The 116,161-nt window shown below is 37.3% G+C and overlaps 3 protein-coding genes across 18 annotated transcripts; 2 read left to right on the forward strand and 1 right to left on the reverse strand.

The window, feature by feature from the left end:
• Positions 1-266: 266 nt before the first annotated feature.
• On the reverse strand, positions 267-41,417 carry LOC139114297 (whirlin-like). 10 transcript variants are annotated; one of them, XM_070675914.1, is made up of 15 exons: positions 40,482-41,416; positions 20,849-21,061; positions 19,812-19,937; positions 18,930-19,208; positions 17,380-17,532; positions 16,892-16,987; positions 16,300-16,452; positions 14,593-14,679; positions 13,731-13,945; positions 12,242-12,256; positions 10,429-10,657; positions 9,373-9,441; positions 6,128-7,009; positions 5,534-5,677; positions 267-5,153 (listed from the first exon to the last, which is right to left on the reverse strand). In XM_070675914.1, exons 1-15 carry the CDS (start codon positions 41,160-41,162, stop codon positions 4,959-4,961), a joined length of 3,537 nt encoding a protein of 1,178 aa, XP_070532015.1. In that variant the 5' UTR covers positions 41,163-41,416; the 3' UTR covers positions 267-4,958. The 10 variants fall into 10 exon arrangements, with proteins under 10 accessions (XP_070532015.1, XP_070532012.1, XP_070532011.1 ...); XM_070675911.1 differs by having other exon boundaries at positions 17,380-17,595; XM_070675910.1 differs by having other exon boundaries at positions 17,380-17,598.
• A 7,643-nt stretch (positions 41,418-49,060) lies between these two features.
• On the forward strand, positions 49,061-95,879 carry LOC139114300 (microtubule-associated protein futsch-like). 7 transcript variants are annotated; one of them, XM_070675927.1, is made up of 17 exons: positions 49,061-49,232; positions 72,422-72,670; positions 73,311-75,298; positions 75,884-76,037; positions 76,604-76,773; positions 77,783-78,040; positions 78,735-78,862; positions 79,887-79,953; positions 80,443-80,533; positions 80,994-81,124; positions 81,641-81,701; positions 82,508-82,820; positions 83,222-83,487; positions 85,870-87,634; positions 89,632-89,730; positions 90,328-90,471; positions 92,496-95,879. In XM_070675927.1, exons 2-16 carry the CDS (start codon positions 72,571-72,573, stop codon positions 90,446-90,448), a joined length of 5,712 nt encoding a protein of 1,903 aa, XP_070532028.1. In that variant the 5' UTR covers positions 49,061-49,232; positions 72,422-72,570; the 3' UTR covers positions 90,449-90,471; positions 92,496-95,879. The 7 variants fall into 7 exon arrangements, with proteins under 7 accessions (XP_070532028.1, XP_070532024.1, XP_070532029.1 ...); XM_070675923.1 differs by having other exon boundaries at positions 90,328-90,391; XM_070675928.1 differs by having other exon boundaries at positions 82,511-82,820.
• A 9,787-nt stretch (positions 95,880-105,666) lies between these two features.
• Positions 105,667-113,226, forward strand: LOC139114302 (tripartite motif-containing protein 2-like). Its single transcript, XM_070675930.1, has 2 exons — positions 105,667-105,852; positions 109,072-113,226. The coding sequence occupies exon 2, from the start codon at positions 109,114-109,116 to the stop codon at positions 111,445-111,447; it is 2,334 nt and encodes a 777-aa protein (XP_070532031.1). The 5' UTR covers positions 105,667-105,852; positions 109,072-109,113; the 3' UTR covers positions 111,448-113,226.
• The last annotated feature ends 2,935 nt before the right edge of the window (positions 113,227-116,161 follow it).

The raw sequence follows: 116,161 nt of genomic DNA on the forward strand, positions 1-116,161 counted from the left end.
CCCATAGAGTCAACACAGGTACGATGCTCATTTTGAATTTCAAATATTGGTTAATGTTAGGCAATTTGTTTCTCTAGTGTAAAGCTTTGCATGGTGACCCCTGATTTTATTTTGAATTGGTACGAGAATGGTTGAAAGCTTCATTGAGCAAAATAAGTCCTTCACTTTTGAGGTGCCAAGTACATTAATGCTGACACTGCAAACAATATATGAGTCTGCATTTTGCTAAGTATGTAGGTACTTCCGAATAAAATCACTCATACACATTTGTAGTCATCACAGCAAGTATTTATTCATTAGGTAGAAACTTTCAAGAAATATACAGACACTGCCCAGTTTTCAATAACTTACACAGTAAAAGCTATCAGTAAACCCATCCTACACGTATTTATAACAAACAATGGAGAAAAAAGACAAATATCTTTATAAATTTCCTTCCAGCAATATATACAAAATATTATACAAATACTTTTATCTGAAATGCATATCTTCCTTTTATCATATTTTCTAGTTTCAATTATTCTCTGGTAACTATTCCCCCACCAGCTATCTGACGATGATTATTACTTAATCTTCAAGGTGTTTTATTGTTTGGATGGTGAGGTCACTGGAAAATAAAACACTATACACTGATTATCCTTTCGTAACTGTTGTACGTTTGATCACCGAGGGCATGCATAGAATTTAGAGAGAAGACAGTTGGGCAAATTAACATGGAACTGAATCCCCTATATGAGAACTTTTGTCATTGGTATGTCTGTGTTGGGTATTCTAATCGGTGTATTTTCATGCAGAAGGTTGATAGTTGTATATTCATTTGTGAATACTGACTTAAAATTCCTATCTTTACAAAGTGGAATTCACCGGTGGTAAAAATACTTCCAAGGGAAAAATATATGGTTTAACTTATTTTGGTAATTTAAAAGTATTACATGACATGTTGTGTGCAGAAATAATAAAATGCGATTGAGAAAACAATTCTGATCTACAACAATTTTGCAAATACTACCGGTAGTAGTGTTTTTAGTTTTGTGTCTGTTTGATCTGACATATGCAAAGTGCTGTTTTAGAGCAGTAGTAGGCTGACAGGTAGTGCCATATATGTCAGCTTAATATACCCATAGGTCTGTGAGTGTAGCAAGCAACTGGCAAACACTAAAAAAGACAGGAAAATTTTGCACCTAAAATTGTACGCATGATCGTCAGCAAATATCTGTTATTGTTTGTTTTGGATTTTTTGCTGTGATGTGGGCCATCTATTATTGAACGGCAATTAAAACTGAAAATGTATAGCATAGTCAAAAGCTACTATATAAACTACCAAGAAATGTACTCACAATTTGCGTTATCTGTTGTCAAGGCAATTTTAGAGGGTTGATGAAAACTTTTTCTATTTCCGCTTTGTGTGCATTCACTCACATGACAAACAAAAAATAATGATAAAACAATATGATGATTGATAAATATGGTAGTAACACATTTGAAAGACAAAATTACACAGGTTTTAGCTCTTGCTTAGGATTTTGCAGTATTTCCGATAAATTTAATTTAAATTTGGAAGGGGTTGGTTTTATATTAACATACTCCCTACACAGATTCTGCACTGAACAAATATGTTAATCTGAATGTGAGTACTAAAAAATCTACACAAATTATTATTTTCAATTTAATTTTGGCACTTGTTTCAGTTGCAATTTCTCGCAGTATAGCCACACTATAATTTGAATACTTTTTCTCTACTTCATTGGGTTTTTTCAACATGTTGGATTTCCTGGTGAAAATTTTGTCTAACATTCACTGAACAAGAATAATGTGGCTAATTACCACTCCCGTGCTCTGAGTTGGATAAAGTTTTCGGGGAAAATGACTGTCGTTGGAACAATTCTGTGAAACTAATTTTCTTGTTATTTTTTTAACCTAGTGCTTTGTTAAAACAAGCACTCAGAATGATACTGTGAAATTTATTAGAAATCAAAATGTCATCCGGGAAATTTACACTTCAGTAGGTTTTTCAATCTAAACCTTCACTCTATATGGACAAACAGTTAAACCCACTCATTGAAGGATGGTAGGATTTAAACTATTGTGCAGGTGTTGATGAAACTAGAGGTGTGTATGACAAATTGGGTGGACTAATTCATTTCTAGGACGCTTTCTGAGACACAAACGTGGTGACTCATGGCCATGAAAAAAGAATAGACAGGCACTTTGAGCTCAAATCAAATATGGGATTGAACGACACATGCATAAAATCTCAAGGCGTTGTCCGAAATTTCATTTTCTTTTGGAAATTCTTTCAATGACTCATAGAGATGGCTCGGATTATATACAGAAGAAATCAGTTACACTACATATGTGTGTGTGTGTGTGTGTCTGTGTCTGTGTATGCCTATGCATTCATGTCTTTAAGTATGTATGTATGATGGTGAATGTGTGTGAGAAATTAAGAATCATTAAGAATCAAGGCTCTCTGCTACACAAGATAATACACTATAGTTACATAATCAATAAATAATAACAACTATAATTGTGACATGTACACAGTGCCTGCTGGCCGGAAATAAAAAGAATCCAAAATATACATACATCAGTGAATTACCCTGCACATCATAATCCCTTGGAAACGTTCTTTATCATGTGTGCAATGATGAAAATATAAACACTAAGCACAGCAGTGGGGAAGTATGCCAGTCACAAAGGCAATGGAAGCGTAATGAAAATATAGGATAAACTTTAAATATAAATATATCATATCTTCTCTGTGTTAGAAATATTCTTTGCTGTTTGAAGGGGGAAAACTCACCGGCATTAATAGCTAGGTTGATACTTTTCGCCGACCAAAAATTTACATATTAGAATCCAGCAGATGAACAAAATCGTTACGGGGCTAAATACCATTAGCATAATGCAAACAAAATATAAATATGTATTTTCACAATCTGAATGTGTTCTCGTCGTTTTTGTTGAAGTCATCATTCACTATGGTCAAATGGTTGGAGTTTTTGAAATTGTTATGTCATCACTGGTGTAATACATTTACACTGTATGAAATCTTTATTGTTGTGTATGCTTTGGTGTTGACAGTGATCGTAAATTGTGTGCAAACAGCACATGATGATGTTGCTGTGAATATACTATTGGTGCTGTGGTTTATCGATCACGCTTGGGACAGGGGTCATCACACAGAACCGCTGTGAGCCAACCCACAGGTTTTTTTGTGGTTTATTATAACACTGATCGGATTAGAAAGATTAATATATTCCATTATTTTGTGAACTAAATCAGTGACACAGATCAGTGTTGTACTAAACTACCAAAACAGCATATGGTTTGGCTTGCAGCAGTTCTGAGGTGATGACCCCTGACCCGAGTGTGACCTACACGCCACAGCACTGCTTACCCTATTCACAGCTTATGATAATGAAGACATCTCTGTCATTTCTGAAGCATCATTATTCTGAAAGGCATCTTTTTTTCAATACTCATGATTGGTTGACCCATCGTCCAATTGAAATCAATCAATCAGTCAGGCATGTCAAATCCATGCGATGGACTGAACATGATCTCTTGATCTCTACAGACATGATTCTAAATTGTCCTTTTTGGTGCCGCATCCCTGTAAACTATGAATGGCAAATCCTTTGGTGTCAAAATGTTGGACATATTTTGAGGTGTGGGAAAACGAAAGAAAAATGATACTTAAAATTGTTTGGTTTGAAAGTTGTAAAAGAGCGACTGGGATTGGACAAAAAAAAGTTGGTAATAAGTGGATGTACATTGCACGTAGGTGGAATAAGATCCCGATGGAAAATATCGTAATCTCTGTTTGAGGCAAGTTAACATAAAGTTTATCAAATCATTACTGACTGAAAACAACTTCAGAAGTTTAAAGTTGAAGGCATCTACAGTGATACTTGAATGCAAACCAGCCTCTGCAAAATTATAATGTTGACTGGACATGAAGAAAGTACAGAATATTATATGTTTGTTTCCCAAAGGGCGTGTAAATAGCCCTAAACAGTCCGGTCCCTCGACCTAATGCATCATGTCAAAAAGGCTGTTTTTGCATTACTCACACACCCTTGGTGAAGCAAACAAATACTGTTACTTGAAAATGGCCAGTCAACATGTGTTTTGTAACACACCTAATCTGTTTTCCTCGCTATAAAATGGAAAAATTTCTCCTCCGTCACTTGTCTTGGTTGCAGATGACACTGCCGTCTTCACATATGCTTTCTACAATGCATGCATGCCTAGCTGGCCCTTTAAAACTTATCAAGGTAATAGTTGTTCTAACTTTTAACTGGTCAGCTAAGTTCCTAAACTGTAAACCTGTGACCGACTCTTTGCACGTATCAAGATGTCTGTGACTGGAAATTCTGACAGCTATTTTTGATGAGATGCGTTTACCATGATTTCATAAAACCACTTCTGTTCATGGCAGCAACCTAATTGCTCTCAAGAAGGCGTCAGGGTTTGCTAAGGAGGTCAAACCAAATAGTAAAATTGATGGATTCTTACGACACTACAATTATGCAAATATTCGTGTACCAGTATTCCCTTCCACTGAAAACCTGAATTCAGCAAAAATTCTCTTGAGAAGTTTCAAATGCAAAACGTGAATGACTGTTGTTATCACCCTTAAAACCATCAAGTTTCTGAAGTGTCAAAATATTGATAGCAGTTGACATTTGTGGATGTGAATCTTTTGACTGTTTCAAAACTTAGAGTAGCACACTAAAATTATAACTTTCCAGGTACAAAATATCTGCACCTAAATAATAGTCCAATGAAATATTACTTAAAAATATTTGGTTTGAAATTTGATGCTCATATCAAGTACCGTTCCCTCAAGGTGGGTCCTTACTCCCCTAAATTTGTTAATGGAACCACCCAATACAATATGACTACGGCAAGTCCATACCAATGTGTAAGGTTGAGAAGGGGTGGGGGAAGGATTAATTGTATTGGACAGGGTACTTGTTGGAATCAACCACTGTAAATTCCATGGTTTCGGTACGCTTGTCTTTGAAAGCTTCGGCTATGAGTTTTGCAGCATCTCTGTGGGCCAGCCCTTTCAGTGGTTTACCATTGACGCTCATGATGACGTGGCCTCTCTTTAAATTGCTGTTATGATATGCGGAACCACCATACTGCAGCAAAAAACAAACAAAATAAAATATGAACATACATAGGACAGATTTTTTTAGATTTTTTTTTTGTTTTGATTTGGTGGAGTTGCACTTACAGTAATATGTAAATGCATCTGTTCAGTATCTGCAGCCATAAAAATAAACAAACAAATGAAATTTGTTATTAATACCAGACACTCTCTTTGGCTATACAACTGCCACTACAACTGCCATCATCTTATCCATTTTGCTACATTTCCCTTTGCTGATGTGTGGATTTTTTGTAATAAGGATGAATAACATCTTAAAATATCTTTCCTTGAAATGAAGGCTTACAGATAACTCATTCATGTCTACAGCATGGCTGTTTCGGAACAGGCAAAATAAAGAACCATGAATACCTGTATGTTGATTACTTTTGGTAGAGGCTGTTTGGTGCCAGCACCGCCCTCAACGGCGATACCGAGAGTTGGTCGTGTTTTCTTGATCACCACAGTCTCTGTGTATTGCACCGGAGAGTCGGACACCAGTGCTGGTTCTGATGGCTGTATGTGAGTGGAAAAGATGTGTAACTCATTGAGTTTGCAGGTTTGCAGTTTGCAGGAAAAAACCCCAAAATATTGAAGAGCTGTGAAGTTATCGGAGTGAGGGAATCATATGGTTCCTGGAAAGAGAATTTCAACTCAAGATACTTGTACTGTCTCACTGATGATGGAGACTATCCAATGCAACAAATCTGTCAATGCCTCGGGAATGTCTCTGTTCATATACAATATTATTATTATATAGTGTTTTATGACTGGACATGATGAAAGACATTTGTCCGGAATATTTTTCTAGAGATAAAATAATATCATATTGTCCAAATATGAGCAGACAACTGTTCTTCCAAGCTAATCAATCACATTTTGTCAGGTCCTGTTGTAAGGGACGCAACACACTGACTGTGCTGGTATTTCCCCAACAATGCATGCTGACGTAAGATGGCCACTTACCTCGGGAGTACTGTTGACAGTGGCGGACGCCAGTGTAGTTTCTCTTGATTCATTTGCCTCGTAATTGATGACCGCTTTCCTGACAGTATCCTCTTTGATCTCACTTTGTGGAGACTGTTTTACTGAGTTCTGATGCTTCACTCTTGGTTTTGGAACGGGATTGAGTTCACTGCTAGGCTTTCTAGCGATTGCTGGCTTTGGCGCAATGGCTGGCTTCGGTGCGATGGCCGGCTTCACCTTAGAGTTCTGTTGGTTACTGCCATTCCTTGTCAGTGTACTTTCCCTGCTTTCTGACTGTCTTTCCGTTTCCGTTGTTTCAATCACAATCGTTTTCCGCGAGACACCCGAATTTGCATCCGGCGTGATCTCCAGACTTTGATTCCTCTTGAGCGTGCCCTTCAGTGTTCCGTCAAGGCTCTCTGTCGAGGAGGTGCTGGATGAGCGACTTCTTGGGGGACTTGGAGATTGTTGAGGTGACCACGCCCCGCTAGTGACTATCCGTGATGGACTGGAAGATTTTGGTGGACTAGAATTTCTCTGCAATGTTCTGCTCTGTTTGCCTTCATACAATGTACTCTCCTTTGAAACAAACGTCTCCATAGTAGGTCTGTTGCCCTCGGGACTCGTCGGCCTTCCTGGGCTTGGAGAGCGTCTTCTGATGACAATCACTTCTCCCGGGGGTGTGGGAGATGGACTTGCCGACCTGTGATTGCCAATTTCGGCATGCTGGCTTGTCAGTGATGTTTTGCTGATGACCTCCTCTATGGGGCTCTTTGGTCGCGGTGACGCATTGGGACTGGGAGGTTGTTTCTTCAGCTCATAGAGCGTCTCGCTGGCTTTCTTGGTTCTGGCAACCCTCTTCTGTTGATCTCGAGGCACATGCTGCAAAGAAAGATAAGGATTTGTTCCAAGTGAGCAATAAAACTCAGCATGGAAATCTAATGCTGACAAGCATTTGAATTTATTTATGTGACCAAAATGTTGCAATTAGACATCTGCACACCTGCATTATAGGGACAAATAAAGTCACTCTTTTTTACATTTTTGTGATATCAAGAAAACATGGAATACTAGCATATAAATTCACTCAACGTACAAATGATGATGGCACATAACTGTCAAAAATTACCTGTTTGCTGAATGCAAATAGATGATTTCATTTGTGATATCTAGACAAAATGAATTTGTCCTTTAATTTTTATATTAATTAAAGAAAGTTTAAAAAAAAAAATTGTCCTATTTCACATTACTAAATTTCCGTATTTATAAGGTTGTTATTAGGGAAGATTAATTGATTGACATGATGTATGTTTGCAGTCCACACCACTATTGTGAATTTGAAGAAATCAATGTACAATATCTCAACCAACTATTCTTACTTTGATATGTACAGGATTGTTTTGCAAATTTGTATATTTGTTAAAAACAACATTTTAGTCAAATGACAGTACTTATTAAGAATAGGAGCAGAGTATGCTAGCAGTGGATATTAGAGTGTGTACAGCGATACATTCAATTTTTGTGGTGAGTGCCACTTTGGCGAGATGGTTATTTGATCTCAGCTACAGGGTCTGCTGCCTTTTTTGTTTTTGTTGTGTGATTGCTGTATAAATACACACTGTTATATCTGAACAAAAATAGCAGAAGCACAGGCCGAGTATTGATCAAATTTTGAATAGGGAATTTCACTGTTTTAACATAGAATGCACCATTCATATGCAGGACAGTTGTTATGACCGTGGCTGTGTAAGAACCAATGTGTATGAAATGCTAATGAGATACAATGAACGGTTGATCAATGATGGAAATCAAACAATACTGCCACCCTGGTTTTACACAAAAGATGTGAAATATGATGAGTACGACTGTTTGTAGTTTACACACATTAAGGTAGAATGCGCCTCGGGGACAGATATTTGCCCGCTGGAACTTTTACAATCCTTTTCTGGACTAACATTCGTGCAGGCTCATTTTGAAGCTCAGGGAATACATAAAGTTTTGATCGAATCATCTTTTGTGAAATCGAAAATCCAATTTTTTCCCATGCACTTTACAAAGGTATGGTCAAAGGGGAAAGATAAAAGTCCCCTGGGGTGGGGAGGAGGTTTTTTGTGCAACGGTTTACCTTATTTGATTTTATTAATTTTGACTGTGATATTTCAAATAAAGAGTTCAACTCCACACTGTCTGACTGCTTTATATATTACCCACAAGTCCTTATCTCCTCTCCAACTTGTGTATACACCACTGTAATTGCTCCGAAAACATTGCCAACTTGCTAATCCGTATCAGCGGATTAAGTGATTGAGTCAACACCACAGGCATTAAAATAAGGTGTTGATAAAGTGTTTAATTTTTCCCGACATTTTCTCAACAATCGGCTTTCAAGCTTTGAGGCTGACTTTTTTCCCGGTAATTTTTCTCAACGACCGGTCGTGAGGTTGTGGCTGTAAAGTGTTGAATTTAGCCTGACATTTTCTCAATGATCAGTCATGAGGTTATGGCTTTCAGGCTTTGACTTTTTTCAGTAATTTCTCTCGATGGCAGGTCACTAGGGAGCTCCTTTACTGTTTATTTATGAATAATAAGTTGTTTGCCTTCCTGTTTATTTACAAATTCATGAATATTTTAAGCGTCCACTAGTTTTACGGACGACATCGTGACACTGTGTCTGTGATCTTCAACCCTTTCCTTATTTTAATGCGTGTGGGACGGCTGTGGTGTTGACTCAATCACTTAATCCGCTGATACGGACAGCGGATTAGCAAGTTGGCAATGTTTTCGGAGCAATTACAGTGGTGTATACACAAGTTGGAGAGGAGATAAGGACTTGTCGGTAATATATAAAGCAGTCAGACGGTGTGGAGTTGAAATCTTTATTTGAAATACCACAGTCAAAATTAATAAAATCAAATAAGGTAAACCATTGCACAAAAAACCTCCTTCCCACCCCAGGGGACTTTTATCTTTCCCCTGTGTATGGTGGCCATTTTGAATTTCGAGAGTGCAAATGTTGTGTACTTTGTTTCTCTAGTACCAAATTTTGCACGGTGACCCCTAGATTTTTATTCTTGATTTGGTAAAAGAATGGTTGAAAGTTTCATTGAGGAAAGTTTAGGCAAAAATATACATCTTTTAATTTTGAGGTGCATACTACCTTAAATTGAACTGATCCTCAATGCCCCACCCCTAAAGCTGAACGCTGATAATGTGAATAATGATAAATGATGTATGAACGTGCTTACATGTGTGGGATCACTGATTCGTTGATTTCGATTTAAATTAATTGGTGAGGGAGTGCTGAAGGTGACACTCTGAAAGAGGAAATGGGAAAAAAAATGTGCGATGAGATAAAATGATCAATACAAGACTCCAGGGCTGACTATACACCAAGCAGTTTGATTGGCTAATATACCTGTAAACATGAGCCAATAGCGAAACAAATCATGGAAAACATTTTGCCATGACACTTTGCCAGTGAAATTCAAGCGATGGGAAATTGAATATGAGTATTTCACCATGTACTGAAGTTTCTCAAATGTTTTGCTGAGGTCTGTTAAAATAGGTACGTAGTGTGGGAGCCCAATCTGATTAAAATCAGATGTAGAGTACCAGGGACGTCTATACTTACGTGGTACTCTATATCTGATTTTAATCAGATTATGTGGGAGCCCTGGTACCATAATCCTAATGTGATGATTGTATTGATAAAGCAAGGGGAACCCTACTACAGTAATATGACTGGGGGAACCATTGAAAAATTTCTGAAGTGCAGCATGCTTGTAAGGTTATATCTGATTGGTCGGTTGTCACTATTCACAGCAACTTAGGGAGTCTTTTTGTATTATTTTATTATAACGGTAAGATTCAGCCACCCAATTGGATATCAGCTTCCGAGACACTGCACATCAGCCAAAAATTTGGGTATACAATCATGCTGCTCACAAGACTGTAATGGTTTGACGTATGCTTCTGTATTTTGTTTGAACTCCATGACCTGACAAACGAAACACTGGCTGGCTTTAGGATTTAATCTCAGACTGGTGGTACACATACAATTACAAATATCAAATCTGATTTTGACCTACGACTGCAAGAGTGTTTAAAGACGCTGTTGTTCATCCTTTGACATCAATAGTTTTTTCCAAATATGCTCTATCCGTAAAGTACATTTGACCTTTCACCTCTATGCTATTTCAAAATAAGGCAATTCAATCGACGCATCTAGCACTTTACCAAATATGGTTGTTTTTCTTTGATATCGGAGTCTTTGCAAAATTGCTGCCCCTAATGACACTTACTCCACCTACTCCACTGTGAGTAGAACTCTCCGTGGTCACGCTGTCAAAGCTGTGCCGTCTCTCCAGATCTGTCGACTGTCGTCTCCTCTGAGTGCTGGTGGAAGAGCTGGAACTTTGCCAAGATTCATGGTCGGGGCCCTCACTTGCGGTGCTGCTGCAGGAGCTGTCTGTGATTGGCTCTGGCAGAGTGTCGTTGATGGTGATTGGTGGAGTTGGCGATATCGTAACACTGAAATGGGAGTTTGCAACAAGGTTAGTTGAGCGTAATGAGTGGAATGGGGAATACGGCAGCAATGTCAAATCAGAAACACTACCTTTTTGCGACAAATACACGCCACAGTTTCATATTTAGTGCTGAAAAATCTTGACTATGTTCGAGTTGCATTTTTGCCAAATCTGATAATTTGCCATAAGTACAGACAACATTCAAAAGCAAATTAACTTGCACAATAAATCAAACTGATTCACATTCATTTCTATTCCCTATGTAACACAATGTTCGATTCAAAACTAAATAATGAACTTTTATGAAACATTGATTTTTTAATCTTGTTTTTGAATTTACTTCTACATATCATATTTGCAAGAAAAGAATATTTTTATCGGCTACAAGCATCAGACAAGTACAACACAGACACAAAATATTTATTAGCAAGATTATCCCTGCTAATATTGCTTTCCTTATTAGTTTTATTATGGACACTTTTATTATTTGAATGTACAATGGTGATGTTACATTGACAATCAGCTGTAAGTTTACATTTGAGCTCCTCTATGAATCCTTATTGGTCCAGTATTTGACAAAAAACACACAATACGAACAGGAGGTACACTGGCACGACACTGGTACATAAAGTATTATTTTACGATTTTTATTTAACGGCAACAGATACAGAGAACATGAAAGCATGCAAAGAAAAAAAAAATGTCAATAGTACACATTCACTTATTTGCAAACTATAGTGGGCCTACTATGGTAATGCTCTAAACATGGAAATACCACTCTTGTGACATGCCAAAGGTCAAGGTCAAGGGTGAGTGATTAGTCCGTCTTACACATGTACACACACACACACACACACACACACACACACACACACACATATACACACTCACTGACACATGCATACACAAGTGATTTCAAACTTCAAGTACCATGGCATTTCAGGATAAGGTGATAGCGAGTGTTTGTACATTTTTGTCCATGATGACATGTGTTCCGAAATTAAACTCACATAATTTATCAAAACTAAGAAGATTGTGTCATTATCTCAATTCAAAATGTTTCATTGCAACTACCATAATATTTGATACAAATTTTTTAAAGTAGGCAATGAGAACTGAGATACTATTTTAGAAATTTAATGCACGGTTAATGCAGTTTATACAGTTTAATATACAGTTATTAATATCATTTTCTTGTGAAAAAAAAAAATTTAAGAAGGTCAGCATTGAAGGCATTAGGGGTGCTCACAGAATTACGTTGGTTGATAATGAGTAAAATAACAAATTGGCAAATATTTCTGTCAACAAATTCAAGCTCAAAAACATTCACCTGATCTCTATGGAAAAATCAGAGCAAGAAGTAGAAGCCCGCCCTCAAGTGGCCAAATTCTGAAATACCATGATGACTCAAACGTCACATCAGCCGTGCATCTATATAGGTAGATTTGCCACTCAAGGGAGCTGCTATTCCCCAATTCTCGTGCAGCTCCCTTGAAAGACAGATTCACCAATCTACCATTCGTTCTATATACAGATGTACAACTTTCGCACACGTCACACGATTCATAGTGCTCGTAAATTACGCTACCTCTTTTTGGGCTTGCTGCAGTGTTGGTACGGTATGTGTAGATAATGGTGTGTTGGTGTTTTTTATCCATTGAGTATATGGATAATTTATGAATGGATATATGTAGATGAATGGATGGATGGATGGATGGATGGGTGGGTGGGGAATGCAGAGCCACCACCATTTGGAAAAGAGAAAAAATAAAAAAAAAGATGAAATAATGTAACAGGCAGGTACAAATATGTAACTAATAACCACCAATCTATAACATGCAAAAACTGAAATTGACAACGTCTATGTGTAGCAAGCCAAAGAAATGCCAGTTAGCAACAGGGATTGTGCATCTACAAAACAAACTTCAAATCAAAAACAAAATACATTCACCCAATAACAAACACCAACCAAAAAGATATATAACCTGATTGCACAAATAAAAGAAAAATTTTTGTAACAGCACGAGTAAAAACTATAAACATCTAGATTGTTTTGAAAATTTCTATCAGTGAATGTATAATTTATGAGGCAATGTTTGTCCTGATCTAAGATTTTTGGAAGGATGTCTCTCCGGGAATTTGGACTGATATTCTGTCCATGCCAATTTTGATAATACTCAGATGTAAATTTATTTTTTCAGGCAAAGTGGCTGTGAATGATGTCATGATAATTTAACATGTTCACCCCTAACTCCCTGTAAACAGGTCCACACATATCATTGATAACAACGGGTTTGGGCCAAACCATGGTGGGTGGTGAACGGGTTAAAGGGCCAGTAGCTGTAACTAATTTGATTATATTTCTTCCACTGTTTGTGTCGTTAAATGGTTTCTTGTTCTGCTCCCCAAAGAATGTTGAGATACACAGTGTTGACAGACAGCCTTTTCAGCTCAGCCTGTACATGTGTAATGCTATTGCCGACCAGAGAATTCTGGTCTGGACTAGAATTTACACGTAAAGAATGAGGGTGCATTATACCTGTTTAGACACTGCATTGACAGCATAAATAGTTGCGAGTTTCATCACGCTTTGTGCAGTAGAACAAGAAAGTGTAGTTGACCTTTTTAACAAAATCATCATAATGTCACAGTTACTGACCCTAAAATAGATACAAATAACCCTTTCACCAACATGGTTTGGCCCAAACCCATTGTTATCAATTGTGAGTTATATGTATGTCCACCGGGAATTGGGGGTGAACAGGTTAATCAAGCCACTACACACTCTTTCCTTTCAAGAATGGGTGATTGCACATCACTGGCAAAAACAGGTAGAAGGTGGTCCGGATAAAAACTGAAAGTCACACATAGGTGGTAAATGAACTTTGTAGAAGTTACACACTGACAGAGTGAATCCTATAAAATCAAGTATGCTGATTTCTCAATTTAGCAGCACACGAGATGTATCAGATAACAACCAGACATGCCATTTCGCTATGAACTACATGTATTGATAAATCTAGTTTTCTTTTGTATATTATCATTGCCACATAACAAACTATAAAGCAACCACTAACCCTTCCTTGCTTCTTGAGGAGCTGACTATTCCAGGGTGGAGATCCACGCCGCTATCTTCACTGGGGCTTTTCATGTCCTCGTCAATTTGGTCCTGGAACTTGTTGCTATGGTTACTCAGCGTATCAATGTGATGATGCACATCAACTTGTATGGTTTGTTTGTTCGTTGCTGTTGGTCTCGGCTTGAATGAGCTCTGAGATGTCTCAGAAAATTCCTACAGATAAGAAAAAACATGGCTCCTAATGTCAACTTGTCTCTGTATAAAACTGTAACTCATTTGAGTCCTACATTTTGTTCCCATCGTCCAGATTTATTATTTGGAACACATTCCGAAAGAATCTCTCACCACATTTGTTCTGTTTTTTGTGTATACACTTTACAGATATTTATAGACACAGCTCTACGTAACTCTATCATTTTTACCTTCTTATAATCTTCACTGCAAGGCTCTGAACCAATTTCTCTCTCTCTCTCTCTTTTTCACACACACACACACACACACACACACACACACACACACACAACTGCCAACTAACTGTTCCAACCACTTCACAGCAAACAAATATGGAGACGACAAATCATCATGCATGATCCAAACTATACCATGATTAGGAAGGATGTGCTATGACATGGAAAGGAGATATTGTTTGAGTTAAATGGGTTAATATGTCTGATGAAATGTAACAAAATTATGTTTGTGGAAAACTGAATGTTAAAGTGAAGTTTGAATAGGCAAATACCAAGGGGAGATTATCAATTAGAAAGAAATCAGAATCATAGGATACAGTAAAAAGTTCAGGAAGTGATTAATGTTCCAACACCAAATGACACGTTTCAAGTTTCTTTGGAACCAATACTTACAGGCATTTGAAAATCTGGGAGACCTTCGGTGTCGTCATTGATTTGGTGGGCATTTATGCCATTATGCAAATCATAACTGTAGTTCATCTATGAAGGTGAAAAGGTGGGGGTGAAAAGACAAGGCAGACGTATTCAAGCTTTTATGATGACCAAAAAATGAAGCTTGTGTGTAATTCATTCTTAACCTTAGTTATTTCACTTTAACTTGGCCTAGAACCACCTTGGCTTGACCACTTGAAACTTGGCCAAAAACTAGCTCGATCAGCCTATAATGTGGTGAAGTTTTATCAACTCATATTTTAAGGGAGCTGGCAGGAAGATTGTATGAGCTCTTAGTTTGGTCAATATTTGTGTAATTTCCGATATTTTCTTTCAGTTTATTAGTGGGAATGTTATAACTCTCAAGTTGTACCTAAATTTCTGGAAGCATTTTTCATGTGGTAGCTAGGACTTAGTTACTCACTCTATGGATAAGGGTATTCAAACACTTTGTTAATTTACTAAACATTCTGACCTGTTCTTGAGAGGGAAGTCTGATATGGCAGTAAGACAAGCACACACATGAATGAATGATTTCAGGGGAGGGTAGGTTTGACTGATGCTGCAGTGCATGGAACTGTTGAGGGGCATATAATCATGGCATATGCAAAACACAACAATGACATGTAAATAGTGATATGAAAACGTAATTTTAACAATGACAAAACATTTGACAAAATTTATACTTGGATTTTTCTGGATGGATACTTGTTGTCAATACAAATGATTATGAACATGCAAAGTACACACACACATCCTAGCTGTCTCTCTCTTGCACAGACACATTTAATGATCAAAGTTCGTAGTATGCAAATGTGACAATTAACTACCATATCATAACTTGAATCATATGTATTACTGTCATCATGGAAGTTTTCAGATCAATCTATACCATTGATGTCGTAAAAACTGATATAGCTCTTAGACACGGTCCTGTTACAGTAATGGATGCAACGGATGTCAAAAAAATAGAAACATCAAGGGAAACTTATGTTGTTTTCGTTATTTTAATTTTGTTGGTAAACGTAAGTACTACAGTAAACACAGATCTTGATATTGATGGAGAATATGTCACCAATTTTGTCATCAAAAGAGCAGTGGTCACAGTACATGCACAGACCTGCAATCACGAGGTTTTTCGATTTGTATTTTGAAGTTACAGGGAATGTGAATTCACAGTGCAAGTTTTGATCACATTTTTCAAATATTTTCAATTAAAGCCCCAGTGCTGCTAACTTTTGATGATAATTTCACCATTTTTATTTTGAATTTGAATCATAATTCCTTGTTCTTCTCCCCAAAGAATGTTGATATACACAGTATCCAGCTTGTCAACTCAGCCCCTATGGTTGTAAAGTGCATTGTTATTGTTGAAAACTGACTTCTGGTCTGGACTAGAATTCAAATGTAAACAATCGCATTTTACACATAAAGACGCTAAGTTGACAAGCTAAATAGTGGATGTTTCAACATTCTTTGGGGAGTAGAATTAGAAGTTGCAATTGATATATAAAATAAAAATAATGAAAAAAAACATCGAAAGTTAGCAGCACTGTGGCTTTAAAGGTGTCAAACTCAAGCAGGATGCATACTGTCATTGCCACCTGTAACACCTAACATCACTGGGGTGGTTGCAAGATGATGGGGTAACGTACGTACGTCACTTACCTTTATGTTTGGCGGTAACTCTTGCGGTACCCTCGGAGGGGTTATCGGTCTTGAGTCCATGGAGGCTGAGGAATAGTGGCTGGCTGATGACATGGTCTCACCATAGGAATTCATGGATGTTCTGTCACCTCTGAAGCTGTTGTGTTGACGCGCCTGGTAAAATATAAAGCAGGGGCACATGATGGATAATTTGCATCACGGGACCCATTATCAGACTCACATGGTACAGTCTTATTATTTTATGGAATTTGGTTGGGTTCATTTATAGTGAAATGGGGTGAAACGTTGAGGAATGATTCAGTCTATAATACAGAAACACTGCTAGTTTATGTACAGTTGGAATTGGAATTTTTCATAAATCAACCTTTCCAATGATATGTCGTGTTCACCAATACAACTTTTTCAGCCCATTCTTTGTAAATATCTTGTATCTTTGTCATATGTATATACATCTGCATTGATTGATAAAGTGATGATATTTGGAACACAGGCTGAGATGAAACAATAAAATGTATTTATTACAGACAAAAAATGCTTCAACATGCTAATTCGTTGAAAACATATATCCACATTTGGATGGTATATTGCATACCTTCATGGCTTCCACCTCTCTCTTCAAAACCAGCGTGTCAAACCTGTCAATGTCTCGAGGGACCACAAACGTGCGCACTTCAGACAGTAGAGAAAACTTGAAGAAAAAGAACAGAAATATTCCAATACTCTATAGTATGACAATTTTTCATCTTGTGTTCAAAAATTAAAATAATAATCATGCATTAACACCTTTATGGAGCAGCAATGCCATTGACCTTGACATTGGCTGTACCAACCATTTCTGTGAAGAAGAGATACAATATTTTTCACTGTGACCATTTTGAATAAACCTCATTAAGCTAGTAGTGAACTTACAATATACAGAATGTCACAGGACTGTTTCCCTCTCTGATATTTAGTGATAACTCAACAATCAATATGCAAAGAGTTTACTCTACAAATCATGTACTCATGCATTATTTATGTCATGTGGCAGAAATTCATAAAGAAAATCTATAAAAGCTGATGGTTGTGGACTGTGCATACCTTGGAATGTGTGTTCAGAAGTTCGAAGAGCGCCATCACCAGGTCATCGATGGTGATGTGCCCATTCTGGTACTCGTCCAGGTAGTACTTCATGGTACCCCGCTCATTTTCATTCAGCAAGTGTCTGGCCTGTTCCTCTATCATACTCCATGACTGTGTGGATGAAGTGGTGCTCCACATCAGTTGGGATCCGGCTACTCCCTTGGTGAACTTCGACTGCTATGAGGGGGGGAGGGGGAGGGAGGGAGGTTGGAAGTTGATTTCAAAATTATGCAATTTTTATGATCCTCTGTAAAGAGCGCTCCTGTTAGTAGTGCTGAAAAAATACACAACGATGGCTTTTGCTTTTTTCATATATTAAAGGTACCAGTTGAATATGCCTTGAAGACAGATATCCTGACTCTGAAACTTTCACAACACATTTTGGTCAACCACTTGTGGGAGCTCTTTAGGAGTTGGACACAGGGTAATCTGAAGTTTCCACATACGGTAATATTTTTCTTTGTGGAAATCGAAAATCAAATTTTCCCCATAGATATAACAAAAGGATACGTTGGCCATTTTGAATTTCACATGTTGGTAAATATTGGGTAATTTGACACTCTAGTACCAAATTTTACACACTGAGCCCCGGTTTTATTCTTGATTTCAAAAGTACCAAATTTCACAAGGTAACCTTCTGAATTTTTTTTTCATTATTCAAAAAGGGAATGGTCAAAAATTTCCTTATGAAAGTAGCTTCAAAAAATCTACTAGGTTGCTGGCTTTTGACAATTCCAGTGATACTGAACGCTCTTTTTTCATATTTTCCTCTCTTTCCAGGAAATCAATTTTCCAACCACCGGCATACTTTCAGATTTGCAGTCAGAGTACACCTCTACTTAACTACTGAGTTTCATGCAGGGTGGATATGTTCTGTGCAAGATGAAACCTTCCTACAGCATTCCACATTACAGACATGCACTTGGATAAAACTGCAATATAACTTCTCCAAAATCACCAAGAAGAGGTTATTTGTTTCGGATTTTTGGTTTTGCTTGAACTGTGCTACATATTTGAGATGTTTCTATGTTGAACAGGATAATTGCTAGCATGCTGACGTCCATGCTTAATGCACGGAAGTTGCAGACTCATTAGTAAAGTCACACAAAACTGTCTGAAGAGTCATATGACAATGTATCTGAAAGACTGTAGTGTGATGTCATGACTCACAAACACTGTATCAGATGATGCAAATACCAATACACATTGTGTAACACTATTATTTTTTATTAATGATAAGATTAAACATGCTTAAAATTGATGAATGTAATTAACGGAATAGAGGAATCCCATATTTGTGAAAATATCAGACAGTACCGGGTGAGGAGCAATTAAATTCTTCTCTGATACAATACTATGCCCTAAAAGCAGAATCTAGCCATAAACACCACTCACAGCTCATGAAGTTATATTCTCATTTTGATTTTTAACACCAAGCAATCTGGTATGTGCAGGATTGAAGTTGCAAAAATTCAAAAATGTTTTCTGTCAAACAATTCAAGACTTACATAATCTCTAGCCTCCGTTAACTCCATTGTGCTGTCACCATTCACCATCCTATGACTCATCACTGAGTTGGATCTCGACCTTGTTCCCTCGCTCATCTGTGACAGCTGATCTCCCATGATCCAGTGGGTCTGGTCATAGGTGGTCCGAGCATAGGGTAACTTGCCCACGTCTTTGACGGTCATGACCATGAGTTTGGAAGACTTGAGAATGTTAGCTGCCTGCTGGTGTTCAATGTCCATGAAACTAGTACCATTGATGTCTAATATTTGGTCACCGACCTAAAACAACCAGGCACGTAAGAAATGGAAGTACACATTATTATAATACTCAATTAAAAATCTGTTTAAATGCCAATTGCAACTTTTCCATCCTGAACCAATATTTAATAGAATTAAGTCTATTAGTCAGTTGAGAATCAGCAGCCGATCACTTTGCTGATGACACTTTTTTAATCTCCTTCTTTGTGACTGACATCAATGCAGGAATTATGATTGCATTTTAAGCAGTGCAGTTTCAGTTCTCAATGCAATTTCACGCAAAACTCGGTAATTATTCTTCTCAAAGGCTTTGTTATTGGCCTGTCAGAAATATCAATTGCCTTTGATTTCATTTTTACAGACGAGTTGTTTCTTGTGTGTTCATGTCTTTTCATGTTTCTGAACTTTTTATAATAAACTTTTTTTTTGAAGCTTGTAAATGAGACTTGCTTCTGAGATCTAGTTTATCTTAACTGGCACATATAATATAAAAATAAAATACATTAAATTAAAACAAACAAAAAGTCAGTTTTATAGGGATGTAACTATCAGTAATCTAGGGCAAAACTGTGATAAGTTGTATGTATGAATATAATCATTCAAACTGTTGGCAAGGTAACTCACCTTGAGGCCGGCGAATTCAGCCACCGAGTATGCATCGACTCCCGTAATGTAAATGCCTAAACCAAATTCTGTACCTCCCCTGATCATTAAACCCAGACTCTGACCGTCCTCAACGACAAGATGCACCTAGAATGAAGAGCAGAAAAATGAAGATGTGTACAACTTCATGATGTATCATTGGAATATTACACTGATAAGGACGGCTTCAGAAAGGAATCAAGCAGATGGAGCTGACTAGTGAGAGGAGGATGGGGAGAAACACTGAGAGAAAGAAAAATTATATTGCATTGAGAGGAGTTAAGGCGATACCGAATGATTCAAATTGCTAAGCAACGGTTGCTAAGGGTAATTTCCAAAATCAATCAAAATGCAAAGTTTTCATGGTTTTCTTTGCATAATAAAGATTTACAGAACCATACGATTCCAAAAGACGCAGGTTTGTCGCGCGATTGGTCAGTGACGTCACACATATACAAATTTTCACAGCTCTACTTTAAAACGTTTCAGCTCCTACAAATTTGCACCAAATTTTCCAAAATTTCAGAATGTAACACATGAGATACCTGTTTAGAGCCCCTAGCATGGATTAGATTATCTGTTCAAGTACAAACGATTTTTGAACAGGAAAATATCTACTGTGTCATTTTGTGAAATTTTGAAGGTTTTTATGGCGATATCTCATAAACGGTCCGGAATTTTTAGAAACGCATGCTTATCTATATTCTCATGTATGACTTTAATAATCCTACCAAAAGTCACCTAAATTGGTTAACAATTGAGAGAGTTGAAAGATTTCGAGCATTTTCAAAATACCAGGAGTCGAAAATCCATAGAAATAAAAACAACGGAACAGTAAGATTTTGCACTTACAAAAGTGCGCATTTGGAACGTTGCAAGCGATACCAACCAACGCGCGCTTTGAATCCTTCGGTATAATGCTATTGTATACTGGTTCTTTGAAATACATCATAATATTCTGGCATTGCTTTTCACACTTTGTACCTTACAGCAGTCACAGGTTTTAAATAATATCTCACCTTCCTTTCATCACCATCTTTGAGCAAATTCAAACCACTTTTCCTGCCTACAGATTCATTTATCTTGTACCCCTTGACGTCCTCATCCGGCGGCGGTGAGACGCTGCGTCCGTGCGGATCGACCCATGTGTAGGTTTGATGTGAAACAAACGATGCTGGAACGCGTCCAACTGACTTGATCAGCAGTGAGAGTTTGTGTGCTGCCTTCAATATCTGAAAGTTGAATAATAATTTGATCATGATCAACTCTCTCGTATAAAATATACACGCATTTTCACTCGTATATCAGGCTTGCAAATCCATAAATTTTTGTCTATAAGATTCTTCGAGCATGTACCTTTGTAAAACATAGTTAAACATCAGAACTGTTTGAAATCACATCAATTGAAATATCATGATTCCAGTTTTGAAATATTAAACACTGTTATCTTAATGTCATAAATTTAGCTATGATTGAAATTTATTTGAAATTTTTAAAGTTAAAAAAACCTTGAAAAATGTGAAAAAATCTAAAATGATAGTTACATCTTTTCACTAAGAGTATATCTGTTTTACTAGCATGATGAATATATGTGCTGACATACTTTGCAAAAAATAAAATTTTGATCTATCTCAAATTTTACACTGTGACTCACATGTACATATTTGCATGTATAGGTATACATGTATATGCAAAAATAAAGCAGAAATCAGTACAGAGCCCTACTGTACAGATAATATTTTTCTTTTCCCTTTTTTGATCGATTTGTTACCTTGGATTGAAATGTAAATATTGCTTTCAATATGTTTGTCAGTCATTATATGGCTGCGCCACGGAAATTACTGTATCCTTTCACTAATTGAACGTGCCGTGTGTGTGCTTATTACAAGTTGTTGACCTTTTACTGAAAAAGCAATTACATGTACTGCCAGACAAGAGACATTGGTAACTAGCTGGGCAGAAGGTCGACGTCATAAATGCAGGGCAGTGCATATGGGCAGACCTCACTGTCATGATTAGATATTCAAATCACTTGATATTTCCTTGGATACCACGGTTCAGTTGCTACAACAGCTATAGCTAGCCAACTGGTGAGTCTAGACTTCAGTGCACCCTGGGGGATCCGCTGAGTAATTGGAAATTTATGCATTCTGTTCATGGTTGTACAATCACGGCATGGTTTATATGCAATTACCACTACTGTCCTATAACACAACTCCTCTGAGTCAGCTCATGAATAATACATCACTCTCTTGCATAATTCTCGTCATTGCCAGAAAATTGTCAGAGTTACGGGACTCACTCGAAAAACACATTCTGGCCTTCAATCATTTTTGTGGCAGATATCTACTTCAAAATTGACAGGCAGACAGATCAATGTAATATAAACTCATCAGATGTGCACATTGCCTGCTTTGAAAAATATCAGTCTTGATCACGTATATGCATTGTTCTTGTAGACATGTAGACGTAGGCTAAGATATGATTGATTGAATTGAGATGTCTATATTACAGTAGTCCACGTAACCCTTGGGCAAACAACACCCTTGTGAAGTTACAACTCACAATCCTTCAATGACATACCCTCTCTAAGCAAGCCAATTTGTCATTTCACAAGGTCCTACTGGTTTCTCCTCAGTTGGAATCTGAATTTAAGGTGGAGCTGCATGTTGCCAACACAGTTTTTTCAAAGCAGCATTTCTCATCAAAGATGACAAGGAAGCCCCCTCATACCATACATTTTCAAAAAGCAGAGACTCTAAAGTTTAGTATGGTAGTAGTATTTTACTCGAAAGATGAAGTGGGTATATATTTGGGGTAAAAAACCTCAATTTTGGTATTAATGATAAAAATTAATTTAAGTCAAAAACTTGACACTATTTTCTGAAATGTAATATTTAACTTGAAAGAAGAGTATATGTAGAAAAAAATGACTATTCTATTTTGCATTATCTATCCTCATTCAAAAATGGCTAGGGTTGAAAAAAATGACACTCAGAAAAAGTGATTAAAATCATGATTAGTAAAATTCAAATGCCTCTTATTTAAAATGTAAGAATTTCATTGCCAAACAAAATAGTCATTTTTTAAAGAGCATTTAAAGAACATAATGTGAAAATTTCAGAAAATTTGACCAGCCACAGTGGAGTTAAATTCTTTGGAAATTTTGAAATTGGGAGGAAAAAGAAGCCAGGAAATTTGCATTCATTTGCATAAATTAACACTTCTTTACACGAAACTTATGCCTGCTTGACAAGCTAAAAGGTGAACCCCATCAACATTTTAATCTTGGGTGAATATTTGCAAAAACATGCTTTTTGAGCAAAATACGCTGTGTTGGGTGCAGCGCCCCCTTAATTACAGACTGTGTATGGGCATACAGTTGTATATACACATTATGATATATTGTACTTACACTAGCTGACAGAATATCTCTGTGGATATCGAAAACAATTGATTTGTAACAAGTCTCTCAGATGGGTTCTCTAAACAGATTCTATGCTAATTCTACTGAATTACACACTTCTTTTTAGAGAGTGCTTTGAAGCAAACAACTGGATTATTGTAAATCAGTCTGCTGAAACAGTCTTCATTGTGGAATTACAACGTAGGATTTAGGACTTCATATGAAGCTGACATGCAACACAGAAGCTGACAATGAAATTCACTGAAAACAGGAAAGCTTTTGTTTGATGGAACATGAGAATAGTTTGCAGGAGCTATAAGAAAACAATTAACTGAACCCTGACCAGCACTGAAGACAATTCATTGTGTTTCAGTTAATCTACATGTACATCAGAACAAAGTACAGTAGCTCTGCTGTTTAGTGCCATTACGTCATTTCTGTTGAAGCCAAAAACGTTCTCTGTCACTTCAAATCACACTGTGTATTATGCATGCATGGATTCACCCCTCCCCAACTTCTGATGTCTTATTTGTGTGGTGGTGGTGGTGGGGGGGGGGGGGGGGGGGGGGGGGGGGGGTTTAGACCTTTTCTGATGGTGAGTACATGAAAGTATGAAAAAGAGATCATGTTTCTGTGCAAACTATTAACAAAGGTTCTTTTGCCAGAAATCGGGAACATTACTATATATACACTGAAAAAAGTCTAAAACTTTTGCCATATTTGCAATAGCCACTTTACTTTCAAGGGATTAAAATACTAATTAAAATAGCAGTAATTGATAAATGTTTAAATGCTCTGAAGTTATGAGAGAGCCATCCAAGAAAGTTTCAAATTAACAAATATTTTTTCCTCGTACTATGGTTACCGTTTGTGAAGTATCCGTATTTAGTTGCAAGACTGCTAATTTTTGGTAAAAACTGTTGGGTCAAACTATCACAATTGTAGCAAAAGAAAGAATCATTCAATTTAAAAGGTAAATAATTTGAAGTTCAATGCCTGTCAACTTTCTAAATGAGGGTGTTTATTTTAGAAATATACAGAGTTGTTACACAAGCTGATGACAGTTGTATTGAAAAATTTCTCATATTTTTCGGGGTGCCATATAAGTCACACAATTTAGGGTTGCATGTTATTAAACTTGGTAAATATTGGATTCGCCTTGAATTCCGGAATACAATTTATTACTGGAGGTCAATTGAAAAATCAAGCAAGGTTATATGTAATATCTATGTAGAGAGCTGCCAATGTCAAGGCGACTTTGCTCAAACATTGCTATGTACTCAAAATATCAACAACAAAAAATTTTAAAAGCTATTTGCCAACCAAAATATGACACAACAGACTGGGACATCAACAGCAGAATAGGCCTAAATTTCAATCTACTGGATAGTAAAATTGTGCACAATTGAAGAACATGGTATTTTTTTGAGTGTTTACCGTGAAATAGCATCATGGCACATATCTGCATATCTTTTGTGGATAATGAAGTCTACTTCTAGTCTACTTCTGGCAGTAAAATAAAATCTTCAAAAGAATGCCATGTTGGGGTTACTTGGTGTGTACTCATTGTACAGTAACCTTCATTCCCAGCTGACCTGCGCACTGATCAATCAAAGCTTGCTGTTGGGTCCTGTTGAGATTCTTGGTTGTCATGCCAACAGACAACTAAGCTAAGTTGTCATGCCAAATTTCATTGATTTCACGTTGTGAAAGCTTAGCCTGTCCAGTCAATTAACATACCATTGTTGTGAACCAAATTTTCTATCTCTTGATCTGTATTCACTCTCCCAATTTCATTGGAATTTGATTGTTTTTGTTTTTGTTTTGTCATAGTTTTCAACCAGTTCACATAACTTTTGTCAAACAACTCTTGGGAGGAAAATGTCTGACCGACATACAGTACGTAACCTCACAAACTGGTTCGTTTACGGAAAAGAAAAAAGAATTTCAATTGCAAATGATACTGACACAATGTCTGGTGCATAATCATTTTAGATAGTGGATGCACCTTGAAGCAGAAAAGTATTTTTCTAAGATTTCCACTTTCACGATAAAAAGAAACCAGCCGTATAAACAAATTATCCTAACTTTACTGATAGTTGAAATTCAGAGTGGCATCTCTGTAAATATGTTGAGTATCAATATATGGGGAAAAATCAAAAGTTTTATTTTCACGAGGTGGTGAAAACTTTCATTGCTCTACAAGCTTCAAAGTAAGTACAAACAAACAGTAGACCAACAAAGTAGTCTAAAAATAATTGAGGGTCCCAACGTCTCTCCTTGTGGCACTTTCTACCACTTTCTACCTTCTATTGAAAAGTTCAAAATCCATTTGATCACCTTTATGGGCGATGACTAAGTACGGTAATTCAAGTACACTTCCAGAAGGCAAAATTCAACAAACGCACCGCTCAGTGGCAGAGACCGTCTTGTTGACCGGGTAAACAACTGCTTAGCTACAATTTACACTTCAATGGAAAGCCTTTGTGGAAGCGTTTTAGTTTCTGTTTGGTAACAATTTCAAGGCAGAAACAGCTGACAAGCTGGGACTTGTTTCATCTACTCAGCGACTTTGCCAAACTCAATAAGCCATTGCCCAAGGAAAATGCCAGTATTGTGGCTTCTAGACCACACGCCTAAATCGTGTTGTACGGAACATTCGGATGACTAATGGGTCAATAGGCGTGAAAAATTTTACCATTTTTCAAAAACTTTTAAGATAATATAGTATATAAATATTTACATTTGACTCTTATCCAATCTATTTAGTTTATACACTTGTATAAATAGTACTGTAGCATAAGAACATCTGTTACGACGTCTGATACCATTTACACTTCTAGAAGGAAAATTTACAATAAATTTCTATAGTGTTAAATTTTTACTATATGATAAAACTGCAATAAATGTCACTGAATTAATCAAAATTTTGTAAATTTGTCAAAAATTTCCGTACACGATCAAGCATCACTTTAAATGTAAATTGGACATTTTTAATTTCATCAAGTGTTCAGGTTCATGTTTTTGATCTTGTTGCGGCATCAGGGAATGAAAAACTATTCAAATATAGGCTCATTATAAACACCATTTCTACACAAAAGGTCTACATAATACTTGCAATGACAAAATATTCGGTGCCATGAATGTCAAAACCAGCTGCCACAGGGGATACACCAATTCTGTCCACATATCCATCCATAAAATGGATATATGCCCCTTCTCTCGTAAAATGTGGCATGTTTCCAATATTGCGGTCACATGACTTAAGAGTTCATTGCCATGTCAAGGATAATATTACCACTTTACAAATATGGTTACATTAGCTTGAAGGGCACCATGGATTGATACTATATACAAATGTAATATGCTTCATATTTGGGAGCAAAATTCTTTGTTTTTCCGCTCTAATAAGTTTAGAATGCAAACATTGAATATCAGACTTGCATTATAATAAATATTTACATCTATAATATGTAAAACATCAGGAGAAACACTCATAATTTTACAGATTTTGGCAGTTATAAGGTACTAGTTCTTACCCTTTGGAATGCAGCATTAACCCTACCTCAATGGCATGTTTATGAATCCGAAGTGGAGTTTTTAAACTGGACTGTACTTCAGTTTGTGATAAGTTCAATATTGTGTACAGAAAAAAACATTTTTTTTGAATTAATATTTACACAAAACGAGGAAAAAACCCTGCAGTTATCAGTGAACATTTTATGACCAGTATCTCAGATGATTTCCATTTAATGAATTTAATGAATTGTGTGTACATGTATGAATACATTGCATAGTACACAAATTTGCTGAATAAATTAAACTTCATCTGAATATGCAACAATGTTTACTCCGTGACATTGATGCTAATGAGGTTGTATGTGACATCCTTGGATAAAATTACTGGTGCAAATTGAAAGTCATCAAAAATCAAAGTGTAGTTTACATTTTGATGTTTCTGATGGCTGAAATGGAAGGACACTAGTATGTCTCCTCAATTTACAATGACCTGTTTGTTTTTTTTCAAAATAAGAAAAATATATACAAATACTAATTTCTGACTGTTATTGTATAAAGGGTTAAATAGTAAATGCAATGAGTTTGACTTCATACAAAATTGTTGGGTTCAGTTTGGTCAAAGACTGCCTTTCTCTTTTTTCGCATTTCCATGCAAACTGTAGACCAAAGGATAATACACATGATCATTTTTAGACTTCTATATACATAAATTACCTCAATTGTATCAAGATGAAACACAATATATGGTTTCAAATATTACCCACGATATCACGATGAGGGTGAAAAAGATACAAGTGCGGTCAATGATTTATGCAAAAACTCTTCCCTTTGCGTTATCTATATTTTGCTTACCCTCATTTGATATGCAGAAAATTTGCATAATATGCTAATATCTGCCGATAGCTTGTACCAGCAGAAATTATACCATCAGTTTAAATTAGACCAGGGAACCATCTCCTACAAACATACAACACAGTTGTAAAACATGCTCTCCCGCTGATGCTGACCCAACTCCATCATTCTTCTATTCATTTTTTTCTAAAATATCTGCAGGCAACAGAATTTCAGAGTTGACCATTTACAGCATATTGTGGTTATAAATGAAAAGCATTTCAATAATAGGCCATGTTGATCACAGAAAAGGCTTTGGATTCATATTGTGACTCCATTTTCAAAAGAAATCAAATGTGTTATATTTCAAGAGCTTGTAACCATATTGACTGTTTAGGGAATAATAACGGAACACATCTTTGTAAAACATGATGCAACTATGTTGATTTGAGTGTAACACACTGCAAATACATAAAGGTTGACTGTAATTAACATTAATTTCATATTTACTTTTTATGACAAGTTACATAGCATACATTTAATGCAATATTACTCGTTATTTTCATATTATTTATAATTTTTCATTAAAAAATCTTATTTACTTAAAGTAATTTTAACATGACAGTGTGAGCAAACTGCATAACATCCGCATCTGCATTCAACTATGAACTAATAAATAATATGGCCAGAAAAGTGTCATGTACGTGTACAGGGATGGAGAAGGTCGATCTGCCAAAAGTGAACCCACAATAGCAAAAAATGAAATGTTTACACAAATCTGCTTTGAGTGCTCTTTAGGTGTTAAAGTATCCAATGATAACATTATTTCCCAATATTTCATCTACAGAACAATTAGAGTGTGTCGCAGAAACTACATCTCAAATAACATCCTACTGTATGTATTAATTTCTTTTGGATCATCAAAAGCTGGGAAAACAATACTGTTTAAAGGACAACGTTCCATATTCCATTCCGGTTCATTGGCCGTGGAGTGAAGCACTTTCCACTCCTGAAATGTTGTCATGGCAACTGTTCTGTGTAGTTATTTTTTTATGAAGCGAGTAAAACGGACACGTAAACAACTTCTGTGCAGCAGCTGTACATATAGCAGTACACAATCACTTGATAAACCCACCATGTAATCTGCACAAGCTGATGGTACTGCAACCTTTAGGCTGGTGCTTAAATTGTGTTCACAATTTTCATGTTCATTTTTTAAGCACAACTTACACTATTTTAATGTGTTTTTTTCTTTCTTTTTCATTCTTTTCAGACAAGATACATTATCCAAGACAAAGAAGTACAGTAGACATGAAATATACATGACGCAAAAGCATAAAATATTACTAGACGAATGTCACATTTCCTTTAATGAGGCACACAGATTTGAGACAATTCTTATGGTTGGTTACATTTAATTTTCACTCACTTACCTATCTTACAGTTCAATCAAACAGGCAGTGTATTTCTTATCAGCTTAATCTCAAAACAAATTGATTTAACTGATAACTGGATTAAACTTTCAAAGGAGAACAAAGTACTATAACCGCATAATAGTCTATGTCAACAACAGCTAATGCCAAAAACAACAATTGAGGACCTACCTTTCAAGCTGTGTTCTTTCACACATACAACAACTTCCCTATCTATCATACTTACAAAATGGTTGAGTCATCCCTAATTAGTATGTGACAAAACTATTCTATTTCAGCGTACATACTAGAGATAAACTATCAAAACAAATTTGAAGCGAGCATGACCATGAATATTGAAAACAATATTTTTTTGCAGATTGTACAAACTGTTTTATGATTACCGATTCATAAAACAAATACTCTACCAGAATGGATATAGACATACATATGTATGTCTACTGGTATGTTTGGGCTAGATTTACCCTGAACAGTTGCCAAAATTTTATTTTGACCAAAAGCTATTGCCTTAGAGGGCTAGGGCACTTAGTGTGACAGAAAAGCCTGCGACAATGTCTGTCAGGGTCACCTGCAAAGTTATTGAGGATTGAATGAAGCCTTGGCGTTTTTTGTCTTTAACATGTAAAAGTGGGTCTATTCCTTTATGATAGAATGCGCCTCGGGGACAGATATCCGGACTCTCAAACTTTAACAATTCTCTTCTGATATACCACTTGTGGGGATTAATTTTAAATTATTAAAGCTCTTACTGTAACTTTTCACTGGCTTAGTTTTTCAAAATTCGAAAATTTATTTTTTCTCCACAGAGTTAACACAGGGATGGTGGCCATATTGAATTTTAAATATCGGTAAATCTTGAGTTATTCGTTTCTCTAGTACCAAAATTTGCATGGTGACCCCCGATTTTTTTCTTGATTTTGAAAGTGAATAGTGGAAAGATTCCTTGAGGAAAATTTGAGCAAAAGTGAAGTCTTTCACTTTCGAGCGCATACTTCCTTAAAGGTATCAATGTGAATTCCCATTCACAGGACAGCTAGGGCAGAGAAAGCTCTGGAAGCGAAAACGTTGTCTGTTGACATCACAAGTATCACTCATCAATTCTCACTCCTGTGTATCTGTATAAACACATCCTGATATTAATTAATTAAACAACTGTGTTCAGAATAGTTCCTCGGACAGGAAATTAGTAATTATGTTTTCATGACAATTTCACACTGCTGTGTGTAGCTTACAAATGTCATTACGACGTTCTCACATTGACAAAAGCGTTGACATAGATACAAGGAAACGGATGCATACAGGAAACTCTTGCATGTGTCCTGCTTTGCTCAGGCAATCAATGATTCTGTAAACACGTATAGTGAATAAAAGATGCTAGCGGCGATGCCTCTACAAAGCCATAGGTTCCTGTCACGTAAAGTGGTTATGTGCGTATGGATAATAACACAGAAAGCTCATCTCTCACAAGACAAGTCAATGAAGACACTACTTTTTTGACAGAAGAAAAAAAACAAGATTATATTATCAACTCTGTCATTGAATCCTTTTTGTGCTGTCTTTGAATAACTAATCTTTTTCTACATATCGCTTTTTCATCATGGCTATTGTGCTGGGAATCTTGTGTTTTATATTCTGTTGAGTTAACATATCTCTATTTCTTTGAAGTTATTTCAATGTCAGCCTGGACTGACTACTGGTGCACAGTACTTTTCTATGATTCAACAGTTTAATCCTTTTGTACGTCAAACCACTGGACAGAAATAATTAGGTTTGAACTAGTTTGCTGATGACAGGGAAGTTACGGTAGCGTCCAGAGATGCTACCTCATGTCACTTGAAATGATACGACATTTTCGTGCGTCATGGCTTATAGCTTTATAAAGAGGATTTCAGTTGGCAAAACATAATGAAGGCCCACTCAGCGGGTTTAGTATGGATGTTACTACCATGGTTACAACATGACAAGCTGTGCGATGTAACAAAGCCCATATCTGAGCGTTGTGAAAGCAAAAGATTATGTCACTGAGGTCAAAGGTCAGATGTGAAGTACTCCCTTCAATAGCTTTGGTTTAATGAGTGAAGAAAGGGAAAATATGGGACAAACACAAGGAATCATGGCACATAATGAGATCAAGCAGCATTATTATAAAAAGTTCCTTGAAATAAATATAGTATCACAGAGAAACTGTAATTTTCCTGCAAATAAGATTTGCTCAGTAGTTACAAAGTCCCTCTATGCTTATACTGTACATAGCTGCACTGATTGACTGGAAGTAATTTCAGGTAGAAAAATGCATTTTCACAACATCTTCTCAAGAATCAAGTATTAAGTACAATATACTTACACTTTCAATTAAAAAAAAAAAAAAAAAAAAAATATATATATATATATATATATATATATATTATATATATATATATATATATATATAGATATATATATATATATGGGGTTAAGCCATATCTTTAATATAAATGTATCATGCTTTTGGTATCAATTAGTCATTGTCACATCAGGGTTTTGTTATCTTGATGAAAAAGCTATATAAATATTTTTGAATTTTATTTTGTTTTTAATTCTGAAACCAATGACTGTCATGTCCATTTTCAAAAAAATTATACGTAATTTATGTTATCTCTGCTGTGTATTTCTCATTCTTTGCATGCGTCACAGTGATGGGTAGCCAGGTGAACTAAATTGAACATGGCGTACAACGAGGTGAATCACTGTAAAGTCAGCACTTGATAAACTTCTCAGAGAGTCTGCAATTTAGATTTCAGAAACATTGATTAATTCCATTGAACTGTGAAGAGGTTATTGCTGATCTGCAGTGATCTGAATTATTCTCAAAATGGCTGAATAAATTTCCCATGATTGAATAAAGGCATGTTTGAATAAGAAAGAAGGTACATTCATGTTTGTGCCTCTGCTTTTATATGGGTAAACATTTGAAAAAAATACTTGTTTAGTCTAACTGGCGATTACATATGGTTCTAGTTGAATGGAAACTGAGCCTGTCCACACTTTCAAATTTCCCATCAAACAATGCAGAATTGGCTACAAGAGTCCACATCACAGCTGTTGCCACACTGAACGCCATCAACAAAGGATGGGCAAACAATGCTAACCCATACAAACGTAACTCTCCCATCCCGCCCCTAAAATACTAACATGCAAAACCTTTTTGTGCGCACCAAGAAAAATATGTTACACTTGACGATTTGAACTGCACCATGTCATGGGGAAATTTAAGGCTGATTTGGAGGTCATCGTTTTGTTAAAAACTCTGCTTGCTGTGACAAAAATCTACTGCGCCATGATAGACCGACTACCCTGTCTGGATAGCAATGAAATTATCATCGTGATGTGCGACCATATGGAACAAAAATGCTAATTTTAAATATCAATGCAAATACTGCGTTTTATAAGGAAATGTAGAAGCCAATTTTCTATCAAAATGTTCTCCGAATACATAAAGACCATGAATAACATATTCTACAATATTTCATACAGCTCAATGACATTTGGAAATATGACCTCAAAAGATGATAATGACTAAATTATGTGTGGGGACAAATATGGATGTTAAATTTAAATGTGACATTTTTCATGTGGGTCCATCAGTACGTGGTACTCGATTTAGTCTTTGTTATTTAAATTTCCTATTGATTTCCGTGCAAAAATATCGGTCTCTGCATGCTCTTTCCAACAACATCTGCGTGACCTTGTGTCAACTTTCCAACGTTTTGATGGAAAACAGGCACTGACTCATGTAGCCCAAGGCAGTTGTGTAATATTTTCAGATGTCAAAAATGGATCAACTGCACTGGAAGGCAAATTTAACATTGTAGGATTTTTTTACCATTTGAGAACATCATGCAAGCCATAAACAACTCAATTTTCATTTCATATACTTTTGAAAAATAATTCATCATCAGTCAGAAGTACTGTTTCTGTTACATAACTGTACCAGTTGGCATGGCAACCACCCCATAAACCACATGCAGTTCTCTGACACATAGCTGCACTCACTTCAAATCCATTAAAATTCACCGGGACCCAAGAAACCATAGTGTCTTTCCTGTTTGACTGAACACATTCTAAATATCACTTATGATGAAATTCTGCGTGGGAAATTTGATAACTCTTGCTGGTAGTTATCCCATATCTGAACACATTAGCAAAGTGACTAACATCACAATATGTTGGAATCTAGCACACAACAGGAGCCGGAAAGGCCTGTACAAGTTATATCTATCAGTATGTTTTAGGTAAATGTTTTCCATTTTTTCAATTTTGTGTGCCTTTTATGTACCTCAAATGTCAAAGACTGAAACTTTTGCTCAAACTTTTTCAATAAACATTTCAACTAATTGAATCAAGAATGACAATAAGGGGTCATTTACCGATATAATTCAAAATGGCCACCATCCCTGTGTTAACTTTATTGGGAAAATTGATTTGTTTATTTTCAAAAAACTAAGATGGTGAAAATTTTTCTTACTCCAAGAGCTTTTAAATGAGCCCTCACAAGTGGTAGATCAGGGAAGTATTGATGAAATTTGAGTCCAAATATCTGTATACATGTATGGATGTTAAGATCTCACGAAGACCTATAATATACTTTTAGTATTTTTTCCTGTATCTGTAAAGATTCTTCTCACAACCTTTATCATAAGTTATTTTGAAGCAATGACTCCTAGTGTTTCACATAGCCTGACACAAAAACCTAGCTGCAAGAGTTTCACGCAATGACAAAACGATGGAACAAAAACCCATACTGGTGAAGTCCGTACATGAGCATCGGCTTAATTGCATATTTATCAAGCTAGACTTATTCCCATAGCAACATAAACACAACCACGATACACTTCACTTCATAGCTAATGAGCATCTAACGTTTGAAGTGCTCATCAAACACTAAATGGATAATAAATCTTGTTCAAACTGTATCATTCTTATTTCAAATTTGGAACAGTCTGTGCTCATAACAGTGTTCAGTGAACTACAGACATACTAGTCACAGACCCAAAATTTCAATATATAACATGGCTGTATTTAAATATTATTCTTTTATTCTCTTGTCTTAACAGGCTAATCCATTATCAAAATGTTCCGTAAAATTTTTTCACACAAAAAATGTAAGCATCTAATCTGAAATACCAGCATTTTCTGAGCAAAAAATTTTTTGAACAAAATTTTTTTTTCAACAAACACATTACCTGTATGTGAGCTTAAAGAAACATTTTGATAGATGAGCTACACGTACAGTGATCTATTTTTGTTGAATATTTAATGACCTGGTGACACATAGTCATGTGAGTGTAGCATGAAAGTGCCCATTAGAAGCTGGCTGTTACACAAAACATTACGCAATGGTCTTTTGGTTTGAAGTTTATCAAACTGCAAGGTTACGAGAGAATTATCATAACGTCTATTAATCTATTGGTATAATTTTGCTCAGATTCAGAATATATGTAAATGAGCAATTTCAGACAACATCTTAGTATTTTCTTTCAGTTGTCTGTTATCCCTTTGAGTGCAAAAGTCAATTTTTGTTGCCTTTATAAAACGCAGACAGTTTCATTTTTTTCAGATCCAGACCACGTCTTTTCAGATTTTTCAAAAAATTGTGATAAAAAACTGTCAGCAATGAAAATTTATGTCCCTTTGTTCCAAAATTGTCAAAATAATTACCCCCCAAAATTCATAAAAATTGGTATAATGTTGCAATAAAATTTAGGTGGGAAAAATTACAGCACTCAAAGGGTTCAGCAAATTCAGAAAGAAATCACTCAAAAGTTCAATGACAATAGGCAAACACTATAAGTTTTTCAATGTGTTTGACTGTCTGCGATTATTCTCATGTAATCATCAGTTACACCACATGATTTATGCAAATATACCCACTTTGCATTTTACTTAACACGGTACACAAATTATTCTCTCATTTCTTTTTTAATTTTAATGGACAACCTAATTTTTCACAATGACGGGGCCTGTGAATTTCCTGGTTCATATCAGCTAATTGGCATCTGTCTTTTCCCATCAAACAGGATGAAGGCACTTGAAACCTTTCATGCTAGCTCAGCGATAACACAATTTTTAACGAGATCTAAAACGAAAGATGAACTATCAGACTCCCATCTGTAGCTATACATCATTATTACAGGCATTAACCAACTCCCACACGACTGAAACTACCAATTAAGTCAAATTATGCATTCTTTCCCTTGTAAGGAAAGGAACACTATTCATTACACAATCTGTCAGAAATGTCAACTATTTCATGTTTTTACAAAAAATAGGATCCCTTTCCTTTCTTTATTTTATGTTTTCATATCAAGTCTTTTTAGGGGGAGGGGTGACCAACCTCAGTGACCTTTGACATTTCCATGCATTACACTCTATAAATGGGTCAATTCTTACTGTTTTGACTTAGTGGCGACTTGGCATAATGGCCATCCGTGTCCTAATTAGCTGTATCGTTGACATGACCCCGACCCCAAATTTCGTCGACCTCACATGTTAAATATAAAAGTGGATTATACATATCTGTACCTGTTTGGGCGACTGGTGATCAAAACATGGTTTGAGGTTCAAGTTCATGAAGCATCAGTAACTTACTGATGGTTCAGGTCTTTTTTTTCAGAAAAAATGAATGAAGGATCATTTTACCACCATATTATGTTTTAATCCAAATAGTGCAGTTAGATAAGTTAACAGTATAATGTGGGTGTAGGGGTGTGGAAGAATTATTGGGTACTACTATCTACCATAGAACTTTTTGTTCAGCTGGCATACCTTAAACTATTAAAATTAAAGGGAATGTTGATCTGAAGAAAAAAGTTTGCAGATGCAAGACAGGCAGCCATGAGTGTCACCACAGCCAGTGGATAGGAAAATTCACACCTAATGATTCTGTCATTTTTCTGCAACAGTAATAGCCAAAGTTAATAAATAATTTGTCAGCACAAGAGATTAAACCAATGTTAAGTATGTACACTAGCAATCAATGGAAATGAAACTTTAATTACCATCAGGTTTTCATGGTTGGCAAACCTTCAAATATACAAACACTCGCGCCTCTTAAATTTCAACCACTGTGATGAAACCACAAAGAATGATTCGACTTCTCGCATGCTCAGCATAATTTTGCCTGGTGGGATAAGAATGCCATGCAAGCCTTCTTTTATCCATTTTAATGAATCCATGGGGTTCACATAAAGAATGTTTGGGTCTGTGACATATCATGGGCATATTCTAGATTCTTCCACAAACTGTATTTGCTGGTATTGTCAAATAAACTTTAGTTGCTTCATGATATTCTATTGTAAAATCATGCATATCATTTGCATATCATTTAACTGCAATATTTACAGACAGGAAATGCCTCCACAGAAAGTAGCTGACCAAGGACCACAGCGTGACAATAGGAACCAGCGGGCCACTTTCAGATCAATATTGCTACAGAAAAAGTCCTTGCTGTGTTTTGTTTACTCCATCGGTGAAGAAAGAATTACAATGAAATGCAATGATATCCAAGGAGTGTCTTTTAGTATTTATAGAGTTTGTTGACCCTTTGAGCAAGGTGAAACTTAATGGGCATGGCTACTTTAGAACCCATGATCTACATTTTACAAATTAACTGAAAATGTTAATACATGAAGGTAGTCTTGCCACTACATGATGTACCTCCACAAAACTATGGCCATAGTAGTGAGAGTACCTTCACCGATTTTGCTTTCCTGAAAAAATGATCCTGATTACTGGATTTCAACTTCTTGAAATCATTCCTTAAGATATCCTACTTTCAAAACTCACTGTAGTCAACTTCTCTCAAATGATCATAATTATATTTTCTCATTATGGATATGGGAAAATATTTGCATCATTCCATTGTGATTTTCACATGGTGGCACTGCATAAAATTGGAGATAAAAGCGATTGCCATAATGTTAATCTGTGACAACAGAAGTAGAGTCTGCCACAAAAATAGCAAAACATAAAAACAAAGATGGATACAGACAGACAAAGGCAAATTCTGTCACCATACATGTACATATATACCGGTGCACTTTCATGGGATTCTATTTTTTATCAAATGTCATACATTATAAGTATATACACTCACATGAATTTCAAGTTGATCTAATATAACTGTCGAACATCTACTTATTCGTGGATGTGATTATTCATTGTGTAATTTTAAAAAAATAAAAATTAATTACTCAGCCGTGTTCAGGCACAGATACAAAAAATTATGGATTATCAAGCAATATGGATACTATAATTTAGCTGTCATCCATATGGCCAAATGCTAGATTTCACAACTGTTGATTCCTTGATAATAACCACATGTACCATCTCTGAAATTATGAAGAAGATTGATCAACCACTGCAATTCCCAGATGTTCTTACAGTCATCATTATGCTAATCATTTAGAAGTTGCTAATGCACATTAAAGATTGCTACAAGCCAGATGTTATGACAAGTAAATGTGACTTTGAGGAAATTGGGGGTGTCATTTAAAAGCAGCGGAAGCTACGCAGTACATTGCATTGAAATATACTTTTTCGTCACACAGCTAGCCTTTGTGAAGTGCGTACAATGAACACAATGGTGACGGATATCTTCTGCCACAAGGGGTGAACTGTGGTACAATTGGAGACACTGGCAGAACCACTACTAACATAGACTTGGGAATTCACCTCAGGGAACTAAAAATAAATGTACAAGTGGAGGAATCAAAAAGCATTCCAGCCTGTAAAATCACCTCTTAGCATTTGAATCTAGTCTAGGACCGCTCCTCGGTTACGGCACGCTATATGTATGCTACCACCCCCAAAACCCACAAGTGGGAGCGTAAAGTAACGGAGGAGAGCTCCTAGACTAATTTGAATGTATAGCATGGCCTTCAGACAGACATAGTTTTTCAGTTTTTCAAAGTGAACAAATACTGTTTCATATCAAACTTTATGACAGTACACCTCCTTGTAATCAAATTCGATTTACTGGTATGCTCACGCCCTACCAAATTTTCATTATGAATTTAAAAATATTGAAAGTTTTTGTGATTCATCACTTTTTCTTTTACAGTAACAAAGGTACAAAGTTCACATTATCCTGAAACTGAACCAACCATTCCTGTATGTACTATCTTCTCTGTGGCATCTTGGCATGATACTGACTTGAGTATTCTCTTTGACATAAGAAAAATTCAAAAATTATATACACAGATATAGGTTTTACTCAAGATACTGTGAGAAAATTTCCTGAATGACTCAAGGTATTGAAAAATCTTAAAAGTCAATACGCAAAAAATGTTTTGAAATTATAAATAACCTGTTAATATTTGAAAATAGTTTTTCATAACAAAACCACCATCCTGACTGTGGAAGATGGAAAAAGTACGTAAAAAGAAAAGGAATAAAAATTCATAGATGAAAAAAAATGTATATTTTCCAGGCCCAGATTCAATGTTAACAATGTCATCGACATAAATATCATACCAGTCAAATCTTTCAAATATTATTTATTGAAAGTGAAAATACAAAAAGGCTAACTGTTCACTCATTCCAACAACCTTACGAAGCCTTTTAATGACACAAACATGAAGTTCTTGAAGTTTGAGTTCATCACCATGGAAATGACTTTCCAGTTGAACTTCACAATATCAAAGTGTCTATATGTATAAACAGTTAACCAGCATCATTTGTGAACCCTCACATTTATAGAAACTGTGTGTGCCTTTGACATATGCTCACAAATTACAGTTTGGTGCAGTTGCTGGTTAATTAATTTTAGAAACTGTACGGTTATGAATTTCATATTAATAGTTCCTCAGAATTCACTGTTTACGCTGGAAAGCTCTGTAAACATGGTAAATTAACGAATGATCATTCAGGCACTTGTCCAATTTAAACATGTATCATACATGCTCCTGCATGCAGAATATCAATTACAGCGATGTGTGTCCTTTGGCTTCAAACTTTGTGTCTGATTTAACTTTGTGGCAATGTTTTGGGTATGAAAGGGAACTTTATCGAGAACAAATTTCGGAGAGATACACTTGATAAACAACACAATTGCCTGGGTTTCAATATTGCTACAGCATTCTCTAGGGATAGTTGATACTTGAGTGACACAAATGAAACATTATATAGCAGGTACACAAACTTTATTGGTAAATCTCACATGGCATAAGTAGCAGTGCCATCAAAATTATAAACTGATATGTTATATCATTTACAGTAACATAAACCAATTAGTGTGTTTATACACGATTTGCACCACATATGAGAACTTTTCAATTTTCGTTCCCAATGTGCATCTATATTTAGAAAGTATTAAATTTTAGCGCACCAAATTAACCAATTAAAAAGTAAGTAATGTAGGTGCAACAATGTGCATAAATTTGAGTTGTGGAAAAACAATGTGTCTTTTGAACCACTGCTCTTGATGACAAATGGAACCGTGGTCGCATGAACAGGTTCAAATGCAAAACTATTTACTCTTAACATTTGCCATTGTGAAAAGGCTATTTTTGTGGCATCAACTGACTGTGGCTCATAAATTATGAATAAAGTTGAAGTTATTCATCACAGTGCACTGGCGTCCACTTTTGAAAATCTCATCCTTCAACAGGTACAGGATTAGCACCAAAAGCCATCAATTTGATTCTGAAACTTTTTAATTAAGGAACGGCTTAATCATCTCCTGATTAAATGGACTATTTGCTGTAGAGAATTACATTCTTTATGCAGTAATAGCGTAGCAATTGAAACAGGCCATTATGCAAGTTTGTCATTTACTGCACACATTAGTAACAAGGGTGACAATGGGACACACAGGGATATTGATTAAAGCTGACATGGCCACTCTGACCGATCGCCATTGCACAATAATCTCTACCTACATCAAGGCTAAACACACTGTACTATTCATGGAATTAGAGTCTTAGAAAAATGCTTATTTTAATCAAAAACCTTGGTTCACAACTTACTTTCACTGAATTCTTTTGATGACTGTGATTATGTAGTTTCAAAAAGGCGTTATAAGCACTATTTTCGTTTGCAGAAGAAAATGCCAAATTTGCATACGTGCGAAAAGTTATGACTTCCACTATATATATATTTGATTATCCTGGGAGTGTGAGTGTGACAAGTTAATAAATCGTCTGCTTAAACTGGATTTTGAGTATTTTACAGTCAGATGTCATGATAGACACTTAAACTGAACTGCTACATCATTTTCTAAATATATTTCAAAATAATCGTTTTATGTAATTCATAGTCTGAAGTCAGTCTTGAGATTTCATATTACAAATATTACACTGCTTGAATCATATCCCCCCCCCCCCCCAAATCACTGTGCCTCAGAGGAATGACTGAAGTTTAATAGTTGCGAATGAATAGGCTTGGGGTTTCGAAATATCTGAAACATGATTGACCCCGACTTACCTTTGCTGCTTCATCGTGGCTAATTCTCTCAAACGGAATGTCGTTTGCTTGTAAAATTTGATCCCCTGGCTGAAGCCCGATTCTTTCCGCGGTACTTTCTTGTTCAACAAGAGAAATAAAAATCCCAACACCGTGTTCAGCTCCCCCGCGAATACTAAATCCTAGTCCGTCGTCTGCATGGGTTTTCTTCAGAAGTATTTTGCGGACGTCTTTGTACGCGTCGGAAGCAAACCTGCGACCGGCGGACTTTTTGACAGTTTTCCCGTGCGGTTCGACTGTCCTTTGACTTTGTTGAATGCCGTTTGGAAACCTGCCTCTCGGAGGCAAACTAGACGACCTGTTGACGCTTCCCAGGCGGGGGATCAGACCGTCCGTGTATCGCTTGTAGAGTACCTGGTCGGAAGTGGGGATCACTTGTCCCAACGACGTGAAAAGCGTTCGCTTTTCCGGCGTATCCAAAACGACCCTCAAAGCTTGCACCAAGTCGTAAACATTGCGACGAGCATGGTAATCATTCAACGCATGTACAAAATAAGCTCGGTCTCCTTCGTCTAGCAAAGTATTTAACGCATCGTGGAGTCGTCGAACATTTGTTGACAGCGTTCGTCTGCCAATCGGCTGCGGTGAAGGGTCGCGCCTCCACGATCTACTGGTATATACACTCCGTGGCAGAGTCGACATTTTTAACTTCCTTCCTCGGTCCCAATTTCACCCACCTGTATGTTTGATACTGCGACGCAAGAAATTGGAAATTATTCCTCCTGTTGTCTCTACGGGCGAAAACAACCCATCATAACACACTCAACGGAGTGCCGATGCTCCATCTTCTCTGGAAATCGCCGATCGTACGAAATTTTAAGGCTTCTGAATCCTCACTTTCTGTGGTATTTCCGATGGAGGAAAACACGGCTTCAGCAAATTACATAGATGTACGCAGACTGATTACGCAGTCTGCTTACAGTCAGAAATTCTGTACGCCGATTGGTCAGTTTGATTATCGTGGCAACTGACCCAAAGCTTCAAGGCCGTTCACTCTCACTTTTAGGTCTACGTTTCTTTCGTTTTTCACCCGTTCCCCATTAATATTTCTACTTCACAACTAAAACTATGGAAACACAGTTTTATGATGATTTGAATTGTATGCTAAATCATTGTATTTGTAGTTGAACTATTCACTCCAACTCAAATACACACAGCTACAGACGGTGAATGTTTTCAAAAAGTGAAAGTATCGTTTTTGTGGACACGACCGCAAGAGGGCGCACTGCTTTGCGAGGACAATCAGAGCAACAGACAACGGAATCGTATTTGCTGTGCATTTTTGTTATCATAAAATAAACTGCATATGGTCACCGCCAACTCCAACCGAACAACTTAGGTGAGACTTGGCGGAGATCCTATAGGCCCTACACGACTAAACTGTTTTTCCGAAAACTATTCGGGAAAGTAATAAAAAAATATCACCCGACAGATAGAAGGACAGAACAACAGTCAGGAACATTTTCCTACATCGAACATTTATACTTTCTACGATGTTTACCGATAATTAGAGGTTATTAGTGTAATATCATGTATGACTACATCGTTAACTTTTGGAGAACTTCAAAAGTAAATAAATGTCGGTAGTTACACTCTTTTATATTAAAAAAATTGTTGAACTTCACATACAAGGCAATTACTTGAATACTAGTACATTAACTGAACACCTCGCATATTTAAAGATCCAGAGTTAAAAGTGAACATAATCGTGAAAGTTTTACATTGTAAGCAGTATTGTAATTTATTGCATGCTATGGCCTAGCTCAAACACAACATTGCTGATCTTCAAAATACGCTTACTGACATGTATGATGTGCCAATTTAGAATAATTTTTTTTGCTTGGCGCATAGAGGAAAATGCGAGGCTGGCAGGAGACATGACATAAAATGTCATGATGACTTTGCATTCGTCTGGAATAAATAATTATAAATATGGGAGAGTATTTACTTATTTATTTGCTTATCAATTGAGTGACAAATTTGCTTGAGTGAGTAATATTCCTCGGGATTCACATAACACAAGTATCAAAAGGATCATTTTGTAGTTCTGTTATTGTTATCTTTGAAGGTAGCAGAGGGCTAAGGCGACAGGTAAAATTTAACCTCAAAACAAACAATTTACTTTCTTCAAGGAGTAATAACATATGACATTTACAGGAAGTGAGTACCTTCGTAGACCAAGAGATGTACCACACTAAGTTTCGATAGCAATGACAGGTAAGGAATCCTTCACACCTGTGCCCATTGTGGTATTTGCCCTGATACTGACCTATGGCCCCGGGGGACATTAAAAGTTCCAGCGATTTTCCTTTGAAATTTAAAAGAAATCAACTTCAAAACTATGAACTGTAAGTAAGCTGTGTAATAAACATCAGAGTCGAGCGTTAACATGAACAGAACAATATATGAATTCAAATTATAAAGCATAGTCACAGGTGTAAATTTACTCTTAATTTCTACTTGATATTCAAGTGTCGTGTTTATAAATTCATGAGCTTATAGATGGTAAATAGGAAACAAAAAATGGTTCTATGTGTTGTGAATGGTTACACTTAGGTATATAAAGAATAGTTCGTGTAAGTTGAGAAACCACCAAATTTCAAGCATCACCGTGTTTACATCTTGTAGAATTAGCAACAAAATAAGCTTTTTATTTGGTCTCTCATATCAATATTTTATCATTTTTTTGGCGTCATACACACGTTTATGAGAATGTCAGACAAAATCATGATACTTGCAATGCCAAGGTGGACCAGGACATTTCTTCTAAATTCACACCACTACTATATCATCAAAATGTTTTGGCTAGCTAATGTGTACTGGGAGAATTTGCTCCCATAGATGAGCTTTGAATGTTATGCTCATCTAGATCTCATTTTCACCTCTGTGGTCCTACAAAATTGGGCAGCACTTTTCGTATTGGGTTCGTATAGACCACAGACAACTAGACTGAAAGATTCATCATATCAGGCGTGTTTGGGTCACTGTGCCAGCTCCAAATAGATATAGCTGAGTATCCATACATACTCGTTAAATATAGACTGCCAGTCTTGGGCGAAATTTTGAAAATTAATAGCTAAACAAAAAATTAAAATGAAGAGTTTGAAAAGCCGAAGAACATAATAAAGCTGGGTAATTTTCCATGACGAGTATGTCATGAACACCGGGTCCTATACGATATGCCAACAAATAGCTCCCATCCGATCATGTTAGAAAACCATGGGCAATTTCTGTTGTATGATAGAGCATTCTCCTCATATACACGTCAAGTCACGGTAAGAGGACTGCTCCAAATTTCAAGATGGTCGACAAAATTTTGACAAATACTTATTATTTCGAGCTTTTCAGACACGAAAAAAGGGAAACAATTCCGTCCCGAAAACATTTTAACATTGAGATACTATGATTTGTGAGAGAAGGGTCTTTTCAATCTGTGGTCTGGGATAAGAAAGACAAATAAAGTAAGATTAAATAACATAGAACTTGTAAAGAAAGTCATATTTATAAAAGCAATGTCACAAACGGCCTTGCCCGATCATGTTGTGCACAGAAGAAAAGTATAATAATCATAGTAGAAAAACCAGAATTTTACAAAAACTGGGAATGGAGCGTTTTTCTCGAGGGTCTTTGATGAAAATAAGTTGCTTTTCACTTGTTCCGGAGAATCGTTACATTGCAGAAACGCATTGCTGTGTCGGGAACGTTAGTGTGCGTAACTTCGAATGGTTGTTTAAGGTATACTGTCACCTGTTCCAATTTTGCCACAGTTACCATGGAAAGAGAAAATCTAACCAATCACAGATTTTAAGCGGGTCAACGCTTTTTAAAAACAGCGCTCTCATATGGGCATTTTGAATACCAAGGAACGCCCTTTTAACCATATATGGGCATATTTAGATTACGGGTGACTGTATACCTTTAAGGTAAAATGCTCCGCGGGCGCAGATATCAAATAAATCTGATGAAATTATACAATAGTCAACTACTCTGCAACCCCTGGGAGTTAGGCAAGTAATTTTTCCATCTCTAATACGCCGACCATTGGCAATATGTAAATCAAAATTCTTACAAATGTTTAACAGAGCTTTGCCCGCTAAATTGCTTACAATGGTGTCTTTTGAATTCCTTGGTACAGTGAAGTCAGATGGTTGATAGTCAACATTTCAAAGGCAAATATTCAACCGAGTTGTCTAAAATAAAATCATCTTCGGAACCCGTTCCTGCGTTTAAATCCCCACCAAGTATGAAATATTTTTCAGAATTACACATTTAATTCAGTAAGCTTAGCTTCCAAAGCGTCAAAATTAAATAAACAATTATCTGGTCTGAAATAGCAATACCCCAAAATAACTCCTTTATCAAGTTGAAAAACAGACTTATTGAACTCAATGAAAACAGAGTTTTCAATATTACAGTGAATTCTGTCGATTCTACTAGCGATTGAATTTTTAACATAAAGGGAGCACTAGGGCGGCCCATTTGTCCCTGTCTAATGGCAGGAAAAGTAAAAACTTTGTAGTCGGCAGAAATTTAACAAAGTCATTTTTCAGGCAGAAAGTTTCTAACAGTCCAACGATATCAAATTGTTCACAGAATGAAGCAAAATCCGTGTCTTTTATTTTTTTATTTTATTCCAAAGTGAAATTGAAGGAGTCAATTTCTTCGGACCTTGGCCACTGTCCTAGCTTGGATACTGTCTTACTTCTTTCACCTGGCCGGAGTTTTCATCAACTTTGAAGATAGTTTTTACGCCATGTTCATCCGTAAAATGTAGCTTATCATAACGAATATGGATCTTCAAGGTGTGTTTTCCTCTATTTTGGACTTTCAGAAGGCAAACAACTTGGTACGTATTTCGCATTCTTCGAGAAAAGTCCCTCCCGATGCTGATATTTGTGCCTTTCAATTTGTTTGCATTTGACAGAATTTTGACTTTGTCCTTGAACTTTGTACATTTCGCCACAATAGTTTTTCCTCCTCTCACAGACGGTGCATTTGGTATTCGGTGAACTCGTTCGAATTCGATATCATCATGATTCCCAACTTATTTATCAGTACGTGTTTTACATTTTCTTCTGAGGAGTCCCATGTCTCGTTTGGACCGTCTTGCATGATACCGTAGAAGACGAGATTGTTTCTCCTTTCTCTGTTTTCTAATTCGTCATTATCTCTCCTTAGTTTTGTGTTTTCTTGTTTAATTTCATCCAAGGACTTTTTTATTGCAACGAGAGAGTCGTGATTTGAGTCCAGTTCAGCAACTTTTGAAGAATGAGGCGCTAAATGAGGCGCTCGAAGCGGCATGTGGAGATGTTCCCAGACAATACGGTGAAAAAGTCAAACGAGCCAACATGGTTCGGTTCATCATGTTTGAGTGCCAAAAATACTGTCTATGAAAAACTTAAGTTATTTCGGCAAAATTGCTCAGAGGACCACTTGACACAGTACAAAATTGCTAGGAATAAATTCAAGCAGACTTGTAGGGAGGGTAAAAGACAGTATCAGGATAAGATAAGAAATCAATTCAGGGACGCAGCTATGGTGATGTATTAAGTATTCTCCTGGCCTGCTGTTTTCTAAATCTACAATTCCCTGTGTGGCATTGCAAAAAATGGCAAAAAAATTACCTATAATTTACCCTCTTCCATTTTATGTATGCTTGATTCTTGATATTAATTTATTTGATTAGACTATGGTGGTTACAGATGGATTGTGTGCAAAAAATTGGATTTTGGAATTTCACAGAAAATGTTGATCATAATGATTATACATGGCATGTGATATCGCAGTGGTGCTGGTGCCTTCTATCGAACGCGCTCGGGTCAAGGGTCACCGCGAGTACACTGTGTCGGTAATATCACAGCGAAGCTAGCACGGCAGAGACCAAGATGTGATGAGTTGTTTCGAAAACAGTAAGCGCACCCTGCCCCACATGTGGCACCCACAATATATCAATCCGTAAGTCAAATAGGTATTGGTCAGTAACTAAAGTCACTGGTGTCTATATATATATATATATATATATATATATATATATATATATATATATATATATATACATACACACACACACACACACACACACACACACACACACACACACACACACACACACACACATGAACTTGTACGCAAGATCAAGGCAGAGAGCAACACATAGAAGACCAGGAGACTAAAACGTTACCATGGTTTTTTTGAATTCTGACATATATGAAAATAATCAAATATTAGAGAAAAAAAGATGGGTCACCATGCTTGATCTTACATAAATCTACGATGAAAAGTCATAGTTTTTCTCAAAACACTTAAAATCAATGTATGGATCAAGTTCATGCAGTGAATGAAATTTTCACATCTCATGGTACAATAACATAAAATTAATTTACTTTAAACAGTAAAGACTCTAATTTAAATGAAAAAAAAATGTGTGACTAAATGGATCATTACTTTTTATCAATTTGCCTTTATTACAACAAAAATTTCTGAGATTAAAACATTATTTGATGGAATATAAGGTCAATTTTGTAAAACATAAGTAGCATCTAAGTTATATTTATCTTGTAGTTTTGAACAAAAATATTTGTTCGGTAGGTCAATGTGCTCAGTTTTTCATAATTTGGCAAAATGTAGCCAGGAATTCACAATTTGCATACTGTCTCATGATTGTCATTTTGTGTGCTCTTCAGCTGGTGCCATTGACCTGGCCAGAGTTGGATAAACTCAAGTCCGCTTAGATTGATAAATCAAAAAAGTCCACTGATGCATTTGAAAATGAATCAATTCAAGAATTTGCCCGAGGTATATGGTTCTACAACCTGCCGATAAGATGTAGTGTCGAACATCTGGGTGCAGAACTACACAATACATGTTTACTTTTACTCTGCGTGCATTCCTAATACCAGACTATGCGGCTATATGATAATTTGGGAGGCACTTGAAAATTTTGATCATATAGACAGGGGAGGCTTGAAAATTTTTGAGGGTATTGGGGGGAATCTGAAAAAAATAAGATTTTAATCGCGATTCCTCCAGCTCCCTCCCCTTTCACCAATTTTGTTTTGAACGCAGCCTTACCGCCTGGGAACCAAGTACTGGTTTTCAAAAAATATGAAAGGTACTTTCCTTCCCCTAGGTTTCAACTAAACGTGGGAATGACATTCTTTTATTGTTTTTCCTGTTGAATATATGCGATAGATACAATCGCAACCTCCGTTGTCGGAGTTAACGTAAAACGGTCAAAGATCACAAGCGACTGCAGTACGTACACAGACTGTCGGATAACTAGCTGCAATGGTTGGCCGTGGGGCTTGGGCTTCTGTCGTGCGGCTCGCGCCTTGTTAGGGCATGGCGCGAGGCGCACGACAGAAACCCAAGCCCCATGGCCAACCAAGGCTACAATTATTGCAGCTATCGGATGCAGTTGTAAAATTTGAAGCTATACAGCTCTGCATGGCAAGGCCAGCCCTGCCACGCAACTCTCGTACTGTGCGAATACTACGAAGATGTTTATGAAAAGCTGCATCAAAACACGATTCTTATAAAAAATTGAGACCATGGCAAAATTAGAGACAACAAAATTGTACATGACACGTAGCGAACTATTATCACCAGCACTGTCATTCAGGGTATGCAGATTCAAAACATACGAGGTCATGTCGCGTAATACAATGTTTACGACTTTACGTACAAAAATCACCAATCACGAAGGAGAGAGGGTTACATTTTGTTTGAGGTAGTTTCACTGACCAGATCTCTGCATTCCGAATCCGGCCAGGAGATTTTTTGCATAGGCCGGCAATTTCGCATACTGGAAGAACGGGGCTCAGTGTCAAACTATCATGAGAGGACAGCAAACGAATACCGTCTAAGTTAAAGTAAAAGTCAAAACCAGCACGAAAAAGGCAAAAAAGTCCCGTTCGAAAACACCACAGCTTATAGGCCTAAACCCACAGCTACATCTGATTTAATCAGCGATAAGAACTCTGGTTCCGAGAGTGATATTTGGACTCTCAAACTTTTCCAGGTTTTTTCTTATCTACAACTTTTGGGGCTCATTTTGAAGCTCTTTGCGAAAGAAAAACTTTCACTGTCTTAGTTTTTTGAAATCGAAAATTTTATTTTTCTACATAGAGTTAACAGAGGGTAATTTGTTTCTCTAGTACAAAAATTTCCTCGGTGACCCCCGATTTTTATTCTTAACTTTGAAAGTGAACGGTTGAAAGATTCCTTTTGGAAAATTTGAGCAAACGCGTAGCCGTTCACTTTCGAGGCGCATTTGTAACAGGTCCAAACATTTTTTTTTCAGATTTTTCCTAAAATTTTGACCCAAACTGGAGTCTGTGTAAAGTGCTCATCCATTTGGTTCAAAATTTTCAAAAGAATTACTGAAAATTCATAAAATTTGTTAAAAATGTTGCGCTAAAATTTTGGTCTGAAAGATTACAGCACTCAAGGGTGCAGTGTTGAGTCTTGGTGACGTTGAAGAGCGCCGCTACACATCTCGATGTATAGAAATCTTGCGATTTATGCAAATAAGTTTCATTGATATCACAGTTTGCGTACGCCATTTTGGACTCTGCTTCATATCGGTCTAGCACCTCCGAAGTTTTCAACTTAACAGAGGAGATTTACCCCGTTTGTGGGACGATTCTGAATCACTCAGGATGCTGTAGAAGTTAAGCAGCCCAGAAAAGGCCATGGCAAAACAAATTTAAAGTAAGTTCTGTGCTCGTTTTCAAGATGTGGTGGAATTTGAAAAACTGAACGTGTTGTAGCTTGCGCCCGCCGATACACGGAGGTGTGTGCAAGAAACGTGAAACATGGCAGTTAGTCAAAACTTTTGTAGCAACTGCGTTGTTGTGTTTTGTCGTATTTAAACGCTTTTCCAACAGGATTTGTCACATATTGCGAACTGTGCGTAAAAGCAAGGGTTGATATTTGCCCAAGAGAAGCAGTTACCTATCTGACAAAAATAACCGTCGTTGGTAGGCGAAGTTCAATAGTAACGTGCGGGCTTGAACTGAAAGCGTCTGTAGCAACGCCAGCTGACGATGATAAAGCAACGCATGGCCCAATTATTTCTGCATTCACTTCGGTTTTGAAAGTCCCTCAATAAAGTAGAACAGAATTGCATTCTCCTCACAGTTTTAAAACTTCACGACCCAGCTCATCGCATTCGCAATGACTAACGTCCGGTAGGTGAACGTCGGACCCACCTTCGTGCGTGTCGTCGATTGTTGGTGACCCTTACCGGGTATTTCTGAATGACACTCTATATACGCCGTGTGAATCAAACATATCAAACTAAACAAACCAGTAGCAGTTAGTTGACAATTTAAAAATCGGCCTGGGCTGTTTTAAATTTGTAGGTTCCCCAAAATTTCCATTTTCACAAAATTTAACAGCCTTTGGTTGAAACATGGATGTAAAAAATAGACCGGTGAAGAAACAACAATAACAACACAAAAAGAAATTCTATAATTTTTCTACACCATGTTTTAAGACATTCGTACAAACTTTGTTTTTCGGTCTCTGCAGGACTTGTTTTTCCTTTAACTTTTTGAGTAAATAACCAACATGACATTATCATGTAAGTGCGAAATTTAAGGATGCTACAGTTGATTTTTGACAAATTTCCAAAGTCTAACAATTATCTATTGTTTTGTTTTGACAAGAACAGAAAATGTGTGTGTACCTTCAGTTATTTAACGGAATACCATTGTCCAACTGCAAATCAAAGTCCTGGCAAAATCCCAAAATACTTATGTTGTAAAATTCAGCTTTTCGGTGTACTTAGGTATAATCCTTGAGAGCATGCGAATCGTTGTGTTAAACATGAAATCTTTTTCCCTGCTGCTGGGAGACAATAAAGATCTGGCTTGTGAAATGTTAAAATGATGTGACTGGTTGGTTTGTTGGGAGGGGTTGGGGACCTTGAGAAATTGGGTGTGTATCACTGAACTTGTTTGAAGTATCATTTGATCAGTGATGAAGTAACGAAAAGAATGCACGGCAAATGTTTTTAAATGTCAAACAGTTGAAAAATATAGACAAGCTGCATTTACGATTGCTGATCAGTTTATTGCACCACAGGACTAGAAAATCAAGTGTCACCTATTGTGTTGTTGGTGTCATTATTAGTGTTTGTTGACATCGCCTGTTGGTTTGTGCTGTTGATCACAACTGCCATTCAACATGAAAAAATTGTCATCTCTCTGTTTTCTAATGTGAAGAATTACTCAAAAAGCAAAAATTTGACGTAGATCACCAATAAGAATATCAGGTACAATGTCAAAAAGTTGAATTATTCGATTGAATACATCAATTTGCAGTTTTATAAATTTTTCCTCTTTTTTTCACATAAAATTTCAGTTTTCCTTTGTCTTCCAATGCAGGCATCTGCTGTACAAATTTATACAGTTTGTTCAGTTGAGGACCCATCAATATCAAATGATACCCCTCAGATTTCAAAATCACCTATGGCAAGGTTAAAGGTACTTCTTCAACTCCTTGTGTAAAAGCCAATAGCATATTTGAAAACTTGGCATCAGTCCCAACTTTAGAGTTTAAAGGGCACGTGTTATTTCTTCCTTCCAGATACACAAAACTTGACATTTGATTTGATGTAATGTTGACCTACCTAGCCAGTGGCTTAATTAAACTCTGTTGTGTGTTGCATATAGGGTCTGTACATTTTCAGTTGGTGACATTTGTCACATTAATATTCATCATCTGAAACTCACAACTGTTTCAAATCTGGCCGTCAGCCAAACATTTCAAAATTGTGAATTAGCATGAAATGAGTTGTTTTGTTTGACCCACACAAACATGCCTTGTGTGTGCAATAAGCCGCAGTTTCTGATTGTTCACAACCTGGATAAATTAAACATTTACCGGATTTATACCAATGAATTGCTGGTATTACTGCACAGGAATATTAGCCATGGATTGACAAAATTACTAGTAGATAGGACATAAAGGGCTACAAAGTCTTGTAAAGAGTGTCTGACGTATTGAACTAAAGTAGCATTCTTTGCAAAAGTGTGGATACCATCCAAGGTTACTTCTGAAACTCTAGCATTTTTTGTTCACGAGGTCACACACACTCTGCTTGAATGGTAAGTCTCTACCAAATTGGTGTTTTCTTTTCATTACAAAGCAAAGGTTTTGGAACTAATATTGCTATGGACGGTGAAATTATTGTAAAATTTTTATTATCATTACCCTGGTATTATTAGTGCAACATAAGTACACCAACTTGAGCTGTAACAATTTGTACTGGGAAACACAGTTACTGTATCCCATTTACCATTTACTGTAAGTGTATAACATGTATTACGGTGGGTCTGTACTGGGTAAGAAAAAATATCAGCTTCCCTTCTGACGAAATTGCAGATGTCATTGTTTTTACTTTGCTTTAAGCATTCTGGAAATAAAGAAGGTTGCTAGGGTGGGGCATGCATGATGCACCTATAAATTGATAAATATATTAATAAATAAATACACAGATATCTATCTATATACATATATCATGTATGTATGTATATATATGGTATTTATAGCTATACTGTAGCTACATGTACACACACACACACACACACACACATATATATATATATATATATATATATATATATATATATATATATATATATATATATATATATATATATATATATATATATATATATATATATATATATATATATATATACACACAAAATGTATACAATGTGCCCTCCCGGTTATCACCATAATGGCTTTATGGCAACCTCTGAACTTGGGCACAGAGCGTACGGTTCTAAGCAGTGTAGTATTACTCAGGCCAGCTATATATATATAATATATATATATATATATATATATAATATATATATATATATATATATATATATATATATATATATACTAGTAGCTACACTGATCTTATTGCATCTGTATGACGTGCAGTAAACAACAAATTAATAAATGGTGTAATTGTAAAATTACCATATCTGCAGGATACAGCTTCCTCAAAGCCTTCCTTTTAGGTAACCTTTTTACTGAAAGTGTCAGGGCTACTTCCTACTTTCACAATTTGGGTTTCACAACTAGGGGTCTGAATGTTCTCAGACAAGCATAAACAATGAAAATATGTAAGTCCCTGTAATAATAATGGTGATATTTCACTTTTATTTGCAAACTTAAATCCCAATAAGCTGTGTCTTTTTGCATTTTATTTCAATGAGATGTTTTGAAATCAAATGCAATTCATGTAAAAATGCTTACCAAAGTTTGACCACAGAACTTTGTTCAAAGATTGGCAACAAATGTGCAACTTTGATTTCAACAGCTAATTGTAAATAATTTTTGAATTGAAACTCAAATATGGCTGCTGCATACGAATTTAATCAACAAAATCCAGCACCAAGGATTGGAATAATTACATTATAAAGGACAATATGACTTCATAACAGGAATCCAAAACATCTCTTCAAAGATTGGAAGGTATTTCTTTTGTTGAGTGAACACAAACAGATACAGCTAATGGGGCTTGAACATGTTTATGTGGTCACTTAAAGCTATTATGATAATTATGGCCCAGGGCAGCAGTATAACACTAATTAATAAATCATTTCAGTGAAGTCATATTTGTATGCACTATGCAAAGTATCACCAACAGGTGCTATGAGCATAGTATTTGTAAAATTTGTCATTTAGAATTGAAAGTGCTTTTTCTATAAAGCTCTAGTCAGCCATTAAACCCTCCAATCCCAGTTCTTATAAGCACAGTAGGCTCTATTACACCTATGAAGATACAGATTTATGCTAAAATACTCCTTTTCATTCCTATTTTCAATATCTCTTTCAGAGAATTGAATAAAGGGATGAAAAAACCCTGGGTAACAGTTATTTGAATTTTTTATAATCCTCTCAACTCCAAATAAAATCCCAGCTGCTACTTTGACTCCTCCAAATAGAACAGCTTAATGTCAGGAATAAACACCCAGCTTGGCTTGATGATGATTCAGTACTTCAACCACAGGGGACCCAGAAGTCTGGTTGTTGTTGTTGTTCTGTTGTTGTTGTTTGTATTGTTTTTTACATTGATATCAATGTTATTGTTGTTGACCAACAACTAAAATTCAATGAACATAACTCTGAAAAGTAGTAGAGTATAATGGAGTGTAAGTTTGGAGAGAGTTGCATCAGGTCAAATAATGATAGTGTCCTTGCACTGTTTCTTATGACATCTACATTACATTTGAAACAACAACACAATAGTTATGTTCGTTGAAATTTTGTTGTTTCAACAACAACAACAACACTAATATAAATGGAAACAATACAAACAACAACAACAACTAGACTTCTGGGTCCCCTGTGCTTCAACACACATAAACATGCTGTCAAAGATTGGTACAATAAGACTTAAAACCTTTGAGGAATATTTCTGGTTTTCTGTATTGTAGGGCATATCATCCAAACCAGAGTGGCTCTTTTGAACTGTTTTTGTGTTTGAGTAGAGTTCTATTATTTTGGCGATATGTTTTAGCGGTATTTACGCTGTTTCTGGCAGAGTCCATGGGGAAGATTGTTATAGTCTGTTCTTCTACAAAAGCCACTTTGCGTCCGAACATTTGTCATACTTGTGTTCTGGCATGTGTTTATGTAAGCCAGTGAGGTAGACATATACAGGTAGAAATATATATATCAAATTTTTAACCTATAGAGTAATCAAACCTGTCTATCATTTCTTGTTAGTAAAGTGTATGCCTGGAAGGCTAGACGAAAAGATTCAGCTATATGCGGGCAGTCCGGCACCCCACAACCACAAGATAGGGTCATCAGGGATCGTAGAGTACTGAAGCACCTGCATACAGGTGAATCTTTCAGTCTTTCAGTTCATATGCACAGTTGAAGCATCTGTGATAACAAAATGGCAATTGAGGTTTTTGAATACAAATACATGTAGATAGATCTATTGGTATTGTTGCCTGCAAGGGGTCAAATGTACTTTGTTATTGCTTTAACAAGTTGATTTGGTAAATGTACGGTTATTGTCTGAGTTATGCATGATTTTCCATGTCATGTAACATCTTTGTGCATACATGTAGCTATCCTGTAGGAACATGATTTTCCAAATTCCACCATTGCAAATAATTTCCTTAATTTCACGTTCTATAAATGTAACACAATAATGGAAAGCTAATTACTTTAAAAAAACAAAAGGGTGCCCATGTATTGAGAAAAAATTCATATTTACCCCTAAATGTCTTTTTCAAACTTTGAATCTTCATGTTTCTGTGGAACATCAGGGAAATGACAATATTCAGAGTAGAATTGCTACATTGTACATTGTAAGTTTTAGAAGAAGTGATGGTAATACTAATAGCTGAAGCTCTAGATATTTGTATCGCAGTGCCGGATGTTGTCAGAATTTGTAAGTTCATCTTAGGTGCAGATTTGCTTTACTACATATGTCATATCCGTTGCATCATGACAAAAGCAATACTTGAAATTTTGTAAAAGTTTCTTTGAGTCAAAGTGCTCTTCATGGCTATTGTCAGTGTAGTGTTATCACTCCATTGAGGGTGTACACTAGAATCTGTTCAATGCTTGATGAATTTCAATTTGCAACCACTCATTCCTAAATTGTACATTTTCAGATACATTTAAGAGCTATCACAGACGTAATACATCATCATATACAGTAGACCTGTGGTATGGTATTGATACAATTCATTCTGTTAAAGCTGCAATCTTCACAGGGCAAATATGCATTTTGGTTTCAAAGTGAAAATTCAGAAGTATAATTACTGCAACCATGGTCATCCAACTATGGCCTCACAATTTACATTGATCTGCTGATTCTGGGTTTTAAACACCATATCCAGTGAGAGCGTTTGCCTGCATGCAATCATAACTATTTCAATCAAACTGGAAGAGTTGAATGAATAATGGATGAAATTTGATCGTTATGGAAATACAGTACATACACGTTGTGTCCTATGAGCGTACATCTGCATTTCCATGGAAACACTGTACAGCCCTTTGTTTCCATGGAAACACTAATGAAAATTGGATCACTCAAATTAGGTTTTTGTTTCCATGTCAACCATTGAAACCGGTAATCATAAATGATTGCCAGGCAAATATCTACCTGATGTGACAAAAGTGCTTCAATAGCGCGAACAAGCTCCTCCAATTGAGTGAACTTTGGTAATTGATCAAATTGAATAAGTTAATGATGCAAAAGAAACATTAAGTGCATTTTCCTTTTGGCCCAAGCAGAGTGTAATATCCTGCAAATTCAGTTTGTGTAAATTTTTCAGTAAGAGGCAATAGGAAACAGTTCATCGAAAGCCATGATAACTATTTTTTCATTGAAAACGTAATAGCAGTAACACACTGAAGATAATGCACATGATATGTCCGGACTAGCATGGAGTGGGATACTGTTCTCCAGTGGGTTCTGTTCATGAATAAAAAAAATGTAGGGTTTTTCTACAGACCTGTTACACCAAAAGATCACGTGACTGCAGTACAAACAAACCCATGTGTACCGGTACAAACGCATTTCATTTCAACACATGCTTGTGCGAGTGGTTTGTTTGTTCTGTGGTCTATTCATAGATGGATTACTTTCTCTGTTTTGATAAAAAACTATTAAATCTGCTCGTTTGCCATCACCCATTGATATTATACTATTAACTATTAAAGCATTGGCTGGCAATTACAAATAATATTTCATGAAATTGTGCAATATTATTTATCTGTCAATTTATCTATTTAGTCTCGTGAAGGAAATTAATTTACTTTTAATCCAAAGAATATCTTTCCCCTCTTACTTGCCAAATTCAATACATTATACAGTTTTTCTTGTTTGAAGCATAGACAATAAATAATGTAAATTTTGTAAAAGTGTTAAAAGATAGTACAAACTCCCTGCTGCTTTATCCCTTCTACACTGTAGATAGCTACCGGCACATTATAATACAAACATTATATAAAGATATGTTTTTGAAATTCGATAGCAGAAAAACAAGAACTTCGGAACTATTGTACATTTACTGGTAGCTTATATACTGTGCTTGGCTGTAATTTAATGAGAACAAGATGTGTAAAATGTATGCTAAGATTTATATCACTAGATATTAACAAAAATATTTACATAAATTTTATCAATATGTAAATTAAGATTCACAGACATCACCTACTACATTTTATGGATCATTACTTTAGTGATGGTACTACCACGATATCTGTTATTCAAACATTCTTTGTAAGTCACAAGCAATCCCACAACAATTCCGATATATTGATTTTCTGAATTGTCAATTCTCCTCGTTAACAATACACTGGCCGATAAGACTAGACTGTTAACATTGTCATCCTGACTGAGGTGATCAAACTCTAGTCTGTTAATAATGTCATTCTGAGTAAGGTGATCAAACTAACTGACAAACATCACAATACATCGCCATGATCTCTGCTCTTTGATAGATTAGCGTAAAGTGTTGAGGTTGTGTTTAAAAGTTTAGGTTATGATCTGACAGTGAATTTGTGGCATCACGTTGCATTATTGATTCTTTATACAGAAGCTATCGTGTCTGTCAGTGTCCGTGTTTCTATGCCTGTAACTATTGAAATTCTTTTGTTTTCATGGGTTAGGGTGGTTCTTTGTTTCGGACAGTGGAGAAGAATAGCTGAAGTGCTGTTGTTAAAGATCATTGTTTCTGGTTCCAAACTTCAATGTCACTGAGATACCGGAGTGAGGTGACAGTAAGATTTACGGCAATGTTTGTGGCATTGAAGTTGTGCCTGTGTGCAATGTCCGACCCAAGGTGCGGCTGCCTTGTTGTAGCAATGTAGTCTTGAAAATCTGCCAAAAAGCATCCTCACATGATGCAAGCCATTGCTGCCAGTGTACTATGGTGAGATTGAGCCCAAGCAAGTTCAAGAAATTATAAATGTACAGACCTCAAAATTACACACGCAAAGCCAACTAAGATTACAAATTATGTCAAACCATTGTGGATATTGAATGACTCAATGTTTTGCTACCTGCTTGTTATAACGAAAACTAAATATGATTTTTTATAGCACCATGGGATCATGATGCAAACATAACAGTATCAGTATTATAGTTCTAGTAGACTGTATTTTTGTCTAGTTGAATCATAGCTATAATTCATCGCATACTGGCTCATACAATGTGACATTTTGCTCTTGTGGTTTCTAACTCTGAAGTTATAGCAGGATCAACCTTGGTAACATACAAACAGAAAGTTTTAACAAAAATATGCTACAAAACAAATTATAAGTAAAAATCTACATGTGCTTCTGTTGTTTCTTTCTATATTTAAAGTGACAATACCTGACGATTGTAGTATTTGTGCAGACAGCAAATCCACTTTGCATACAACAGTGATATTTAACAAGAGGATTCACACATTGGCAATGTTGCTGTTTGACTGGAGGCATGGTACTGTGTGCATAATTTCTCAGCAAACAAGAGATGGAGTTTGCTTCTGGTCTGTTCCAGGGTTTCATTTCAAAGAAAGCTCGACATGTATAGTAGCTTCTGTTCATGAGTGGCAAAAACCAATGAAAAGTGAAGTACATTGTATGATACGTCAAGGCGGTACACCCCTGAGTACACCTTTGCTCAAACTTTCTGTAAAGAAACTGTGAACAATTTCCTTTTGAAATCAAGAATAAAAATCAGGGGTCAGTGAGCAACATTTTTTGCAAGGGAAACAAAGTACCCAATAATTACTGACGCTTGAATTTCCAAATGGCTGCCATCTCTGTGTCAAGTCTAATTAACAATATAGGGCAAAATGAAATTTTCAATTTTCTCCAAAATAAGCCGGTGAAAAGTTTTTCACACCATAGCTACAAAATAAACTCCCACAAATTACACCATGAGCTTCAAAATAAACCCCCACAAATTGTAAACCAAAAAGTATAACTTCAGAAAATCTAAATATCTGTCCCCATGGCACATTCTACCTTTAATAGGGGCAGTGGATAATTAAAGCATGCGCACGGTAAACGAAACTAAGTGCGTTCGGCCTCAACCCCCCCTCCTAAATGAAAGTTTGGAAGTGTGAAAATCCAGCCCAGCCTCATTCTGTATCATACCTATATGCAATAGGTAATGACATGGTTAAGAATATACAGTGTTTTCAATCAGGTTCGAACCCACAACATAAAGCATTCATTCACCTAGTGGAGAACCAACAGACAGAAATACTCGACTAAATCCACTTCTGGTACACGCCAAACAGTTCTTGTAAAAGGCATGTGGATGATTCATCTCCTAATAATATTCAGAAATGATCTCATCTTTTTTCATGTTGTTCAGCTAAACTTTGATTTGGTAACTGAATAAAAAAGTATAAAACATCATTTAACTTTTTTACAGTGCAATTGCATGCATTACATCAATGATGGTAGTGTTTGTCCAAATACAATGGAGATTGGAATCATTTCATTGTAGCATGAACAGGGCAGGTCTGCACTATGGTGTATGCTACAATAATTGCGTGTATTGCCTCTATTATTAACTTAACATGTAAAACTATTATTCATGAAAGCTTTTACGGTAAAGGACTTCTTTTGCCAAGTCTGTGCTGATTTAACCTCCCAGGAAGATACATGCCCAGGGCAGTTTGTCTGAAATCCCAGAAGCTGTCCCATGGCACATTCCTCAAAACACCTTGTGACGTGACAACCATTGCCATTGGTACCATTTCTCCTGCTATTTTCTGCCTACTTTTTGCAACCTTCTGAGAGGTTGAATAGTAAATTACATTAAGACAATCCACACAATATTTTGTATTGTGTTTAAATTTTATACAATAATTACTAGGAGTATTGTCTACACAATACATCTACAGAAATCATCTTCAAACTCAACTTGTCTATCTAGAATTTTTTCAGCCTGACAACTGAGGAAAGTGCATGTTTAGTGCTCGAAGCAAAACTTTGAAATTTTTCACTTTGGGCTTCCACAACAATAAGGCTTTGCCACTGCCTTTACCCACTGTAGCCAATGTTTTGTTTGTCAGCTACGGTTCTCGTACAGCCGATTTTCTAGGGCAGTCTTCATTGATTTTATCCTTTAAAAAGTCATGGTTTGTTTGCACAAAGAATGTAAAAACGTTGTGGCATTCCAATTATTCTGTGGCACCAATAATGACACTGCTGAAGTGGTGTTGCTGAGGGCCCGGGATCACTTATATTGTGCCGATATGTATGTATGCAGTACATTAGCTCATACTGGTCTAAAGTTACTGGGTTTTTCAAAAAGATTGTTGTCTGTCTCAGCAGCTCAATCACATTAGAGTTGTACACCCATTACAAATAGTTGTCCAAGTGTGTCACGCAATCAGAGAAAACATTTACTGGGATTCAGATCAAGCGTTACCAACAACCCAGTTGTTTTGTGCAAACACTTTTGGCCGTGGACAAACACAAGTCTGGTCGCAGAGAAGTAAGAAAGAAGATAGAGATACACATGTCTACATACACGCATGAACAGCCATTCACAAATGTGTTGGTACTGATGGAGACATGTGTTCAATGCAGACTTAAAATACATGTACTGGCAGCCGATCAGGTTGTAATTCATACATGTCCCAGATGAGACGATATGAACCAGTGGTCTAAAGACGTTGCTTTGATCAATTGATCATCTACTGAATTTCTTCTTAAAGTTTACTCTGGTAATATTTTTTATGGAATTCAATGGTAATTTCTACTATAGTATACCTCTGCTCTGCAATAAATTACCTAAACACTTGACCTACAAAAAACGTGTGTGGTGTAGATATCAATTCAAATCAAGTGTCCAGGCAAGATTGCAAGATAAAAAATTTTCTATGCTAATGTACTGGAATGCTACCACAGAGCAGGTTAAGGATCACACGATGCGGGTTATTTTCCTTTTGATATAAACATGTGAATGCTCAAATGTCATAAAGAAAACAACAATTGAAAAGAGTGTAAGGCATGCATTTTGCCAGTAGGTGCAATTGAGTCTGAGAATAGCCACTGATTGAATTGTTCACTTTGCTGCAGTCAGCTCTCAATGAGGAAATCAAGCTGTATGGCTTTCTACTTCTGGAATCAACAAAAATTGCCATCCACTGCAGAGGTATTCAAGTAGGGTAGATTTTACAAGCCTTGTTACAGAGGACATTCATAAGATGTATCTCCAGCTTACAGCATTGTCCTCAACAAGTTTTTGCTCATCAATATGACAATCTAGAGTATATAGAGAGGAAAGTTGTACATGATTAGTTTTTCAAAAACCAACAAACATGGTTGATGTAAATGAGATGTAGGTTGTTGGTATGTGTCTGTTTGATTTGAAGTCTAGTGTCGTGTCATTGAACTCTTAGAAAGTCTTTCTCCTACTCTCTATATTGAAATGATCTGCTGTTTTGACTGATTTGGGAAGCACTTGCATGACTACAAAGCAAACAAAAGTCTTCTTCCTTTTCAAACGTACATTATAGTTGCTTGTTAGCCCTCCATTTAGTTGTTGTTATTTCCTTGAATACATGTACCCTTTATTGAGAGACTTACCAAATGTACCTTTGACATACACAAACTGTACTTCAAGAGAATAAGAAATCTACAAAGATACATTAACAGTCTCAGTTGCAGGACTCAGCTTATAGTCCCAAGACAATTTCTGTAGAAAAGATGTGGACATTGGCACATAAGGTTTATTGAGTACTACTGGGCTTCAGGGAGCCAAGTAGTATCACAGACAACAACACTCAACATGCAGGTACCCTCCAGCAGATGGTAATTGCTTCTAAGTCAACTCTTCGCGTCCTGAAACTGAATGTAGACTTGCCCTTGTCAATGAAAATTTACTAAATATACATATGACTGCAGGTACTTCTGGCTTCTACCATAACTGCTGTATATCATTTTGGTGAACTTGTGTAGATTTTGAAAGATTTAGATGAGCTGACTGGTACAAAGTGTACTGGATAAACAAATACCGTATTTGTGTTTGGCAGGGAAAAGGTCAAGCCTAAGGGTCGAGGAAGTTTGACAACAAGTTGACCAAGTCAAATTTGACTTGTCTGGCATACCTGCTCCATGTAGAAAGAAATTGAATGAATGAACAAATGAATGAATAAATGAATGAAAAGAAAGATACTGGCTGCTGATTGGTCAACCCATACACTTTGGACAAAATAAGCTCTTTTGTCCAATGACAATATGGTTTTCTTATGTGCACTCCATTGAATTGGCACAGACTCACTTGTCTTTTCAAACCCAAGCGCAGCATACAAAATACAGAATGCTAGCCTGTGTTGGTGATATTATGATTGGAAACATATCTGCACAGTGTACATAGTTCCTTTCCTAATTTTACCAATGGGTAAAATTCCTCTGTGTACCCTTTGCTGGTATACTGGAAATGCTAACTGTGCAGACCACATGTTGCATTCATATTCTCATCAATTCATACTGATTTTGGCAAATTTTAATTTTTATCAAAAAATGTCAAAGCCAGAAGTTGTTCATGATTTTCAATCTCTCAAAAGTGTCTACCAATCATTGGATCATGTTTGTGACAACAGATTTTAATGTAGAATACAGACGTCGTAATATAATTTATTTTGGCCTATGCTGCACATGGTCTGACAATAGGCATTGTCACATGGAGAGAGAAAGAAAATTATACAGCGTCTACCCGTTATCAGTTGAAGCAAGTTCTAAATGTATTGTCCACTATTTGGCATTGGGCCAAATTCCATCGCTGCCCAGTATTACCTGTGACTGAAGGTCAAATCTTCCTGTGGCGAGTGCAGAGAAAAGCATTCAGTTCAACTGAATTTCAACTGCGGCAGCTTGGTGCGTGTGTCCAGACAGTTTGAAAGGAAAGTTAAGTGTTGGTTTCTGGTTTGTGACAGCGCTAGATACATGTATGTTGAGACCAGTGTTGGAATGAAAGACTGGGGTTCGCAATGCAGTCAAGGTGCTCGATACACATGGCTGAGTGGCGTTGAATTTGTTAGTCATACAGTGTCCTATGGTATATTGCCTTCCCTGGCGTGGCTACAGGAGACATATAAAAAAAGTTTAAACTCTCAGGTATGTGCCATAAAACCCTCTTCAGGTTGAATTTTGTACAGTTGTTTTTGCAGTTTGCAAATACACAGTGCACATTCACCTGAGCATTTACAGTTTCTGTACTGGAAGTTGAGTTACAGAAAAAAGTCTGTCAGTTCTAATGTAGAATTATAATCCTGTAACCTTGATGCTACTGGCTGAAGTTCAGGTATACTGTACACAATATGGCTGCTGAATAAGGTTTCATTGGACTGTTTTCAAGACAGCAATTACATGAACTAGACATACATGTACACTGTGATTGCAATCAGCACATTAAAATCAAATAAAGTCATTGAAGTGTAAGGTAATTATTTGAAGATACATGTAAGAAGGGATTCTTACACCGAATCCTAACAGTGTCAGTGTACAACATTCTGTGCAGGTTTTTGGTCTCATTATATAAAGTTGTCATCTTGCTTTCTTAGTGATACACAAAACAGACCCAGTCTTCAATATTTCGGCATTTGTTTTGAGTGATCATCTGATCATGAGCTGACTGTTTTGATCATGTGACCAACATGTTTTCAGTGAAATTGTCTTTTAAATACAGAAGTTCAGTCGGATAATCATACCCAAGGAAACACTTTTGAAGGCTTTTAGTTACCAGGTACTGTAATTGACATGCAGTACTGATATATTTCAATGTCTTCAGCTCAAACTATGGTACCATACACCAGCTATTACGTAACATGTATCATGTGTGATATTTATAAACGTGACAGAGATAATTGTGACTCGCTGATCAGAACTCTATCAATACCTGTTTGTCACTTTCTAATTACAGCTCACTGTACATGTGATTTGGTCCACTAATGTCTTATGTTTCAGTTACAAGCTCTGGCTTTGTTTAAGAGAGAAGAATATAATACCAAAACCACCTGTTGATCAATCAATAGAGATCTGATCATTGATTTGTGCAAAAGATTTTGGTCATAACAAATGTTGGTTTATTGATTTGTTTGGAAAGCAAAATACAAGAGCCAAAGATGTGTTTATTTCAAACTTTATCTTTATCTACAAATGCTATTTGCTGAAATCATGTATGACTCCATTTGAATGAAGCCCTACACAGCAGGTGGTATCGTTTTAGTCATGTAATTGTAAGCCTTTTTTGGTGGCTTATAGATAAGCAAATCAAATTATAGTGGGCCGGTACTCTTTAAAAGGCGATGTACCATTCAAAACAGGAGAAGTTCTTTTGCAAAACATTGACAAACTTTAATCTACTTGAGAAGTTTTCAGTACCATGTTATGTGTGCCTGCTGGGCATCTGATCCAATTTGACTCATGCATGGAAGAGCTCATGTGCAATCGTGCAACAACAATGCGATAGTATATGGTAATTAAACTTCTCCTTTCTCACATGAGATACATTTATATATATATATGTATATATATATATATATATATATATATATATATATATATATATATATATATATATATATATAATATATATATATATATATCTATATATATATATATATATATATATATATTGATCTGTGTGGTATATCCCTCTCCAGTGACCAGTAGCTGGTTAGCTTGCCAAAACCTACGGATCTGTTCAAAGTAATTTTTTCCCCCTATTGAAATTATGTTTTTTGTGGGTACATTGCACATAACTGTACATGATATGGGGTTTTCAAATGAATGGAACAAACTCACACATTTGTACAGCTGTCTTGCCAGGACAGCGTAATATGAGAACTTGCAGAGAAAAAAGCTTCTAAGGCAGGCTACTGAGTGAATGGATGAACTTTAAACCAGTTAAAATCTACCAAAGGTTGTTGTGTTGAAATAAATGGTCAACAAAATATATGTAGGTCTCTTGTCCTTGTGATAAAAACCTACAAATGGGCATTGTGTTTATCATCGGTTGTCTCTTTTAGAATCCTGCCATGTCATCCACAAGATCCACAATTTTGTCAAATCTTAGCTTCATAGGTTGCATCTGCCCTACTTGCACATGTGCTTCACCTCTGTGTTTACTTATTACTGTGTCATTATTTGCTCTGCTAGCACCTGTCAAGTGTACATCCAATTTGAAAGTAACTGGGCATGGTTGATTTTGACTTGCATATCTGCTGTGTAAGGAGATACAGAGATTATTCTGTGCAATCTAATCACAGAGGAACAGAACTGAATGGCTGTTGATTACGTGACAACCCCTGGTGCTATTGATGACAGGTGACATTTGGCGGTAGATGGGTATCACATCGTGCCTTGTTATTGGTTATCCTTCATGCAGGCTCTTATTGTGTTATTTGAGTTCAAAGTTCAAGTTGTATCTGCCACTCTGGAGTTGAAGTTCATATTTGACTAAAACAGGACCATATCATACGAGGTACATACTGGTAGGTCCCTAGACCACTGTATCATTTGGTTCAAAGTATCCAAAAATGTCATGCATATATACCTTGCTCATAGACAGACAGTTTTTAGAAAAATGTGTCGAGAAATTATTTTGACTGTTGTTTTAACATTTGTAATATATACATTTCACTATGATCTTGGCCCAGTTACTCTGACAAAATAAGAAATTTTTACATCTTTTGGAGGAGTCACTTTAAGGATCTCCTTTCTTTTGAACTTTGACATCTTATCATCTCAAGACTCATGGAAAAGAAAAGTAAAGGAACTGGTCTATTTTCCTTGTATATTGTATATTCTTAGATAGATACATTGTACAGTAGACAAAGTTGTAGTAGATAAATATTTGTATTCTTATATTCCTCAAGACTGTAAGACTGAGGCATTGATTGTCACACATTAGAGCACATAAATCACACAGGTGGTTACAAACAGTGTCAGCTGTGTGTACACATACACGTTTTCCTGCAGAAGTCACATGTCCCTCCGTCCATCCCTCGTGTCATATTCCAGGTGCACTGCAATATTCCTGAGTGATGGTCTTATATATATACCTCCATTCCTCAGACTCTCAGTACATGTACATGTATGTTGAGTACTTCCATCCATCCATCGTACAGAATTGACAGATGAAATGTATGCTAGGAATCTTGCAGTATACATAAACATAGTAGTGTGAGAGAAACACATAGGCCAGGACTTTAATTCATTTGATCAAAGGATAAGCCATATTGACAAGTAAATCCCGCATATTATTGAATGTGACAGCCTTTTCACAGAGGAACAACATCAAATTTCCCCAAGTACTGTAAATATTACCTGTCTAGGTTATTCAGCATTTTAAATTAACTCATGATTACTTCTCTTTTGAATGCCAGCTCTGATGTAAATCTGCCTGTGTGAGGTCTAGATCTTAGCGTCAATTTTTTTACTGTAAGTTTGATTGAACTGGGGACCTCCCGTGCCCCTCCCCCATTTTTTTTTCGAAAAATGTAAATTATGCAATTTCCTCTATACCTTTGGCGACTGTGGAAATCCAGCAACACTATTCACACACCTTAGTTGTAAGGTACCAACTCAAAAACTGTGTCATTCTGAGCCAAAAATTCAAAAAGCATGAAAACTCTATTTCTTTTTGCCAGCCTCAATGAGATGTCAAATGATTAAAACTGGAAACAGTCATTTCTCAGTAGAAACTTTAAAGACATTTGATGTTTTAAATGACTCTCTAACATAGGCCTTTCGTAAAAAGCATGAACGTGTTGCCTTCACTGCACTTGTTTTTAAGATTATAATCTATGATAATGATTTATCATTACCTAATACTTGAAGTTTTTGGATGTACATGCAGAATGAAAACATGTGCCATTTTGTTAATATCAGATATTGCATTGATATGCTAATTTAGCTATAGCACAGACATTTTGATCAGCTCTACATGTACATTTGATCATCACATGTGTTTGATCGTCACATGTGTTTACTGGCTATGAGGTCAAACCTTATTTTTCTTTTTAGCTGTACATGTACTTTTCGTAAAATTTGGTAAATGTTCATGGACAAATGCTCGCCACTCTGAATTCATACAGTTTACAATTTCATTGTTGGGTTTCATATGTTTTGAATCTCCAACTTCTTGACGACACTGAGCTTTATTGGGTTTTTTCTGATAAGCCTTTCTCATCTATGGACAATCACAGGTGTACTGTAACATAATAATGGACAATAGATTATCATGAATTCAAAAACATTGTTAGAAGTATTGAATATTCAAAAAAATAATTTTTATATTGTATGAAATTTTTTCAATAATTATCTCAGTCTTGAATTGATTTGAAAGTTAAAGATATGATGCTTGTTCGGAAGTACAATATGTTTAGTTGGTACTGTACTGTGTGCCTTTTATACCAGCATGTTGTCTATATTTAGGTTTACCTTCAATCTAAATCCCTATTAGAAGATTCCATTTTGCAAATGGGGAAAATCAGTCAAGGTATTACACATGCTAGACCAATCCGTGTATGTTTAGTTTGCGATACAGACATATGCTCTTTTATAAATAGTGAAAATACCCGGCAAAAAATCATCCATAGGTACTGTCAACATTGAGTCATCCTTTCGAAGAATGAGGAAAACCCCACCCCTATTATATTTGGAACAGTCCATGCGTGGTTTTCAGTTACAAGTGTCAGTTAGATATCTATTGTTCACTAGAGCCCTGTATGCATGGTAATATTGAACTAATTAATACCCTGTATCACAATAGACTGGGACCGACATCCACTGTATGAGTGTACACTTTGCTATGGTGGGGCTACTTGCAACCACGTTGAAAATTTGACACCCTGTCTCGGATACTGAATAATGGAATAGCATATGGTCCTTCTCAGCGTGTTGTGTGTGGTAAGTCGAGATACTCAGAATTATAGCATAACTGGTCCTGTTTCAACTCCTGAAACCTATCTGAATGTGGCAGAGGTAGATAAGGTACTCGCAACCTGTTCCGTACTTTTCAGTGTCATCAGTTGTGTTCTAATTGTTATGTAACCGTGATCACAGAACGTCAAGCATGATTTGACTGTCGTACAATATTAATGACATTTTTTAATTGCCACTTGTCGTGAATATTGGTCAGATAGGATGAAAACAATAACAAAGGCAGTCGTCAGTGTTTAAGCCCAAATGCCACAATCACTGATGAAATTATCATTTATTGAAAACGATGATACTTGTGGTGCTAATCCTACCATGGCATAATCTGAGTTCATTGAAATAGGTGTGTTCCCTGTGCGTTCTACCATGACACTCCCCATTCTGGTGGTATTTATTCACCGGAGAATTCCTCCTATGATTTATGAGTGTTAAAGGTATGGGGCCGGCTACTGTACGTGTGACGTACTATTGAGACAAGGTATTTCCAGCGATGACAGGGATAATGGTATGAATGAGTCAGTTACTTGTCATGGCTTTAAAAATACCATTCAATACTTTGAAATTAGTTTTGTGCCTTTAGAAACCCACGCAGTGATTTTCAGCTTATTCGTTTGATTCCTAGACTATCGCCAAAGACCTACTTCCCACGATGATTTGTTATAGGTACTGTACTGTAATTGTTTGGTTGCTCTGTGTCTTTAACCAGTACGTGAGTCCATGCTTGTATGTTAGACTGTGAGAAAGGTAAACAAGATTGAAAAAGTCATGTTTCTGGAAGATTTGACATAAACCATATTTGCTATGGACGTATCCTGATGCACAATATTAGTGTTTGGGTGGTACATGCTACATGTATTCATGGATTTTTAGTGTAGGTATAAACACCGTAAACATCCATTGATCCCTGTTTTCAGGAAAAATATTCAGGTCATATGTAAACTTGCTGGGGAAGACATTAAACCAATGCCGAAGATGTAATAATATTGTACTGATGATTTTGACCAAAGTTAATTGTTAATTTGACTGCATTTAGGTTGACTTTGTCATTTTACAAGATGAGAATGAAAACAGCACACTTTGTGTTGGTGTCATTCAAGTACCTTTTATAAAAGAGCTTCCAGTACAGTACTACGGTACCATACATGTATTTTAAGTTTACAAGTAGGAACTGAAAACTTTGATATCCAGTTTTAATTTCCTGAGCAATGAACATATAGCTTTCAATACTTTCTTAAAATGAATGACATTTAAAGACTGTGGTTGTTGCACTTGGAACACCAGTCAAAATTAACTAAAACTAAACTTTTTATACTCCCCTGTATTTGGTTATGCATACATGCATAAATAATCACCAATATGACATGACCAATATTATAATTTCCTAAGCGTATTACTGTGTGAAAGATGAAGATTTTTATCAAAATTTCCAATTATCCTGGAACAGAGGAAAATATTATCTCTGTATTGAATTTATTGAATTTCAATAATAGGCACACATTGATGTGTTAATAGCTGTCTTCCAGTGTACATTAGGATATGGTACATTTTTCTGTTGCACTTTGATCCTTTCAGTTGATACAACTTTAATTATTGAACATAGCAACCCTTCAGTGATTTCCAAACAGGAAACGCATGTGAAAAGGCCATCACTGATACACATGTCACATCCTTCTACCTGTATTGCCACTTGTTTCTCAAAAGTGTCGGCAAACACTGCTAAAATATTCATGAATTAAATACAGTTGGTGTTCTAACTACAGAGCAGGATAGGGGCTTGTAAAGTCATATAGATAGTGAAATGAAATGAATACGTGTTTACATAGCTTATTGTAAATTGAAAAAGAATGCTTAAATATTAAATCTTGATGTCCTCAGCATTATCTTGGGTATCATATGGTGTCATGTCAAAGTTCGTTGACAGGTGTATAGATAGCAGCAGTGTTGTGATAAATTAATGCTGCTATCGGGTACCCTGATCAACTGTATGCCATTTTCGTTTCAATGGAACACGTTTCATCTTTGCTGTGTGTGTGTGTGTGTCTGTGTATGTGTGTTTATCTGACTGTGTTTATATTCATGCTTTAGTGAATTCTTCCGATGCAGGCATGAACAATAAAAACAATTTGATCGGACAAAAATGTATCAGCAATATGTTAAAATTGAACACATGCGATGAAAGTGACAGATGAGCAGAATATTCAACTCTGGTCATCTGCATTTTATTACCGCGTTCCATAGACTATTTTGAATTCACAATTAATTAAGGGATTATTATTGTGTCGCAGCGTGGTTCCACATTGAATGTAGCTTTGCATAGCACAGTTGTGGTGAATTTTCAATGATCAGATTGAATTTAGAATCAGTGTTTTATTTTCGAGAGATATGTGCAAAGCAATGAAGCATAGAATGATTTTTTGCCTTCTCTGTGAATTTCATGTTGCCATCGACTGGACATGTGCAATGTTGTAGTGGGCAATAGGAACATTGTGTAAAATAGGAATATATGTCACCCTTATGTGGACACAGTGGTACAGTTTTGATACCCTTTAAACACATATTGGTTCTACATACATGTAGTGGTTGACAGTAGTCACAGTGGAATTGCCTTACTATAGGAGGTCAGAAAACCCATACAATTACTTTGTCCATTGGTGTTAAATACACATATAGGCATTTTAAAGAATAATAGCATAATATTTGTTTTGCAAGTTAAATATCGCAAAATCCGGGGCCCCTCCCATTCTCAAGTCTAAAGCTTTAAATTGTCAAGTAGATTTGGTGTGTGAAAAACCACACCTGTTGATGCAGTAAGTCCAACCCCTGGATTTGGAATATCATGGACAACATCTGTGGCAGGTCATAAATGAATATATCACTTCAAATTTTTGCACTGAAAAAACAATATGCAGTCATTGCTTACAGTTCATATAATACCTTGGTATATAACCATGGCTTTAAATTTCATGGCGGAAGGTAATGACATACCATGCATGCGTAAGAGACTATACAAGTACAGTGTACATGTATACACCTGTTTTCTGTTCTTTGTGTCCTTATGTAATCAAATGCTGGATTACAAAAAGCATATTATTCATTATTTTATTATCATATGTATAGAAATTAACCTTATGTATACTAAATAGGCATCTTTATACATTGAAAGTCCAGATACATGTATTGTGGGTCTGTGATTGAGTGGCCATCCATACAGTATATGAGCAAAATGTGAGAACTTCATGTGTGATTTGTAACCATCTCATTCAATAACAAAAATCATGACTGCGTTGTATCACCATGGATTATTGCTTTCATGAATGCCAGTTTGGGAATGGTTACAGTACATACATGCATTTATTTTCATGTGTTCACATCCACCCCATGAGAGGCAGTTTATGGAATAGGTTGGTGGTCACTAAACTGAGGTTCTAAACACTTGGATTTCCCCGATCATGTGTATTGAGGTCACACCAAATCTGCCAATAAAGTGTTTAAGTAAGTCCCTCAATGGGCAAAAAATATGAATATTAAAGAGTGGATACAGCTGGCTCCAAATCTCCTTATTAGTGGGCATTATAGTATTGTGTTCGATTCACTGTGCCATCATCCAAGGTATTCAATGTATATACTACAAAACTATAAACTGGTTATATGTATATTGTGTTTTGGGTATGTTTCACATTGTACATTCTTTGCCACAGGAATTATCACACAGTTTATGATGCATTGATTACAGATACGTTACGTCTGATCATGTCATTCAGTTCTACGATAATAATATTGGAAGCTTTGTATTATCAATCAGGATATGATGTCAATGAAATAGCAAGCTTCCCTCAGTCATAGTAACTGAATAATAATCTAAGGAATACCTACATGTAGGGTATGGGTTGCTGCTGAAACGATGTGACACACAATCTATTTGCTTTTGTTTGAAGTACAGTGTACATGTATGAGAAATTTTTATGTTTCTGATCATTGATATGGCTGACACATTCATGTCACAATAAGTGCTATAATCAGCAGAAACTAGACCTTCAGTTCCAAATTTCTGTGTTGCTTTTATACAATACAAGTAACGTCTTTGCCTTTGTTTTTCCATTGTCCTTCTGTACATGCAGATTTGTGACATCAGCAAAAACAGGACAAAGATTAAGACTGAGCCATCCCTACTTCTCAAATTGATGTATATTGCAAAACACGTACATAGTACATTTACACAGTGGCTTTGCAAGGTTAAAGAACCTGGGTTTGGGTCCCTCAAATACTTTCCTGTTTGTCAACAAATATGATTGCATGGATACCCAGGTATTAGAATATCAACCAGTACCTCCCTCAACAAAAACACTAGTGTGCATAATAACAATGACATTCACCATTGCAGGCACTGTTCAGTCTGCAAATATGGATTATACAATGTATATTTTCAACTGCAAACGAATTTAAGCAGGCAGTACACAATTTTAGAATTGATGCTCTATGTCAGTACATGTGTTTCATCATTGAGAGAATGAACAAGGCAGTGGATCTCACTGCGTAGTACACTTACTGCTGTGATTTCTAAGTACCTCTGTACTTGATAATATCATTCATGTCGACAAGCAAGAGTGTGACTTCATTGAAAGATCAACCCTTCACAAGATATGTCAAGTCAAGTAGCAACATAAATACTCATGATGATGACAATGAATTTGCGATATGAGATACAATCCAGTGGGGACGCAAGAAAGTCTGCCACTTCAGTGTATTCTTTGATCTTTCCACTGAGATCTAATACGACACAAGATGACTGCATTGTAGTGAATTGTGTTGCTTTGCCAAAAAGTATTTATGTGTATAATCAGATACTGTAAAACCTAGTACACTCATCTATGATACAATATGTTGCAAACAAAGGTCTGTTTGGTTACTTCAAAAACACACATGAACAGCTCCTTTATGATTGTTCTGTATTTTGTTCACTCTCACAGACCTTGAGGCATCTTTAAAATGCCAACGATAAGAAGACACCTTGCCCAAGTGAACAATATTGACTCAAGGTAACAGCAGATGCACGCATACCTCATCCCCTAAAGGAAAAAAGAGACACACCTTCTACCTGCCAGTTGTGCCACCCACCATGGCTGACAGCAACACAAGTGACGAGAAGTCACCAAGTAGCAACAGACCCAAGATTAATCTGGACGAGTTCAAGTCCATCAAGAAAGTTAACGTGCCAGGTCGGTGATTAGTGAAGTTCATGTCAGAATTTTGCTGATACTGTGTGTAAGTCATGCCACTAATACAGAGCATGTGTATACAATGCATGTATTTGCTTTATCAGTGTGCTTGGAGTACATGCACATAATATATTATATATATTTTCTTCAGGTTTGCTCAACTTCAAGCAATATCATTAATATTTACTAGGCTAATACTGGTATATTGACCATATGTTCGTTGTTACTCAGGACCATAAGAATCAACAAATGAAAACTTTACAGTGAGCAATTGATCAATTTACATTGTACAAAAATTAAAGATGAACAAATAATTAATAATTTTGCTGTATATCGTAACAAGTATGCATGTTTATGTTCAGAATTTTCCTTAAAACTTGATCAAAAACTGTAGCCAATGAAAAGTTATGGGCATGTGGTCCAAAATTAAGAACAAAATTACTGAGAAATTCATAAAAATGGATAAACTGTTGCACAAAATTTTGACGGAAATATTACAGCTCTCAAAGGGTGAATGCAGTTCAAATCCTGGCCGTAAAAAAGTTGTTGTGACATAAGAGTACCCTGATTACTGTTAAGATTCTTCTCAAAATATGAAGAATATTTTAATGATAATTTCTCCATCTTTTTTTTTGTCTAGATCACATGCAGAGTCTATCACAGAGTTCCACAACGGAGGACCATGATAACATAATGGCCTACTCTCCTCGATTTACCTTTGACAGCGATGATTCGCATCCCTTACAAGAGGAACCAAGCCTTGAACTGAGTGACTTTGATGGGGCCGAGGACATGGAGGAATTGAATTTCATAGAAGTAGAGGTGGAAGATCCTAAAAACAAACACGCAGGAAACATTGTGGACAATTTGGATGCCTATGGCTACGGGCCAAACCCGCCTACGCTCTCCCTGATAGAATTTGAAGCTTTAGAAAAGCAAGTGTTTTCTGAGGAGTCAGAGAGCCACGGAACTGGGAGTCAGAAATCACCAAGAAACAGAAGAATGGCTGAGTATTTGAGAGGACAAGGTGTCATGTATGAGGATGATTTCGATGATAATTCCGCAAACGTTGAAAATTTGAAAGAACAGGGAGTGATGGTGTCTGATTCGGATGACGAAGGAACCATTAAAGGGGACGATCTCCAATCCCAGGGAGTCTTGCCGGAAGATTTTGACGGAGTCCTCCAAAGCGGTTCCACCCCTGAGGGGCTGATTGATGAAGATGAGTTTGATGAGTTTGGCGTGATGAAGGAACCGGGACAAACTCGCAACTATGGGCAGTCGGCAAACAACGCCCCCAGGGCATCCCCGTCCACCAATGGACACGTTGACATGATGAAATATTTTGCCAAAACTCCCAAGGAGGAAGTAGAACACAAACCTATATCACTGAGCCAGGATACGTATACATCTGACGTTATTGATATTGATGCTAAACAAACAGATCATGTTGTTCCGGATGATTCTTCCGGGAGTCACCTTCCAGAGAGCTCCGGTGAGCAGGATTATCAAGGAAACCTCAGCATCGAAGTTCCCAGTGACAATTCTCAAAAAGAGAAGGAAAGGGCAAAAGAGATTGAGAATTCACCCCAGAGTAGTTTTGAAGTCAGCTCTTTGTCAAAACAGACATTTCCTGAATATTCCTCGGTCAGCGATTCAACGAAAGAGGAGGTTGCAGCCAACGTTGAGGAGGGGAATAACTCGGATCTTAACAATACCTCAGAAACTGTCATCAATCTATCTGATATTCTTGATTCGCCACCAAAGAGCGATTCAAATAAAAAATCAGACAAGGTTAAAGAAGACAAGCAAGGAGCTGTTACGTTTGAGACGTCCACGCCAGAGACCACGGTGAAAGGCAAACCCCCTAAAAGTGTCGGACCGCCAATTAAGAGATCCACTCCCAAAAATGAAAAAGAAGACAATGGGACTACTAAAGTTTCTGGGAGAACGACTCCTCAAAAATCGGGGAGGATAACGCCAAGTAAATCTGGGAGAACCACTCCCAAGTCAGGGAGAGCAACGCCACAATCTGGCAGGACAACACCCCTCAAGTCTGGAAGGACAACCCCGGGAGGAGGTGGTAACGGAAAGTCTACAGGAGGCAGGACCACCCCTTCTAAAGGAGGAAGAGAAACCCCCTCTAGCAAAAACGGTCGTGTGACCCCCAAATCTGGTAGAGTAACGCCAAGTGCTAAATCGGAAACTTCAGGTAGAACTACCCCACTAAAGAAAAGAGGGGAATCGCCAAGTAGAATTCCTGTAGCCAAGGTCTCACTGTCAGGACGGTCAACACCAGTAGGCAATCAAGACAAGCATGGTCAGTATCACAGTGATGATGACAAAGACCCTTCCAGTCAGCTCAGCAGTGTGCGATCCAGATTCACCAGCGAATCGCCCATGTCCTCGCAAAACGACAACTTCGGTGAGTCGTCAGTCTGCAGCACCGACTGGGAAAATATGTCTGACCACTCCAAGCACGATCTGACCACGCGGCTGCGGCGAGAGGCCTCGTCCAGGAGGCAGGCTGATGAACTGATTGGACAACTGCAGCAGGACTATGATGACCTTCTGCAGAAGTACGCACTTGCTGAAGTTACCATCGATCAGCTAAGATTAGGCGCTAAGGTATGCTTTTTAAATGACCCAAATAAATTTTGATTCATAGAGATAGCCTGCAATTTAAAGTGTAAGACACAAACCAAAATATAGAATAACAGTAGTGAAGAGTGATTCTGTTCATTGCAACTATCCAGAGAACTCTTTTACAACTCATTCATCCACATCACCAAAGACTGAACACGTAGTTTGTGTAACCAGTATATATTCATTGATTATCCATCCCTAGAGACTGTTGTACTCCTATTCCAGCAAGTATCACCCTGAATTCAGACACAATTTATACTTCAAAAATCCTCAAGTTGCGATAAGTGCAGTAGATGTCTTTTATTTCTGCCAAGAATGCCCCCTTGTTCCAGTTTCTCTACACTGACACAAATCAGCCTATACCAACTTTCTATCCATCTTACCATGGGAACCTATTTTAAACTAACTTCATCAAGGTATCTGTTTGCTTATTCTGTCAATATTTAAACTCATAAAATGTATCATTTTAGTTCTCTGATATAGTAAGCACTGTCTCATTGTAATTATAGACATTCGATATGCCCCATCCATAATGCTGTCATATTTTGATCATCTTCTTTCATGCAGATCACCTTGGAAACCAACCCACCTCTGCCAGGTCAGAGTTCATCTGGAACGTTGTCCAAAGCGCAGCAACCGCAGACCATCAACATGGGTCAAATGGGACAGGCCAGGATGAGCCCAGCCCCACAGATGGCCATGTATTCTGACGCAGCTACAGGTAGGCTATGCACCAGGGCAAATATTTGAATATCTGAATCATTCCATGTTTGCGTATTTGATCTGCTGTACACATACATGAATTTTCATGTCCTTGGTGTAAAAGAGTTGTAGTAGGCAGTTAGAAATTCAAGTGAAATAAATATTAGCTTATGCAACCCAGGATAATTACTCGAGGTATGTATTGAAAAGAAGCAAAAACCATAAATTTTACAATGTAGAGAGAGCATTTGAAAATTTACTGGTAGATTCATCTCAATAGGGGAATTGGTAGTGTCCATTTTAAATTGATACATGGTTTTTGAATCTGTAACACAGATGGATGAAATCTGTAGTCACTTATGTATGTCCAAGCAAAATCATCTTAGGAAATTACATGGAAGCTTGGTTTACAGTGTACAATGAAAATACATTTGTATTGTGAAATATTGAACATTTTTTAAAAAGTATTTATGTATTTCAAATGTTTTTAGGAAGATATAAGACATCTAGATAAAGCATACAATTGGAAACGTACAATTTTTTATTTGCATTGAACATTTTGTTTCAATTATTTGAATATTTTAGGTGTTAGAGGAGATCCACTGAGTGCAAGCCAGACAACTGTCAACAGTCTTGGAAGCAATAATCCAAAGACGACTGACATAGATGAAAATGATCCTGTCTTGCAAGCTGTGACCAGCGCTGAAAGCATGGCAATGGGGTTACGATTCCAAGCCAAGAGTCTAGAAGAACAGGTATGAAGTGTCTATATTTGGGGCCCTTATGCTGGCTATGGCAGTTTTAGTTTTGAGAGGAGACTGGTAATGCTTATAATGTTTGCTTGCAAAACACCACATTTTAAAAATCACCAGTTATCTTCTGCTAGACCAGCCCACCATTTGCTTGGCATTTTTCCATGTTTCGCTAGGCTGAAATAAGCTGAATAAGTTTGTTGAATCTCTCCTTTGTATGAACTGTGGTTACACATGTATTCCTTTCATGATGTAAACGCTCATTTTAGATCTTGCTCAGATACATGCAGCTGTTACCTCCAGGGTTTGCAGTCACTCCGCTATCATGCAATTACAATCTTGTCAATCAGTGTGACAGAGCTGGTTCAGTTAATACCTATGATTTTTTTCATTTCATAATCCCAGACTTGTGCAAGTCTGGTGTCGTGTAAGAAATGAAATTTGTGGAATTATGTTGCTGTCATTTTCTTTTAAAAGATAAATTTATTCCAGCATTAATGGCAAATAAAGGCAAATCTACGAACTTTCAATATGTTAAATAAACAAATAATGGTGCAAAGTGTTGGTCTGAAAAATTGCCATTTAGCTTGAAAGAAGAGTAAACAAAAATATCGGTGAAATAATATCATCATTGGAATTCTTTCAAGACACATCCTTTACTTCCAAGTCTAACATTAACAAGGTAGATATTGAGCTTAGGAGGCAAATTGTAGCGCCCTCACTGTTGTTACTATGTATTACTTTGTTTACCGTGATACTCCTAGTGTGGCAACTGCAGTCAATAAATTAAATACCAGTGGCATTCATCTCATGTGTAGTCATGACTGAAAAGTGTGTGAGTAGCTTTCAGTACGTTAGGACTTTGCTCAAACCAGTGGAAGATTTGTGTCAATATTACTGCTTTGTTCACAGAATCCTTGTCACAAATTCACAGACCAAATCTCCGTTTCTGGTGTTAAATTCTAAAACAGCTTTAAATACGTAAAGCACTGAAATTCTCATTTCTTTCCAGATGGAATCCTTCCAGTCATTAATGGAGGAAAGTCCACTCTCACCAGAGGACCAGAAGCAGCTATTTGACCGTCTCAAGGTACAACATGAGCAACTAGAGAGAGATTATCTGCACGCCAAAGAAGAACAGAACACAATCAGAAGGAAGAACAATTTAATTTCAGGAAATTTCAATGAGACGTTTGATTCCGAGAAGGAGATTGAAGGAGAGATCTTCCGACTTGGCATGAAACTTGAAGATATTCAAGAAAAAGTACAGGTATGGACTTGCACTTTCTTTTCAAAGATGAGTGAAAAAAATTCTCATAAAAGTCATAAAACAATGGTTAGTGCTTTCATCGCCAGACTTTTGAACGATCCCATAGTTTTCAATAGCAATAGCGTGGGTGGATTTATATGCAGAGAAACAAGATTAAAGGGTTAAGCTATGTTACGTGGCTATCCAAACGTGAATGTTACTTTGTTTGATACTTGCTCAACACCACTATTTTGCATAGAGCGCTGTTCCTAATTTATTGATGTTGAATATTTATGATTAACTTTGAGTGCTGTAAATTTTCAAGCCAAAATTTTACCAATTTTTTATGAATTTTTTGTAATGTTTTTGACAATTTTGGACGAAATGGACATCACTTTTCATTGGCTAAAGTTTTTGATCAAAATTTTAGAAAAAAAAATCTAAAAAATGTCTGTGTAACATTTTTGAAGGCGGCAAAAATTGACTTTGGCGTTCAAGGGGTTATACTACAGCCATTTTGTACTCAGAATATAGACTGCTGATGAGTAAAACTTGGTGAACCAAATTTCTAAAGAGTTACATACCCACAAAGGGTAATACTGTAACTGACCCATGATCCTGCCAATGAAAGGCGACACTGTTTTGGCGGCTGGATAATGCGTATCAACAAAATCCCCAGTTATTTGTTCTGACATGCTCTGGCGTCTTGTTGCAGGAAACGTTAAAAAGTCAGCCACCTGAAGACAACATCGGTAAAAACGATGCCTTCTTGGCTACAGTTGATCCTGACCTTGCTAGGAGAAAGCAACATTTAACACAGGAGTATAGAGCACTGCTTGACAGGTAAGTCAGGTCAAAGGTCAGTTTTCAGTGACAATGAATCCTTCAACAATGAGGGTAGTGTTTTTGTCAGGATACTGCAACTGAATTCTTACAGCTGTTAATGTTTCACCAGAAAAGATCAGGCTTCACAACCGATTCTGAAATTTGCCACTTTAACAGACTGTTGTATGAAATATGTACAAGGAGCAGAAACATGCTTCATTTAATCTAACAAAACAGCAGTGACAAGGCTAGAAGACAATTAAACATTCAGAAATACAGAAGTGGTTCTAGCATTTTACACTCGCATGATTATCCCCTGTTGTGTACTGAAGTGTATTGTATTATTGCTGATAGAGTGTGTATGGCGTTTGCCGTACATTGTTGGCAACTATTTGCTTATTCCGTTTATGCCTTCCATGCGTGAAGATCCACAACAATTTAACATTTCTTTGTGGATGGAATGTACCTGGCAAAGTCCTGTTTCTGTATTTGTGATCTGAACATAAAAAGGAAGTATGTTTCATTACCTGCATACTTATTTGGAGTGGATGTGCCCTTTAACTCATGAACTCAATTTGTTGAGTCAGTGGTGCATCACTTTAGCTGCGGGGCATACTGTATACTTGTTATCATGCAATCATAGGCTATGGTGTAATGTAGCATTTCCAATGATAAAAGATCATTTCTGAGACATGTTCAAAAAAGCCCTAACATTTTGAAGATATTTCTCCTGTGTGTAATAAACATAAAACGAAATTGGTAGTTCAATTCCTTCATAACTGAACCAAGGTTTTGCGATTTGGTAAAGTTAAAAAAAAGTAAAACTTAATACCGGTGACATATTTAGACAAACCCTATGAGTTTGTTCTCAAGTATCAAGTTGTTATTGAAACAGCAACTGGAATATGTTATTGTCTACTGGTCTCTTTTGAAAAACTATTGAAGGCAAAGTAAACCCACAGTATCTACTCACATACATTATATAGAATAAGAAGGCATTCACCTTTTACTGAATTCAGTTGACTTCCACTCACCTTTACAGGTATGATCAGTTGAAAAGGATGGCAAGGACACCAGATAGAGACAGAGAACTTGATGACATGGTGGAGGTATGTGTTCATTCATTCCAGACCTTTTGACCCTTTCATCACCTCATCACCTGCTTTTATTTCATCCCTATTACTTTTAACGCTTTGAGTGCTGTAACCGTTCCCACCATAATTTTAGTGCAACATTTTTACCAATTTTTATGAATTTTTCTGTAATTTTCTTATAATTTTGGACCAAATGGACATCACATTTCATTGGCTACAGTTTGTTATCAAAATTTTGACAAAAATCGGAAAAAATTGACTGGAGTATATCGTCTAAAGGTGACAAAATTGACTTTGGTGCTCAAAGGGTTAATGGGTTGATCGTAAAGTGATGGTTGAATTCCCCAGACATCAAAGGGTTCCATAAATATTATTAGAAACTTGCTTTAGGTGTAAATCCAAATTTTCAGTAAATTTTACCAGTACTGTTGTTCTGAAAAATGAATTTAACTTTCCAAGAAACATCAACGCATTTTCTCAAAGTTGTGTTTTCTCTCTATTCAGCAACTGCGCAACCTACACAATGAAAACCCTGACATATTTGGTCATGAGTTGCCAGAACATATACAGGATGGAGAGTCAGCTGACCAGTCAGGTGAGATTTCTATTTCCAGGTCAATGTACCTAAAGATTCAGTGGCAATTTATTGTAATAAAGAATTTCTTGTAGATAAAAGTCAGATACATTGTAGTTAACATTTTGAAAATGGTGGTACGAGTTGTGTAATATTGAGTGATCTGAAGGGTTTCTTGTTTTCAAAGGTGTGTGAAGAGATCCCATACTTGAAAAGGATACAGATCTATCAGTCATAATATACTCATTAGTGTAATGTAACAATACACCGAGGATGAACTTATAACTGGAAGTGATCAGATGTATTGTATCATTTTGTGTATTGCGCAGTCCTTTGGTTTCAACTTTATTTCACCAGTAAACATGTACTAGTATATTGGAACGCATGTTGTTTGATTGAGATTCTACAGAAAGCAAAAATCTGAGCTAAACTATGAAGAAAATATGAAAACTCTCATTTTCATCTTGTTACTTTTTTCCAGGTATACTACCTGACAGATTTTTCAGTGCAAGTAATCCATCTCTATACCATGGTGGTAGAGACACCGGCAGTATTTACTCTCCACTCTCAGCCCCTGCCATGTACACACCACAGGGTGATCCTATCTATCATGTAAGTCATCAAAAATTTCCAATGCTTTCTTTTAAAGGTGATATTTTGTTTTGTAGGATTCTCAGAATGGAGTGCTCATCTGTAATTTTGCTTTGATTACAAAGCTACTGGTATTTCATTTTGTGTGGGAAAAAAGACCGGAAACTTTTATGACAAATACAGGACTGAAGTTGACATCTTTCTGAAAGTAGTTTTGATAGGTGGCAAGTTATCACTGATGAGAGCCAGAGAAGTATAGGAATTCACAGATTGAGTCCCCTTCACGCATAGGTAGAAACTTTGGTGGCACAATACATCCCCAAAACTCAGTCCAGCCGTTCAACTTGTCTCATCTCACTGAAAATACACACACTGATTTGGAGCTGGATTATCATTTTACAAAAATGTGTGGTATAAAATTGTCATTAGTACAATACTGGAATGTAGAGTATTGGTTCTGGTATCTGAGACGATGAATGTACAGCCTGCTGGGATACACATAACTTTATGATGTAAAACTCACCTTCAATCTTACAGAGTGATGATAGTCTCCAGGGCTCACCAGACTCATCCCCAGAATTGGACAGAAGAGGGAACAGTAAGTACCCTGCAAAATAAATCTTTCACCTTCTGTAGTAAGTGTCAGGAACCATATTATTGCATAAGTCTTTCAGTGAGATTGTCTGATAATTCAAATTCACTGCAATAACTGATTGGGTTACCTTTGTACATCTTTGTGATGAGTTCAATGCAGTGAATGACACGTAAATTGTAAACTTCTTTCTCTAGTTTCTGATGAAACCACAAGGATTTATAAATGGCCAGAAATAGATCAATAATCCCTTATTTTGATATCGAATGGATAATAAATCATGATTTTAAAAAGCAGTAGTGTGCATTTTTCTCCTTGCTTGCTGCTTTATTGCACCTGGGCCCAGTACTAGGTGACCCAGTGGAAATCACCAAAAACCATGACGTCTATATAGCATGTGTGGGTAACCTTGCAACTGCCTCGTCTTGACTCTGTACCATGACCTCATGCTTTTTGGAGAGTTCCACTGGGTCGCTGCCTGGTAGTACTGGGCCCGGAAGTGATATAGCAGCAACCAATAAAAAATGTGCAAATATTATGATTCATTATTAATTTGATACCAAAGAAGGGTTTATTGGTCTGTTTCTTGCCATTTACATATCCCAGTGATGAAACAGTGATAACAGTTGCTTTCAATTATAATGGCACAAACTTTTACTGAGAGATTGATATGAACAGCTGCATTTCATACCCCTTAGCTCAGTAAAATAGAATCTTCCAACTGTTTTTGTTATTTTTAGAAGGCTTTGCATCTTAAAAATAGAGTAGAAAAAAGTGGACTGTCAAGACTGTGGTTTCTTATCTTTCTAAAGCAGGGTATGGTTCTGGTGGTATACCTTTGTGGTCTGGCCGTGATAGTCCCAGCCCCTCCTCATCACCTGAAATGGTCAGAAAATCACAGCAACACCAAGCAAGGCAGCAGTATGGCCGTCCCGCTGACAGTGGGCGGTCTACACCAAGCATCTCAAGACACCCGCAAACTACCACAGACTTCGGTAGGAGCCAGAAGTACCCTGGCCAGCGGCCTGTAGAGGGCGATGTTGACAGTGGGTTTGTTGGATCTGAGGGGAGCAGGTACAGCAATCAGAGCAGTCTGCAAGGGTATGGAGGACTTGGTAAAGACAGGTAAGTGTCTTTTTTGATTTTTTCCCGAGCTGTGAAATTTACTGAGGTGTCCAAATTTTATGACTTTGTTTGAACAATAATGTACTCACTCCCGACCCGTGATGGATGAAAGCAAACTCAAAGAAAGTTGGTTGTAGAATTGATGTGGTTCAGGCTCCAATTTTTTTGAACAATTTTTGTGTTTTCCAGTCTTCTCTCAGAGTTCTATATCCTCTAGTCATATTGGCTACCACACAGCTGTACAGCACAATTCAAATTACTTTATAACTTTAAAAAGGAAAACAATATTCCTCTGAGGGCAAAATTAGGTTGCTCATATTTTATGTCAGAACTGGGGCATTTCTCCCCATCACTTGGTCACTAACCACAGGTTAATATGTTGAAACTTTCTGACTTTTCAGAACATCCTACGCATACACAAGTCCATCGCCAATTAGTCAGCACCCGTCTTCCCTCTACAGTCGCCGGTCCTCTGCTGCCTCCACGGTCAGGGGTCACCGTGCGTCGGTCACTTCGCAGTCACACCGGTGGACAGAAAGCGAGATGGAGGATGATATGAGCTATACCACAGGCAACGGCAGATCAGTCAAGTCGCTGGACACTGTGGACAGATCTTCCAAGAGGGCCACTCCTGTGAAGACACGCAAGTCACCTGTCAGCAATGTTGGTAAGTGTCTGAAAGTCATGAGTGTACCACTGATAATATATATGTGCATTTTCACATCTATAACTGGAGATGCATTATCCATGCCTGTAATATGATACTAGTAAATCAATTCATATACATTGAGCCCATTTAAAGTATCACAATATTTTAGTATATTTTTAGCTCCGCTGTCAGCGACGCGGAGCTTATCAAATAGGTGATTTTCCGTCGTCGTCCGTCGTCGTCCGTCGTCCGTCGTCCGTCGTCGTCGTCGTCGTCCGTCAACAATTGCCTTCTCCTCTGAAACTGCAAGTCCAATTGCTTTGAAATTTTATATGCAGTTCACTTGGGGTGACCACACTTAAGTTTGTTCAAGTCGTGGTGAAATTTGCATATTTGTATTTTTGGGGCAATTTTTGGTGTTTTTGGTAAAAAAATCTTCTTCTCTGAAACCGCTTGTCTGATTGCTTTGAAATTTGATATGCAGTTTACTTAGGGTGACTTCAGTCAGATTTGTTCAAATTGTGGTGAAATTTGCATATTTGTATTTTTAAGGCAATTTTTGTCATTTTTGGTAAAAAATCTTTAAAAATCTTCTTCTTCAAAACTACCAGTCAGATAGCTTTGATATTTGGTACATATATCCCTAGGGATAATCTATTTCAGATTTGTTCAAATTGTGCAGAAATATGCAAATTTGCATTTTTAAGGCAATTTTTGCCATTTTTGGTCAAAAAATGTATTTCTCAAAAAGTACTGGTCTAATAGTTTTGAAATTTGGTATACACGTTTCTATAGATGAACTGAGTAATATATATTGAATTTCTGATGAAATCTGAAATTTTGTATTTTTGGGGCAATTTTCGCCATTTTTGGTCAAAAAATGTGTATTTCCAAAACTATTTATCTGATAGCTTTGAAATTTGGTATACAGGTTCCTACAGATAAACTACATGATATTTATTGAAATTATGATGAAATCTGCAATTTTGTATTTTTGGGGCAATTTTTGCCATTTTTGGTCAAAAAATGTGTATTTCCAAAATACTCATCTGATAGCTTTGCAATTTGGTATACAGGTTTCTACAGATCACCTGAATGATATTTGTTGAAATTATGATGAAATCTGCAATTTTGTAATTTTGGGGCAATTTTTGCCATTTTTGGTCAAAAAATGTGTTTCTCAAAAATTAGTGGTCTGATAGCTTTGAAATTTGGTATACAGGTTTCTGCAGATGAGTTCAGTAATATATAACGAATTTCTGATGAAATCTGTAATTTTGTATTTTGGGGGCAATTTTTGCCATTTTTGGTCAAAACGTGTATTTCCAAAACTACTCATCCGATAGCTTTGATATTTGGTATACAGGTTTCTATAGATGAACTAAATGATATTTATTAAAAAATAATGATGAAATCTGCAATTTTGAATTTTTGGGGCAATTTTTCCCATTTTTGGTCAAAAAATGTGTTTCTCAAAAAAAGTACTGGTCTAACAACTTTGAAATTTGGTATACAGGTTTCTATAGATGAAGTTATGAACTAAATTTGATCTCTTGAATTTTATGATGAAATCTGCAATTTCATTTTTTGGGGCAATTGTTGCCATCTTTGGTCAGAAAATTTTTTTCTCAAAAACTACTCATCAGATAGCTTTGGTTGACATGTTCTTAGGGATGATCCTATGATATATATTTAAAGTATGATGAAATCTTCAATTGTGTATTTTTGCAGCTTATTTTAGCCACTTTTTTCTGGCCTCTGCATTGAGTTATCAAAGATTTCCACCTTCCCAATCAACATGTGTAAAAATAGTTATTCTCTACATAAACACAGCGGAGCTATATCGGCCGCTAGGTCGCTTTTTTATATCGTAATATAGATATAACAATTTACCCCAAAAAACATCAATATATGTGTAGGTAAAACAAAGGCCAAATTCAATGATACTGAGACAAAGTCGTACAATTGTACAGTTACAGAATTACAGTATGTACGATATTTGATTATCTCATCCATAGTGTGAAATGTTTTAGCTCTCGATTAATTTGAACTTGTAGGCTATCTCTCTAGCTGCAGACACATCCCAACAATAATTGTTCCTTACTAAGCTTTATTTTTTGTTTTTTTTCACTACGTTTTCAAAGTTGTGGCATCTTTGATCTTGTTACCCTTTGACCCCTTGTAACTCTTCTACCCCCATGTCCTTATAGAAAGGTCTATTCACTTTTATCAAAACTATAGGAATGTTTCAAGGTTTACTGGTGAAAGGGGTTCACTCTTGTCTGATATCTTTTTCAAAGGTAAAGGCTAGTTTTATATTTGGCAAGGTTGTTGAGATGGGCATAATTTATTTGCTCTAAACGCAATGCTATTTTCAATTCTAATGTTTTGTCTGTGCAGATGTTACACGGCAAAGAAGACCACTGTCCGGCAGGTCACGAGATAGCAACGGCTCAACTAGGATGACCTACTACACCACGGACGACGACGATCTCCGACAGGACACACTGAAACAGAGGATACTCAGGGACAAAGAAGCGGAACGCTGGGCGGATCCAACCAACAAGAGGGACAAGTTCGACACGGCTTCCATGGTGTCCAGAAGCAGCGTGAAAAGTGAGGCCATCAGAGCTCTGCATGATGAGGTGCAAAAGCTGAGAAATGAGATGAATGCCTCAAAACGTGCCGAGGAGAGAGCCAAGTATCCACCCCTTGAAGAAGAAATGCAGGCACGTGCCTACGAGATGCCGCCTTTTGAGAGGCCACTGTATGAAAGAGAAAGGGCTGTCAGTACGCCTTATAACATTGACAAATATGCCGAAGACAAAGTAAGCCCTGGATACCAAAGAACGCAATCTCTACGCAATGTGTCAAGATTTCATGACTCTATTCCTTCTGAGTTTTCAAGGTTACAGAAGTCCCCCCAAGGATACTCCAGGCAGCTTTTTGGATCGGATGTCGATGCAGGTCAGAGGTCAGGGGTGGAAGGTGGCAGGGCGAAGTATGAGACTCCGAGACCAAGTCGCAGTGGGAGCAGGGCATCTGTGAAAGACCAACGAGGGCAGACTTCAGGGAGACCTTCTTCAAGACTTGACAGGTCTGATGATGGATACGAGAGAGGCAGAACTGGTTATGAGAGGGGCCATCCTAACAGTGCCAGACAGAGGAACTCCGGTAACTCAAAACAGAGTCGTCGAGAAGAGATGCTGCGAGCCCTCCGTGATGATGTACAGCACCTCCGAGAGCAGATCGTGAAAAAGTACAATCCCAAGTACCGTAGGGACGTTGGCACATCAATGCCATACGCGTCCACACCGTACAATGCCACGCCAATAAGAGGGGCTCCAGTAAGGGTTCAAAGGTCAACTTCACCCATGAGGTCAGCATCACCCATGAGGTCAACGTCGCCCATGAGGTCGGCATCGCCAGTGAGACAGCCCCAGCCCAGGGTTTACCCAAGTCCAGGTTATGGTGATGAAAGACAAGACTATGATAGAAACTACAGTGGGTATGACAGAGGATATGACAGAGGATATGACAGAGAGTATGACAGAGGGCATGACAGAGGGTATGACAGGAGGAGGGATCCATACCCAGAGGATGACTATATGGATGAGCGTCCATACACAGCATATGATAGTCCTTATGTTGATGCATATCGCAGTCGTCCTGTCAGCCCAGTTGGAAGGCCACTCAGTCCAAGACAGCGATCAATGTCAATGCCATCTTTCAGTTTTGCAGCCCAGCCCTGTCCTCTTTGCGGTGGTGCTGGTATTCACACACACAGCGAGTATGCGTATCCCAGTGACAATCTTAGAGAGCAACAAAGCTCACTGCAGCAGCCACCACCACCACCACAGCCATCCTACGGCCTTCCTCAAGCATCGTTTGCCTCACCACCCAGGCCTCAAACTCCACAATATGCCTCCACACCCGTGCTACCAAGCTACATGACTAGAGGTGCTGCCCAGTCAATGCCATCCATACCCACTGCAGTGGGGGCACAACCAGGGTATCACCCACAGCAAGGGCAGCCACAGGCACCATCGGGTTCCACATACGTGTTAGCCCAACCTACCACAGGGACTGTGGATCCAGCAGCACCGCCCAGTCAGCCATCACCCCAGCAAGCACCCATACAAATCATCAGTCAAACCCCAGTCAGGTAAGGACAAACATCTGTAATGCAGTATCAGTGTATCAGTAATCCTGCAAATGACATTTGTGTACAACTCAAGGCCTGTTTTGTTGCCATCAAATTAGCATATCTCCTCTGCTGAGATGCATCAGTAATTTCAGTAATCAGTAATTTCCATCTCTTTCTTCCCTAGAGTAAAGTCTATTGTTGTGGCTTAGGTGATATGCGCTGTGAAATTGAAAGTCTTAAACTTTTGCACAAACTTTCCATAAAAAAATACATTAAACCAGTAGTCCCTTAGAAAATCAAGAATGCATATTGGGGGTCACCATGCAAAATTTGGTACTAGAGAAACAGATTACCCAATATTAAGCAACACTTGAAATTCAAAGTGGCCATCATTCTTGTTTTAACTCTACGGAGGAAAGTCAAATTTTTTATTTTCACAAAAATAATTTGATGAAAAATGTACGTACTCCATGAGCTTCAAAATGAGCCCCCACAAGTGGGAGACAAAAAAAGAACTGTAAACGTTTGTTGGTCCAAAAATCTGTCCCCGAGGTGCATTTTACCTGAAATGAATACATTGAATGTTGGAAATTCAAGATCAAAGCACAAAATATACCAATGAACCCATGCAGAGCAACACAGTGGATTCTTTGTTGCGTATTTGAGACACAAAGATGAAAAAGTAATTTGTACAGTGTAAAAGAATTCCCTGCAGGATGTTGTGTTTTGTTCAAAATTATATACAGTGATATTTCATTGACTTTTGATTTGAAAAAGACTCACTTCAACACAGTGATGCTCAGAAATTTGAGTAACATGTCCCAAAACTGCATAGAGCTGTGGCCTTACAGATTTCACTTTTGATGACAGCTTAAGGTAGTATGCACCTCAAAAGTGAAAGACTTAAACTTTTGCTCTAACTTTCCTCAAGGATTCTTTCAATCATTTTCTTTCAAAATCAAGAATAAAAACAGGGGGTCACCATGCAAATCTTTGTACTAGAGAAACAAATTACCCAAGATTTACCGATATTAGAAATTCAAAATGGCCGCCATCCCTGTGTTAACTCTATGGAGAAAAATGAAAATTTTCAAATTTCGAAAAACTAAGCCGGTGAAAGTTTTCTTTCAGCAAGAGCTTTAAATGAACCCCCACAAGTGGTAGATCAGAAAAGAATTGTAAAAGTTTGAGAGTCTGAATATCTGTCCCTGAGGCGCATTCTACCATAAGGTGAAGTACTACGAATTACGTCAAAATTAAGTTGTGGTGTCATTTTCTTGAAACTTTGCACAAATATTCTTGGAAGTTGTGCAAGTACAAAAATGAAATAAAAAATGGGGGTCACCACACTTGTTTCCATGGAAACGGACGTTAAAATGGCGTCGTTAGAAATAAATAAAAATGATATAATTCACTTAAATTAAAGAAAGCAATTATAAAACGCTTAGCAAATGAGTTAATTTTAATAAATACCAAGACATAAGATCCATATCTATCGAATGTTTAGTTTTCATGATGTTTGCAAAGAAACTTTAACATAAATATCGATTTCAAAATGACGATATCGAAATTATATCACTACATAATTTTCGAACTTTCTCCTGTCGCTTTGAATGGTGTCATTTTGACCAAACTTGCCATTTAGTTTATAGTTTTAATAAAAGGGTGTCACCACGCTACTTTTTACAATATCTCCAGGTGAATGGGTAATATGCGCCATGTAAATGGGAGAGAAATGTTAATTTTCACTCATATTGAATAAAAACCAGCTTCCTAGGGGGTCAAAATATGACAAGGTTATAGGTCACATGTATTTCTAAGAGACTGGGTCAAAAATTAGGTAAAAGCGCAATTTCAACAATGACAGGTGATGTTAAATACATGCGTATTGCGTACAAAATAACCCATTTGCGACAGGCTGGAGTTAAATCTGCGCAGAAACGTTCTAAAAGCGTGTGCGCGTCCGAATTCATCGCACTTTACCTTAAAGTATGTTTTCATTTGATCTGTGTCAGGCATTACACCTCAGCCACCAAGAAGGGTAAAGTGAAATATTTCACCCAGTCACTGGATGATGCCGAGACTGCATCAGAAGAAGAAATCATTTACAGGAGGTGAGTTGGTGATTTTCCTGTCCTTTCAGTCTGATTTCCTTTGATCAGTTTTCCCTTGCACCATTCTGCTTGCAAGGCAATGCACCTTTGTGTCTCTTTCCTGTTCCTTGTTAAGAGAGGAGATCAAGTACTTTCAGTGAACTGTACTTTACATTATTGTGTCAGAAAAAAACCACTGTTACTTCTTTGCATTAGGTTTTAAGTGCTGTGCAAATTCTACGATGTTGTTGTTGTTGTTGTTGTTGTTGTTGCAATAGAAACCAAGAGACAATGACAAGCTGGAGCATCGCACCATCAAAATTACCATCTTGCCCCAAAGTTGTCAATGTTTGCATTTATCAACTACTGCTATGGAAATATAATCTATCTATATATCTTTCTCTTTGTCTCTCTGTCTCTCTGTGTGTCTGTCTCTTGCTTTGTCTCTTGTTCCCAACTTCTACCTGTGTGCTTCTCTCTCTCTACCGTACCCATCTCTACTCTGTATCTCTCTGTCTCTCTGTTTGTCTGTCTGTCTCTCTCTTTTTCTCTCTCTCTCTCTCTACCCCCTCTCTATCTCTGTCTCAATCTCTGTACCTATATATTTGTCTGTTTCAGGACGAGCCCACGCCGTGAAGCCAGAAGACGAACCAAAAACTATCATGAAGATAGAGCAGCTAAGGTATGTTATATGACCTTCGTCTTGGATAAACCCAAGCATGCAGCCTTCATCAAGTGATCCTCGGTGTATGTCCCCTAGCTGTGAGTTTTTGTTTTAGTATTTTTAAGTTGTAATATGCATGCTGCAAGAGCTGTATTGTCACATGATCATCACATGATTTTTTTATCCAGCCAATCACTGGTCATAGGACCTGCAGCTTTCTTAGTATCTATTGCACATAAACATAAATAATAAATGCACATTTTTTTTCAGTTCATATTGTCGTTTATAATATGCTGTAAAATCAGATAATGGTGACAGATAGCTATGCTATATTTACCATCTTCCCTTCCTGAACCCCTGCAGCTTGCCTGTAAAACCTGTTGTATGCAATCGCTTGTAAACGTTAATTTTTACTAATGCAAGTTAACTCTCTAACTGTTCTTCAAAGTGTCTTTGTCACTGTTAGCCCAATGATATCATTGCCAAAGGCAGACCTCAATACCAGGATATAGGGATGAATGTGTTCATTTTGAGTTCTTTGTGTAATTGTAAGAAATTGTATAAATTATATGTGCTCAAGCTTTCTTCGAGCAAACTTATAACCATTCTGTTTTAAAATCAAGAAGAAAACTCAGGAGTCACTGTGCAAATTTTGGTACTAGAGAAACAAATTACCTGATAATTATGATATTTGAAATTCATAGTGGCCTCAAATTGTCTCTATGCTTGAGTGGGGGAATAAAATTCTTAATTTTCACAAAACTAAGTCTGTGAAAACTGTATTTACTCCATAAGCTTCAAAATGAGCCAAAACAAGTGTAGGCCAAAAGAAATATTGTGAAAGTTTGAGAGTGTGAATATCTGTCTCTGACTCTGAGGTGAATTCTGCCTTTAAAGGTATACAGTCACCTGTAATCTAAATATGCCCATATATGGTCAAAGGGGCATTTCTTGGTATTCAAAAGCCCATGTGAGGGCGCTGTTTTTAAAAAGCGGCCACCTGCTTAAAATCTGTGATTGGTTAGATTTTCTCTTTCCATGGTGACAGTGGCAAAATTGGAACAGGTGACAGTATAACTTTAATGGTTGCAAGTCCTGAGGGTAATATCTATATAATTCCAGAATTTTGAGTTAAGATTTATTGAATGGGCAACGACCCCTTCCAAAAATATTCCGTTGAAAAAGAAAGGAAAGTCTTTCATGACTTTAATTTCTCAAATTAATGAATTGAAAATCTTTATTTATTGTGTAATTTAATAATAGTGTACTTGAAATGCGAAGATCATGTGACCATGCAGTTCTTAACGTTTGTTTGTAGTGTCTTAGTTAATTTCCTTGTATGAATATTTGTTCGACTTTCCCAACTCCCAATACACCTCTTTTATTCTGGATGTAATATGCTGAATCCAGTGTCTACTCAATGTGTCGTTAGTGTCTGACATTAATTGTTCTGTAATTTAAATTTCAAAAAGCAAAGTTTTCTATGGTATTATGGCAATAAGGGTAAATGATGGTTTGTGTATATCATGGTGGATGACAAAAAACAGCAATACAAAGGTGGTGTACTTCCAGTTCTGTCAACGGAAGAAAGTAGGAACTGCGTAAGATATTTTTATTTGACAACTATCAATCGAAATGTGGCTCTTGAAAATATTCCTAGTGTTTGATTCTCTGATTTACTGGTTTGAAATTTTGAAAATGAATGATCTATTTCAAATTGAGATTTCATAGTTATTCAAAGAGGATATATGTCATATTTTCAAGGATTCTGTGGCCATTTAGGTTTCTGGACGTGGAAAACATTTTGCAGCTATTTGGATTTCAAATATGTCCAATAATTAATTTTTAATTTGTCCTGTATTAAAGTTTTCGTATTGTTCTGAAAATGTGTTTGTTTTCTGAAAATAGGAAAGGAATAAGTGACAGTCCTTAGAAAGTTGCATGCAATATTTTTGTTTCATTTGTGGTTCATTGTTTTCAGTTCATTTCTTGTAAATTTTGTTTAACCTGATCAAACTCATCTTTGGACAGTTGTAAAACAATTAACAATGCTGTTGTAATTGCAGCATTCACAGTGATGAGTGTGCAGTCTCATTTGTAACTTTTTCTGGATTTTCTTCAGATTGAAACAATTAGACTTGGTCTTTCTGTGGAGGATGCCATTCGAACCGCACAAGAATTGAAAAGGAAATCCCGAAAAATGCTGTCAACGGTACGGGCTGATGTCGTGCAGGCAGAAATGTATGGAGACTGATTCTCCAATGAAAACAAAGGGCGTCCAAGTAATCAACGCGTGAGGGCGCCAATCAAATCTCAAAAACTTGGTCCTGGACATGGTCTAGAACAAATTATGTAATATTGTGCCCCAGAGCATAGATAAACTTCATCACTAAGGTGTCTATTTGAGTGTAAGAGATTAAGATGTTTTTTTTGTCTTATGACGTGATGAAATACCACATATTTAAATGGAAAAAAATCTTGTATATTATGAGTGAGTTGTTATCAAAAACATCAGTGATTGCTTAAGTAGGTTAACTAACACTTTTGCCTATTAGGAGATGTAAAAAATGTAAATTGTAAATTTTATGAGGCCATGTCTCATAACATGGCATGTATGATTGGAAAAGATAATTATTCAAGAATTCAAGTGGTCAGTTTGTGAAGAGAGCTGACGTTGTTAGCATGTGAACAACTCATTTCTGTAAATACAAATGCAAGCTCAGCCTACAAACCGTACATTATAAAATGACAAGTAATGCTTGATTGTTGAATTTGTTGTAGACTTTAGGATTGTTCAAGCAACTTCGAAAATGCATTCATCTGGATGATAATACCTGTTCATTGTCACAATTAATGGCGACAAGAAATCTGTATATTTTTATATCCTTATTTTGTGGTAGATGTTTTTTGAGAGAGGCAAACAAGACGCAGGTTTGTGTGATTGTGCACACCTTGAACCTTGAACTTCCGTACAACGCGTGTTCAGCGATATCAGTATATGCAATTTCTACATATCAGTCTTTTCAAATCTCAGGTACACAACCCATATTTTGCACCCTAACCGACAAAAATAACCCCAGATACTGTAAAAGTTAGAATTTTATGCTCGTGGGAAGGAAAACCGTGTTTTGGCATCGTGTTTATATCAATGTATTTCTCTACAAGTGCTGTGATATCATCCGTTAGCTATTATACCAGCCGCTTTGTTCAGATCTCTGCTAACTCTCAGAAATAAGGCTGATCAAATTATCATTTATTTTCACTTCTTATTCATTCCAGTTGATGTTTAATTTATCTTTATACTGTTCGGCATAAATTTTCTGAAAGAGAAAAAAAAGTGGTTGCATTTCTTTACTTTGACTTTCAGACAATAATTTTAATTTTTATTTTTTCCATTAATTTTTACCTACTTTGGTTGTTGCTTTTCTCCTAAGAACTTTATCAAAATTATATTTTTACCTTCAAAAATGAATTTTAAGTCATTTTTCAGTGATTTCAATTTCTGTTTTGTCCCGAAAGACTGTTTCTTAATCTGAATGTTACCTATTCCACTCAGATAATTAGTAAGTTATGCTAACACAATAGCAAAGTCATTTCTGAACAGATTTTTTTCCAAGAGGAAATGTAAGTGTTGAAAGCTACAAATTTCCAGAATTTCCACTTCCGTTCACTTCATGTTTTTATTTGTTTTTAAATGTGTGTCAGCCATCAAAGAAGAAGGGAATATAATAATATGCTGAATGATTCACAGATTTCCAGCTAGGTTTAAGCATTTGTGTACAATAAGCTGGCCGTCCATAATGGGAAAGTTTTTACAAAATTGTGCAAATTTTGAGTTTACATGAAAATGTCATCCCTCATGCTCCATCCATGAAACAGCATGATGAAAATGACGTATGGAGATTTTCATCATTTCATGAATTTATGCAACACGTGTGTTTGATTCGTAAACAAGTCAATTTATTGAAAACTTATTTATGGCACTGTATGACTGCTGGGTGAAAGTTTTAGACATGTGTGAGTGTGGAGAGAGAATTTTCCATTAATTACAAAATTTGGTACAAATTCGTTCACTGATTTGTGTACAATAACATATTTCCTCTTGTACAGTCTGTATATATTGTAAAGTTAGGGTTTAGACTGCCAATCAAAATACTTCCATGATTGGGACTAATAAGTTAACTAAGGGGCCCCAATTAACCCACCAATCAAGTAGCTTGTAAATAATCAGTATTCAAGGGGGTTTAAGTATACGGCAAATTCCTAATACGTTTTGTCACTTTTGAAAAGTTTTCCAAGTAATATAAAAATTCACTATTCAAAATAACAGAGGAATGACAGTATTAAAGTGATAATGATCACCATGACTTGGCATTTAACCTGTTTTTTTAAAAATATATCTCGTTATTTGAATGTGTTCAATGAGTAACGAACTTGAAAACTTTTACCAAATTCAGTGAAAGAAACTGTTATAACCAAACCTTGCACCGCAGTGAAACCGGTAGTGTCATTTATGAAATCTTGCTGCAGAGTTGTTGCTCTAGCTGCAAATAAATATTTAATACCGAAGGCTAATTGATTCCTTGTAAATTTGTATCTGCTGTAAATTTCAAAATGATAAGCTTGAGTGTACAATGCCTTGGTATTTTCTATCACAGTGTGTGTTACTACTTGAATTTCCTACCCTATATTCAGATATGCCGCTGCACTTTACTAGTAGTGTCAGCTATGTATTTTGTGTCATTTCTGTTTGAAACTTTTGTTGATATCATCATTACAAACAGTATTCTGAGTCTTGTAAATTTCTCAAAGATATTAAATCTTTTCAGTTGAAAAAGCCTCACATTCTGTAGGTGTAGCCATTTTAATAGGATTTTGGGCTTAATTTAGTGTAATTTTTATGGTAGTTTCCATTCAAAGCATTAGAAGTCTGCATCAGTATGATTTCCTTCAGTGGTTGTGTATTTGTGTGAGCACAGGTTTGGAAGATGACATAAGAAAACAGTACTATTAATGAGACTGAATGTTGTTAACAATATGTGAGGTATTTTATTAAGCACGATGAACATTTAATTCGGTAATAATTTTCATCTGTAAATAGCGCCACATGGGAATTTATTTTTATTGTAATTTTTGGACAATCGCTTCTATTGACTGATTTTGGGCATGATTTGGTATTTTTCTGTACCGATTAAGTATACATAGTATGATGCATTCAAAGGGGTCAGGACCTTTTTACAGTATGCTAGGGAGCAGTGACCACCTAGTGTTCTTTCTGGTGGTGGTGGTGGTGGTGGGCTCCTTAGGCAAGTATGTATGTGTGAAATTTACTCTGAGAGAAAGTGAAAGTGGTGATTCCATTTGAAACATCTTTGACTTATTGTTCCAAAGATGGATAAGTAATAATTGTTTTTGAAAAGTGCCTTTCAGAGTTTTTGTACATTCTGTTTGTACACAACTATAATATATATTGGATATTCAAATAAATAACACTTATTTAATCACATGTTTGAATTCAATCTGTGTTTATTAATCTAGAAAAATATATCTTTAGTGTATAATTCTATTTTTGCTTTCGTAATAGTACCAATCAGAATCGTGACTAAATTTATCAAAGGGAATGCAGTGACCCATTCTTCACGGTTACATGTAACATGTTTTCTTATCGGGTGTTTGTATTCGAGGATGTAAAATTCCTTCTTGAATTACGATTAGTCGTGGCAGTCGTATCCTGATACGGGTTGTTTACTGACAGTATTGGTGACGTAATCAGGCAAATGAAAATAACATCACGCGATCATCCCCACAGTAGCCAGAGACGTGTGCTGCCAGATATATTTAAAGGCCAGGGACTGATCCCAGGGATCTAGTCTGGTAAGAGGATTATGAAGCACCATATCCTTTTGTTTACCATTGAAATTGTAATCTGGTAAGCAATTTCCTTGCAAGACAATCTGACGCCGACACGGGCCTTTAAACGGTCACTGCTTGGCTTCTATTCACAGTGTACACCCCTGCTAAGGTAGTCTCTCACCTGTTGTACTTCACTGCACGTAGCTGCCGACTATTCAAAAAAATAATCTCAGGTCGTGTACAAGGACTGCAGTCTCACTATAGGGAAAAGCGCGTGACTAGAACGAGAAACTGACGCCTTCTCGCAATCGGTGAGAATCTGTTCTTATTCTCACCGCTGTCGGTGAGAAAATTTTAATCTCCACTGGAGATTGGTGAGAAATGCACTCCTTGGCGAGAATCAAGTGTGAGAACAAATTCTCACCCGTGAGAATGGAAATTCTCACTAAGTACAGCGAGAATTAAAATTTACTGGCGAGAATCATCAAGACTCGCCGCTCGGAGTCTTTATGATTCTCGCCAATGAACAGCAAGTCTTGATGATTCTCGCCAGTGAATTTCAATTCTCGTTGTACTTAGTGTGAATTTCCATTCTCATCGGTGAGAATTTGTTCTCACACTTGATTCTCGCCAAGGAGTGCATTTCTCACCAATCTCCGGTAGAGATTAAAGTTTTCTCACCGACAGCGGTGAGAATAAGAACGATTCTCACCGATTGCGAGAAGGCGTCAGTTTCTCGCTCTAGTCACGCACTTTTTCCCTATAGTGAGTCTCCCTATATGCTGTGAACATTTCCTAAAACTAATGACCCAAGTCGGCAGCAGCAGGCTTTAGATTTGGTAGCTGACATGAATTGTTACAATTTGAAATTTGAAAAATATAAACATCCAATTATCCCAAATTAGTTCCAATCGTGTTTGTAGCACACGGATCTGTGTGCTACCTCCAAGGCACACTGTAAATCTGCAATTAAGAGAAAAGTATGCGCCTCGAAAGTGAAAGACTTAAACTTTTGCTCAAACTTTCCTAAAGGAGTCTTTCAACCATTCTCTTTCAAAAAATCAAGAATAAAAATCGGGGCTCACCGTGCCAATTTTGTTACTTGAGACACAACAAACTCAAGATTTACCGATATTTAAAAATCAAAATGGCCGCCATCCCTGTGGATTAACTCTATGGAGAAAAATAGAATTTTTCGAATTTCCAAAAAAACTAAGCCGGTAAAAAGTTTTCTTACACCAATAACTCTAAAATGAACCCCAACAAGTATTAGAAGAGCATTGTGAAAGTTTGAGAGTCCGAATGTCCGTCCCCGAGGCGCGTTCTACTACGCAAGTGAGTTAAGGCAGGGGTCCAGACCGAATTTCGAGCTGAATTTCATTTCTCAAAAACTACTGGTCATATTTTGATGAAATTTGGTACACATACGTAGTTTTGATAGCTCTTTCAGTTTATGTCATTTAAATTTGCATAAAAGGTGTCACGTGATCTTTACCCCGACATTTACCCGCCAAAATCGACTATATTATGTATCAGCATATTTCATCTTGTAAACAACGTTTAAACTTTATTTTTTCGGCAAATGATATTAGAGTAGAGTCAAGTCAATCGACTAATATACTTCACCAAGGAAATTTCGGAGTTAATCCCCTGATATTTCTGCCAAATACGTACGATTTGTAGGAAAAAATCAATTCTTGTTTGAATTTCGGTATTTTTTAAAGGAAACGTTACCAAATCATACATGTTAAAGGTATGGTTGTAAAGATCTTTTAAGCCTTAGTTTGAGGATAGCAAAATTTCTGAAAAATAGGGCGCTCTACAAGTTGAAATTTTCGAAAGAAATTTGGTCGCTGTGTACGCGATCGGGCCATCTCGCAAGCCATCCAAAAGGTCATGACCCCGTCGCCTACTCGCAGTATTACCGAAACGATTTGTAATTGTAGACTGGAAATTGGCCTCACACATCATGCCGCTTGTCTTATATGTGCTTTACTGTGTTTTGTGTCTGTGTTGGGTAAGGTTGTTAGTGTGTAAATTGAATAATGGGTTGTTAATTTTAAAATAAGCATGGCGAGACGTGGAAGTGTGTCTCAGACCACCTTGACCTTTTGACCCCACGTTTCGTAACCGGATCGTTCCTCAGTCGCTTATAGAAACATGGAGGTACCAACTGTCTCTCCATGATATATCTCTTTCTTAATTTTATATAGTGTCTATGTTGTTGATCTCTTGATCTCTAGAATACTTATGTCTGGATCGTTTTGTGTCAGACTCTGTTCGTTAACGTTTGTCGCCTTGTTTCTTATGCCGTGGACTTTGGCCTTTATCAGTGTATCGCTGATATTAAGATTTCTTGGTCGATGGTCGGTTGTTTGGGGAAGAAATTCGAAAACGTTTCGTCCTTTTCTGTGTGTTCCAAGTTTCCACAAAGTGCTTATAGACTATATTTTGTTGTGAACACTGGTTAGTGCTTTATGAATTCGTTTGCTCACTGGTGTTCTAGTTGCGAACTTCGTTTGTGATGTGATGTAGCTTTCCTGTTGTTATCTCACGTATGCACAGTGTTGTTGTATAAATATTCATGAGCCCTAATGCATATTCATGATAACATTTGACGCCCATGCCTTAACTTACTTGCGTATCTTAAAAAGGGTCGATTGCAGGAGAAATCTTAAGGTTAATCAGAGTTCCACTGATGGAGGGACCGTGAGCTGACAAAACTGATATGTTGATCGATACTGAAATAAATGCAGAAGTACGCACAAAAGATCTCATCAGCTTTGCACTAACAAATGATCTCAACAAAAGCGCAAATGACTTGTCAATCATGGACAACCAATCATACATACTACATGCCCGTTCGATGTCACTTTTCCGTATATTTGTAGAGGGATTCTCTCTCTCTCTCTCTCTCTCTCTCTCTCTCTCTCTCTCTCTCTCTCTCTCTCTCTCTCTCGTTGTGTGGAAAGAATTGATTAGCTTGTAGTTTGTTAAACACCGTTTGTGGCACACCTCGAGTTATAATACTTTAATATAAAGGACTGTATGATTAAAAAACAAAAAGTAAATATGTAAATATTTCATCTTTAATAGCTATCTAATTATTCAAAAATGGCTCTTATCGTGTTACTGCGATATGCTAAGGGTGACAATTCTGCATACCAGCATGCTCTTGACCTTTGTTCTCTGTTATACATTACCCGAAAAAATGTTGTGATCAAACAACGAGGCTTGGTTTATTGCAACTTATTCTTTGCTTTATTTGCTTTCACAAAGGACAAGTTGCTCATAATAGAAGCTGACCTAAATACATTGCATTGTTGAAGCAAACAATGCCCCATGGACTTCACATGGCATGTCATTGGCAAGTTATTGAATGCTTTCTGCTAATATAAAGGAACGCTACGGAGTGAAGTCACTTAAATTTTTATTTCATCGCTTTTGTTTTTTGCAAAAAATATTCATGTGCCTGGAGAGTTACGTTCTGAAAGAAAATGCGCATGGTCTGAATATATCATATGTATTCAGATAATGTATATTATCAATGCCTGATATATATTTACACGATAAGATTTAGATCAGATGTAGCGATGGCTCCGTCCTCAGGGAGCCGTCATTATTTACTGTCTGGTCGGGGGTTGGGGTTGGGTTTGAGGAATTTCATCGGAAACTCTGAAATTACAAAAATACTACCATAATAAAGATCTTTCAAATCCTGATGTACCCTGCTAGATTATCATCGGTTATCTCATGACGGTTGAAAAACGATGACACCAACAAAATGAAATTCAAAGTCGCAACAAAATGTAGATATAAAAGCTCACGCTTTAACCAGTATCCAACCATATAGTATTGTTTAATTTTGGATGGGTATCACTAACATATCTGACAGGGTTGAATTTGAAAGTGTATGGGGAACACGCGGGGAGGCTGAGAGGGAAAGTGTTAGAGGGGGTTATCCCTTTCTTGCCTGGAAAATTTTGAGAAATTGATGTGTGAAATCCTGCAAGCTGAGAGGTGTTTCAATTCATTTTTCACCAAAAATTGAGTTACCCCCTCCTTTCTCTCCACATTTTGAGCAACCCTCCTTGTGGCTTTCAATTTTTGAGTGACCCCCTCACCCAAAGGCAGTAAATATTAGCGGCTCCTTACCCCCGTCTGCTATTTTATGCTGTCATCATCTTGCAAAAGCGTAAACGGACACAGACGAAGAAATCTCTACGTCTGTATCTCCATCAGATTGATTGTTGTATATTCGAATCGTAATCACGTATCCTGTGGTCCGAAATGAGTCTTCTAAACATGTGTAGTAGACAGAAACAAGACTTCAAAAGACTATCTTATATACGCTAAACGACTTAAACAAGACTGCATTTCAAGTTGTCTACAGAAAGCACTCGGTCGGCTATCGCTAGCCGCATGTCGCAAAAGAGCAAGCCTGCATGATGCGGTGCAATGGCGCCAGATTCTATCTAATTCGTTTTTCGAGACGAAATCTTTCAAGATTTCTATATCCATCAGAGACACGAATGGGTGTAAAAACGAGCCTGAGTATTGAATGATAAGAACACACGCCGAAAACGATGGAGGAAAATTTAACTTCAAGGTTAGATCGCTCAATTTGAGTCTTTGTCGAAACGGCAATTCATCTCGGACCATGTTAGCAATCGAGACATCGCTAGGCTACCCACTCATCGCCACTTCCCGACAACAAATTATTCGAAGCCACTGACTTTAGTCACTTTAATCCGTCTATTGTGTTTGTTAGAGGTAGTTTATGTTGTTCTCTATATTTTATTGCAAGAGAATAGATTTGTTGCTACCTTTAGTCTAAAATAAGTTTTAGACAAATAATTGGGGTATCTATAGAATAAGACGCTGCTATAGAGACGGGGGGGGGGGAGAAGATGGGGTGTTAAAACACGGTCGCTACAATGCATCTGCATCATCAAGAACAAGTCATTGACAATGACATAGTCCCCACTTGTAATAGGAGTATTAGTCTTGATGGGGCAGGGAAATGTGGTCATTAACAAGTATCACTGGAGTGTATATGTTCAGATGAATGGGCACATAGGTCTATGTCATTGTTCCCAATTTGAAACAAGAGGCATGTCTAAGTTATGGTTCTAAATCGGGAAAAAAGATCAGACCTCTAGCTTTATTGGCCAGCCAAGAAATACAAAATTCAGACCTCAAGCTCTAAATGACTTGCCCACAATTATATATGTACATAATTAATGAGGTAAAGCATGTGTTGTCATAAGGTCTCCCATCCTACTAAATATAAAGGACATAGCACTTGTGGTTACTTATTTATTGACATAATCGTGTATTTTAGGTAAAAGGTTATCGAGGTCACATGACATTTTGTCAAACAATGTCTATCCTTTAGTCTATCTCTATATACCAAAAATCATACATCTAGCTCTATTGGCTCGCTCAAAATTAGATATGCACATAATTAATGAGGTACAATATGTGGCGTCATAAGGTGTCCCATCATACCAAATATGAAGGGTGTAGCACTTGTGGTTCCTGAGTTATGGACAAATATGTATATTTGAGGTCAAAGGTCACCGAGGTCACGTGACATTTTGTAAAAAATATTGTCTTGATAAGTTATCCATATATACCATAAATCAGACATCTAGCTCTATTGGCTCGCTCAAATTAGATATGCGCATAATTAATGAGGTACAATATGTGGCGTCATAAGGTGTCCCATCATACCATATATGAAGGGTGTAGCACTTGTGGTTACTGAGTTATGCACGAATATGTATATTTGAGGTCAAAGGTCACCGAAGTCACGTGACATTTTGTCAAAAAATTGTATTGCTAAGTTATCCCTATATACCAAAAATCAGACCTCTAGCTCTATTGGCTCGCTCAAAATTAGATATGTGCATAATTAATGAGGTACAATATGTGGCTTCATAAGGTGTCCCAACATACCAAATATGAAGGATGTAGCATTTGTGGTTACTGAGCTACGGACAAATATGTATATTTGAGGTCAAAGGTCACCGAAGTCACGTGACATTTCGTCAAAAAAAATTGTATTGCTAAGTTATCCCTATATACTAAAAAAAAATCAGACCTCTAACTGAAAATTAGATATGCACATAATTAATGAGGTACAATATGTGGCGTCATAAGGTGTCCCATATTAAAAATACCAAATATGAAGGGTGTAGCACTTGTGGTTACTGAGTTATGGACAAATATGTATATTTGAGGTCAAAGGTCACCAAGGTCACATGACACTTTGTCAAAAAATTGTATTGCTAAGTTATCCATATATACCAAAAATCAAACTCTAGGTCTATTGGCTTGCTCAAAATTAGATAGGTGCATAATTAATGTGAGGTACAATATGTGGCATCATAGGGTGTCCCATCATACCATATACGAAAGGTTTAGCACTTGTGGTTACTGAGTTACGGACAAATATGTATATTCAAGGTCAAAGGTCACCAAGGTCACGTGACATTTTGTCAAAGTGTCTGAGATATCTGTGTGAACGGATGGACTCACGGACGGACATGACCCAATCTATAAGCCCCCTGGACTTTATCTGTGGGCACTAAAAACTGTGTCACTGCATCCTTTTTGCAATATGAATACGATGAGAAACTAAATTTTTATTTTTATTGGCCTTATACATGGGAGTCTATGGACTGCCTTATACATGGGATGGGAGTCTATGGACTGCCTTATACATGGGAGTCTATGGACTGCCTTATACATGGGAGTCTATGGACTGCCTTATACATGGGAGTCTATGGACTGCCTTAAACATGGGAGTCTATTGACTGCCTTATACATGGGAGTCAATGGAGGTGAAAACTAAAAAGTCCTCTAACACGGCCAAATTTGATGGCATTGTGAAACAAATCAAAGTGCATCTGTATGAGGTAGGGTACTATCCTTGTACCAAGTTTGAACGAAATCGCTCCAGGCGTCTCTGAGATATCTACGTGAACGGACGGACGGACGGACGCACGCACGCACGGACGCACGGACGGACAGACGGACGCACGGACATGACCAAACCTATAAGTCCCCCGGACGGTGTCCGTAGGGACTAACAAACCGACATATAACTTAAAGACTAAAGAAATGAGAAAGTAAGTGATAGAGAGAATAAACAAATGAGTAAACGAACAGAAAAACATAAAGAAATTGATACGTAAACACACAACAAACTCATAAAAAGCCTCATTGAAAATTGTACGCCAAGTATGTCCAGTAGAGCAATTGTTGAGCAACCTTAAAACTTCCAACCGACTGTAATCATCATACTATGAAATGGTCCCTCGGTCTCCTAGGACCATTCCATTTAAGCATGATCGATAATTACCTACATGTCACATCATTAGAAGTTTCATAATTGTTCTTATGTAAAAACATGTCAGCTTGTATTATTTGCAGTAATTTTTTTGGATTTTTTGTCTGTGTTTGTGTATGTATTTGTGGTTTTTTGTTGTCTTTATGTCTCTTTTATTTGATTTTTCAGTTGATTTTAGTCTGCATGCTGTTGGTCTATTTTTTGTTTGTTTGGGATTTTTGCACTCACTTCTTTATTATTCAGTGTAAGGTCTCTGTGACAAGGTCTCACCTCAATTTGATGAAATGAATGTACTCACTTAAACCGTCCTACAGAAACCAGGATTCTCTGTTTCCTTAGCGAGGTTAAATCGCAGAGAAGAGCTATAACATGAAAAAGAACATAAGTAGTTTTGTATCACTCCATTGAATACGGAGATCATTATATGATTTTTTATCTTTGTTTTTGTCTATAAATGAGAAAAAAAGTAGTTGGACGTGTTTGCCACGGATTTTGCAAAATGCATGAAACTTAAGTAATAAATGTCATTACTTTGTACTTGAAGTAATTGAAACATGAAAAATAAGTTTCACGCTTTTTGCAATCGATGGACAGATTTGTCAGTAGATAGAATGGTGCATCAAACTTACTAAGTAGCAGGTATTATTAATTCCACAAAACGAGCATTTATCAGAATCAGTTATCCCTCTAATTTTCAGGTATTTATTTCTTGTAAGTATTCTACTGGTTATCCTATACTGAAGATTACGTAATGCACATTTATGAGGAGAGCATCTTACATTTATTTTTTGAATGTAACTATATCATAGAGTTCTGGAAAGTGATAGAGGCAGCTTTACAGAGCAAATGTAATTATTACTTTATACTTGAAGTAATTTTTTGTTTTTGTTTATAACTCTCTGCGTTTTGGCATTGAGTAATGTAATTTCCCGCAACAGATGCATGAGATGACAAAAAAAAAATTGTTCTATGCACGTGCTCCACAAGATTTCACCACAAAATGAGGAGATATGGACAATTGGTGAAGTAAATGTCAAAAGTTTCGTGTTCTTGTGTCGGCTAATTTATAGTCTTCAGACTGCAACATATAAGCATTTGCTTTGAGTCAAATACAGGGAGACAATGGAATTGAGCTATACCTTTCTAGACTGTCGACTTGTAACATATATTAGTGAGAAGTTGGTGCGGTTCGAACGTTTCACCGGGCACTCGACTGAAGGTAAAACCATACAGTACCTATCTCAACGGCATTTCAAACACTGGCACGTTGTTGTAGGCAAAGAAGGTATGAGGGGTTGTCGACATATCTAGTTATCCCATACGGAGTACAGTCTCCCATGTTTACCTGTTGTTTGTTTGTTTGCTTGTTTGTTTGTTTACGAATATAATGAATAATAACATAACTGAAATTGACACATGGAGACGAGTGTTTTTTTGAAATGAAGCAGTAGGTAAAACATAATGTAAAATCATGGTCCCTTTTGTGGCGGGACCGTGGTAAAATTAAAGCCAGGAAAACACGCACACTACCAGAACTGAACACAGGCCGGACAAATATGTTCAAGTATAATTTTCTACCAAAAAGACGGTAAAAGAATCCCGTTGTCCCTCAGCAAGTTGATATTTTAGTTTCTAACAATGGCCCGACTTTTCTAATTTCCTTACCGTTACGAGCACCGCCGATAGCAATTAAATTTTCTCGCAAATTTCATCAAAAGATTATTTACAGCCGGAGAAGCAGTATCTATGTTTAGACTTCGATTTTTTCCCTCTCAAACGTTGTTTTTCTTTGATAAAACCGTATTTAATTTCCTTTCCGCTGAACTGATTTCAAAATTTGGTTGCTTCTCTCACTAGATTCTAATTAGTTTTACCTCAGTTCTTTATGTTGTCATATATTATTTCTCTCCCATAATTGCTTGAACGTTTGCATACAGCGTAGGCGTACTTAATTGATCCACTTCATGGATTGTGGGTCACAAACCATAAAACCTAAATAAGCTGACGAGATCGTGATCCTGCGCCCTCTACAGTTCAGCAGACCGGCCCCAGGAATGCAAGTTTTAGAACAAATAATGTTGCACAAAGGTCACGGGAACAGGAATTGACCTCCCGACACACGCCGATTAACCCCCATTGAATTGTGCTGCGTAACGTTTGGCGATCCAGTAACACCACGAACTGCCGTCTTTTGTCACTGATCGGTTAACAATAAGGGGAAAAGCCCGACCTGAAAGGCGCGAATAGGCGACCAGATTTACAGTTCCAGGTATGTGACTTGATTTCTTCCTGTGCCTATTTAGGCTTTATCAACGAAGAGGCCAGGCATACCGATGAAGTCTCCCATTATTGATCAGACTTGGAGTGGGTGTTGCTCCAGCCTCTGTAACTGAACTTATTGTTCACGTGAAAGTGTTATTGTCCTTGTATGCTTACACGTAACGTAGAAAGATGCATACACTTTCGTGTTTGCCCACAAAGGCTATTCGTTATTCGACACGCATTTACACTGTCTGTCTATGACTAATGTGTTTATCGAGCGCGTTTTACCGTAGTAAAGTTTACAAGCAGTAGGGTTGGTTCGTGTGTGTCTGATTCATTGCCTAGCCAATGAATCTACCATACCATTCAGCTACTTGCAGTACACGCTTACTTGACTCTGTACTAACATAGCGGTCACAGAAGCATGTGGTTGTTGGCATTTTTATTCACTCTATAAACAGTCTCGACATTCTCGCCGAAATTCTACACCAAAACACATGTTGAGCGTGGTTTCGTGCTTCGCTTCGAGTAGTGAGGCGATCCGAACGCAGCTAGCGAGATGCGTTCGTAGGGGCGTTCGGATCGCGCGAAGTAACGAGTTTGTTTGTATACTACCCCGCCCTTGCTTGGAATTATCAAAATGTCATGCCACAGCAGCACCGCGTCAGCTACACTTCGTTTACATTGAGCAGACACTCTGTTTGTGATAACGAAAATACCCGTAGTGCTTTTGCAGTCGCGGGAACACGATCTCACCATTTGATGAGGCGGCCATGCCAGATTACATATGCTAACCATAAACGTCCCCATAAACAATAGTGTGCGCGAGAGCCAGGCCCTATCGCACATCTCCACGGGTTTTGACAATAAATTAGTGCGAAAGAGCTCAGTTTCTCTATCCAGAGAAACTGTGGAAAGAGTAACGCGTGAAATATTTCAGATCCATAAGGTGTGTCGAAGCATGGTCGATGGAATGTTAACCGCTGGTCAGATGAACAACTGTCGCAGGTACTTCCCGGCAGTCGGTGAGAGAATAAGCTTAACCGTATTTTAGGCCGGCTGTGCTACTGTGCCAACTGATGGATGTCCTTCATGTGTATAGGATGAATTATAATTAAAATTGACTGAAAATGCATTGTATCTTTTAAAATCAGCTACAGCCGGGTTTTTTTGGTGGGGTATAAACGGATACACTCCAAATCATCTGCTTTGTTTTGCCTGATCTATAAAGCATGGTTTCACTAGAAAGAACAAGCATCATGTGGCATCATGGGTTGGAGTGAACTGGATTGACAGGCGATTTAGGAGGATGAATATATAATTACAACAGTGCAAGCGACTCGCGTTCTTAAAATTTTATTTTGTTTTTTACGGAGACGAGATTATCTTTTTATGAATATCGCTGAGATCGTGAAATCTGATTAGCTGTACATTTTCATGTGCTTTTCACGATGTCTTCCTGTCTGTAAAACACTGGTTCTTGTTCTACTCCACAAACCGTACCGAAATGCCTGCTGTTCCATTTGTCAGGACAGCTTGTGCAATGCCTGTCGTTGCAAAGCGAATTCTAGTCAACGAGAATACTGCATTATATTGTACACATCACATAGCGTTTGCATGACTAACATTTTGTATTTCGACATAAGTTTAGGGAGATAAAATAGAAACATAAATTTGTGTTTATTAAAAACCGAAAATAAATGACATCCGTCCAAAGTCACACCATAATCTCTTTAAAAAATTCCCGCATAATGCATAATTATAATCTTGCTAAAAGTTTGCCGGCCGGCGGAAATCGCCGGCTATTTCCCGTTTCGGAACAAAACAAAAATTGTCATGTAAACATTGTCGGTATTAAAGTCATTCCGGAAAAGATTTTTAGGGTATATTGTTGCATCCACTATTCAACACTAACGTGTGTAATGCTTGGTTAATCGATACCTAAGACTGAAATTTCTCCTTTGTAGAATATTTTTTTCGTGCATGTCGGTTCCGTCCGCTTGTTGAAGAACGAGGTGAAACTATCAAGCCTGGCAGGTTGGTAGTGACGTCTGTTACCCTTAAAAGGCAAATCTTGACGGCAATAACGTTGATCGTTCGGCGATTGAAATACTCGAAGGCTAGAATCCTCAAGCTGTCCTGAACATTTTGCATCCGAGATTTGAGTCTGTACGCAACATGACGTAACTCTTTGTTCTGTCCACGGTGGTACCTCACAATGTATTGTAGTTTTGTTTGGGAAGATGGACAATTGTCAGGAGAGAAATTCACGCGCGTCATTCCTGTACAAATGTAAATCACTCATGCAAGGCCGTGCTGTAACAGACATTCGACGAAAATGAATAAAATTGTGCTGGTAAAATTCTAAGGCAATGGATGAAATGTGCCGACATGCCCTCTTGTGATGGGCAAAATACGGGTCTACCTTGTAGACCAGGTCGTCAGTATACTCTCGGTGTCTGTTCATCGTACACTACCCGGCTAATGTAATGCGATGAGATACTCTGTAAGGGTTATTGCATGCATAGTCTTTAGGATTCAATCCGCATGTGCAACAAGACGGGATGACGTCAGAACTGATGACGTATATATAGGGAGTGTGCTTTCTAGCTTGTTAATAGTGCACGAAGAAGAATTATTCATGCATCACATACATTTTATCGTATTTTTGTCCCCTTTTCTTTATCCCTAGCATTTTGGTTTCATATTATTGTGAGAAAAGTTGGTATTACTAGCGTGAAGACATAGTATACACTCTAGATTTCTACGCCCACGACCACAGTGGTCTTGCATTCTTTACCTAACAACAGTCGCACCTCTGCTATTAACATTTTCGAGTTTTCGAGCGTGGATAAATTAAATAGCCAGTTTCCCGCCATCCTTTTCACACATTTCTTGTAAATTGCTTCCTCTATATACAACGATTCCGACAGGTACATCGGCTCTTCATGTGAAATGACGTCTTATGCAAAGATCACATTAAAATGCCAATTGCCGTGTTCAGTAGCACTCATACCAAACTTAGTGGCATTGCCATAATTATTGAAGAATTTTAGTGAATTGCACTTCCTATGTTGACGATTATCTCATATTTTGACATATTTCTAACTATGTAAACAGGGTGTAGTTTTGTCAACAGAACCATGACTTTAATAACAAATAGGGCTTAGTCCATTCCCTAACGTGTTTAACTAATTGACATCAATATTTCTTGTTTTTATCGCAGAGAGGAAAAATTCGACAATCAACATGTCGTCCAACCAACGAGATGTTGCAACAACTACTGCAGTGCCCAATGTGTGAGAGACAGTTTCAGAGACCCGTCATACTGCCCTGTTTTCACCTGGCCTGTAGAGTCTGTGTCGCCGACAATCTGGAATGCGTAATTTGCGACAAAGAATTCGATCTCCCTGACGGTGCCGCAAAGGGGCTGCCGAACGCACACTTCATCGAACATTTAGTGAAGAGGGGCGGGAAATCCCTGGCGACGCAAGTTTTGCGTCTGTGCCAAGATTGTCAGACCCCGGCGGTCCACTATTGTGCCAGCTGTGGTTATTTCTTGTGTGATCGATGCAAGAGGCAGCACAAGCGATTTACAACAAAGATTCATGATATCAAATCCATCGACGATTACAAACGGGAAAGTAAAAATCCAATACCTTGCCCAGCTCATCCGGAGAAAAGGGTCGAGCTGGTGTGCAACGTCTGTCGAATTCCTGTGTGTTCCGACTGCACGATTGAGGGCGCTGTCCACCAGTACCACGACTGTATAGATCTGTGGACGGGTTTGGACGCCATGGTGCAATCCGACAGCCAAGTTCTCGATGAAGCTGGAACGAGGGCCGCTGAGATGGATGGTAATCTGGAGTTTTTGAGAAACACCAAACATGACTTAATAGACAAAAAGGAGAAGGTTTCCGACGATATTCGAAACCATGTCGACAGCTACCTCAAAGCAGTGTGGAATGCCGGGCAACAGTTATTGGACGAAGTCAATGGCTATTTTGATGACAGTATTTCTGTCGTTTCGAGAAAATTGGACAGAGGTTACGAGATGCTAGCGGACCTAGAAGGTTTTTCGCACCTTGCTGAAGGTTTGTTTCAACCAGGCGACAGTGCATCTCGTTTCTTCCTGGCTCGACAGTGCAATGAACGAGTACGGCAGTTACTGCAAACGAACTTTAAGGTTGCCGTCGACGAAATCAAAAGCGCCGATTTTGTACCGAACAGGGAAGCCTTGGCCTCGGTTTCGGAGATGCAGCTGGGATCCATTCAGCATCACCTAGTTCCCATCCCGAAGGGCCTGGAAGGTTCTTGGGAAGAGATGCAAAATGAAGTGATCGACAGTTTGCGAAATAATGCTGAAACTAGCGAAAACAACAACTTGATCGCTGACACAACCGATGGGAAACGAGACAGTTTGATCATCATCGGCGACGAACAAACAGGGAACAAGACGGGCGGCACGGAACAAAAAGATGGCGAAATCCAACAGGGCAAATCTTCACAAGGTGAGAATAGCATATCAGAGGATGGCAACGAGAAAGCTGGACAGGACTCTCCCAGAGGAATGGTGAACAGCGAGGATCGCTTGAGTATTCAATCGGACGACAGCGAGAAACAGCCGAAACCCACTGTCGAGCGTCAGCTCAGCTCACCTCGGACAGGCACACCGAAGACCCCTGTCCAAATGCGGGGCGAAAACGACCACGACTACTACATTCCGGGCGCAAGAGAACGTAACACCGCGAAACACAAAGTCAGAGAGAATTCAGAGCTAGGATCGGGCGACTCTTCTCAGTCCGTAAAGTTCTGTGAACCCCATGGAATAGCAGTCTCTCCGAGTGGGAACATAGCGATAGCTGACACCCGCAACGGCGAAGTTAAACTCTTCAACGGTGATAGAACATTTACCGGATCACTGAAAATTCGGCGTAATGTCTTTCTCCCGGGGAAATTCTCTCCCTTCGATGTAGCATTTTTTGACGAGGAGCATCTGGTGGTGAGCGACTGTGAGGACAACAGTGTGGTGATCTGCAACCTCCATGGAAAGGTGACCAAACGAATCGAAGATACCGCACTCCGGAAACCAAGAGGTGTAGTCGTCGACAGCGAAGGAAGGATCTTAGTCGTAGACTCCCATAGCCAGTTAGTTAGAGTTTACTGTGCTGAAAGTGGTCAAAGACTGCTGAGCTTCGGTTCGGGTGATGAGAACTCCGAGGGCCAACTCGCCGATCCCTGGTTCATCGCAGTAGACAACGCCACCAACGTCCTTGTCAGTGACAGCAGTAAGTCGTGCCTGCAGGTTTTTGACCAGGATGGCTATTTTCTGCACCGTTCGTATATAAGGCTCGGCAGCCAAGGACGCCAGCGCATTAGCCCGTGTGGACTACACTGCGACAGGGAAGGTAACGTCTACATCACGCGCTACGACTCCGGCGGTGTGTACGCCTTTGATGCCAACAAGCGATACATGTTTGAGTTCGGAGAAAGCTGGCAGAATTACTTCGGGGTCGCAGTGGACATCCGCGAACCGTGGCGTGCCTACGTCACGGATAAAGTCGGACACTCCGTCTATGTCTTCCAGTCGGCGGAAGACTGAGTAGTCCTGTTTCAAAATGACCTACATTACACGTCCTACACACATGTACTGCATGCTCTGATTGGTTAATCCGCTTCTGTAAGGTCCAGTTTCGGAGCAGTCATTGGAGGGACCTCATGTGTTAGGTCTCATTATTATGTATTATTCAATTTACAACTTCCTGATTGGTTAGGTCCTCCAGTGTTCACTGCCTCATTATGCAATGTCCCATGTACTTTTGGATGATGCCTGCACGTAGTCGCAGCTCGATCCCAGTATAAGAAAGGTACTCATGCCGAGTATTTGTCAAAATATCTAGTTAGATTTGACCTTGTTCGAGAGTTCCTTCACTATTCATGGCATTTTATGTGATACTGTGAATTATACATGAATTAAATATTGCCATGAGAAATTTTGTCCTTTTCCCTGCTTTAGTTGGTTGAAATGAGCTACTGACGCCTGAAACCATTACGTAATTTTTGTTACGTAATGCCTTGAAGCTCTATTGTTTCCTCTTGTCATTCACAGGCCTCACTGTTGTCGATGCGGCCAATGCCCCCGTCAAATCAAAATGAAAATTAAAAGCGTGAACTTTGTACGTAACCAACAATTGGAAAACAACGAACCAGCATGCCTGTAATGCATAAAGGGACAGGGATAGGTAAAAACATGGAAATTTAATGCATGAAGGTTTGTCGGACATTTTTCGTTGTACCTTTCGGCCGATCCGTGAACATCACGAAAAACGTATTACTTCAGCGGTAGCCAGCAAGCACGTAGGACAGTGCATAATGAGGCAGTGAACACTGGAGGACCGGACCTACAAATTAACCAATCAGGGAGCTGTAAACTGAATAATACATAGTAATGAGACCTAACGAATGAGGTCCCACCAATCAGCGTAACGCAAATGGACCTTAAATTACCAGATGAACCAATCACTGATGTTGGTACATATGTCATGGACCTGACTTATGAAACAGGACTAATGGGACGTCGTATGACTATGACCATAGACAGTAAGTAGTACTTGGACTTTTCTACTGCCTACAATATGACTAATGACCGCACTTTGTGGATTCAAAACCAGGATTCTACCAGATAAAGTTAATATGATGGCCGCACCGCACATGATGTGCCTTCGTTTTCTTACGTCCATGTTCGAATCGTAGGTAGAAGCGACATCTATGCCTGATCAGACCCTTGCATTGCACACATGGTGAGAACCTCTGCTACCACGCACACTACGTACGCTCTTCTCGGTGACAAGATATTTGGACATGTCCTGAAAATTGCAAGAAATATTCACAGGGTAGTGGACACCTGTAGTATTTTCGTCTGTCAAACTGGATGGACTACTTTTTGGCTTGATGGGCTTTGTTCAGCCTTCAAGCCAAGTCTATACATGGACTCAACGGGCATTGCTGATCGTGAATTCATACCGTGAGTGGGTCCATGCGCGAAAAAATGTTTCCAGTAACCCGACTTTACATTCTACGTGCCCACAATCTTTCTTAATCCATGTGAAAATTCCACGAGAATAAAAAAATATAAAAGCTGTCACTTTCTCCCCGTCGCCATGACGTCATGCAGTATCCAAACTGTGATTTCCACGTCATCGAGCGTGTTCTCGATAACGTGCGAAAATGCAATCACCCTGCCGACTAAAACCCCAGTGATGACCAGAACAGAGCGCAAACGCATTATTGACGATGAATTCGAACACGCTCCGGCTAAGCGCTCCCAAGAAATCTACCTGCCTACCGTGTTTCGGAAAGGTACTTTAAACGCTTGTTTCTCCCTTTCACCACCATGGTTTGTCCCAAATCCATTGTTTTCTATGGTAAAGTTGAACCTGTATACAGGAACTGGGGTGAAAGGTTTAAACGCTTGTTTCTCCCATTCTTGCAAGGGGGAGACTATATACCATGGTCGGTGAAAAGACTTAGTTTTACGGTCCGACAACAAGTAGAGCACTGCACAGAAAACAACAAGCAAAAAGAAACAAAATATCGAGTGGCATTCGCCGTACATACGGAGATCTTCGCAGGGCATTCCATGACAGAACTTTATTTTACGTTTTCTGTGTTTGACATGCGCAGTTGGCAAGTATTTCAGCAATGCTGAAAGTTCATATACTGGTATGATAATGAAATACGATATCAAAGTAGAGATACGGGAGTGTTCTCACCGCCTTTTTGCCTAAAACCACTCATATTTTTGATCAATTATTCATAGACATCTGTGGGTTGTATAAATTATCGAACTTGAACTCGAAATGGACAAATCAGTTTCCAAATACTTTTAATCAAGTCAATTTGTATTTTTTAGTGTTGTGGTATCGACCATGTAATTATACTTAACATATTTACGTCATACTTTTCTTGACGACGTGACGTCACTAGCAACGCCCAATTTTGTGTAACTTACGATAGAAACACTTTGTTGAACATGAGAAGTCGTTTTGTCAAGTGGGGCTAACAGGGACAATAACGGAGAAGTCACAAATCCGTCATTTGGTTCGTTAGAATACACAAAATGTAACAGGAAATGTGCAGACTCGCAGAAGAAAAAATCACATGCCTGCAACTTATTACTATAACATGTGTACTCTTGCTGTTTACGCTGAAACGAAGTTTTAAATGTAAAACAGAAGTTGCATGGTTGATGTAGATGAACATTCGTGAACGCAAACAAACTGGTGCTGTTTTCTTCTTCTTTATTATTATTATTATTATTATTATTATTAATATTATTATTATTATATTTACTAAGCATTCGTCAAGACATTCTTCAGGTCACATACTAATACGGAGTGAAATACTGCCATTACACATGGTGCACCTGGCAATCAATATATTGTACACAAAACATTTTCCGATAAAGGGGCAATATTTCTCCTAGGCCAATCAATTGCAAATACATAATGTGTTTCAGTATTAAATGGAAAAGCAAGAGAATTTGTAATTTTCATGTCACGTGATGTTTTTATTTTACTTTACGACATTCGTCATTATAATAAATTAACCCGAGATTTCGATTAAGAACGACTGCAGCGCTCTCTCTCTCTCTCTCTCTCTCTCTCTCTCTCTCTCTGTCTCTCTCGCTCTCTCTCTCTCTCTCTGCTATCCTTTATATATATATATATATATATATATATATATATATATATATATAGGTTCGAATGTAAGGTTTCTTTAGTAATGAAATCAAGCTACAAACTCCTCTTTCAAACTTATATAATAAATATTTAGGCTACCTTGCAGGGAGCTCATTTTGAAGCTCATCGAGTTAATAATATAATTCACAGGCTTATTTTCCTGAAAAATCAGAGTGAAATCCTGAGAGTCCACTCATGGATGACAGCCATTTCGAATTTCAAATGTCGGTAAATATTTGTTGATGTTTTCTCGAGTGTGAAATTTTGCAGCCCCTCCGAATTTTTCATTAAAGCCCCATTAGCGACATCGATTGCATTTTACGATGGTTTGAAATCAAATGCAATTTTCTTACCTAAGTGTTACCACAGAAAATTTTCCAAACATTTGCGACAAAAGTGCTCCTTAGATATTGTAAACTAAATAATTTTCAGGTTGCAACTCCAATATGGCCGCCGCAAATGTGTGCGTAAGTGCCCGAATCCATCAATCACCAAAGATTGAAATAGTGACATTTTCATAGACAGGCGGCATTAATAATGGGAATCCAAAGCATCTCTCTGGAAATTGGTCGTATTTTGTTTTTGTAAGCAAAAAGAATCAGCTAATGAGGCTTTACATTGAAAATTTCCTAATGGCGCGTTTTACCCAGCTGTGTGTCTTGCAATTTCTAGGCGCGTAGGCCTACAAGTGATATGAATTGAAGCAAAGAACCAACAAAATTAACTGTATGGACGCGGCCACTTACACACGTGTTAAGGTAGTATGAACATCACTAAATGATTGATCACAAATTCAATACGTGTTAAGGTAGTATGCACCTCGAAAGCGAAAGACTTAAATTTTTGCTCAAACTTTCCAAAACGAAACCATCAACCATTCTCTTACCAAATCAACAATAAAAATCATGGGTCACCGTGCAAAGTTTGAACTAGCGAATGAAATTACTCAACATTTTTTGATATTTGAAATTCAAAGTGGCCGCCATCCCTGTATTAACTCTATGGCGAAAAACAAAATTTTGGACTTTCGAAAAACTAAGTCGGTGAAAGTATTTCTTTCTCCAAGAGCTTTAAAAAGAGCCCCCACAAGTGGTAGATCAGAAAAGAATTGTAGAAATTTGAGTCCGAACATCTGTCCCCGAGGCGCGTTCTACCTTAAAAAGACCTTTTTGTGCAGGTATACAAACATATTTACATTCTCACACAAGGACACATACACGTACGGACATTGACACAAATACTCGTTATATTAAGAAGGCACCGAGCAGCGACACAAATCGATTCATAATACTCATTTATATTTCGTCACGTGTAAAAGATTCCAGTTCCATTTGAACTTACAGCAATTTTCTTCACAAATGTTACACCTAATCAATACAGACATGACGAGCCGTCGTTTTTTCGGTGAAACATTGCCTACAGAAAAAAGTTCAAATTATAGTAACCTCTTTCCAATAACTTATAGGCTTCTTGGGCCACGATATATCTCCGATGACATCATCATGACGTGCGACGGAGTCATATGTTTGTGTGGCAAGGCGAGGGATTCATCACATCACACTTAAGTAGACAACT

The sequence above is a fragment of the Ptychodera flava genome, chromosome 16 (assembly GCF_041260155.1).
Source record: "Ptychodera flava strain L36383 chromosome 16, AS_Pfla_20210202, whole genome shotgun sequence".
Taxonomy (NCBI): domain Eukaryota; kingdom Metazoa; phylum Hemichordata; class Enteropneusta; family Ptychoderidae; genus Ptychodera; species Ptychodera flava.

Coding starts and splice junctions, on each gene's coding strand:
- LOC139114300 (XM_070675923.1), top strand. CDS start 72,571: ATGGCTGACAGCAACACAAGTGACGAGAAGTCACCAAGTAGCAACAGA. Junction 78,863..79,886: donor TATAGAGCACTGCTTGACAG/GTAAGTCAGGTC, acceptor TCACCTTTACAG/GTATGATCAGTTGAAAAGGA. Junction 79,954..80,442: donor AACTTGATGACATGGTGGAG/GTATGTGTTCAT, acceptor CTCTCTATTCAG/CAACTGCGCAACCTACACAA.
- LOC139114302 (XM_070675930.1), top strand. CDS start 109,114: ATGTTGCAACAACTACTGCAGTGCCCAATGTGTGAGAGACAGTTTCAG.
- LOC139114297 (XM_070675910.1), bottom strand. CDS start 41,162: ATGTCGACTCTGCCACGGAGTGTATATACCAGTAGATCGTGGAGGCGC. Junction 16,453..16,891: donor GAGAGGTGGAAGCCATGAAG/GTATGCAATATA, acceptor ATATTTTACCAG/GCGCGTCAACACAACAGCTT. Junction 9,442..10,428: donor CTCACAGTGGAGTAGGTGGA/GTAAGTGTCATT, acceptor TTCCTCTTTCAG/AGTGTCACCTTCAGCACTCC.